The sequence below is a fragment of the Schistocerca gregaria genome, chromosome X (genome assembly GCF_023897955.1).
Source record: "Schistocerca gregaria isolate iqSchGreg1 chromosome X, iqSchGreg1.2, whole genome shotgun sequence".
Lineage (NCBI taxonomy): Eukaryota > Metazoa > Arthropoda > Insecta > Orthoptera > Acrididae > Schistocerca > Schistocerca gregaria.
Window position 1 is genome coordinate 97,379,759 of NC_064931.1, and position 144,179 is coordinate 97,523,937.

Consider the following 144,179-nt stretch of genomic DNA (forward strand, 5'->3'; position numbering starts at 1 on the left):
TAAAACCTTAGATCTGGAAACGCCTGAATTACTGAAGAATTGTCTGCATGGTCAGACTCTAAATCCCAATGAGTCGTTCAATAATCTTATATGGACTCGCTTACCGAAAAATGTTTTTGTTGGAATGAAGACACTAAATTCGGGTGTCAGTGATGCTGTTATTACTTTTAATGATGGCAACATCGGTAGGTTGAAAGTGCTACAGCATATGGGAATTAATTCTAGAGCAAACTGCATCAGAGAATGTGAATGGATGGACAATGTTTGCATTGTGCATTGATAAAGCAGAGTATGCAGCACAGTTTATCACTATGGAGTCTAGAAAGAAGAAATGAAGAAAAATCTTGGAGAAAGATCAAGAGGATGATATACAGTATAGTGCAGGGTGCTTCTGAGTGACTAAAAATTTTTTAAAAAAATGATTATATATTAAGTGAGTTACAGTCTTTTGAACCTTTAGAAGCCGTTCCTTAAAATTTACATTTTCTGTTACATTTTTCCCTAAATCTCAGAAACCACTCCGAGAAGAGTATTCAAATTTTCAGGGAGTAATAAGATACATATCCTGAGTCTACTGAACTAAAAGAAGAACATAATGTTATGAATAATTAAAGTGATTTAGGATAACGTACAAAAAAGTACACAAAATTTTAACTCTGTAATTAAAAAATTGTATTTCCGAAAGCAGTGGCTCAAATGCAATTATCGTTGTTCAGTAGACTCAGAACATACAGTTTAATGTCCTGTAAAAGTTTCATGTAAATGACTACAGTGGTTCCTGAAATATAGGGAAGCCAAGTCACTAAATTTAGCATTGTCAGGATAGGGCGTTCCAACTCCTCTTAAGGCCCACCTGGTCCCATTTGCTCTCCGAGATAGGCTCTAGGTGGAACTTCGCCGCTTACAAGACGAAGGCATTCTTACTCCCATAGTGCACTGTCGCTGGGCGACGCCTATCGTGTTAGTCAAGAAGCCGAACGGTGCTTTACGCATCTGTGGCGGTTTTTAGGTTATGGTAAATTCTCAATCCACCATTGATGCATATACTGTCCCATTGGTGGATGGCATACTCACACGTTTTACAGGCTCCACTGTTTTTACCAAAATTGATATGTGCGATGCTTATTTGCAGCTGCCGTTGGACGAGGAATCGCAGCAGATCCTGGTCATAAATACCCAATGTGGCCTTTTCCATTACAACCGCCTCCCATTTGGCATTGCCAGCGCCCCGCCATTTTCCAGCGTTATTTGGAACACAAAAATGGTTCAAATGGCTCTGACCACTATGGGAATTAACTGCTGAGGTCATCAGTCCCCTAGAACTTCGAACTACTTAAACCTAACCAAACTAAGGACATCACACACATCCATGTCCGAGGCAGGATTCGAACCTGCGACCGCAGCGGTCGTGCGGTTCCAGTCTGAAGCGCCTAGAACCGCTTGGCCACTCCGGCCGGCTCGCCCATTTGCAACGCTTCACATGTCAGCTGCCTGGTGCGGCAAATTACCTGGACGATGTCATCTTCGGTGGTTTGTCTGCGGTGAACCTCACGGACAAGCTGGATAAGCTTTTTCAGGTTTTTTCCAAGGCTAACCTGTGTTGCTGGAAAGAAAAGTGTGACTTCTTTGCGCGCGAGATCAGTTATCTCAGGTTCACAATACACTACTGGCCATTAAAATTGCATCACCAAGAAGAAATGCAGATGATAAACGGGTGTTCATTGGACAAAAATATTATACTAGAACTGTCATGTGATTGCATTTTCACCAGTTTGGGTGCATAGATCCTGAGAAATCAGTACCCAGAAATACCACCTCTGGCCATAATAACGACCTTGATACGCCTGGGCATTGAGTCAAACAGAGCTTGGATGGCGTGCACAGGTACAGCTGCCCATGCAGCTTCAACACGATACCACAGTTCATCAAGAGTAGTGACTGTCGTATTGTGACGAGCCATTTGCTCGGCCACCATTGACCAGACGTTTTCAATTGGTGAAAGATCTGGAGACTATGCTGGCCAGGGCAGCAGTCGAACATTTTCTGTATCCAGAAAGGCCCGTAAAGGACCTGCAACATGCAGCCGTGCATTATCCTTCTGAATTATAGGACTTCGCAGGGATCGAATGAAGGGTAGGGTCACGGGTCGTAAGACATCTGAAATGTAACGTCCACTGTTCAAATTGCCGCCACTGCGAACAAGAGGTGACCGAGACGTGTTACCAATTCCACCCCATACCATCACGCCGGATGATACGCCAGTATGGCGATGACTAATACACGCTTCCAATGTGCGTTCACCACTATGTCGTCAAACACGGATGCGACCACCACGATGCTGTAAACACAGCCTGGATTCATCCGAAAAAATGACGTTTTGCCATTCGTGCACCCAGGTTCGTCGTTGAGTACACCATCGCAGGGGCTCCCGTCTGTGATGCAGCGTCAAGGCTAACCGCAGCCATGGTCTCCGAGCTGATAGTCCATGCTGCTGCAAACATCTACGAACAGTTCGTGCAGATGGTTGTTGTCTTGCAAACGTCCCTATCTGTTGACTCAGGGATCGAGACGTGGCTGCACGATCCATTACAGCCATGCGGATAAGATGCCAGTCATCTCGACTGTTAGTGATACGAGGTCGTTGGGATCCAGCACGGCGTTCCGTATACCCTCCTGAACCCACCGATTCAGTATTCTGCTAACAGTCATTGGATCTCGACCAAAGCGAGCAGCAATGTCGCGATACGATAAACCGCAATCGCGATAGGCTACAATCCGATCTTTATCAAAGTTGGGAACGTGATGGTACGCATTTAGCCTTCTTACACGAGGCATCATAACAACCTTTCACCAGGCAACGCCGGTCAACTGCTGTTTGTGTATGAGAAATTGGTTGGAAACTTTCCTCATGTCAGCACGTTGTAGGTGTCGCCACCGGCGCCAACCTTTGTGTGAATGCTCTGAAAAGCTAATCATTTGCATATCACAGCATCTTCTTCCTGTTGGTTAAATTTCGCGTATGTAGCACGTCATCTTCGTGGTGTAGCAATTTTAATAGCCAGTAGTGTAGTTGCCCGCAGCCTACATGCCTTTAGGGAGTACATCGAGGTCATTCAAAACCTGCCCCCTCCCACCAACATGAAGCGACTGCATTCCATCCTCGGTAAAATCAACTATTATTGGCGCTTTATACCCCACACCGCCGAGATTTCGGCACCCCTGACTGGGTTGTTGCGCAAGGCTGTGCGCTGGTTTTGGGATGGGGCGCGTGAGCAGGCTTCCTCAAGTCTCAAGTAGGCTACCTTTCCGCCCTCCTTGTCTGGCCGCGTACGACCCTTCTCTGACACTTATCGTCGCTGCCACTGCATCGTACTATGGCCTGGGCGCGTCCTCTCGCAAGTGGTCAACGCCGTTGAGAGGCCGGTGGCTTTCACATCCAAAAAAATTCACCAGCACTCAAACCAAATACAGTTAATTTGAAAAGGAAGCTTATGCACTGGTTTTTGCCCTGACGAAATTCTACGATTTCGTGTATGGTCATCATTTCACTCTGCAGATCCACCACAATCCCTTGTTTCACCGGGGTGACGCAGTGCCCACTCAGACAGAGCGCCGCCTCTAGCTTTGAATGCTCTAACTGGCAACGTTCGACTTTGATACTGTCTATCGCACCTCTGAACGGCACGTAAACGCCGATTTTCTTTCCCAGCTGCCTGCTAGAGCCGACCATGAGTTTGACGTCTCCCCATTGGTTTCCTTCCATGTGGAACCGAACGTGGACGCGGCTATGGACGTGCTTCCGTTGGATGCTGATGCGGCCCAGCGGGCCACCGCTCAGGACCAAACACTGCAAGTTCTCCCCCACCAAATCGCTGTGGGTTGACTGACCAGCCATCGTAGCACCCGCAATGCGGAAGTCTTGTATTTTTGGGATCATCGGCAGAGTCTCTTTTTCTGCAGTGGTGTCATTCTTTTCCATAGTGATACAGACGTTCCGCAGGTGGTCATACCACATGCATTCCGCCACCGTGTCCTCAACCTCCTCCACACTGGCCACTGGGGAATAGTCCTCACCAAACAGCTGGCCTGGCAAGACCTTTATTGGCGCAGTTTGTATAAAGACATTGCCTCCCTCGTGCCGGCTTGCACCACATGCCAAACACGTTCAGCAGCACCCCTGAGCCTGTGTTTTTCATGGCGAGATGCAGTTGCTCCGTGGGAACATCTCCACAGGGATTTTGCAGCGCCATTTTATGGTTCCGAATGGCTCATCCTGATCGACTCCAGGTCGGGCTGATCGACTCCAGGTCGGGATACCTTTATGTATCCCGCATGATGAATACCACTTATGCCCAGACTACCAAAATTCTCTGTTGTCTCTTTGCTGTCGAGGGACTTCCCAAAGCAATCTTTATGGATAATAGTCCAGTTTTCTTCGACCAAGTTCAAGCAATTTTGTTCTGCCAATGGGATTAGTCTCATCTAAACTGCCCCATTTCACTCTACGTCAAATGGCCAGGCAGAATGTTTTGTGTGGACATTCAAGGCCCAGCTTGGTAAGCTGCTCAGACATTACCCACTGGAGGAGGCCGTGCTTCTTTTTTTGGCTGCATACTGCACCACCCCCATGCCAGTAAAAGTCCAGCAGAGATACTTCACAGTCGACTGTTCCACTCTCTCTTATCTGTCCTTGTTCCCGAGACTTCTCACCCTCCCACCTACACTCCGGCTCACTCTTTCTATGGACGTCGACCAGGGTGCTCCCACACCTACGCACGTTTGCGGTGCTGTGCATTCTTTTTCCAGGGGAGAAATGTCGTAGTGGTACCTTATCAGCTAGAGGGCCCACACAACAGACAAGCAAGGTGGGTTGCCGACCTCCCTTCAGGAGCTGAGATCAAAACTTCGCCAGTGGATGTAAACATCAACAGACTTTCCACATAAACACGGAAGTACTTCGTGAAAAGCCGTGTGACAGAGATCCACCAATTGGAACTAATGTGACCACGTGTAGTACTCCGCAGAAGCGCCATTATAAGCCAGCAGAGACAGACAGGCAGTGTGTACCTACAGCTAGGACACCTCTGGCAAATACCTACGCCGGCTCTAGCCTAGTAGACACTCGCCATAGTCTTTAATAGAAAGCTGTATCTTTGCAATTATGTAGAGAAGTATTTTGGTTATTACTTTCTTTTCATTGTCTTGTACTCTAATCTAGCTTTTGCCACAACAAGGATTGTTTTGATTATTGTTGTTCTTGCGTCTGGAAATTAGTGCATGCCAAGAAGACATTTTAGTTAAAATAAAGTGTGTTCAAACTTGATCTTTAGTTCTTTCCTGCCGCCGGCAGGACACTACAATTAAGGGCTTTAACAGACTAACCAAGGCCATGTTGATCTTATCCAGGCTTACAGGAACCATAAATTCACCGTTAGTATTACTTACACACGCTATGCTTTTGCGCACGAAACAATTTATTTTGTATAATTCCTCGTATTTTCTTAGTGGCTCTACCACATACAGTGCTTCAATGGGAATTCAGTATCAATACAAAGCCACACTAGCTTCCCCTTACCTGTTGGTATTTTATCATTACAACAAACCCGTAGCATACCTGTTCATAGTTCAGTTGGCAACAGCTTCATGAGGGGTATGCTTGCGACGTTACTCTGAGTGCAGCTGTATGCCCTAATGGAAACAAAGTCCTACACTGAGTTGTACTGCGTAATGCGGAAGATCTATTTTTCCATGATGTTTGTCGAGAAAATCTACCCCAAGAATTGATGAATAGCCTTCCCCCTCGTGTGCTAACACTTACATATGCTCATGGAAATCCATAGTTCTGATACTGAAAGTTGGCAACGTCGTACTTAAAGACCCTACATTATTATTACCCACTCCACGCATTTCTTACCGTGGGGCCTCAGTCTCCGGCTGCCTAAATATCCGACTGACACGTGCCAGCCTGTGTCCACCAGAAATTTATGTTCTTTCCCTCTCAAAAAGCCTGACAAGCAGCATTCCGTCTGTGTATCTATTTGTACAGTGCGACTTCCCATTGGAGATGCCTTATGACTGTTGAAGCAGTCCTATTTGCTTTTAACAGCTGCTACTGTTGACATTTGTTTCCACTGCCTTCTCTTCCCTCAATCCTGTGGTCAGTGTTCAACTTAGCCATGCATATAGCTTTCTGATTGCTGACACTGATTCCGTATATAGCCTTCACAGTCACATCTATTACGCTTTACTTCTGCAGAAAAAAAATTGTGACCTATATCTATTCTTGCAACAATTTCGATCTCTTCCAATTGCTTTGCTGCCAGAAGAGCTGCAGCCAGATCCTCAGGATTTTCCTTGCTTCTCTACGCGACATCTTGGCTGGGATACCACGCAAAAAAACATCCAAAGCTCTATTTCCAGCTTCCCACAGCAAGACTCTATCCGCTTCTGCGTTTTGGGTCAGCTGGTATGTTTGTGAATGGATCTTTCGGATCCCATCTGAAAAAAATTCTCGTGATTCGTTACGTATGATTGTTAAAGTACTCAGTTTTTCCCCAGAAAAACCCTGCGTTAGATCGCTTCCGATAACGTTGCCATAAACCGTCAGCCAACGGTTGGAGTGTTTGTGCTTTATCGAGAACTTCGTTGTACAACAAAAATGTATTTGCTTCGCCTATCAATCGTAAATTAGCCACATGGAGAGTAATCTCGTCTTACTAAACACTCACTTGTCTTATATAGACCGCAGCGCCGTATTCTGCCTGTTTACATATCTCTGTATTCGAATACGGATCCATATACCAGTTTCTTTGGCGCTTCAGTGTACATTGTCAATGTTCTTGCACGTAGGAGGTACATGCTAAATAACGGGTCCTCTTCTTTGTAGAAATAAAGTGTTATATTTATCTTCAAGTTTAATGGACAGATCATTTTGGATTCCTGCTACCGGCCATCGCAACTTCTCTCCATCCTTTTTTGTGTCGGTGCTGACTCCCACAGTAGCCCACACAACATCTGGCGACAAGGATTCCAGAACCAACGCTGTCTTCGCTCTTCGCCGCTCCGTCACAGCGCGTCTCTAATATTTCTCTCTTTTCTTTCAGAGGCACATTACTGCTAATTTTTCTTTCTTTTTCTTTGCTTCTACGTGTAATTGTTTTGTTGCAGCACTCCTCTCATTAAAATGGCCTCTAACCCTCCTCCTCTACCACTTGCGCCTATCGCCTCTTGTTGCTGCTGTCTTTGATCTAAAGCAGTTTATTCAGTTTGAGAATAAACAAATGTCGTAGTTGACGACGGCAGTCCAGCAGTTCATTAATGCACAAACAGCTGCTGCAGCGCCTCCGTGCAACCACCGTGCACAGCTTTTCGTTAACAACAAGAGCAGAACGAGTATTACGCTCAGTTCAACGGTCATTGTACTACACATCAAGTGCAATGTACTGTGCAACATTTTTATTTCTTGCCAATGGCCAGCACAGGAATTCACCACCTCGCTCAGAAATTACTCCCGGCTAGTAGGCCGGAGTTGCTAGTTTTTGAAGATGTAGTTTGCATCCTCACTAAGTATTATGAGGAACAGGTGCAGGTTGCTGCAGCTCGTTACAAGTTCTTTCGATTGCGGAAAATGCCCGAACAGACATACAGGTACCGTCAGTGGGTCACTAAACGTCAGGGTTTGACACGACAGCGTCGTTTTCAATCTGGCTATGGACAGTATTATAGTGACGCAATGATTAGTGATGGCATTACGTACAACGTACCAGACAGTAGAATTCATGAAGAAATCGTTAATCATTCTCATCCTACTTTGAAATAAGTGTTACAAATTATTGATCATTAGGACTCGTGTGATAGGGCTGTGGAAAACTTTGAGGCAGCTGGAACCTGCAGTGTAACGCTAAGTGACAAACAGGTCCGGCCTTGTGAGCGACACCCACACACGAAAGGCCAGCACGCCGTGGCAAGAGTAAACAAGCGTTAACGCGGTGTCTGCTTTTCCACAAATAAAAGAAAAAATTGCCCTTCGGGGAACGCGACTTGCTTTGCTTGGGGAAAGCCACGTCATGTACAATCTCTCTGCTTGCAACAGAAGAAGAACACTACTCACGTTCGCTCTCGTAAGTGCGGAGCACCTTCTCATTCCGTGAACGTAGTTTTTTTTTTCCAAACAAGCTACTGGTAACAGTAATGACCAAATTCAGGATTTGCCGTCACCCCACCCACGTGATGTACAACGACAGTCAAACTATTTGTAAACTTAGTCATTGCTGGACGCTATGTGGGTCTTCAGTTTGACACTGGCGCTTCTGTTACATTGCTTAATCGTGCTACTTACGAACAGATGGCCTCACCACAGTTGACAAAACCTTGCACGCAACTTAACTGCGTATAATGGTCAGGACATTCCAGTGCTTCGTAGATGTAGTTTGCCCGCCACATTCCAGTCTCACACCAGAACAATGGCTTTAGCGTTTTGTGTTCATGAGAGTGTGAAAATATTTTTGTGTTAGATTCATTTTATTTGTTTGGTCTTCGAATTCAGGACAATGTACTTTCTATTTCTGCTTTCAACCCAGAAGACAGTATTACTCAGGTGATTTGAGGAGTTTCCTCATTTATTTTATGAAGGACTTTGGCAGAGTAAACAATTTTGTGGCATACGTTATGAGGGACAAATCGCAACCTAAGTTTTTTCGGACGCATCCCTTACCTCACACACTTAGAGACAAAGTTGCAAGTGAAATTAAGGAATGGCAATACAATGGTGTTATTGCTCCCATCCAGGCTAGTCAATAGGCTTCTCCCTTTGTACTCTTACCAGACCCTCTGGAAGACTTTGTCTTTGTGTTGACTTTAAATCCACAAACAATAACTGATACTTACCCATTGCCTCGCCCTGAGAAATTCATGGACAGATTTGGTGGAGGCCGCTATTTTACAAAAATTGACTTGCGGGACGCCTATTTGCAAATTCCACTATATGAGGGGTCTCAGAAAGTTTTTGTGGTCAACACACATTTAGGGTTGTTCAAATTTTTGCTCTTAACCCTTTGGTAGTGCTTCCGCGCCTGCCACATTCCAACGCTACTTAGAACAGCTTGCTGCAAAAGTTCCATTTTGTTCAAAAATGGTTCAAATGGCTCTGAGCACTATGGCACTTAAAATCTGAGGTCATCAGTCCCCTAGAACTTACAATTACTTAAACCTAACTAACCTAAGACATCACACACATCCATGCCCGAGGCAGGATTCGAACCTGCGATCGTAGCGGTCGCGCGGTTCCAGACTGTAGCGCCTAGAACCGCTCGGCCACTACGGCCGGCTCCATTTTGTTCAAATTACTTGGATGATACTATGGTGCCAGGGCGTACACCGGATGAACATATAAGTAATCTTCATACGCTTTTTCAGGTACTTTCAGCTGCAGGTCTGAAGTTCCGCCTATACAAATGTGCCTTTTCGCAGACTGAAATTCAGTACTTAGCCCACGCTCTTAATAGCCAAGGTGTTCATCTCCTTCAGTCATATTTTATGACCATCCGGCAAATTCACGCCTCGAGAAACGTGTCAGTTTCGGGAAGTTGACATATCCAGTTTATACCTAACGGTGACCAGATCGCGGCCCCGTTGCATCGTTTGCACCAGAAGAATGTGCCTTTTTTTGGCCCAAAGAGTGTTAGGGCGTATTCCAGAAACTTAAAAATGTCTTGTTGAGTGACAGGTGCCTTGTTCATTTCGACCCCGCTAAGCCTGTGGTTTTGGCACTGGACGCTTCTTCGTACTGAATTGGAGCTGTGCTCTCGCACTGACTTGGCTCGCAGGACAGACCGATTGCTTTCGCTTCCAAGTTACTAACTAAGACTCAATGTAACAATTCCCAGATCGAGAAGGAAGCGCTGTCTATGGCGTGACGAAGGGTTTAGCCATAATCTGTTTCGTCGGAAATTTTACCTAGTGACGGACAATAATCCATTTCAGTCTTTTTTTCATCCATCCAAACCTGTTCCGCCACGCACGGCTCAGATGCTGCAATGTTGGGCTTAGTTATTCTCACAGTATCAGTACGAAATATTGTACCACCCACGCCGAAGCATGCGAATGCTGACGCCCTTTCTCGCCTTCCTGTTGGTTCTGGTTCCGAAATCATGCTACTGCCGCATCTTGTTGTCAGATTGATGTAAAGGACACTGAATTTTGCAGACTTTGCCTCTACAGCATAGGAAGAGGTAGACCTTGACTTGAATCTTTTATTACAATACAACCGTACTGCTTGGCTTCGTTCAGTGAAAAATATTCAGAATTCTTTTTGCTCGTGCGTGCAGCCTCTCCTTCCGACATGGTGTGATTGACTCTGGACAAACGTGTGTGCTTCTTCCTAAAGTGCCGGCCGAAGTGGCCGAGCGGTTCTAGGCGCTTCAGTCTGGAACCGCGTGACCGCTACGGTCGCAGGTTCGATCCTGCCGCGGGCATGGATGTGTGTGATGTCCTTAGATGAGTTAGGTTTAAGTAGTTTAAGTTCTAGGGGATTGATGACCACAGCTGTTAAGTCCCGTAGTGCTCAGAGCCATTTGAGCTGTTTTTATTCCTAAAGTGTTGCAACAAGATGTCTTGCGATTGCTCCACCAAGGACATTAGGGAATCGTGCGCACAAAACTGTTAGTGCGTCAGCGGTGTACTTGGCTAGGCATGGACGCCCACATTAAACAATGACGTCCCAGGGTTTGGCTCGTGCTGAATCTCTATCGGCCCTGCCGCAAACATTTTAAGTTTGGCCAGAGTCTCGATCACCGCGGCAACGAGTGCATATTGGCTTTGTTGGTCCCTTTTGGGACTCTCGTTGGCTTATTGTTGTGGCCTTTTTTAGCAAACATCCGTTAGCGGTGCCCATGAACTCGACTGCGTCGCGTAGTACCATTGAGGCTTTGTCATCTATTTTTTCTGCCTGAAGTGTTGGTTACAGAAAGGGACCACACTATACGGCTCAGGACACTGAACAGTTTTGTACAGCCAATGGTCTCACTCACCTTAGCAGTGCCCTGTTCATCCTCGATCGGACGGAGAAGCTGAACGATTTATGCGTACGATCCAGCAACAGATGAACAAACTACACGGGAGCAAACGCTGCTGCTCTTCCTCCCAACGTAGCGCTCCGAAGCCTGCGACAGTCTGTCTCCAGCGAAGCTTCTACATAGAGGCGCTGGGAGATGAGAACAATTCTTCGAAATTGAGGCACTTGTATTTATTTAATTCAAGGTCCTTCTGGGTTGCTGCGCCGCCTTCAGAACCATATTTATGCTTGTCGGTTGCGAGACTCTCGTAGCAGCTTGTGGTGTGCGTACCGTAAGACATTCAGTACACACACCATCAGATTATTTGACTTGTCGCTCTAATGGAGTAGGCGAGTGTCAGTAATATATCTCGTGGTCTTATCGTGGCGTGTTTATCTTCTGCCATTAGGTCAGATGGTAGAATTGCCACTTGCACACTTAGAGTAGCAGATTGACGGTGACCAACTTTAAACAGAACTTGATTAATGTTCACACACATTTATTAAAATAATAACAAGCATAAAATTTACTAAACTTGGTTCTGGATGCTATTTACAATTGACATTCTGAAGTTCCTTTGGTATTGGTACGTTAATCTTATTCTCACATATATCTCTAATACTTGACAAAAGTGTCTATACATTTATCTTCAAGGCTATGTACAGGAATATGGTAATCTTATTAGGTGCAGACTGAATCTTGACTATAGACTGGTATAGACAAATGTAGAAATCGTACAGACTGGCGGAGACAAATACAAACTGACTAATCGGAGGTCTGTACACTCGTTATAATACCTCGCGCGTTCATGTATCACTATGCGAGAGTGATCCGCAAGGAGAAAAGGTTCTACGTTAGCAGCAATCTCATTGGCTGCGTTACATATTAATACGCGGATCGGCGGAAGCAGAATTTGGTCCGTCTCTATGGCAGCGCCATCTCGTAGTGCGGAGATGGACGAGCGCTACGCCTCCGCTGTAGTGCTTAGTGGGGCGCACTCTAGTGGGAAAGTTGTGTACGCGCTGACTACGTGGAACTACACTCCTGGAAATTGAAATAAGAACACCGTGAATTCATTGTCCCAGGAAGGGGAAACTTTATTGACACATTCCTGGGGTCAGATACATCACATGATCACACTGACAGAACCACAGGCACATAGACACAGGCAACAGAGCATGCACAATGTCGGCACTAGTACAGTGTATATCCACCTTTCGCAGCAATGCATGCTGCTATTCTCCCATGGAGACGATCGTAGAGATGCTGGATGTAGTCCTGTGGAACGGCTTGCCATGCCATTTCCACCTGGCGCCTCAGTTGGACCAGCGTTCGTGCTGGACGTGCAGACCGCGTGAGACGACGCTTCATCCAGTCCCAAACATGCTCAATGGGGGACAGATCCGGAGATCTTGCTGGCCAGGGTAGTTGACTTACACCTTCTAGAGCACGTTGGGTGGCACGGGATACATGCGGACGTGCATTGTCCTGTTGGAACAGCAAGTTCCCTTGCCGGTCTAGGAATGGTAGAACGATGGGTTCGATGATGGTTTGGATGTACCATGCACTATTCAGTATCCCCTCGACGATCACCAGAGGTGTACGGCCAGTGTAGGAGATCGCACCCCACACCATGATGCCGGGTGTTGGCCCTGTGTGCCTCGGTCGTATGCAGTCTTGATTGTGGCGCTCACCTGCACGGCGCCAAACACGCATACGACCAGCATTGGCACCAAGGCAGAAGCGACTCTCATCGCTGAAGACGACACGTCTCCATTCGTCCCTCCATTCGCGCCTGTCGCGACACCACTGGAGGCGGGCTGCACGATGTTGGGGCGTGAGCGGAAGACGGCCTAACGGTGTGCGGGACCGTAGCCCAGCTTCATGGAGACGGTTGCGAATGGTCCTCGCCGGTACCCCAGGAGCAACAGTGTCCCTAATTTGCTGGGAAGTGGCGGTGCGGTCCCCTACGGCACTGCGTAGCATCCTACGGTCTTGGCGTGCATCCGTGCGTCGCTGCGGTCCGGTCCCAGGTCGACGGGCACGTGCACCTTCCGCCGACCACTGGCGACAACATCGATGTACTGTGGAGACCTCACGCCCCAAGTGTTGAGCAATTCGGTGGTACGTCCACCCGGCCTCCCGCATGCCCACTATACGCCCTCGCTCAAAGTCCGTCAACTGCACATACGGTTCACGTCCACGCTGTCGCGGCATGCTACCAGTGTTAAAAACTGCGATGGAGCTCCGTATGCCACGGCAAATTGGCTGACACTGACGGCGGCGGTGCACAAATGCTGCGCAGCTAGCGCCATTCGACGGCCAACACCGCGGTTCCTGGTGTGTCCGCTGTGCCGTGCGTGCGATCATTGCTTGTACAGCCCTTTCGCAGTGTCCGGAGCAAGTATGGTGGGTCTGACACACCGGCGTCAATGTGTTCTTTTTTCCATTTCCAGGAGTGTATATATCAGTTCATGACACCAATTGTTACAAATTTGAAAACTCCGCCATCTCTCTCCCCACGTCCACCACTGCTGGCGGCTCACCTCCAACTGCCCAACGCTACGCGCTGTTAACATCCAGCTGCCCAGCGCTAGAATGGCGAGTATTACAACAATGCCCACCAGCAACAGAGTGCACACGGCACAGCCAGTGATTTTCATACAGAGCGCTACGTGGCGTTGGCGTTACCAATAAAAAAACCTAAACAGCCTACTTACACAATGTCTACTTTTCTGGCATGAGATGACCTGTACCAGACTGGAGAAGCATATTCGTCAGCAGGAAAGCACAGTGCCATGGCAGTAGAGCGAATAGTTTGTGGATGTGAGCCCCACTGTGTCCCCACTAGTTTGCGAAGTGGGTTTTGAATGTCAGAGTTCTATCGAGAGTGCATTCCTAGTATTTAGGGGCGTAATGATGCTGCAATTGTATGCCTGACATTCAACATCTAGCTCACGATTAGCTTCCCCGTTCCTTGAAAGGCACACAGTTGTGTCTTCGAAGGGTTTGGCCTGAGTTGCTTCCGACTATAGTAGCTTGACAGTGTTGTAAGTGCAGTTGTGAGGTATCTTTCCACTGTTTCATAGCATGAGCTCTCCGTAGCAAGAGTTAGGTCATCTGCACATAAGAATCTCCTGGTGCCCGGGGTCAATGGCTGGTCGTTGGTATAAATGTTGAAGAGAAGTGGAGCCAAGATACTACCCTGAGGAAGGCCTTTTTTCTGCGCTCTCCAGCGACTGTGTTGTCCTTGAAATTCAACAAAAAACTTGCGGTTTTGGAGGAGGGTGTTGATTAGTCTAACTAGGTGGGCGTTCTTGATCATATTGTATAATTTTTCATGTAGTAACCGATGATGGGAAGTATCACGCTGTTGTAAGATCCACGAAGACCACGCCCGTTACTTGTCGGGTTTCAAAGATATCCTCTATAAACTGAGTGAGGTTCAAAAGTTGCCCTGGGCACCTTCTGTTTGGTCGAAATCCTGCTTGTTCAGGTATGAGAAGAGGGTCTAATACTGGTAAGATTCTCTACAGAATCATACGTTAGAATAGTTTATAAAGATGACTCAAAATTTTAACTGGACCGAAAATCTTGGGATGATTTGCTTTCTTTCCAGCTTTCAGAAGAGCCATCACCCTGCTCTTTTGCCAGATGTTTGGTATTTGGCACTGGTTCATGCAGTTGTTGAAAAGCTGCAGGATCAATTTTCTTGTTGCTGGGCCGAAATCCTTAATTGTTTCCATACGGCTGTCATCTAAACCGGATGGTTTAACAGTTTTGCTCTCCTTAATAGCCTTGTTTAATGATAGAAGCCTCCACGAAGTTTGCAATGATTTCTCTGACGGCTGAACTTTTCACACTAAAAACATCGTCTTGGTCCTTTTCAGGACCACAGTTGACCATCGTATCGTTGAATATAGAACTATTAATAACATGGCGTTTTTTCGACATTTTACTAAGTTAACGTAAATTTCATAACCGGCCGCTGGTGGCACCACGGAACGTCATGTGCGCGTGGTTACCAGTAACATTAGGCATTTATTCCAGTTTATAATGTTCATGAAAGTAGCTTATGCTGTGCTGCCACCATTAATTCGGTCACTGCTTCTTATTAATAATGGTCGGTCGAAGTCGGAAGTCGTCTTCATTGGAATATCTGCCAACATATGCAATCTAACAGTGGGGTTAGACGCTGTCTTCCTTCCTGCACGTTAAATGGAAGCTCAAAAGGTAATCCCTCTTCTACTCATTGAGTAAATGAGTTACAACAGCCTCCATATAACTCATTTCATAAAACTGAAAATAATCACCATCGGTTCGTTTCTTTTTCCTCTGTTTCCAGTATTCTGTGCAACAAATGGCTCGTTATCGCGGCAGTGCATTACTGTTGACGGTGTTGCTGATACATTCTTCTTGTATCTGATTAAAGTACACCAAGAAAATACTTCTTAAGTTTTCAGCATATGGGCTTCTAAATTCTAGAGGAAACTAATCTGCGGGAATAACACGTAATTGACAAGTAAGTACGTGTTCTTTTATCGATTAAAATTGATCAAATACTTGTACTGGCAATGCTAAATTGAGCTTTGACGCCATAATTGTAATCGGTACATGTGAAAGTAATGGGTTGATAAACTCACCTGAACTAAAATAAGTTAACGTTGGCATGGCAGTGATAATTTTTCTTTCATATTTTATTTATCTTTTATACAGAGGAGTAGGATGGATAGAATACATGTATGTTAGCTTTATACATTTTTGCTTTAATTCATACATACCATTAAGAGACACTATTTTTTGTCGTGTTGTTACAACACGGACATGAAATGGTAGTTGCTTTGCCCATTATAATTCGCAACCTCTGCAATTAAACTACGACACACATGATCGAATCACTCTGAAGAATGAAAATTAAGTGTTGGTAGGTCTGCCAATACAGAGAAACAAAATAGAACGGTACTGATTAATCTCCGTTTGCTTGCCATTGTAGAGGAGAAGTCGGTGGATTACGTACCGATATGTTAAAATCAGATTTGGCGACTTGAATTATACGCATCTACACTCGGCCTCAATGCAATGTTCAGTACTTTACAATGGCATTCTAACTTTTTTTTAAATAACGTAATTGGATCTAAAATTTACACTCATAAACCTAATATCATGACTTTTGAAAAAAATGAATTATGGTTAACTGAAAGGCAGAAAAAAATAAAGCATCAAATACTTTACTGGAATTCCTTGTGGAACCTGCTGAATAGTTCATTGTTTCAAGTATGACTTAGTAAAAACACAGTTATATATAATAATTTATCATTGTCCATTGCTGAGCTTGTGCTAGTGAACGTAGCCCAATAAAGTCTTCAACATGAACCAAGTCGGTGGAGAAGGGAAAAAACGGATCAGCTGATCCACGTTATTATTCTCCGCTGATTTGGTTGACGTTGAACAGTTATATATAGAGGATGATTCCGTGATGATGTTGCAAACTTTCAGGAATGATGGAGAAAGGCAAATGTATCAACTTGCGGTAAGGGACTTTGGCCTGGAAATGAGAAGGTTGAAAGTTATATGCGAAAATCGTTCTGATACCTCTGACAGTGGAATGACATGTTCCGGTACTGTTCTTGCTAAGATTGTATGGGAGGAGAATTTCAGTAGTAGTAGTGTGGAACAAAACAAGAAAAAAATGTGCAGTAATCTTGCGCTATAAAATACATATCTTAAGAGCTATAAGCACCTATTCATCTTCTATATTGTGGAACGCATCTCCTCTACTGCAGCTCTTTAATTTCCATTTTGTTGGAGGAGGTAGTATGGACCAGAACAAGAAAAACGGTCCAGTGAAATGGGCTCTATCGTAAGGAGTATGAGTACTTGACATCTTCGCTACTGTGAAACACGTCCCATCTATTAATCGAGTGCCGATTGCCCTTAAGGTAAGTATTTTAGCCCATATTTACTGTATATTTTTTAGCGGTTTTGTCCATACTATCCCCTACAAAAATATCGAAACCAAATAGCTTACAGCAAAAGTGACGTGTTTTAGAGAACTGAAGATGAAGAAGTACTTAAAGCTCTGTAACGTCTTGCTTCGCTGTGTTGCATGCGAACGTTGAGATGGGCAATTCCAAATCAACATACACCCAGAGCATATCCGTCAACGTCGTATTAAAGCGTTCTGTGAGGCCATGGTAGCCAGTTTTCATCCTGTGTGTGATGTCGCAATATGAAATTACGTCTGATAATATTCTCGACTGGAAAACTTCCTCACGGTCAGAGATCATCACATAATATGCTCTGTGCTACAAAACGATATCATCTACAAGGAACTCTGAAATTTCCAGAGCTTCGACAGTCGACACGGCTTTGGCGTCAGCATAGTGGATAAGGTAGTCAGTGCAGACTATTATCCATCGGTTTTCGCTCGTCGACTTCGGGGACCTCCCCAGGGAGTCGATTTCAAGTCGTTGGAATGGCACTGTTACGGGCCGGATTGGTAGCACATTCCCAGGAGGTAATTGCGGCATATACTTCCGTCGTTTTCACACCTTACAACGGCTCACATAGTGTCTAACGAATCGGTAGAGACCTGGTCAGTGATACCTGCGTCTGAATCTGTCTAGAGTCTTGACGAATCACAGGTGACTACACATCGGAGCGTCTTGGAAATGCTTCAGGATAACAATCCATAGTTGAGTTCGGACGACGAGCAACCATTTTCGCCACACTGAATCATAGTTCCTCTTATACAATGTTCCACTTACTAACTGGAATTCTCCTCTGATCGGTTCTACCTCCTTCAAGGCATCTATGGTTTTCAACTCTCCTCAGCAGCAATGTCATTTAATGTAGCAACGACCGAGATTTCATCCATAATGCTGCGTTCCACCAATGGATCCCTTGAATGGCAATCGGCGTCCTTGTGCTTTCGTCCACTTTTGTATACCATTATGTCATTCTCCTGAAGCCTCAGTACCCTTTTGTTGTAGAGTGTTCTTCTCAGACACGGAGAGGACTCTTGAAGCGTAAGCTATCACCTTTTCAGCACCTTCCTGAATCAATACTAGATATTCTCCTATCCCAGATCTACTATAGTAGGTATGATGTCCCCACCTTCGCTAATACTGTGCTGGTTCGCCATCTCCGTATCAGGGACGCTGAAAACAAAAAGTTAACACACGAACATTTTCGTCGTACAGTCCAAGGACAAGAGAAAATTTTAGCGTCTCCTTAAGAACAAGGGAAGGTCTTCCTTGCACCTCGATCCAAAACGGTTTGGCGTCTCCCTGCAATAGCTCTTGCAAGGTATGTGTCTTGGTACAGAAGTCCTTTACGGATCGCCGGTACTACGAGCACATCCTGAGAATACTTTTCACATCACTAATGTACGGAGGAGTCGTAAAATATGTGACTGCTCTTATTTCATCTGGATCAGGAAGGACTCCATATCTGTCCACTAAATGCTTCAATATTTTTATCTCTTTGGGAACGAAGAGGCACGCTTCGGGTTCAGGAGAGCGTAGAAGACTGGAGACACTTCAACACGGTTGTCAGGTGGCTTAGACGTTCCTCGAACGTCTTAGAAAAGATACGTCGTCTATTTGAGGCGTCGAAGCATGTTGTCATACTTTCAAACATCGCTGGAGCATTGCATAATCCAAACGGTATAACTTTAAACTCGTGGCCGTCAGGATTAAGGGGAAGCTGCTTTAAAACAGTCCTGTCTACTTTGCTTCTTTCGAGCAGTCTAGGGTGTTATCAGTGTGCAGTAATGAATATATATCTTTCTTCGTGATTTTGTTCAGTCGTCGGTAGTTGATACAGAAACGTGATGTGCTGATCTTCTTCTTTACAAGAACCACAGGAGAGGACCAACGACTTTATGTTATCAACGTTATATTCTCGATACGTCATTAAATTCTAGGTGGCAAAATCAGTATATCGAGAAACCAGAAACTACCGCGGGAAACGAATCCGTTTAAGCAAGGGATCTCTTCGAAATTCAGCAGCAAAGTTCCGGCAGCATTTTTTTTTTTTTTTTAACGAGAATGGATTTCACAGTCGTGATACTGTCTTCTCCGACATTTCATTAAGACCGAAATTTTATTCCCAGATCCCATTCTTCATTTGCAACAAATGGAGCTGGAATAAGATGTATCAGAAACATCAGCTCCATCGCATCAGCTGGATACCATCCAGAGACAGAAGGCGAGAAACTGTTCACCTTCACCATAGCATATACAAGCTCCTGACGTAAATAGGCCAAAGAAGTCAAGATCAAGTCAAAGACATAGCAGTAAAGTAGTAGTTGACGTCAATATGATACACAGCCAACGTGTGCATTATAGAAGTTGTAATTGAAGCCAATAGGATGTGTATTAATGCAGTAAACAGAAACAGTAAAGCGCCGCCTACCAGCCAGATTATAATCGCAACAACTTTGACGTACCGTACCAGTGAATGCAGGTGAAAGATTTGCCGGAAGTACAGTGCTTCCTAAAAATGTGATAGGAAATCTGACAATCACCAATCAACCGAGCCGAGGTCGTACGTTAGCTTTGGAGAGAGCGAAAATAGTACGGTAAAGAACTTACGCCCAATGCCCCAATGGCTCTGGGGCGAAATTTCTTTACAGGAAGTAACTATTTAAGATATATAATTGTTAATATTTCAGCTATTGGTTAAAATACACATGAAATTGAATCAATAACTGAGCAATCAACAAACAGTTTACTATTTCCTGATGTCTTGCAGCAGAAAAATATGGTACCACCTATTCAGTTTTTTTATTTGTTTTTTTAAAGACGTAACGGGGAATTATTCACATTGCTAATATATCTTTAGCGAAAGAAGAGGTGTCTATAGAAATGAAGGCTGAATATTTAGTAATTGAAGCTTCCTGGCAGATTAAAACTGTGTGCCGGACCGAGACTCCGGTCCGGCACACAGTTTTTATCAGCGCACACTCCGCTGCAGAGTGAAAATCTCATTCTATTTAGTAATTGTCCTATGCTGGTCCAAAATAGTTTTTCGTTTTCCTGAGTTATTTGTTGTCATGAGTTTCATATCTTACGGACTTACCCGTTAATTTAGATCTACTCTCCAGCTATGCTCTGTTCACATTAGTTACAACCGAAAAATAGATGATCTGAAAAGTTTAATATTTTTCATGAAAGCTTATTACCGCTGGAGTTTAAGTCCGTCTTCTACCGCTTCGTCACTGGGTGGAACCCCCTTGTGTGAAAATCATCATGTTCCCTTCTAGCTCTCGAACTCTGGTCGGAATTAGAATGGCTTCTGCAGCCTCGCAATGCTTTTGCTGTGATCTATAAAAACAATTTCGTCAACCGTAACTCTTGAGTCGCTCGTAATGAGTTTTCCAGCGGAGACGCCCCGCAGCCTTTGTCGATTGCTTTGGCTCGACTCCACACGACGCTGTTTCTGGTATCGCGCGGCTCGGATACTCGTAGCGTTCTGGTAACTGTGTGACTGAAGACAGTAAATTGCGTATGTACGGTGGTTGTCGAGCTGTAGTTGGCGATTTCGAAAGCTGCAGTTGGGAGAAATTTTCATTTACAGAAAATCTCTGGTAAACTTTCTCATGTAGCTTAATGCCTAGTACACTAGCTAGCAAATACAGGGTAATTAACCAGATATGAATCATATCCGCGGCACTGGATTAACGTTTTCTGGTCTCTTACACTGGTCTTCCTGACAGTGGTTTGAGTTTCTCACTGAGGTCTGCAAATATTGTGCTGATTCGCCATCTCCGTCTCAGAAACGCTGGAAACAAACAGTTACTGCACGAAACCGAACGAACAAAAAACGTAGTTTAGGGCCTAACGTTTCATCTGAATCAGGGTTAGTCATGGTGGTCCACAGGCTCTGATTGGGCAAGAACGATGCATAAAATGCCAGTTTTTGAAGGCACTGTCCAGAAAATTGCCTTGAGTGATTTAGGGAAACTGCTGAAAACCTTAATCAGGATCACCAATGGGGATTTTAATCACATTTCTCCAGTATGTGAGTAACTTTGTCACCTAACCTGTACACAGAACAAAATTAACACGTTTCATAGCCAGATTGTGGGGCGGCGTATGGAATTATGATTGAATAATGATAAATGTGGAATGTCTTTCCCGGCCGATGCACCATATGTGGTGCGGCGGGTGGAATTAATTGTTAATGAAATGTTCCTATGATTTATTTAATGCTGTTGTTTGCTGTTCTCAATACTGGCTCTCTAACTACAATATTGGCAACCAGAAAGTGATTAGCAAAACGTGAAGCCTGTAATTAGAATTCCTAGTGCCCACTTCAACTGAGAAATACACTTATAGCTACAGCTTATAGCTCTGAGGAATTAGGAGATTGTCTGGGATTCATAATCAAAAACGATTCTTTCAAAAATGTTCACTATATTCTGAAAGTCATAGACCAAAAAGAATCCACACAATCCAACTACCAGAGCAGTTCAGAGTCTAATGCGCTGATGCAACTATAACTGTTCCAATTAAATGTTTAAGTGAATGCTCGCCATAATTGGATGATAATGTTCATCAAACACCACGCTAAATAATGGTAGAATATCTGTCCCGCGGCGGCGCGTGAAAATACGACATACGCAAACTGAAGATAGATCATCAAAGTCATTCCAGAAATAACACTTCACTCGAAAATGATTTCTTGGCTACGCATATACCGAGTAACTTATTACTGCCTCCGAGGCTGTTTCTAGCAATGATACCGACGCGACGCGACTCCCGGCACAGATGGTGTGCTAATCAGCGTCTGTAGAGAACTGGGGCCTTTTTCTCGTGCAGCGTTCTTATATATAAAGCCGCGGTGCGCACGGCTAAGGGAACACCTGATTAAATCCGCTCTCCCGACTAGCCGCTGGGCTAGTAATGCACCACTTTAAGTTATCGAATAAATCATTACTTCCTTTGCTGATGGCCGATGAAGCTCTCAATTTAAATGTGCACTCAGCACACAGGTAAGTAATCATAATAAAAGTCTGACTTGGCCAAGTCAAATATTTTGGGCGAGGAAATTAATTTAATTACACTACACGCAGTAGACGAGCTCTGAACTTGCCCTTTGGAGATACGCTATCGCTATAGTTTTATAGTTATTCAGTTGAAACTTTTCACATCTTTATGATTATAGCGGATCTCCCTTCTACTTAAATTTAAACATCCTAGCTTTATTTATTCACCTACTTAATCTATCTTGCTTCCTTAATTTTTAAGACAAAACATAAAATCATGAATTTGAACTAAAATTTTAATTTATGAGATCCAGAATACTGTTTCTACTAAATTGTTATGCAAAAGGAGTCTAAATATAAATTTTAGAGTTTCTAGCTCTTTTCTGTTGCGCCAATGATTTTTGCAGAAAAACGTCCAAATTCCGAAAATGGTTAAAGTTATTGCACTGATATTCAATACATAATGATATAGTATTACTCCTGACATGCTAGCAACGTTTCTGGTTATTTACTTGATTTTTTAAGTATTGCGTAACATTTATGACGTCAGAGCTAGTTAAAGCGGACTGGCTGGCACACAATGGAAAGACTGATGTAAATTTTATACGGCGTGAGTAGGCTGCTTCCCTACAAGATGTCCATGAATATCCATCTCGTTGGAAGATAAATGGCGATACAGAGATGTCATTGAATCCAAGCCACAGAAATAAAGAGAACTAAATAACATCGTGCCCCATAACACAGCTTACTTACGGGAAATGCTTCATAAGGCATTCACAGAAGAAACCTGAAGTAGTTGATGTGAGTATTTCTGTAAGTAATTATATAGGAACACCGGACTAAATGCGTGACCTGTTGACCAGCTGGCTTTATCATTTAAGTGTTGGAACTCCTCATCGAGTTATGCAGTTGCCATTCAGAGTAACTTGCTGTACAGTAGTTCATGTCCAAGAGAATTTTCCGTGTTGCAACCTATCATCATCATCGTGTAGCTTTGTAATCCATACCCTGGCAAGAATCACCATCAACTCGACGGATCTCCATGGCACCGTTTGTCCACATCTACATCTACTTCTACATATAGATACTTACTCCCTAAGCCACGGTACGGCTTATATCGAAGGGTATCTTACACCAACCTAAACTACCTTTTTCTTTCATCTTTCACTCGGAAACGAAGCTAGGGAGAATATACTGACTATATGCTTCAGCATGGGCTCTCATTTCCATTATCTTCGTCGTCCTTACATGGTATGTACATAGTAGGAAGGCTCAGACAGTTCTGTAACAGACTGAGTTATTGGCAGATCTCCAGCCTGTTACCTGGAACAAAAGAATGGTTTATGACCCCCGCTCCTTCCCCCCTGCAAATCACAAAGGATACAATAGGGCTTTATTTACAACAATTGGGATCTAGGAGAGACAACAGCGTCCAGGATGATTTATTCTCCCTCATCCTCAATTCTGTAACCCAATCCTCACACCTCTGGTTGGCAGCAGATTTAGTTATGGTCCGTATAACCCAAGAAGAGTTCTTGTGTGTTAAAATCGTGTACTGCAGGACCACCCACACTGTCTGCAGGACTGTTAAAACCATTTGATGGCCAGGGTCCCATGTAACCTAAGGATTTTGGGCCCCATCGCTTCGTGCTTCATAGGCCAATTTCACTACATATACAGTGTCAGGAAATTCAAAACGCCAATAATGATAATTGTCCTGTTGGTGGAGACAGTGGGACCATGTGGATGAATGTCAAATTTACCCCCCCCCCCCCCCCCAATTCAAAGCCAGAGGACACTGCTGGCTGACAGAACAATTAGTTTAGGGCCCTGTAACCCAAAGGAGATCATGTGTGTTATGTTATTTTTATTGTATATGAAAAATTACCACCATACTGACTGTGAAACAATTGCGAACCTGAGTGCATACATCAGCAATTGCGGGGCTTGCTGCACCACATACTAGGAGTCGTATGGGACATTATTATAAACGATTGTGGACCTTGCTGCATTCTGTATAAACAGTTACGTCAGATGTCTTGCCGTGCCCACTGCGAGCAGTCACACATGCATCTACTGAGTGCAGTTGACTACTGGCAGGCGCCTCTAACTCCTGGTGTGGGCACACGATTACCCTCATCCTGCCAACCACGGTGATCTCGAAGCAGGGGACAGTGACATTCAGTACACCATAGCAGTTAACCTTCTCCAGTTAAATATATGTTGAAATGATTCTCTCATTTTTAGACCAACAACGCTGTCTGCAGACATGTCAGAAGTAATTGATGACCAATGTCCTATGTAACGTGAGACTTTAAGGCAGATAGTGAAACCCAGTCCTCTTATAGCTTCGGGCAGGGGACCACCACAATAGCTACCTTAGCCTCGGACAGAGGACTGCTGCAGGCATTGTGTGCAAAAGGGTGTTGAGACATTATTTTGGTAAACAATTGTGACGTTTTTATGCTGCCACAGTGCTCTGCTGAAGGTCCCTCGAGGGATTAGAAGAAAAAAGGGAGTTACAGATGTTAGTTGTAAACAATTACGACATTTTTGATTAAACATTTACGGCTGGGTTATGCCCACAACCGGCCGCTACGATCGCCAACGCCCATCTGACAATGGTCATCCTAGATGCAGCCACAGCGGCAGTGTGTGAAACCAGCTGGGGTGGGTCCCCACCACTCGCCACTAACATAGCCAGCACTCCATCTCGCAGCCATCACACGTGCTAGGGGCACTGATGAGTCCTGCAGTCAAGCCTTGTAAGTTACTTCACATATTACAACGACGAAACGACTTGTGTGTAATGCTGGAAATGCTGGCTCTGCTGATGGAATCACAGCCGAGCACTGTATGGGACCACCTTTTACCATCACTGCAACCAAGGAGGTTGTGGGTTCGACCTCAGTCATGTGTACTTTTCTTAAAATTCATCTTTTTTCAACGCACTTGGTGTGCAATACATCTTCATCACATATAAAAAATTACTATCTAGCGATAATACCACTGCCACCACCACCATCATCATTGAAACAAATGGGCAGACAGCATAACAGTTGAACTAACATTATGTTTAGTAGCGGAGCTGCACAGTAACGTTTAATTTTCAACACATCTGATGTGCGGAATGTCTTAAACAATCGGGTATTACAGAGCACCATGTCAATAAACAATTTTTGGGCTGCAAAGATCCACCTAAAACCATTTCACCACATTATTTAGCACAGGACACAAGATAGTGATTGGCTAGATATATATGGTAAGTCATCTTTCACACATAATTTAAACACAGTACAGTGTACAGAAGTTGCCACGAGCTTAGATATTACCGCCCCACGCCACTAATCTGCCACCAGCAATCAAGTAGCAAAGGGATTAGATGTGTAACACAGATTTCATACATTTCGTTAAGAGTGTATCCTCTCGTTAACTGTGGATTGTAAAATAATTTCCCTTGTTTAAATCAGTAATAGTTATACATTGCTTAATGCGTTTTGCGTGTAAAAAACGGTTCAAATGGCTCTAAGCACTATGGGACTTAACATCTGAGGTCATCAGTCCTCTAGAACGTAGCACTACTTAAATCCAGCTAACCTAAAGACATCACACACATCCTTGCCCGAGGCAGGATTCGAACCTGCGACCGTAGCAGCAGTGCGGTTCCAGACTGAAGCGCCTAGAACCGCTCGGTCAAAAAGGCCGGTGATTTTGCGTCTAAATAACGTTTGTACATACACGGGTTAGGCGTAATACTGTGATCATCCTCTAGAACAGTGGGTAGGTCATGTGGAAGGGTGAACCAAAGACTGCGTTTTATTGCCAAAACACTTAGCAGATGCAGCAAATCTATTAAAGAGACTGCCTACACTATACTCTTCTATAATGCTACTGTGCAGTGAAGGATACTTACTGGGTAGGATTGATGGTTCTTTAGAGGAGGACACGCCAATTCACATTCCTTCCTTACCTAATCCGCACTTCTGCTCCTTCTGTGTGAGAATATTTTGTTGATACCCCCTACATAGGAGGAAATGACCATCTAAATGGAATGGAATGGGACGAAATCGACATATGTAACCGTAATTTCGACTCAGAGGACTGTTATATAACCCGTTACCATTTACAACAGACAACATATTAAGTTCCGTAAAGCTTTTCGCAGATGATGCTGTCGTCTATATAAAAGCCGAAATTCCAAAAGACTGCATCGAGTTATAGGAAGAGCTGCACAGGATCGACGATTGGTGTAGGGTACTTGTAGTCGAAACGCAAATAAATGTACGAGGGCGATATGAGAAAAAATGCCTCGGAATTTTTTTTATTCTCTTCTTAGTATCGGTTGAGGTATTTCAGGTCATACATATTACTCGGTCGACTTTCAACTTCACTGACGCAAACTGTAACCCTCTGCCGCTAGAGGGTCCTAATCGTAGCGTGTAACATGGCGCTGTGCAATGTAACTATGTCGTTGCGCGTGTCACGTACCAATGTAGGTGCTGTAATTGAGTATCTAACAGCAGACATCGTACCTCCAATTGGAAACCACAGAGAAATGAAACATGTTAGCAGTGATGATTGTACTGACATCAGTAACGTGCGGTTTTTCTTACTCGTAACGAAGGAAATGGTGGTACTAACTGGAGCTGTTGTAAACTATCGTTATATCAAACTTCCTGGCAGATTAAAACTGTGTGCCCGACCGAGACTCGAACTCGAGACCTTTGCCTTTCGCGGGCAAGTGCTCTACCATCAGAGCTACCGAAGCACGACTCACGCCGGGTCCTCACAGCTTTACTTCTGCCAGTATCTCGTTATATCGTTACATCGATATTTTTCCAGAAAATTTGAACATATACAGGTGATATTCTTTCCTCTGGCATATCGAAAAGGCAATATCGAGTGACGATATTTTCATTTTATATTATACCTTTTCGCAATTTTAGGTAAATATTTGAAATTGTTCCTTTGAAATTGCCGCAGAACGTAATTTTACTTTCATTGTGTGAAGGACTCCTACTACGTTTTGAGCTTTCATCACACCCAGTATTTCTCTTTGACTGTCTGAAGCAAGTGTAGGTGGTACAAAGAATAAGTCCGATTGCACTGGGTGGGGTGGTGGTGTGAATGTAGCCCATTTCCAGTTTTCTCCCCCTTGACCCAGTTCCATGCAATTTTTCATCCGCAACTGGTCATAAAGCCTCTGAACGTTATATTCCAGTCGAACTACAGAAACACCATCATTATCATCTATCACAACATTAACACCATAACGTTCACTGTGTTAACCATCGTCACATGGAGATCATCTGTTTCAATTATATCGTTTGTTTATTTTCACTTTTTAACGTTTCTTATGACTACATTGAGTTTTAAATATATGTACTGCTGCAGATCAGTAACATTCTGCTGACAGCCCCAACCCCCCTCCCTCCCGCTGTGGGGATTACCAAAACGAACTGCAAAGTGATTTAGATAAGATATCTGTAGGGTATGAAAAAGTGGCAATTGACACTGAATAAAGAAAAGTATGAAGTTATTCACATGAGTACTAAAAGAAATCCGCTAAATTTCGGTTATGCGACAAGTCACACAAATCTGAAGGCTGTAAATCCAGCTAAGTACTTAGGGTTACAATTACAAATAACCTAAATTGGAACGATCACATAGATAAGGTTGTGGGTAGAGCAAACCAAAGACTGCGGTTCATTAGCAGAACACTTAGAAGGTGCACCAGATCTACTAAAGAGACTGCTTACACCACGCTTATCCTCCCTATCCTGGAGTATTGCTGCGCGATATGGGATCAGTATCGGATAGAGCTGACAGATGATATCGAAAAAGTTCAAAGAAGGGCAGCTCGTTTTGTATAATAGCGAAATAGGTGAGATAGTGCCACAGACATGATACGTGAATTGGAGTGGCAGTCATTAAAACAAAGGCGTTTTTCGCTGCGACGGGATCTTCTCATGAAATTTCAATCACCAGCTTTCTGCTCCGATTGCGAAAACATTCTGTTGGCACGCACCTACATAGGGAGAAATTATCATCACAACAAAATAAGAGAAATCAGGGCCCGCACAGAAAAATTTAAGTGCTAGTTTTTCCCTGCGCGCTGTTCGAGAGTGGAACAGCCGAGAGACAGCATGAAGGGGGTTCATTGAACCCTCTTCCAGGCACTTTATTGTGAATAGCAGAGTAATCACGTAGACGTAGAATGTAATGACAGTACAGAAGAAGAACAGGGTATGAAAATGAATTAAAAATAGGAAAAAATAGGAAATAGATCATTGCTGTTGTATGCTTCTAAAACTGACCACGGACGGCCGGCTGGGTTGGCCGAGCGGTTCTAGGCGCTACAGTCTGGAACCGCGCCACCGCCACGGTCGCAGGTTCGAATCCTGCTTCGGGCATGGCTGTGTGTGATGTCCTTAGCTTAGTTAGGTTTAAGTAGCTCTAAGTTTTAGGGGACTGATGACCTTAGAATTGAAGTCCCATAGTGTTCAGAGCCGTTTGAACCATTTGACTAAGACGGTTAAACTGAAAATGATAACAAAATCATGAAATGTGGGATCGCCTGTTTGATATGCTTTGATATTGCCACGCTCTGACGCTTTTGTATGACAAATCACACGATCAACTATATATTTTGTCTTGGATTAAGGGTACCATGGAATGTATACTTACGTAGCTAGGGCCAAATGAGGAAGTTAAATGGAGATGAAGAAATCTGTTTATTCTAAGAGTTGGCCTGGCTTGCAGCTAAGCAGAGAGCTGAATAGCGGACTGGCTCAGCTGCCAAGTTGTGAAGTAGGCAGCCCCAAGGTCGCTGTTGTCACTTTCCGTGTGTCACGTGCTATTATCAGCGCGCAAACCTGTCGCCAGACGCAAACAGTTCTCCATCGCGTAAATGAGGGTGTAGAGCAACACCTGTCGCTCAGTAAAGCTAACAACAAATGATAAGACTACAAAATAAAGGGGAAATTCGTGCCATACGAAAAGAAAGAAGGAAGATTACGGATTAACATAGTTTCTACGAACAGGCCATAATTCGAAGCATAAGATCGGATAGCACAAGAACGGTGAAGGAAATCGTCCGTGTCCTTTTCAAAGAAACCATTTTGGCATTCAACTTAGTAATTCAGTGAAACGAGGGAACAGCTAGCTACAGATAGCTGGACGGAAGTCCTGCTCTTCCTAAATCCGAGTCTAGTGCCTTAACAACCGTGCCACTTCAATATTATTTGTGCATAACCGTTCGTGGTTGTGTCGTCTACACTTCTTCAGTGTAAGACTTCTTGAATTTACAACTGAATTCCTAAATTGTACATTTTTCTTGGAAAAGAGATGTGCTGTCTTTCTGCTTATTTGATGATACTAAGGGTGAGACGTCTATAAAAATAAAAGCGTTCATTTCTTGCAGATTCAACAAGGATACGCAAGAAACCAGGACGTGAAACTTCCTAGCAGATTAAAACTCTGTGACGGGCCGCGACTCGAACTCGGGACCTTTGCCTTTCGCGGGCAAGTGCTCTACAAACTGAGCCACCCAAGCACGACTCACGCCCCGTCCTCACAGCTTTAATTCCGCCAGTACCTCGTCTCCTACCTTCCAAACTTCGCAGAAGCTGTCCTGCAAAACTTGCAGAACTAGCACTTCCGGAAGAAAGGATATTGCGGAGGCATGGCTTAGCCACAGCCTAGGGGATGTTTCCAAAATGAAATTTTCACTCTGCAGCGGTGTGTGCGCTGATATGAAACTTCCTGGTAGATTAAAACTGTGTGCCAGGCCGAGACTCGAACTCGGGACCTTTGCCTTCCGCGGATAAGTGCTCTAAAGCTGTGAGGACGGGGGGTGAGTCGTGCTTGGGTAGCTCAGCTGGTGCCGGCATGGTAGCTCAGCGTGTTCGGTCAGAGGATTAGCTGCCCGATGTAATAAAAAAACTGAGTGAACGGATCAATAATGAACTTCAACGGGGGTCAGGGGACGCCCGCCACGAGCAATTGCAACGAACTATAACGAACAGAATGAAAAAAGAGAAAAGAAGAAAAGGTTAGTAGAGCACATGCCCGCGAAAGGCAAAGGTCCCGAGTTCTAGTCTCGGCCTGGCACACAGTTTTAATCTGCCCGGAAGTTTCATATCAGCGCACATTCCGCTGCAGAGCGAAAATTTCATTCTGGAACCAGGAGGTGTTTGGCATACAGAGTCGTGTGCAGCTACGTTATGGCGAGAACATTTCCCACGCTATTGAAAATTTTGGCCGCTGCTCTACGACGCCTCTGGCGAGAGTAAATGGTCTCCTGCGCGGGATAGTGCACTTGTGGGAAGGCGGCTCAAATTTCCATCTGCACTATTGGCCATTAAAATTGCTACACCAGGAAGAAATGCAGATGATAAACGGGTATTCATTGGACAAATATATTATACTAGAACTCACATGTGCTTACGTTTTCACGCAATTTAAGTGCATATATCCTGAGAAATCAGTACCCAGGACAACCACCTCTGGTCATAATAACGGCCTTGATACGCCTGGGCATTGAGTCAAACAGAGCTTGGATGGCGTGTGAAGGTACAGCTACCCATGCAGCTTCAACACGATACCACAGTTCATCAAGAGTAGTGACTGTCGTATTGTGACGAGCCAGTTGCTCGGCCATCATTGACCAGACGTTTTCAATTGGTGAGAGATTTGGAGAATTGCTGGCTAGGGCAGCAGTCGAACATTTTCTGTATCCAGAAAGGCCCGTACAGGACCTGCAACATGCGGTCGTGCATTATCCTGGTGAAATGTAGGGTTTCGCAGGGATCGAATGAAGGGTAGAGCCACGGGTCGTAACTCATCTGGAATGTAACGTCCACTGTTCAAAGTGCCGCCACTGCGAACAAGAGGTGACCGAGACGTGTAACCAATGGCACCCCATACCCTCACGCCAGGTGATACGCCAGTATGGCGATGACGAATACACGTTTCCAATGTGCGTTCAAAATGGTTCAAATGGCTCTGAGCACTATGGGACTTAACAGCCGAGGTCATTAGTCCCCTACAACTTAGAACTACTTAAACCTAACTAACCTAAGGACATCACACACATCCATGCCCGAGGCAGGATTCGAACCTGCAACCGTAGCAAATGTGCGTTCACCACGATGTCGCAAAACACGGATGCGACCATAATGATGCTGTAAACAGAACCTGGATTCATCCGAAAAAAATGACGTTTTGCCATTCGTGCACCCAGGTTCGTCGTTGAGTACACCATCGCAGGCGCTCCTGTCTGTGATGCAGCATCAAGGGTAACCACAGAATTTCTCTCCGTCCGAGCTGATAGTCCATGCTGCTGCAAATGTCGTCGAATTGTTCGTGTAGATGGTTTTTGTCTTGCAAACGTCCCCACCTGTTGACTCAGGGATCGAGACGTGGCTGCACGATCCGTTACAGCCATGCGGATAAGATGCCTGTCATCTGGACTGCTAGTGATACGAGGCCGTTGGGATCCAGCACGGCGTTCCGTATTACCCTCCTGAACCCACTGGTTCCATATTCTGCTAACAGTCATTGGATCTCGACCAACGCGAGCAGCAATGATATGAAAAGCTAATCATTTGGGTATCACAGCATCTTCTACCTGTTGGTTAAATTTCGCGCCTGTAGCACGTCATCTTCCTGGTGTAGCAATTTTAATGGCCAGTAGTGTGCTTCCGACGGCGACCGGCCTACCAATATCGGTGGGTGGGGCGTGCACAAGCGCTCCTGTTTATTCACCTTATCCCAAGCGACACTGGAAACCCGTGTCGTCTGCCTAACATAGACAACGGTCATCTGGCTGTTAATTTGGAATTTTTTTGATCTATAGTCAATTAAGTCACTGTTAATGGCATGACCTGACGTCGGCAGCGACATAGCTATAGTGTAGACGCAGAGTAAGTCACAGACTTTACTATGTATACACATTAACAAACACGCTTACAAATACACTGATCTTTCATATCTTTTGCATGTGGCTCAGAATTGAATTAAAAGCAGATACCATCCCCCGATTGTGTCCAAGATTCCTGGAAATATTACAAATTGGGATTCCCTCCGCTCCACTGTCAACTCACCAGCTATTTCACTGAAAAGAGCTTCACACTACAATTGGTAACACAACGAGCAGACCATCTGTCTATAGGAGTAGAGAACCAAATGTGCTAAAAAAAATTACTTATGTCTTTGGCCACCAAATTCGCCTGAACTAAACCCGATTGAACATATTTGGGACACTGTAAGGTGACAGCTATGCGTCCGCAAACCACCGTTCCGCAATTTACGGACAATGTGTAACCGGTACACAGACGTCTGGTGCCCAATGCTTGCTTACTTACTTACTTACTCCTTGGTGCTACAACCCATGTAGGGCCTTGGGCTCTCTGACGATCGCAGTCCAGTCTTTACGAGCTTCAGCTCGTTTCTTCCATCTTCTTATCCCCATATTTCTCAAGTAATTCTCCACGTCATCCAGTCATCGCTTCCGTTGTCTCCCTTTGCATCTTCTGCCATCTGGATTTCTTCTGTAGACCTTGTTGACAGCCGGCCGCGGTGGTCTAGCGGTTCAGGCGCTCAGTCCGGAACCGCGGGGCTGCTACGTCGCAGGTTCGAATCCTGCCTCGGGCATGGATGTCTGTGATGTCCTTAGGTTAGTTAGATTTAAGTAGTTCTAAGTTCTAGGGGACTGATGACCACAGATGTTAAGTCCCATAGTGCTCAGAGCCATTTGTTGAACCTTGTTGACAGATCTATCCCCTAACATTCGCTCTACATATCCCAATCACCTTAATCAGATGCACTTAATTTCCGAAACTAGTTCAGGTAGCTGTGTGGTTCTTGCAGTTCTTTGTTTTTCCGTATTCTCCACTGCCCTGTCTCACTCACTGCTTCAAAACTCTTTCTTAATATTTTCTTCTCTCATTTTCTCATGGACTCCTCATCTGCCAAAGTCACTGTCCATGTTTCTGAGCCATACATCTCCACCTACCTTATAACAGTTCTGTAGACATTCACCTTCGGTTACCTACTCAGGCTACGTGACTGAATAATCAGTGCCCAGTAAGATTTGTTTCCCGCAGCAGTCCTTGCATTTATTTAATCCCTTATGCTGTTATCGTCGGTTACCAACTTTCCCAAGTACTGAAACTTCTCTCTCATAGCTGGCGCCACTCAACTTGATGTGTATCTCGTTAACAGCAGCGTTTTTCCTGAAAGCGGATAGATGCTGTTTTTTCCTGTCATTTACTCGAAACCCCAACTGTTCTGCCTGCTTTTATAATCTGCCAAATTCGTCTTCTAGCTCTTCGAAACTTCTAGGCAGGATACATACATCATCGACATACAATATAGTGTCACCAGGGTTGTTGATCTCTACATCTACATCTACATACATACGCCACAATCCACCATACGGTGCGTGGCGGAGGGTACCTCGTACCACAACTAGCATCTTCTCTCCCTGTTCCACTCACAAACAGAACAAGGGAAAAATGACTGCCTATAATGCGTCTGTACGAGCCCTAATCTCTCTTATCTTATCTTTGTGGTCTTTCCGCGAAATGTAAGTTGGTGGCAGTAAAATTGTACTGAGGTCAGCCTCAAATGCTGGTTCTCTAAATTTCCTCAGTAGTGATTCACAAAAAGAACGCCTCCTTTCCTCTAGAGACTCCCACCCGAGTTCCTGAAACATTTCCGTAACACTCGCGTGATGATCAAACCTACCAGTAACAAATCTAGCAGCCTGCCTCTGGATTGCTTCTATGTCCTCCCTCAATCCGACCTGATAGGGATCCAAAACGCTCGAGAAGTACTCAAGAATAGGTCGTATTAGTGTTTTATAAGCGGTCTCCTTTACTGATGAACCACATCTTCCCAAAATTCTACCAATGAACGGAAGACGACTATCCGCCTTCCCCACAACTGCCATTACATGCTTGTCCCATTTCGTATCGTTCTGCAATGTTACGCCCAAATATTTAATCGACGTGACTGTGTGAAGCGCTACACTACTAATGGAGTATTCAAACATTAGGGAATCTTTTTCCTATTCATCTGCATTAATTTGCATTTATCTATATTTAGAGTTAGCTGCCATTCTTTACAACAATCACAAATCCTGTCCAAGTCATCTTGTATCCTCCTACAGTCACTCAACGACGACACCTTCCCGTACACCACAGCATCATCATCAAACAGCCGTACATTGCTATCCACCCTATCCAAAAGATCATTTATGTAGACAGAAAACAGCAGCGGACCTACCACACTTCCCTGGGGCACTCCAGATCATACCCTCGCCTCCGATGAACACTCACCATCGAGGACAACGTACTGGGTTCTATTAATTAAAAGGTCTTCGAGCCACTCACATACTTGGGAACCAATCCCATATGCTCGTACCGTAGTTAAGAGTCTGCAGTGGGGCACCGAGTCAAACGCTTTCTGGAAATCAAGGAATATGGCATCCGTCTGATACCATTCATCCATGGTTCGCAAGATCTCGTGTGAAAAAAGGGCGAGTTGTGTTCTCATCACTCTCTTCAACACAATGTTGAAAAGTAGTACTGATAAAACATCCCCCTTTCGTAACCCTTGGTTAACTTTAAATGCCTTAGTGAGTTTTCCTTCTACTTTCACTTGGCATTTCGTGCTCAGGACGGTCATTTGTATCATGAAATGTATTCGCAGTTCCGAATACGAACAGTCATCAGCTGTAGAAGGGAATGAAGACAACGAAAATTTGTGCCGGTCCGGGACACGAACCATAATTTCCCTCTATACGCGAGTGGTCGCCTTAACCGCCTTGGCTGTCCGTGCACGACTCACGGCTAGACCGATCCTTCATCACAACCAGTACTCTTACACACACTACGTAATTCCCGTACAGGGGAGGACATTTTATCTAAAAGTCGCTGCCTCGTATCGGCGAATAAATGCGATACTGCAGTGCCTGTGTTGTTAAGAAGAACGTTGCGATGTTTCTTAGGACATGCATGGCAGTACAATATCGAATCAATTCTATATTTATCTAGATACATTCCCTGCAGGCCATCGTACGGTGCGTGGCGGAGGGTACCTCGTGCCACTACTAGTCATTTCCTTTCCTATTCCACTCGCAAATAGGGCGAGGGAGAAACGACTATCTACACTAGTGGCCATTAAAATTGATACACCAAGGAGAAGTGCAGATGATAAACGGGTGTTCATTGTACAAATATATTATACTAGAACTGACATGTGATTACATTTTCACGAAATTTAGGTGCATAGATCCTGAGAAGACAGCACCCAGAACAACTACTTCTGGCCCTAATAACGGCCTTGATACGCCAGGGCATTGAGTCAAACAGAGCTTGGATGGCGTGTACAGGTACAGCTATCCATGCAGCTTCAACACGATACCACAGTTCATCAAGAGTAGTGACTGGCGTATTGTGACGAGCCAGTTGCTCGGCCACCATTGACCAGACTTTTTCGATTGGCTCTGTATCCAGAAAGGCCCGTACAGGACCTTCAACATGCGGTCGTGCATTATCCTGGTGAAATGTAGTGTTTCGGAGGGATCGAATGAAGGGTAGAGCCACCGGTCGTAACACCTCTGAAATCTAACGTCCACTGTTCAAAGTTACGTCAATGCGACCAAGAGGTGACCGAGACGTGTAACCAATGGCACCCCATACCATCACGCCGGATGATACGCCAGTATGGCGATGACGAATACATGCTTCCAATGTGCGTTCACCGTGATGTCGCCAAACACGGATGCGACCATCATGATGCTGTTAACAGAACCTGGATTCATCCGAAAATGACGTTTTGTCATTCGTGCACCCAGGTTCATCTTTGAGTACACCGTAGCAGATGCTCCTGTCTGTGATGCACCGTCAAGGGTAACCGCAGCCGTGGTCTCCGAGCTGATAGTCGATGCTGCTGCAAACGTCGTCGAACTGTTCGTGCAAGTAGTTGTTTTCTTGCAAACGTCGCCATCTGTTGACTCAGAGATCGAGACGTGGCTGCACGATCCGTTACAGCCATGCGGATAAGATGCCCGTCATCTCGACTCCTAGTGATACGAGGCCGTTGGGATCCAGCACGGCGTTCCGTATTACCCTCCTGAAGACACCGATTCCATATTCTGCTAACAGTCATTGGACCTCGACCAACGCGAGCAGCAATCTCGCGACACGATAAATCGCAATCGTGTTAGGCCACAATCCGACCTTTATCAAAGTCGGAAACGTGATGGTACGCATTTCTCCTCCTTACACGAGGCATCACAACAACGTTTCACCAGGCAACGCTGGTCAATTGCTGTTTGTGTATGAGAAATCGGTTGGAAACTTTCCTCGTGTCAGCACGTTGTAGGTGTTAACACCGGCGCAAACCTTGTGTGAATGCTCTGAAAAGCTAATCACTTGCATATCACAACATCTTCTTCCGGTCGGTTAAATTTCGCGTCTGTAGCACGTCATCTTCGTGGTGCAGCAGTTTTAATGGCCAGTAGTGTATATGCCTCCGTATGAGCCCTATTTTCTCATTTCTTATCTCCGTGGTCCTCACGCGAAATGTATGTTGGCGGCAGCAGAATCGTTCTGCAGTCAGCTTCAAATGCCGGTTCTCGAAATTTTCTCAGTAGTGATCCTCGAGAAGAGCTTCGTCTTTCCTCCAGGAATTCCTATTTGAGTTCAAGAAGCATCTCCGCAACAGTTTTTTGTTTTTCGAACCTACCAGTAACAAATCTAGCAGCCCGCATATAAATTCATCATATGTCTTCCGTTAATCCGATCCAATACGGATCCAAAACACTCGAGCACTTCTCAAGAATAGGCCACACTAGCGTCCACGTGAGGTCTCCTTCACAGGTGAACCACAGTTTCCCAAAGGTTTTCCAAATTAATCGAAGTCGTCCATTCACTTTTACTACCGCAATCCTAACATACTCGTTCCATTTCATATCTGTTTGCAACTTTACACCCAGATGTTTAAACGACGTGACTGGCAAGCTATACACTAGTAGTGCTTTATTCGAACATTACGGGTTTATTTTTCCTACTCATCGGCATTTAGAGACAGCTGCCATTTATCACACCAGTTAGAAATTTTGTTTAAGTCCTGACGATACCCTTGTCTCTTGTGAACACGCCGTCGAGGACAATGGGTTCTATGACTTAGGAAGTCTTTGAGCCGCTCACCGCAATGAGGCACCGTGTCAAATGCTTTTCGGAAATGTAGAAGTATGGAATCTGCCTGTTGCCCTTCACCCATAGTTCGCAGTATGTCATGTGACAAAATGGCAAACTGGTTTTCGCGGCACCGATGCTTTCTAAAACCATGCTGATTCGTGGACATAAGCTTCTCGGTCTCAAGAAAATTAATTGTCACAGTATTCGAAATGAGAATTTGTTGAAGGATTTTGCAGCAAACCGTATCAGCCTAATTAGTTTATATGGGAGTTCGATTTCCATTAGTGTCTGTTACAGATATTTAATTTTAACGTTGTCATAAGCCTGTTTCAAATCTACAAAGAGCTGATGTTCATCCACATTATATTCCTAGCACTTTTATATTATTTGCTTACAGTGAGGATATGACCAGTAGTTGGTCTGCTCTGTCGAAAACCGCACTGGGAGAATCGAAGTATCTCTTCTGCAAGTGGAACGAGCCTCACAGCAATGACTTTCGCTAAGATTTTGTGTAGAACACTGAATACAGCGATGCCACGGTAGTTTTCCTAGTTTGCTTGGTCCTTCTTCTGATTTATGAATAGGGCAAATAATGGCCAATTTCGACTGGTCCGGCATCATATCCTTTTCCCATATTCGGTGATCAGCTGGTGTACAATCCTTGTCAGATATTGAGCCCTACCCTTGATCATCTCTACTGAAATTTTATCGTTCCCTGGAGCCTTATTATTCTTCAGGCTTTTGATTGCCAACCCAACTTCCTTTATCGTTGGTGTGGGAACAGGCTTTCATGTTCCATGGTTGGTCGCCCCGTGATTCATTTTCTTCTTTTATTATTATGTCTGTGGTAACGTTCAACGGTTCACTGAAATAATCAGCCACCTTTACAGAGCCAGTTCTTCTCCTCCTATAAAAATTTCTTCTTTATCTCTGCAAAATACAGTACCTGGTTTAAAGCCCTTCTTCAGTTCGTGAACTGTTTTGCAGAAGTTCCCTGCTTCTTGGTCGTAACATTCTTCTTCTAGCTCCGTAATCTATTCCTTCTCTATTTGTAGAAAACACGCTTTGTACAATTTTTTACAAAACATAGAGTCATACCAACAATTGACGTTGCACATGAACTGGAGTCAACAAATAGGGTAGAATGCTCCAAATCTTTGGGTGTACATATTGATGAAAACTGGAAATGGCAGGGCATATTACTGAGCTTCTCGAATCATTAAGTTCGGGTACTTTTGGTCTTCGTATAATTGCTTGTCTTGGAAACATACGAATCAACTTCCTGACATATTTTGTATATTTCCACTCAGTGATGTCTTCCAGAATAACATTCTGGGGTAATTCACCACTTGAAAAGAAAGTATCGACTGCGCAAAAGCTAGCAATAGGAATAATATTTGCTGTTCATATATTGTTCAGATAGTGTCATACAGTTACCTCTTCAAGGAGTTAGACATTTTAACTGCACCATCACAATACATACATTCGCTAATTAAATTTGCTATAAGAAATTGACGAAAATTTGAGAAGAATAGTGATGTCTACATTGGAAGAAGAAATAACCTTAATCACCTATTATTAAAGCTGTCAGTGTCTCAGAAAGGAGTTCAATATGCAGCTACAAAATTTTTTGATCATTTGCCCAATAACATAAAATGTCTGTGAAGTAGTAAAACAAGTTTTAAATCTAACCAAAAATCATTTCTCCTGGAAAACTCCTTGCAATCCACGAACAAATTTATATTTAATAACTGGTAGGCTAGAAAAACTAATTTTTAAGTGTAGTTGCATGAGTAGGGCTAAAAACGTGTTTATTAATGTCAAAAAATGGTTCAAATGGCTCTGAGCACTATGGGACTTAACATCTGAGGTCATCAGTCCCCTAGAACTTAGAACTACTTAAACCTAACTAACCTAAGGACATCACACACATCCATGCCCGAGCCAGGATTCGAACCTGCGACCGTAGCCTAGAACCGCTCGGCCACACCGGCCGGCATTAATGTCAAACTAAGGATATATACATATCCTGTACAATGACTCGTCCCACATCATTTCTACAAAAGAACCGTTCAGAAGATCTACGGAACATGCAACTAACTTATCAGATACTGGACGCCTGTGTTGTACAGGTCCACGTCGAGATGGATGTATTACGAGCAGTGGTGCCCTACCGAACATCACCCAGGGAAGAGATACGGGCACATATGCCTCCTGCTGTGTCACCAGAGACCGTTGAGAACCGTCTGCTTGCAGCAGAACAAAGATTATATGAGCCTCTAGCCAGTCTACCACTGACACCTCGGCACCCCCAAGCGCATGTACACTCCTGGAAATGGAAAAAAGAACACATTGACGCCGGTGTGTCAGACCCACCATACTTGCTCCGGACACTGCGAGAGGGCTGTACAAGCAATGATCACACGCACGGCACAGCAGACACACCAGGAACCGCGGTGTTGGCCGTCGAATGGCGCTAGCTGCGCAGCATTTGTGCACCGCAGCCGTCAGTGTCCGCCAGTTTTCCATGGCATACGGAGCTCCATCGCACTCTTTAACACTGGTAGCATGCCGCGACCGCGTGGACGTAAACCGTATGTGCAGTTGACGGACTTTGAGCGAGGGCGTGTAGTGGGCATGCGGGAGGCCGGGTGGACGTACCGCCGAATTGCTCAACACGTGGGGCATGAGGTCTCCACAGTACATTGATGTTGTCGCCAGTGGTCGGCGGAATGTGCACGTGCCCGTCGACCTGGGACCGGACCGCAGCGACGCACGGATGCACGCCAAGACCGTAGGATCCTACGCAGTGCCGTAGGGGACCGCACCGCCACTTCCCAGCAAATTAGGAACACTGTTGCTCCTGGGGTATCGGCGAGGACCATTAGCAACCGTCTCCATGAAGCTGGGCTACGGTCCCGCACACCGTTAGGCCGTCTTCCGCTCACGCCCCAACATCGTGCAGCCCGCCTCCAGTGGTGTCGCGACAGGCGTGAATGGAGGGACGAATGGAGACGTGTCGTCTTCAGCGATGAGAGTCGCTTCTGCCTTGGTGCCAATGACGGTCGTATGCGTGTTTGGCGCCGTGCAGGTGAGCGCCACAATCAGGACTGCATACGACCGAGGTACACAGGGCCAACACCCAGCATCATGGTGTGGGGAGCGATCTCCTACACTGGCCGTACACCTCTGGTGATCGTCGAGGGGACACTGAATAGTGCACGGTACATCCAAACCGTCATCGAACCCATCGTTCTACCATTCCTAGACCGGCAAGGGAACTTGCTGTTCCAACAGGACAATGCACGTCCGCATGTATCCCGTGCCACCCAACGTGCTCTAGAAGGTGTAAGTCAACTACCCTGGCCAGCAAGATCTCCGGATCTGTCCCCCATTGAGCATGTTTTGGGACTGGATGAAGCGTCGTCTCACGCGGTCTGCACGTCCAGCACGAACGCTGGTCCAACAGGCGCCAAGTGGAAATGGCATGGCAAGCCGTTCTACAGGACTACATCCAGCATCTCTACGATCGTCTCCATGGGAGAATAGCAGCCTGCATTGCTGCGAAAGGTGGATATACACTGTACTAGTGCCGACATTGTGCATGCTCTGTTGCCTGTGTCTATGTGCCTGTGGTTCTGTCAGTGTGATCATGTGATGTATCTGACCCCAGGAATGTGTCAATAAAGTTTCCCCTTCCTGGGACAATGAATTCACGGTGTTCTTATTTCAATTTCCAGGAGTGTATTTCGGTGTCGTATATGAATCCTCTGAAGAGGGGAAAGTCGCTCTGTTGCCTTCAGTGACGAGATCAAGTTCTGTCTGTATGCGGGTAATGGACGTGCACATGTAGACCGGGTGAGCAGCTTACTCCGGAGTACATTCGCCCACGACCCACAAGTCGCACTCCACGCTTCGTGGAGTAGAGGGCCATCTATTACAATTCGCGGTCGAATATGACGTTTATGCAGGGTAAAGTAACCAGTGGCCGCTACATTGCGCAGGTTGTTTCCCCTGTGCTACTGGTATTCATTCGACAGCAAGGTGATGAGCTTTTTGTTTTGTCTAGAAAACCTGCGTACTCGTTTCACTAGACAAACAAACAGCTCGTGTTAATGAGTTTTATTGCAACAAAACGATTACAATACTGAACTATGATAGACGTGTCGCAAGCAAAGGGTGACATACAAAATAATCAATTTTTTTCAGAATAGACAAGTACGAGTCTGTGCTACATAGAGATTCCTAAGGAAGTGGCTAACGTTGAGGCTGCTGTCTAAGTCGGGTGTCACCAGTCTGGCGCCAGCCGGAGTGACCGAGCGGTTCTAGGCGCTACAGTATGGAACCGCACGACCACTACGGTCGCCTGCCACGGGCATGGATGTGCGTGATGTCCTTAGGTTAGTTAGGTTTAAGTAGTTCTAAGTTCTAGGGGACTGATGACCTCAGCAGTTAAGTCCCATAGTGCTCAGAGCCATTTGAACCATTTTCAACCAGTCTGGCGAGGTGCTTATGTAGTCTTCACGTAGGGGCCGCTGGTATCGCGTTGTCGTCCTGGAGGGAAGTCGGTAAGCGTGTGATTGGCTAATTTCTTCTCAAAGCCTTCTCTTCCCTGTAGTTGCTGACGCTGACTTTACGGCGTAACATCCCCCCCCCCCCCCCACCAAAAAAAGCTTATATGGGGCACGACAACGGTAGGGGAGGCAGCAGCGTGGACGCTCTGATGGACCGGAAGCTGTGGCTGCAGGTGGCGTGAGACTTGCCGTCGTACCCCGCCACCCAACTTTCTCTCTGGTGGAAACGTCCCACGGAAAACGCCCACAAGAGTACACGTCCACCTCCTGAGGCCCGTACCATGATGTAGAAGGTGTCGGCCGCTGCGGGGTGACCCGATCCAGCTCCATCGGTAAGACGAGAGGAGGCGGAGGAGGCGAAGGCTCCGTCTCCATGGGGTCGTCCCGCGGTGTCATGATGACACCCTCTGGCGACTACTGTGGCGGCGCTGTCCTCGGGATCCGTGAATCTGGGAGAAGAGATACGGAAGGATCACCGTGCATATGTCAGTGGCGAATTTGATTGTGATGTCGGCACCGCAATCTGGCTGGGCCTGAAATGAGATACATGCATGCGCCACGTCGACGAAGGAACTCACCTCGCGCCACCGTCTGCTGCTGTTAAAAACCCTGAAAAACACAATATCATGCGGCGCGAAGCGACACTTGCGACCTTCATTCGGCGCCGCATGCTGAGGAGGGTGGAGCAGGTGGAGCCGTGTCCGATGGTGACGGCCGTGAAGCAATTCAGCCAGCAATAGTCCATCTCGTGGACGCGGAAGATAGGAAGCGAGAAACAGTCGCAATGCTTGACCGCTGGTGTGTACAGTGCGACGTCTGGCCATCTGCTGCCTGAAGGTTCTGACAAAACTTTCCGCTTCGTCGTTTGACTGTGGATGGAACGTTGCACTAGTTAGATGCTGTATGCCATTGCGTTCACAGAATGTCTCAAATTCATTTTACGTGAACTGAGGGTCGTTGTCTGATATTACGATTTCAGGCAAACCTTAGAGGCAAAAAGTAGAGGAAAACGCCTGAACTGTGCTACGTGACGTTGTCGAGTTCACTGGCACAGCTAAAGGGAACTTGCTATAACAGTCTACCACACAAACACCAAATGTTCCTAAAAGGTCTCGCAAAGTCTATGTGCACACGTTGCCATGGTGACTGCAACTTAGGCCAAACAGAGAATTTTCCTCAGTTGCGTGACACTGTGACGTCTTCTGTTCTATTTGGGTGTCCACACCCTGCCAAGTACAATCCCCCAGCGTCCTTGGTGAAGTAATTTCATCACTTCTTTTTGCAAAGCTTTGAGGATCAATACACGGGACTGTCCACTGTCATTTTGAACCAGAATCATACCTTGCTCTATAGCGAGGCTATGCCGACGTGCCAAGTATCTGCGCACTATGGAGTTCTTCATGCTATGCAATGAGTGAGGGCAAGATGTACGAATGTATTTTAGCAAAATGTTCAAATCTGAATCGGTTTCAGTGGCCTGTGCAATTTTCCTGTAGTTCAGAGAAAAGAAGTGAAGCAATTCAGTATCCTGAGCATCGATGTGACAACAAAATGCAGCAGAAGCGTCAAAGTCTGTATCAGGGCCAATCGGAAGACGTGAAAGTAAGTCCCCACTACCATGTCGGACGATACACAATCTTGTACTGGTACTGAGACAACAACAGAGCCCATATTTGCAATTTCTGGGCGGTTTGTATATGAACCGGCTTCATCGGATGAAAGAAGGACGGAAATGGCTTGTGGTCCGCTACTAAGTAGAATTTTCTGCCATACAAATAGTGTTGGAATTTGGTGACACCATACACAATAGCGAATGCCTCTTTCTCTATTTCTGAATAGCTACACTGAGCTTTGGACAACACTTTTGATGCGAAAGCAATAGGCCCTTCTTTATCACTAATTCTGTGTGAAAGCGCTGCACAGATTCCGAAAGAAGGTGCGTCAACTTGCAACGCAACTGATTTGTCAGGATCAAAGTGCACGAAGCATCGATCACTGAGCAATGCATCTCTCGGTTTTTGGAAACCGTCTTGGCACTCATCTGTCCAAACAAAGGGAACGGTCTTGCGGGGCAAGCGATGCAATGGAGCTGCTATTTGTGCAGCATTCGGTATGAACCGAATATAATAGTTAATTTTCCCTAAGACAGACTGAAACTTTGTGACATTACGAGGAACTGACAGGTCACGTATGGCCAACAAATGTGACTGAAGAGGATGTACACGTTGACTGTTTATGACATGACCAAGATACTGTAACTCAGGTTTAAAAAATTCACACTTGTCCATTCTACACTTAAGTCCTGCAGCAGATAACACACGAAAGAAAGCACGAAAATTTGCAATGCGTTCTTCAGGTGTTCGACCTGCTATGACAATATCGTCAAAATAGTATGAACAGTTTGGTACTTGAGCAGCCAGCTGTTCCAAACACCGTTGCAAAAGGGCGGGTGCGGAAGAACTGCCAAAAGGGAAACGGAAATATTTTAAAAAAAGCCCAAATGAGTGCTCACAACAAACACGGTTTGAGATTCTTCATCTAGTGGTACTTGAAGATATGCGTCGCGCAAATCAATTTTGGAAAAGCAGCGATCAGTGCCTAATCTGTCCATGGGATCCTCTGGGCATGGATAAGTATGAATCACAGTTTGTGGGTTGACTGTAGACAAAGTCAACACAGAGTCGAATTCAACCTGAAGGTTTGGGGAGCAAAAGCAGTGGACTTGTCCACTGATTAGCTTGTATGGACGCAATTGCTCCGCTATCTTGCAATTCTTTTTAAGTTCAGCACCCACAGTGTCCCGTAATGCAATGGGAACAGTTCTGGCCCGGCAAAATTTCGGATGAACGTTATCTTTCATAGTAATATGTGCAACAAAATTGTTAGTCTTGCCTAAGCCTTCAGAAAATAGTTCAGAAAATTCTTCCAGCAATCTAGCTACTTTTTCCCTGGCGCTGAATGCAGTCACTGACAACACATTGTCCTGAATTTGAAAGCCAATCAAATGAAACGAATTAAGGCCAAATATGTTCTCACAATCGCATGATCGTATCACAGTGAGAGTCATAGTTCGCGTATACGAGCGATACATGGCAGGCAATGTACGATTTCTGAGACGGGAATGTCTAGTCCATTATAAGCCGTCAGATGCCTGCTAGTTTTAGACAGGCGTGGGAAGCCTAACAGTTCATATGTGTTACGATTCAGCAGTGTAGCAGAGGCACCTGTAAAACTGAAATTCCACACGTTTTCTACTAAGATGCGAATGAACAAAAAGTTTGTTGGACTGGTGTAGCACTGAAGAAACTGTTTTCTGGCTTGTTATGTGAATTCCTGCAGCAGGCTTTAAATACACTGCATTGATTACATAGGTTTTATGACTAGATTTTTGGGAGTGGGCAGAATTCTTATGTTTGTTCTGCTGTAAACATACGGTCTATGCGTGACCTTTCTTGCCACAAGCGTAACACTGTGCTTGTCTAGACGGGCAGTCTTAGCGTCTGTGCCGCGAATAGCACCAAGGGCATGACTTAATTCTATTCACTGATGTAGCCGCCTGTTAGAGAACTGTTTTTTATGCGGCTTGGCGCGAGCGTTCTGTTGCTGCCTATTGGTCTGGCTGTGAGCAAGGGACTACTCAACCCGACAAATTGGTGGCTGCTCAAATTTATCAGCCGCTACGGCGCCTGAATTATACTGACCTGGAATTTGCACTACGTGATAAATGATGGATCTGACTGTTTCCAGACCGCCGGGGTGGCCGAGCGGTTCTAGGCGCTTCAGTCTGGAACCGCGCGACCACTACGGTCGCAAGTTCGAATCCTGCCTCGGGCATGGACGTGTGTGATGTCCTTAGGTTAGTTAAGTTTAAGTCCCATAGTCCTCCGAACCATTTGAACTGCACTTCCTACTGTTAACAAAATGTAATGTAGTTTCACAGTACCTGAAAGTTTGTGAGCAATGGTGTGGGATTCATACTGTTGTCATTCCTCTTCTTTTTTGTTAAACTGGCAAAAAGGCGGTATGGCACTCGGAGCTACAGTTGTAGCATTTGCTGCATTGGTTGCTCGGTTGTCGAGTAACTGCTGTACCATTTTTAGAAGTGTTGCTGTCTGCTGCATCTGAAACTGAAACATCTGTGTTAGCTGCGTTGCATCTATCGCTTGCAGCTGCGGAGCCTGAGGAGGGGGTGGGAGGGTTGGGTTGCTCGTTTTGGAATAGACAAACACAATAAATAGAGAATTCTTGCAATAAGAATAAGCACACAAGCAAAGAAATGTTCTGGAACGCCCACCTGAAAACGCTGAATAGAAAAAAGACTCTAAGAGACACTGTTAAAACATGAAAACACATCTTGCATAGAAAAGACAAAGTAGAATTAAGGTACCAGTAAAACAGAAAAGTCCACGACAAAACAAACTGTGGCAGCTGTTGCTTGGGCTTCGAGACGTTAACAGGTTGTCGCTGTGTTATTCGTTCACCTCGTCGCCAATGTTGTTGTGTCTAGGAATCCTGCATACTCGTTTCGCTACAGAAAAAACAATTACGGTACTTAACTTCGATAGATGTGTCGCAAGCAAATGGCGAGATACAAAATAATCAATCTTTTTCAGAACAGACAAGTACGAGTCTGTGTTACATAGAGATTCCTAACGAGGTGTCTAACGTTGGTGCTGCTATCGAACTGGAGTGCCACCAGTCGGGCGCGGCGCTTAAGTCGTCTTCACGTAGGGGCCACTAGTGTTGCATTGTCATCCTGAAAGGAAGACGGTCAGCGTGCAATTGGCTGACTTCTTCTCATAACCGTCTCTTCCCTGCAGTTCCTGACTGGAGTGCTGGCGCTGACTTTACGTCGTAACTCGTTTTCACCAGGGCAATTTACGTCCACATACAGCTATTGCGACGCAACGTGCTCTTTGTGGTGTACAACAACTCCCTGGACGGTACGATCACCAGACCTCTCGCCAATTGAAGACGTATGGGATGCGATTAAGCGGGAACTTATTCTTTCTCCACAGCTTGCAAGGTTTATTACTGAACTGCAACAAAAGACGCAATGTGCTTGGAACTATCAAAGGAAGCCACTCGGCCATTTGCATGTGAGAATACGCGCCTGAGTCACCACTAGAGGAAGTTACAATGTATACTGATGCGACTGTTTGATCATCCTTTATTGTGAAGTATGTGTTTCATTTGATCTGAACTTGCTATCATATACTATTAGAATGATGAACTACCTGTCGCATGAACATCACTTGTCAATAAAATGATGAAGGCGTTACCTTTTTTTCTGTGTGTGGCTTTAGTGAAAAGGAAATAGATGTGAGTAGGGCATTAGTCAGGCGTAGGAATAGAAAGTTAACGTGTAGGGCAGCCAGTGGCTATCAATCGAAGGCGATAATGAATAATCTTGCAGACTGCGTACAACCTCTGAATCAGCTTTTGAACTTAGAAAGTGATCTGCCTTGTCGAACGTTCATCCCGTTCACGAGATTTTGTTTCTGCACCATGTTTCCTCCTAGATTAAGATGTGACTGAAGCGAACATTAGAAATGAACGACAGAGATCCGGAACGTTTAATTACTTCATTCGGGACATTCTAGTTCAAAACATTACTAACTATTGAGGGGAGTTTATAGATTGTCTCTTTGTTTTGTAATGCGAGTGTTGTCTCGTTTTTCCACAAATTCAATGCTTATTATCGTCAGCCATTAATGCAAACATTCTATCGGAGTTATAAACTTCCTCTTTCCGACGAACCCTCTACAAAGTGATCCATCCGATTATGCCACACGTCCAACCTCAAAGCTTCAAACCGAGCCAGATGGTGTAGTGGTAAGACGCTGAACTCGTTTTTGGGAGGGGGGATCAAATTCCCGTGAATTCTCTAAATCAATTCAGGTCAATGCCGGGATGGGTTCTTTGAAACACCACAACCAATTTCCTTCCTCGTCCTGTGGAAATCCGAACACGTTTTGCATCTCTTAATAACCATGTTGTTAACATGATTTTAAACCACTTCCTTCTTTCGTTGAAAGCTTCAATCCGCCAGAATCTCTCTCGCAGTCTCAAAGACAGCACATTACAATAAGACACTCTGGGAATCTTTAGCAATTTGGAAGATTAGTGGAGAAATGCTGATAGAATGGATGGCGAAGAGTGTTTGGATGGACCAGTTATTAGAACGTTAACTGAAAATGTAAATGTGTGAGATCGAATGCAAGTACGACAAACAGATTTAATTTTTCCGAAATATACATTGAACTAAATGTGCTAACCTTTATACTTTATATTAGTAGTGGCTCAAGGAGAGTATGGGAGGGCCAAATTCAAGTTCACAGAGTAACCTAATACCACACCGATACCTTCCTTGCAATTGCGAAAAATACTTTTAAGGTCAAGATGTAAGGCAGTACGTGTCTTATGTCACCCCTCCCCCACCATTCCGTCAACCATCCTGGAGTGCAGTTGTATGTAACACGTGCAAGGTCTGAATGTAACCTGATACACTAACCATGCATCTTCGGCAATTCTGTGACATAAAAATGGCGAGAGAATGAAAGACACCCATCCACTGTGCGCATTCTGGCTAAGATAATTACATAAGATGCGATTCGCCTCGCTCCCCCCCCCCCCCCCCCCAGACCTATAAGAAAACATTAAAACTGCAAGAAGCCCCTACGTCCTTTCCCTCCTCATTTTATTATTATACCAATTGTGTGAGTTTCGTCATTTGCACTCTGTGCATCAGTAGTACATTTATCCTACCTGAAATGGCGATAAATATTACAAATACATCGGTATCCCACATTAAAGAACTACCACAGTGTGATATTTAGAAAGAATAGGTCAATATACCCATTAATCAATTTCCAAACAGCATTATTTAACAACAGATACAGTACTGCGCTGGCCGGGGTGGCCGAGCGGTTCTAGGCGCTACAGTTTGGAACCGCGCGACCGCTACGGTCTCAGGTTCGAATCCTGTCTTGGGCATGGATGTGTGCGATGTCCTTAGGTTAGTTAGGTTTAAGTAGTTCTAAGTTCTAGCGGACTGATGACCTCAGAAGTTAAGTCCCATAGTGCTCAGAGCCATTTGAACCATTTTTACAGTCCTGCTATACATCTTCTGCAAACACTCCAACTATGAACACATGCGTCCAATGCTACTTACAATTCGTTGCGGTTTTATCAATTTTCTCACAGTATTCCACAAACACACATATAAACCCAAAACTGAACAAGTAACACACCATGATATTTTAACAAATACAAACATAACTCAAGTTAAACAAATGGCACATTACGACAAATACATAACAAGTCCTTGAGCAGTTCGCCCTTGCATTATCAGTGACCCAAACATAAAGTTGCCTTAAATGAGTATAACACTATATTATTATAGTAGACTAGTAAATAACGACGAAAAAAGCCCAAGTGAGTAAACGCATTGCTAAATTTACACTTTTAAACAATTACCCCCACCCTATAACAGTCGTAGGATAGGAACCATAGAGAAATGCACTATATTTAAAACAAACTAAAAAAATGCGAGTCGTAGTACTTAATGCCTTTTTAGATAGCTAGTTCAGCACCCACTGTCACTATTGCTACCTATACATGTATACTGACGGAGAAAAATCACTCACCAAGAGCTATGCGACGTAAACGGAACTCGGAAGCCATTTTTCTAGTTTCTACACCCAAAAAATGATGTCTATTCAAATTTCGTACCAGTTGTGTAAGAGTGTTGCTAGTAGCGCCTCTACGAGGATGCTGTGCAATCCTAAAGCATCGACTGCACACCGACCAGCGCAGCAACACGAAACGGCATCAAGAAGACGCTGACTTGCGCGCCAATGGAAAGAGTGGGCAGCGCCACACCCGCAGGAAGACAGAGTTCAGCGCCCCCTGTCAATGCTGATTCAACCAGCCACCTATCGCCGGTTGGCCCAGTTTTGTCACAGACTTCGAGAGCATCAGTACTGAGTAATAGGAAGGCAATATGTAGCCTGTATTCTACGAGGAGCGATATCGAGTAATGTAATTCTATGTAAGAGGAAAAACGATTAAATTTCTGTTTATTTTATTTTTGGAAACGAAATGTTCATCTCATCTCGACAAGTTTAATTTATACATCATTTTTGGGTTCCTACCATTGGCCATGGCAACTTCTCTCTTTCATTGTTTGTGCCAGTACTGACTCTCACAGTAGCCAACTCAACAGACGCTAATCAGGTTTCCTTTAAATTCAAGCTGCAACGGCCACGAGAGTTATTTACCTTTGAGATTGGATGTGATGAGTTGATATTAGTCAAGAATATCTTTAAGACGACACAGACGATGTTATCAAAACCTCACTGAGTTTGAATGAGGTCGTGTAATGGGGCTAAGAGAAGCTGAATGTTCTTTCTGTGACTGTAGGACATGGCAGGAATGTACCACTTTATATGAGTGCTGGCAGCGGTGATCACGGGAGTGTACGGTTGCAAGAAGACTGGCCTCCGGAGGCCACGTGACAATATCGAGAGGGAAGACCATCATGTTCTGCGTATGGTTCTGGGACATAGCACTGCACCAGCAGCAGCAGTTCGGGCAGCACTTGGAACCACAGTGACACAACTAACCGTTACAAATCGTGTACTTCAAGGACATCTCCTTGCCAGACGCACTGTAGCATGCATTCCACTGACCCCAAACCACTGTCATTTGCTAGACGCACTGGACCTACACCTGGAATCATGGTCTGGAGTACGATTTTTAATGACAGCAGGAGCCCTCTTGTGGTTATTCCATGAACCTTGACTGCATATTTGTAAATCAGTCTCAAGCACTAACATCTACGCTGACTGTAATTGTATCTGGCGGACTACTTGAATTTGCACCTGAAACGGTCTAATTGGGTAACTTCAATGCTAATGAACTCGGAAACGGCGCAGACTATCGAATTTTTTTCTTAATACAACCTACACTGCAACAAACAACCTTACAAGCTTTTCAGACTGTTTCTTACCACTATATATATATATATATATATATATATATATATATATATATATATATATATATATATATATATATATATATGCCACACACAACTGGAAAACTAGAGAGAGAGACATGTCTATGTTGCACACTGACACACATCCATTATATGGGTAATGGTTATGGCATCCCATTCAGACACTGGAGAGAGAGGAAGTGAGCAGGGACGTCCTTTATTTGTATTGCACGAAGCACCAACCACCAAAAAATTCTCCAACATATGCTAGGTAGTGGCTAGCAGGTAGTAGTTGGCAGGGGCGTATCAATCACGAGAATCAACCCACAAAGAACAATGAAAGCTCAGCCTAGATAATCAGCAGCTCACCAGAATGCATACTGCATTATCAGTTCTAATATCTTATTATTACATCTCTCTCTATATCCTGAGAGTTTTTCCAGTAATGATTTGTTATTAAAATTATCACATCCAAAGGGGGCAATCGTCCATCATCGTACTATTCCTTCGTCATTTTTCTAAAACTCATTCCGTAGCTACTAAATTTGTGGATTTCAATGATTTCTGCACGATAGCGAAGAACCATGTAAGGTGTCAGGCAAATCCAACACCTTCCGTGATAACCCTGACATCATAAGCAAATCCAGCAGTATGTCACATAGCTCCAAATAAATCCTGACATTAAATTAACCAAAGTAATACGATTAACGAGTGAGCAAATGGAATACCACAGACTAACGCAAGAATGCCTTAATGCATGTCATACCTTTCCACGGTGAAACAGATGCAGTTCCGAGGGGAGAAACGAGAACAGAAGCCGAGAGCAGAACCGTGTTAAGCTAGAAGGCTCTACGATAAGGGACGGACACCTACGTCGCCAGTCAACCGCCAGGACCACCCCACAGCCCATGTTAAAAGATAGAGTCCTCCAGAAGAACAGTGTAGATCTTACGATAACACTAAAAGGGCCACACCAGCTGCAAGTTTTAACGTGAGACTTTTTCGCATCTCTGTTACATTGCAAACGTTAAAAACATTGCCCCACCACGAAAAGTATAACGTTTCTCATTGGATAGACAGAATTTTTGTAGGCGGAGCGTAAGGTTAACATTGAGACCCTGATTGGCCAGGTGAAAACACAGCCAGATAGTTTTTTTAAAACCAACTTCGGTAAATTGTAGTAAGGAGAAGATAGTAGAGTTGCTTCCAAGACAGCGAGCTGTATGGAGCTGCGCCGCCTGCCGCCCCCTGACGCTGCGTAACCAACGACAATGTAATGAACGCACACGATGCCGCATAACAGCACATAAAGCTTCACTCAGAACTGCAGAAGTCTCATCTGTTACACCCCCTCTTTACGTAATACTAGTGTCGATCGTCAATTAAACCTCATGGTGTCCACATTTGCTGCTTGAAGTAAAAATCTGAAACGCGATGATTTTTCTGTTATATAATTATTGAGAAGCCACATCAGCCACTGTAATTTACGACAAGTTAGATAGGTAATTAAAGATAATTGAGGGTCACTGTAGACCATTTTGATAGTTTTCTCTTTTGTGAAACTTAATTTAAACCTAGATTATAGATGTGATATGGCATAGGTCATCCTTCGATCCATTGTAGAACTTGGAAACCCATTCATGGAATATTCGTTCACATTTTTGTTGAAGGCAGTTGGTTTTTATCATCCTATATTAAGACATTTCCTTTTATCAATAATGAAGTTTATAAACAATGTTTTGTGAGCAGAATAAAATTTCCAATGGTAAACTCAACTGCTTTTTCGACGTTATTTTACCAGCTAACTAAAAATAGGAAAGCCTTGAACCCCTTCCACTAAATTTAGTTATTATTAAGATTCTTTTACAGGGAGTGCAATGGAGCTGACGCTGAAAGCATCAAGTATTTGGTTATAGCATCGCTAGTCTCACTGAACTCTTGTGAACTCTACACGTCATGTGTGGTCTGGCGTCTCCTTACCAGCAACAGGTCCCAGGTTCAAACGAGTCAATTCCTTAAAAAACACGCTCAGAGCGTCGTTGTGCGAAAGAGGTAGGGAGACACGACTTAGAACAAACAGACACCACACAGAATGTTAGAACCACTCTAGAGTCTCCTAACTCACTGAAGACGTGTTTTGTCTTAAATGCTGGAAACGCATTGATGTCCATATTCATTATTTTCTTGGTGCTTATTTCGTTAACAGTCGTCGACTTAAACTTTACCCATTTCCACAGACCTGTAATCCTGTAGCAACCTACTGTTCGGTAAATAGCTGTGTCAACGATACGACAGTGCTGGCAGTATGGATGACTTGTCAATTTTATTTTTGCTGTGAGACAATGCTGTCAGGCTTACACGTCTCATAAATATATGTGCCACTGGGTGTGGATGAGAGCTGATGGATTCACCCATAGTATCTTCCAGTTTATATCTTTGTATTTAATCTACTATGGAGTTTTATTCTGACTGTTTATTATTGTTATCTTTGTCATATAATATCTTCCATTAGAAATCCTCTCTAATAGTTGCATTCTATTTCGTAAGACCCGAGAAATAGTTGTGGCATATGGCTGTAATGTATGCTTTCTCCCTATACCTCTTGCAGTCTTTAATGAGTCAGACCGACTAGCAGGAAATTTCGGTGCATTTATTAAATTTTTCGCGACAAGGACTGAAAATTTTGTCTCAGTCTGTTAAACCTAGGCCGCCTTCTGTAGGTGATTTCGTCAGCTGATCCCTGAGACAAAAATGAACGAACCTATGTATTTTTTATCTGTGCTATGTGTTTTCTATCAACGGACATGACTTGTTCAGTACACCACAATTTGGACAGGGCCAGTGTGTCGACATGTTAAGTGCTTTGAATGATATTAAGTTTCCATGTACTATTCACTGTCAGAGCATCTCCTGCTTTTTCTACCATTTCATTTGTAACTGGTGTCAGTTAAATTGTTTACGTTTTTTTAGCCCTAGTTTCACATCCAAAACTTCGATTTCACCACGGTCAGAAAAGGAATGTAGCGTGGGATGTTCGCTTTCATTGAAGCACAGGAGCTATGTTTTACCATTGTAAATGCATCGGACTGCTTGCGGAAAGCTTACAGCAGGACTATTTTTGTTTCAAATAATACTTGATGGAAATTGTATAATGAGGTTTCGGTGTATTTGTTTATATATCACGCTAGCTGTTTAACGTCGCATTTCGTTTTTTTGTTTAAATATCACACTATGCTAACTATTTAACTTTGGATATCTTTGTATTTGTTTAAATATCACACTTTGCGTATTGTGGAACATTCAAAATCATTTACTTATGTACACTACTGACCATTAAAATTGGTAGACCAAGAAGAAATGCAGATGATAAACGGGTATTCATTGGACAAATATATTAAACTAGAACTGACATGTGATTACATTTTCAAGTAATTTGGGTGCACAGATCCTGAGAAATCAGTACCCAGAACAACCACCTCTGACCGAGACGTGTAACCAATGGCACCCCATACAATCACGCCGGGCGAAAAGCCAGTATGGCGATGACGAATACACGCTTCCAATGTGCGTTCACCGCGATGTCGCCAAACACGGATGCGACCATCATGATGCTGTAAACAGAAACTGGATTCATCCGAAAAAATTACGTTTCGACATTCATGCACCCAGGCTCGACGTTGAGTACACCATCGCAGGCGCTCCTGTCTGTGATGCAGCGTCAAGGCTAACCGCAGCCATTTTCTCCGAGCTGATAGTCCATGCTGCTGCAAACGTCGTCGAACTGTTCGTGCAGATGGTTGTTGTCTTGCAAACGTCCCCATCTGTTGACTCGGGGATTGAGACATGGCTGCACGATCCATTACAGCCATGCGGATAAGATGCATGTAATCTCGACTGCTAGTGATACGATGCCGTTGGGATCCAACACGGCGTTCCGTATTACCCTCTTGAACCCACCGATTCCATATTCTGGGAACAGTCATTGTATCTCAACCAGCGCGAGCAGCAACGTCGCGATACGATAAACCGCAATCGCGACAGGCTACAATCCGACCTTTGTCAAAGTCGGAAACCAGATGGTACGCATTTCACTTCCTTACACGAGGCATCACAACGTTTCACCAGGCAACGATGGTCAATTGCTGTTTGTGTATGAGAAATCGGTTGGAAACTTTCCTCATGTCGGCACGTTGTAGGTGTCGCCACCGACGCCAACCTTGTGTGAATGCTCTGGAAAGCTAATCAATTGCATATCACAGCATCTTCTTCCTGTCGGTTAAATTTCGCGTCTGTAGCACGTCATCTTCGTGGTGTAGCAATTTTAATGGCCAGTAGTGTACATATTCCTACTATTTCTGTAACAAACAATGCAATCCAACAAAACTCGTGTAAGTTATGGTGCAAATAAGCTCAAAACCGTCCGAATTCACCACGTTTGACTTAGTAGGTGCGCAATTCGCTTGATCCACAGGGTAAAGTAATGTTAACAATATTATATTACTTTCTTTGAAGCAGCTTCATAAGCATTTCTTTCTTCATTTGAAGTACGTTCAGCGTTTCTCTTCAACCACTTATCCATAGCGTTGAGGCTCGATGCAGAGTCTGATACTGATTTCTATCGGACGTCACTGATGGGACTCCACTAGTCCCTGTAGTCTACTGACGGATTGACGCTAGCCCCGCCCCCACATCCCACACGCTACCTGCGTATTTCCATCGTGTAACGAAAAAAAAGAGCTACTGCATAGAAGAGAGGATAAATCACGTAACGTAACGGCAACTGAGAAACGATACAAGATTACGCACAGCAGTTCGCTATGTGTTCTACATATTTTTTTTTACATATAACATGTTCTTGGCCTTGCCACGATCGAGTGGACTAATAGCCACGATTGGCCGGTCGATCCGGTTGGCCACTCCCTGGGGGAGGGGGAGGGGAGTAAGGGGAGGGGGGAGTAGGGGAGGGAGAGTGGAACGTCTTTGGTCATCATCTGTGGCAGAACGACCATAGTACATGGGTGACCTTCATTCTCCATTCATTTCTATGTTACGCAATTGACCAAGATGCATGAGCAGGGTATCAGCTTATTTGCTGCCACACCCAAGTGTCCTACAGACATGGACGGCGGGACGGGGCGGGGGCCACGTGACAAATATCGGGTTACGACATTGAAAGCATCTCACGCAAATACCGGACAGGCGTGGCCCAGGTATCAGGTTACACCTAGAATTCGGCTCCTGTGCTCGCCTTGATCAAATAGTGCTATTTTGTAGTTCATTTTGAATTTCGCAGCTAATTTCTTGTATCAAGTTTGTTGTAAAAACAGATGTGTGGATAACGAAGCCTCGCCTGCAGTCCGTCCATGTGCAAGGTCTTCGCGACAGAATATAAATATAGGAGATGATAATTTGCTTCCCTACGGTACGCCTGACGTTATATTCGAATCTGAAGACGCACGTCAGATATGGTATAATGTGTTGTGCATGCACAGATCTTAATGAATGGTATCCCGTTCGACAGTACTTTGTTACTGGGTATTAATAAGTACCTGGATCGAACGCGTTTCGGAAACAGAGGGACAGCAAGGAGGCCTACGTCTTCATATCAAACTATTTTGTATGTGGACAGAAAGAACCATGTTTTGGAAAGCGAGGATTTGTAAATCTGAGCTTATTTTTACCACGTAGCCTGTTCTTCACAAGGACTGGAGTCACCACTTCATGCAACAAAGAAGATTCGAATATTAAAAATCTTGGCCGTTGAACATTCCGTGTAACAAGTTTACGTGACTGGTATGAAACTCTGCTTTTGGTCATTCAGTGTGTTCTGCAGGTAAGTCTGGTAGGCTGCCCTTGTGTAGACGCTAACAAAATAGTAAAAAAAAAAAAAAAAAAAAAAAAAAGAAATAGTCTGTTTCATTTATGCGCTGAATGCCAGATTGCCACGACACGATAAACTCTGATGTAATAAGGCATTTAAAATACCAAGAAAGGCAATGTAATAAAAGAAACGTATTTTTATCAGGTTCATGTTGTGCAGTGAGTTCCGCTGCTAACAGACAACACTTCGGTCTGTAGGTTCTACGCAGGAGTGATTTTGCGTTTAGCACATTTCTGTAAACAGTTGTTGCATACTTAAGGATAGTAATTTAGCTATGGTGTGACGTATTACTGAAAATGATCACTTAGCGTAGGACGCTTTATCGTGTTATATTTTGTTGTTGGTCTTTTACAATGGACTTTTCCTGAAGAACATCATGATTTACCACCAAGAGCCACTGACAAAATTTGTTTATCGAACAACCAGTATTGGCCTATGGACAATGATCAGGTTCATAAAACATTTACAACATCATACTATGCGATAAAATCAATGGCATTAAATAATAAAATCTATAAATTCTTCACTGATTCATGGATTTCATTATTTGATGACACGTATCTTATCGCCTAATATGATGCTGTAAATGTTTTAAGAACCTGATGATGGTCCGGGGACCAAAACTTGTTGTTCAATAAAGAAATTTCATCAATAGCTCTCGGCTGTAAATCGTGACGTTCTTAAAATTTTTATGAGTCGCAGGTCAGCGCATTCTTAAAATATATTGGGACTTTAAATGTACCACAGGGACAATACTCATTGTTTTGGCTTTTATTTCGTGTACACTGCGAATACGGTACAAGGTGGCCAAAATAATACTTTCCAGAGAAATGTTCTGGCATTTTCTGACAACGTAATTTGCCAATCTACTTGTGTATCGACTGACAGAAGACATACTTCTGTATGGATATTTCTTACAAGAAGGAGAAATAGTACGCGCCTCACACAAACCCTTGCTCGGATTCATTTGATGTACTGTGAGGAGGACAGAGTCGATAATAAAGCAGTAAAATCCCATTGTCTGCCTTCTCAACCTGTGATTTTCACCTGTTGCCCAAGTTAATGGATCCAGTGCACTAAAATAGTCTCTGCACATAAGAAGAGCTGCAGCAGAACACTTAAACCTCTTTTGTTGCAGAGCATGTTACACGTGTCTCAGTCCATTAAATCGCACGCATCATTGAGGACAGTGACCATTTACAGCATTTTCTGTAAAGAGCATTTCTCCTGTTCATTAACTAAAGTGACGTATCTTGTGTCAGACTTACAACAATTTTCCAGGCCAATTTTATTTTGGCAATCCAATATACGCACAAAGCAGCATAACACACTAGCAGTGATTTGGATCGAGATATTTGGAAGGTATCTCGTCGGTCGGTAGTTAAGATGGGATACTGACTAGCCAGATAATTTGAATATGAACATCAGAAATGCACCTAGAATAGCCACAGATGTAACATCTTATTGATGGGTGTTTCGTTAGCGTGCACAGATGTCAGTTGTCATCAGTATCTACATAATCTTGCGTTCCGTTCTGTGTGCGGTGACTCTTATCTTTCTGTGGGTGCACGCACGCGCAGATCTAAACTTGGACTTAACAGGCTTGCGAATCAATACCTGCAGCGAATGCAGGGTTTTCCGTGGCCGATAGGCAGTATCAGACGCGTCGTTGCTACAACATGCTATAGCATTTAAAAGCTATATTTTGCTGATTCAGATAACGTGGCCATATGACTCTGAGCTTTCAGGAAACAACAGGGCCATCCATATCATACGTGATATATTATTTATGTCTGAATTTCGAACAGTCGAATGGCTGTTTGCTACGATCCCCCTTCCAGAACATTTTCTTACGATTTAAAACACACTAGAAAGTTGCAAATAATTGCGAACACAATTTTTACCTTTAGATTTTCAGTGTGTGTGTAACTTTGAAGCACCTGGAGAATCTGAAGTCTTTTAAGGGTGTTTTTACTATTCTAACTCAGAAATGACAAGCGGCTCTGTATTACATACTGGAAACAAGATTTATTAAAGAGACAATGCACACAAATTAATATAAAACTATCGAAAGGAAACAAGTATCTATTCACTGCTGGTAGCAGAATGGAATCTAACTGAAGATACAGTGCATAATTTCTGAGTCAAATAGTTGGAAATATGTGTAATACTTGTATTTCTGATCAATATTCGTGCACTGTTTCTGGTTGTCTTCCTCCAGTTTTTCAGATTTTTCCCTAAATGCGTAACTGCCACTGTCATATCTCTTGCTGTGAGTTGGTCTTGCCTGTTTATAATGCGAGCTTTGTGACTTGTTGTGATCTAGGAAATCAAAGTGTACTTAATACTACGTAATAATCTGTCTGATGTAACGGCAGAATGTACTCTTTGAGAAACACGTTTAACAAATTTTGATGTCCATGATACCGGTATAAGTTGTTGCAGGCATTACCATTGGCGTTCTCAAGTAAAGAGTTTATTGCTGATGCGACGTTTTACTTCGTCTGAACACGAACAAAAGGAAAAAACTGAAATAGATAATATTTTAAACAACGAATTCTTATTTCTCCTCTTCATGGTCTTTACCAGATAGCAGTAGTTTCTTTAACTGCCCCTATGAAATAGTTATTTTTTCTTAAAGAAGCGTTCTTCCGATTTTTTAGATATGTTTCTACTTTCAGATAGCGCTACTAATAAAATCCCAGGGAGAACAGTACTACTTAATTACCAATAGATTGTATTAGGCTGAATTTCTGCTACCTTACTTCACGCCAAAATCTCATTTCACTCGGTTAGCACTGAATGGAATGCATCGATGCAAGACATCAACTGACATCGCAAAAAATTAGCATAGGCATATAATTTATTTATGCAGTACAATGATTTACATAATCATCAGCAACAGTGGTAATTTACCGGGCACACTGGGAACAGTGACAGTCATCTTCGTATGGTGCCTTCGGAGAAGAAAGGAGACCATCGTATAATGTCCAATCTACGGCGAGGTCATTAGGGACAGAGCGTGAGCTCGAATTACGGAAGGAAACTGGTAATGCCCTTTCAAAGAAATCTTTCCGCCATTTGCCTTAAGCGATTGAGAGGAATTACTGGAAATCTAAATCTGAATGTCCAGAAGAGGATTTGAACAGCCGTTCTCCCATATAGAATCTTGTGTTTTAACACTGAACCACATCACTCGTTGGCGTAGGATAGATACCTAGCATAGACACCTCACCTGCACCAGGATAGCAAACCTCCTTTTTTTGGATTCCAAATTAAGGAACCTCGTTCCTTCCTGCTGTCACTTACAACCTAACTTCTTCACGACGTCCCACAACAAATTCCGTATTTTTTCAACTGAAACGGGCCGAGAAAAAAAAGTGGTGTATTACATATTGACACCCCCCTCCTCTGCTATTTTTGGGGGCTATAAAGTCAGAGGTCCTTACTCAAACACTCCTTAAAGTTCTGTAGGCACTGTTCTCAATAGTGATTCTCTCATGTTTTTAGTATATTTCCCAAACGGTCAACAGATGAAATTGCCCCACGATTACATCGGCACCTATCAGCATTGGGTAAGCTTCATGTACATTAATATGCCAAAACATTATGACCAGCTGCTTAATAGCGTCTTGTTCCACTTTTGAAAGCAATACGGAAGGGATTCCACTTGGCATGGATTCGAAAAGTCCTTGATACTCTTCCGGAAATACGTGTCATCACACAGTATGTCTACACACAGGTCACGTAATACCCCTGATTTCCAACTCAGTGCTATGTGGGAGAGAGATGTTCCATTGAGGTCAGATGAAGCCAATTACGTGGGAAAGGCATTAGCGGAAATTCACTATGATGCTCTAAGGACCAAATTGCACTACTCTGGCCTTGTGACGTGGACAGTCATCCCACTCGGAGATATAATAATGTATAGCTCAAGTCGTCTTCTTCTCCACTAGAACAAAGACAATTGTTACTCAGTCCCAGACGATGCAAATGTCCTAAAAAATGTTAACTAGTCTTTACGTGTTCTGAAGGGCTATCGTAGGCATCATTCAGATTCTTTATTTTTATTTGTGTGAGGGATATAAACGGCTCATTCACATCAATGTGACCACTGTCTATATTCGACGTCAACGTGGAATATCCAATCACAGACAGCAGGTGACGGCATTAGCAATGGAGGGTGTGTAAACGGAGTCGGGAGGCGCGGAAAACAGTGCAGTCATTGTCGTAATACAGAAACGTAGGGATTTATCTGATGTCCAAAAGAGCATAATCATCAGCCGATGGTGGAAACATTTCTGAAACTGCTAACTTTATTAACTGTTCGCGTGTCGTCATGGTTAAAATTTACGGCGCAAGACAAAATGGCTCTATACGAAACCGGCTCCGATGCAACTGTGGTGCATTGGTGGCAGGGGCGAATGACTTTAGAAACAAGGTACCCTCCGCCACGCACGCTTGCGAAATATGAATGTAGATGAAGATGTAGAACTCGGTATCCATGCTACATTTGGGAAGTTGTATGGTGTGAAAGTCATCGCCGTCACTTTTTTATCCTACTCTTCACAGGTAGAACAAAGTTTATGAACACCCGGCCTGGTGCTATTGCAGAGACCGGTGGAACAAACAAGGAGTTCCTGAGGTCGGTCGCGGTGGAGTTTACGAAGTGAATGGCTAACTAAAAAACAAGTTCAGAGTGTAGGAAAGTCGTCTCAAGCGTTGGCCATATTGATACTTGACCGGACGGGAAATCCGAATCACTGTCGGATACCGAAAGAGGAGTTCAGATCGCAAGAGATAACGGACACTCGTCGGGGATTGCCCGAAGTTGTGCGATGGCACTTGGCTCGACAACTTGGCTTGGAAACGAGAGTGTAGTCGAGCGCCTATGACGAAGCACCTGTTTCGGGGTGATATGGACGTCCCATCTGTGGGCGCCAAGTGGATTCTAGCACTGGACTCATGAGTCACCAACAAAAGTGCCGGAGTGATGCTACTTGAATCTGCTGTTAGGAAGTATAGGCTACTAACTGAGTAAACATATGTGGATGAACAGCAAACAGATGAGTGCATGTGGCTTCTTGAGATTCAATCCGAGCTTGTGACCGTTAATAAATTTCATTTGTAAATGTGCATTACAAGTGACTTTCAATATGCATGGTGTAAACAATAACAATTTACAGCGTACCACAGTGGTATAGGCAAAATCGAGACGAAAACATTAATACGTGTGGGCTATGAAGCCCTAAAACGGCCTCAAACTAGTCTACAAAAGCCACCTAAGCTACAGCGCTAGAGCGTTACGCAAGATTTTGGCTAAAATCGCCCTTGAACATTGAAAACTCCTTTTTCTTGCAATGAAAAATGTAAAACTGACGCTTGTGGAAGTTTAACCTCAAAATATCGGGTATTTTAACAGCATAAAGTTAACAATTAAACCACTTTTTATCTACTCTTCATACTACGAAACAACTGCTGGTAAGAGTTAGGTCTGGATCGAATTGTGAACGTAATTAGTTTTTGCTTAGCGCTCACAAAATTCTTTTTTCTTTCATCAGCCTGACGGCAAAGTTAAAATTAATAATGATATCGAAATAGCCGTGTGGCGGCGCTCGGTCTGCAATGACTGATAGTGGCGACACGCAGGTCCGACGTATACTACCGGACCGCGGCCGATTTAAAGGCTACCACCTAGCAAGTATGGTGTCTGGCGGTGAGACCACAATAAGCATCAAACGAAAGAACTACAAAGAACGAAACTAGTCTAGCTTGAAGGGGGAAACCAGATAGTGCTATGGTTGGCCCGCTAGATTGCGCTGCCATAGGTTGGCTCTGAGCACTATGGGACTTAACTGCTGTGGTCATCAGTCTCCTAGAACTTAGAACTACTTAAACCTAACTAACCTAAGGACATCACACACATCCATGCCCGAGGCAGGAGTTGAACCTGTGACCGTAGTGGTCGCGCGGTCCCAGACTGTAGCGCATAGAACCGCTCGGCCACCCCGGCCGGCACTGCCATAGATCAAACGGATATCAACTGCGTTACATATTCGTGTAGTACGTAAAGAAATATGAATGTTTTAATTGGACCTATTTTTTCGCTTTGTGACAGATGGCGCTGTAATAATCACAAACGTTTAAGTACGTGTTATCACGTAACATTCCCCAGTGCGGACGGTATTTGTTTCGTGATACATTACCCTTGTTAAAATGGACCATTTACCAATTGCGGAAAAGGTCGATATCGTGTTGATGTATAGCTATTGTGATCAAAATGCCCAACGGGTGTGTGCTATGTATGCTGCTCGGTATTCTTGACGACAGCATCCAAGTGTCCGGACCTTTCACCAGATAGTTACGTTATTTAAGGAAACAGGAAGTGATCAGCCACATGTGAAACGCCAACCACGACCTGCAACAAATAATAATGCCCAAGAAGGTGTTTTAGCTGCTGTCGCAGCTAATCCGCACATCAGTAGCAGACAAATTGCGCGAGAATCGGAAATCTCAAAAACGTCGGTGTTGAGAATGCTACATCAACTTCGATTCCACCTGTACGATATTTCTATGCACTAGGAATTGCATGGCTATGATTCTGAATGTCGTGTATAGTTCTGCCACTGGGCACAGGAAACATTATTCGACGATGATAGATTTTTTGCACGCATTCCATTTAACGACGAAGCGTCATTCACAAACAGCGGTAACATAAACCGGCATAATTTGCACTGTAGTGTCGCGGAATAGTAAAGAGTTGGAAGCGTGGAATATTGTCAAAGTTTTGTTGCCTATGCCGAGAGACAGAGGCAGTAGGTTAGTCAAGAGGTAAGAGGATTGCACATATCGGAATGTGTCGTCATGCAATGGCAATGGCCAGGTTACACACAACAGGCGAGAGAGAATTGCTTAGCACGCGGGTTTGTGTTAGACGGAGACTTTCGTAGAGTGCAAGAGAGATGTATAGCATCAGCTGTACTGCATTTCTCAACTTCGCGTAAGTCTGCCGTAACAACACGTAACTCTGTCGCAAGAACACCTAAGGGGCGAGTACAACAGATGAATCAACAGTATAAGTGGAACAAATGCGTTCATTACAAACGAGAATGACGTCAGCTTTGATAGCAACAAGGCACTCGCAGTCAGACTTGCAGTTAGATGTTTATTTATTTTTTTATTTAATTATTTAAATGTCAAGTTCCGTAGGACCAAGTTGAGAAGCAAATCTCCAAGGTCATGGAACGTGTCAGTACATGAACTTACAACATAAAAAGTAATAACAGATAAAAATAAATTTTCATGAACATGAAAGAAAATCAGTCCATAAGTTTAAGCAAACGCTATCAGCAATAAAATGAGAATCATCTTAATTTTTCAAGGAACTCCTCGACAGAATAGAAGGAGTGACCCATGAGGAAACCCTTCAGTTTCGATTTGAAAGCGCGTGGATTACAGCTAAGATTTTTGAATTCGAGTGGCAGCTTATTGAAAATGGATGCAGCAGTATACTGCACACCTTTTTGCACAAGAGTTAAGGAAGTCCGATCCAAATGGAGGTTTGATTTCTGCCGAGTATTAACCGAGTGAAAGCTGCTTATTGTTGGAAATGAACTAATATTGGTAACAAGAAACGACAATAAGGAATATACATATTGAGAGGCCAATGTCAAAATACCCAGACTCGTGAAAAGAGGTCGACAAGAGGTTCGTGAACTCACACCACTTATTGCCCGAACCGCCAGTTTCTGAGCCAAAAATATCTAGAATGGGAAGAGTTACCTCAAAACATAATACCTTACGACATAAGTGAATGAAAATAAGCAAAGTGGACTAATTTACATGTCGAAATAATGTGTACTGGGACGCTGCATAGCGCTCAGCTCGGTGATCGACATGTTAATCTTTATTAAGGAGATGTTGCAGTAAGGGCGGCCCATCCAGCAGCAGACGTGAGGGGACAGTACCAGCTCTGGTCCTCTTTGCTGCCGGTGTCAATCGTCAACCCAGGATTAGCAGACATCGCGGCAGACTCGCTCGCTGCCAATGCTGACCACATCAGTGAGCCGTCGTTGAGATCGTGCGGGGCCTAGGCCCTGTCCATCCGCCGTCACAACCGGGTGAACCAACGACGACTGGGTAACTGCAGCCCGTTCCGCCCGTCCACCGCGGACAAGCCACCAGGAGAAGCAGGGAAGAAGACGGGGTGGGATAGAGTACACTCCGCACTACGAGAACGCTAATCGTTCCGACAGAGCCGGGACTCCAACCCGGAGCCTCCTACGCGCGGCCGAAGGCATTCCAACGCTACGTCACAACACGCGGCGCTGCGCTAGCAAGACTGCTGCGGCCCGGAGCTGGTGTAATCGCTACGAGTCAGCGAGGACTCGGGGAAGGTCGTTGATATCACCAAGCTCAGCCAGCCTGTGTTACGAGGGCCACATTGTACTCGGCAGGAATAAAGGTGTTATGAATTAATAATGTTTCTTTGGCGTTTCTGACGTGTCCACAGTCATTTCCTAGCATCCTGACTACTGAAGAGGTCACCGCTCGGCTTCCAGTCCACCGTAGGCGACCGGGACCACCGAGGCGCCTACCGATTTGGTGTCAGAAGTCCTCACGCCCACTGCCTACGGATTTGGTATCAAAAGTGTTCGAACCGCCCACTACAGCACTGGCCCTGCAGATATGGTATCTGGAGTCATCGACACCGCCACTGCAGGACTGACACCACAGAGTTGCAGTCCAAACTGTCGACCCTACGCAGCCTTGTGGTATGTCCACGAGGCGATTTTTGTTAATAACTATGGGTGCACGTTCTTTGTTGGGAGTGCACTTTGTGAGACCTGCGAAAACAGCAGATTTAACTGAGTTTAAGGGAAACAGTTGGGAAACGTACTTGGTACCAGTCAGATGTACTGTGTGTAATTTGACGGGGCATGGGGAGCCATGCATGGAGTTTGTACCAGTAGAATGTTCAAGTTGTAGACGGTTTGGTCACGTAGCGCACAATTGTAGAGAGTGTCGCTGGGAAATAACAAGGCGAAAGGATTAATTTTGTTTAGTTGTGCATTGTGAATCTTGTTTGTCCTCTTGTGTGTAGTGCTCAACTGTGACAAAGGAGTTGAGTAGCTAGTGTAGTTATTGTTCTGAGGAGTAAATTCAGTATAGAGTAAGTCGTTGGTAATTTGCACAAGTCATGCCGGAAACAAGATCCGTTAGTATTGGAGTGAGTATATCTGCTCTGATGGAGCAAGTCTCAAAATTGTTAGAAGAGAACGCGCAGCATAAGTTACGTCATGTAGAATTAATGACGCAAATGGAGACCTTGCGTTCGGCGCAAGAGCCGCAAACGGGTTCAAGTGAGTGCAAGTCAGTAGCAATGTCCAACCTTGCAATATATCCTTCAGTAGCTAACCTGATCACGCCTTTCTCGGGTAAAACAACAGAGGATATCACAGCGTTCATTAACGATGTTTTGGCAACAGCTACAATGAGCAATTGGTCGGACGAACTACATTACGTATGGCAAATTTGCTTCTTGCAGAGGAAGCCAAGACGTTCGTGATGTACCATGAGACGCTTACTAAGGCGAGCACGTTTGGAGAATTGGCAGATCGGTTACGACAAACATATCGTAAGCAGAATAGTGCAAGATTTTTTAGGGAGAAGTTAACTAATTTGACACAGAAGGTCAATGAGACAGTGGCGTCTTTTTCAGATAGGATACGGAAAATTAATTCGCAGACCTATGAATTATCAGGTAATCCTGATGCGGATCGTGTATTACTACGAGAGGCAGAAAACAGAGCCCTCGATGTATTCCTCAGGGGAATTCCTGCAGAATTTTCTCGTAGGGTTAGGATGGAGAATCCTGGGGATTTAGCTGCACCACTGCGTATTGCAACGCATCTGCAGGAGATATACATTGCAACAAGGGTTCGCAATGATAAACGCACCTTTGCGTCGGAGAGGAATTGTTACCTTTGTGGGAGGAGAGGTCACGTGAAGGCTCAATGCAGACAGCCGCAGTGCTATGCTTGTAAACGCTACGGTCACAAGGCGTATGAGTGTCGTAGTAAGCAGAATGGTAACGGGAATAAACAGGAAAAAGCGTTAAACGGGAACGGGAGTGTTTCGTTCGTCGGAAGACATTCCCGGTAAGCAGAAGTACGGTGAAAACTAGTATAGAAATGGATTGTTGCTTGATGGGTGTTGTAAGGAATAACAGATGTAAGTTTTTGATTGGTACAGGGGAACATGTATCTGTTGCTAGTCCAGACCTCGTGGGTAGAAGAAGACTAGGTACTCCTAGGTACAGATTACGTGGAGTAGGGACTAATAAGTTGCAATCATTGGTTACAACTCAGCTAGTTTTTATTACGGAAGGCGAACTACTCGCTGTTGAGAGGAATGACGTTACACGTATTGCCAAATGCATTGAGGTTGACGGACATCATTTTGAGCATTTATTGCATTAATGTGGTATTTACAGGTAATCACGCTGTAACAGCATGAGTTCTCAGAAATGAGAAGTTCACGAAGATACATGTGTCACATTGGAACAACCGAAATAAAATGTTCAAACGTTTTGTAACCTTGCTGTTGGTGGGGAGGAGGCTTGCGTGCCTCAGCGATAGAGATGGCCGTACCGTAGGTACAACCATAACGGAGGGGTATCTGTTGAGAGGCCAGACAAACGTGTGGTTCCTGAAGAGGGGCAGCAGCCTTTTCATTAGTTGCAAGGGCAACAGTCTGGATGATTGACTGATCTGGCCTTGTAACAACCAAAACGGCCTTGCTGTGCTGGTACTGCGAACGGCTGAAAGCAAGGGGAAACTACGGCCGTAATTTTTCCCGAGAGCATGCAGCTTTACTGTATGATTAAATGATGATGGCGTCCTCTTGGGTAAAATATTCCGGAGGTAAAATAGTCCCCCATTCGGATCTCCGGGCGGGGACTACTCAAGAGGATGTCGTTATCAGGAGGAAAAAAACTGGCGTTCTACGGATCGGAGCGTGGAATGTCAGATCCCTTAATCGGGCATGTAGGTTAGAAAATTTAAAAAGGGAAATGGATAGGTTAAAGTTAGATATAGTGGGAATTAGTGAAGTTCGGTGGCAGCAGGAACAAGACTTCTGGTCAGGTGACTACAGGGTTATAAACACAAAATCAAATAGGGGTTTTGCATGAGTAGGTTTAATAATGAATAGGAAAATAGGAATGCGGGTAAGCTACTACAAACAGCATAGTAACGCATTATTGTGGCCAAGATAGATACGAAGCCCACACCTACTACACAAGTACAAGTTTATATGCCAACTAGCTCTGCAGATGACGAAGAAATTGAAGAAATGTATGATGAAATAAAAGAAATTATTTAGATAGTGAAGGGAGATGAAAATTTAATAGTCATGGGTGACTGGAATTCGAGTGTAGGAAAAGGGAGAGGAGGACACGTAGTAGGTGGATATGGATTGGGGCTAAGAAATGAAAGTGGAAGCCGCCTGGTAGAATTTTGCACAGAGCACAACTTAATCATAGCTAACACTTGGTTCAAGAATCATGAAAGAAGGTTGTATACATGGAAGAACCCTGGAGATACTAAAAGGTATCAGATAGATTATATAATGGTAAGACAGAGATTTAGGAACCAGGTTTTAAATTGTAAGACATTTCCAGGGGCAGATGTGGACTCTGACCACAATCTATTGGTTATGACCCATTGATTAAAACTGAAGAAACTGCGAAAAGGTGGGAATTTAAGGAGATGGGACCTGGATAAACTGAAAGAACCAGAGGTTGTACAGAGTTTCAGGGAGAGCATAAGGGAACAATTGACAGGAATGGGGGAAAGAAATACAGTAGATGAAGAATGGGTAGTTTTGAGGGATGAAGTAGTGAAGGCAGCAGAGGATCAAGTAGGTAAAAAGACGAGGGCTAGTAGAAATCCTTGGGTGACAGAAGAAATATTGAATTTAATTGATGAAAGGAGAAGGTATAAAAATGCAATAAATAAAGCAGGCAAAAAGGAATACAAACGTCTCAAAAATGAGATCGACAGGAAGTGCAAAATGGCTAAGCAGGGATGGCTAGAGGACAAATGTAAGGATGTAGAGGCTTATCTCACTAGGGGTAAGATAGATACTGCATACAGGAAAATTAAAGAGACCTTTGGAGATAAGATAACCACTTGTATGAACATCAAGAGCTCAGATGGAAACCCAGTTCTAAGCAAAGAAGGGAAAGCAGAAAGGTGGAAGGAGTATATAGAGGGTCTATACAAGGACGATGTACTTGAGGACAATATTATGGAAATGGAAGAGGATGTAGATGAAGATGAAATGGGGGATACGATACTGCGTGAAGAGTTTGACAGAGCACTGAAAGACCAGAGTCGAAACAAGGCCCCCGGAGTAGACAACATTCCATTGCAACTACTGACGGCCTTGGGAGAGCCAGTCCTGACAAAACTCTACCATCTGGTGAGCAAGATGTATGAAACAGGTGAAATACTCTCAGACTTCAAGAAGAATATAATAATTCCAATCCCAAAGAAAGCAGGTGTTGACAGATGTAAAAATTACCGAACAATCAGTTTAATAAGCCACAGCTGCAAAATACTAACACGAATTCTTTACAGACGAATGGAAAAACTAGTAGAAACCGACCTCGGGGAAGATCAGTTTGGATTCCGTAGAAATACTGTAACACGTGAGGCAATACTGACCTTACGACTTATCTTAGAAGAAAGATTAAGAAAAGGCAAACCTACGTTTCTAGCATTTGTAGACTTAGAGAAAGCTTTTGACAATGTTGACTGGAATACTCTTTTTCAAATTCTAAAGGTGGCAGGGGTAAAATACAGGGAGCGAAAGGCTATTTATAATTTGTACAGAAACCAGATGGCAGTAATAAGAGTCGAGGGGCATGAAAGGGAAGCAGTGGTTGGGAAAGGAGTGAGACAGGGTTGTAGCCTCTCCCCGCTGTTATTCAATCTGTATAATGAGCAAGCAGTAAAGGAAACAAAAGAAAAATTCAGAGTAGGTATTAAAATCCATGGAGAAGAAATAAAAACTTTGAGGTTCGCCGATGACATTGTAATTCTGTCAGAGACAGCAAAGGACTTGGAAGAGCACTTGAATGGAATGGACAGTGTCTTGAGAGGAGTATATAAGATGAACATCAACAAAAGCAAAACGAGGATAATGGAATGTAGTAGAATTAAGTCAGGTGATGCTGAGGGAATTAGATTAGGAAATGAGACACTTAAAGTAGTAAATGAGTTTTGCTATTTGGGGAGCAAAATAACTGATGATGTTAGAAGTAGAGAGGATATAAAATGTAGACTGGCAATGACAAGGAAAGCGTTTCTGAAGAAGAGAAATTTGTTAACATCGAGTATACATTTAAGTGTAAGGAAGTCATTTCTGAAAGTATTTGTATGGAGTGTAGCCTTGTATGGAAGTGAAACGTGGACGATAAATAGTTTGGACAAGAAGAGAATAGAAGCTTTCGAAATGTGGTGCTACAGAAGAATGCTGAAGTATAGATGGGTAGATCACATAACTAATGAGGAAGTATTGAATAGGATTGGGGAGAAGAGAAGTTTGTGGCACAACTTGACCAGAAGAAGGGATCGGTTGGTAGGACATGTTCTGAGGCATCAAGGGATCACCAATTTGGTATTGGAGGGCAGCGTGGAGGGCAAAAATCGTAGAGGGAGACCAAGAGATGAATACACTAAGCAGATTCAGAAGGATGTAGGTTGCAGTAAGTACTGGGCGATGAAGAAGCTTGCACAGGATAGAGTAGCATGGAGAGCTGCATCAAACCAGTCTCAGGACTGAAGACCACAACAACAACAACCTGTTACCAACTGTTGGTCTAAAATTGTGAGCCATATTTTTGTGACTATTACAGCGCAATCTATCACAAAGCGAGAAAAGTGGTCCAACGTACTACAAGAATATGTAATAAAAATGGGGTTCCTATTTTTAAAAAAACGCAGTTGATATCCGTTTGACCTATGACAGCGTCATCTGGTTTCCCCCTTCAAGCTAGACAAGTTTCGTTCTTTGTAGTTTTTTCGTTTGACGCTTATTTCGTGAGATATTTGGCCCGGTCACGATCAATGGAGTACCTTGTATAGCAAGTGATAGTAGTTGCACGCTTATTACTGGTCACCAACTAGTTTGTTCGTTCAAGATACAACTTATTTTAAAATTTTGTACGAAACTTTTTCAGTTGTCAACTTACGTGTTGAAGTATTGTCAGTGAATGTTTGGCGGTTTTGTTCGTAGCTTTATGAGTCTGTATATGTAAGCGGTCGCCCACGAAGGCAGCGCGAGGTAGCTGCGCGGTCTTGGGCGCCTTGCCACGGTTCGCGCGGTTCCCCCCGTCGGAGGTTCGGATCCTCCCTCGGGCATGGGTGTGTGTGTTTTCCTTAGCGTAAGTTAGATTAAGTAATGTGTAAGCCTGGGGACTGATGACCTCAGTAGTTTGGTCCCTTAGGAACTTACCACAAATTTCCAAAATTCCTCCTGTGAGGATATATATATGGACGAAACTGACACCATGAATCCTGCAGGGCTGTCCATAAATCCGTAAGAGTACGAGGGGGTGGAGATCTCTTCTGAACAGCGCATTGCAAGGCATCCCAGCTATGCTCTATAATGTTCATGTATAGGGAGTTAGGAGGCGAGCGCAAGTGTTTCAACCCAGAAAACTGTTCCTGGAGCCATTCTGTAACAATTCTGGACGTATGCAGTGTCACACTGTCCTACTGGAATTGCCCAATCCGTCGGAACGCACAATTGACATGAATGGATGAAGGTGATCAGACGGAATGCTTACGTTTGTGTCACCTGTCAGAGTTGTATCTACACGCATCAGGGGTCTCATATCACTACAACTGCACACGCCCCACACCATTACAGAGTCTCCACCAGCTAGAACAGTCCTCTGCTGACATACAGGGTTCATGAATTTATGAGGTTGTCTCCGTACCCGTACACGACCATTTAAAACGAGACTCGATATTTCCAGTCATCAACAGTCCAAAGCCAGTGTTGACGTGCCCAGGCTTTGTGTGGGCAAGTCATCAAGGATACACGAGTAGGCCTTCGGCTGCGAAAGCCCATATCGATGATGTTCCATTGAATGGTTCCCACTCTGACACTTGTTTATGGTCCAGCACTGAAATCTGCAGCAGTTTGCGGAAGTGTCGCACTTCTGTCACATTGAACGATTCTCTTCAGTCGTAGTTGGTCCTGTTCCTGTAGGATCTTTTTCTGGCCCCAGTGATGTCGGAGATTTGATGTTTTACCGGATTCCTGATATTCACGGTACACTCGTGAAATGGTCGTACAGGAAAATCCCCACTTCATCGCTACCTCGGAGATGCTGTGTCCCATCGCTCGTGCGCCGACTATAACGCCACTTTCAGAGTCACTTAAATCATGATAACCTGCCGTTTTAGCACCAGTAACCGATCTACCGATCTAACAACTGCTCCAGACACTTGTTGTCTAATAAAGGCGTGGCCGACCGCAGTGCAGTATTCTGCCTGTTTACGTATCTCTGTATTTGAATACGCATGCCTGTACCAGTTTCTTTGGCGCTTCATTTGAAAAGTAGAGTTTTAAGTTTCACTGTTCTTCAAAGCATATGTTGTGCTGTAATCATCCCACACCTTCCCAACGTGATACCTTCCTACACAGTTCACGCACACACACACACACACACACACACACACACACACACACACACACGTTTAAAATTACGAGATAAATCTGCAATGACAACCCACCTTCATGATAGCAAACATAGCCTTCCACACACTAATAAAGGTCCCACGATCTGCCAAATAGGAAACTACATTTACTAGAAGCGCTAGAAATACAGAGACAACAGATTTCCAACCCAATGACATGCTGAATAAACAGTAAGATACTGAATACAACAGATACTTTTTCTATTCAGTATTGGTTATCTTTTAACACGCCAGCCTCACAAGAAGAAATTAGTACAGTTTCTTTATACCTGCGTTAAACATAAATGCACCCTATCATCTCCATCTCATTCCACCTACCATGGCCTCTCTCTTCCTCCACACGTCTCTCTTTCTCTCTCTTTCTGTCAGTCTATCTACCCATAGTAACTGCCACTTTGCAGGTAGTTTCGTTTCATTTCTATGCATAACTAAAATACAGTAAAATTATAACTGTGTTGCAGTCTCAGCTTGTATAAATTATACACTTAGCAATAGAAACAGTAAACTGTAATGAATGTATAGAGTCACTCTGTGTCTTAAGAAGCACGTCAAATCTCGTAATGAATATGTAAGACTCTAAAACTTAAACTGCTAATTCTCTCTTCTCTAAGTAATTTTTAATCACTTATTTCATTTCGTCAACCTATTTAATGAAAAAAATAGGCAATTCAGTACTTCGTCACATCATTTTAACATAGATTAATCATGAATCATTTGAGTCATGAAGTACTGTCATAAGCACGTTAAATCGTTCAAACGTAACTGAAAACGTTTAAGTTTTTTTCATCACTGCAGAAGAGGAATGTTATGTGGTCAAACATTGGTAACATGCTAAATACTACATTTCTCTGGCATTTCTCTTGCTCACGCCTGAGACAATTTTCTCGCTACATCTAACAACTGTGTCGCTCTTTTCTGCTATGTGAATAACTGAAACGGATGTAACGCCCATTATGTCCATACAGTCCTTGAAAACAGAGTTGTAGCTCCGAAATGCGTTGGGCAGTGAATAAAAATAAAAACATTGTGACAAAAAATGGAATATTATTAGTAAATATTTCGTAATCTGGTAGTTACAGATAGTCATGGAGAGAAACTTACAATACCCTAATAAAATACTGCATGTTCTGCAACTAGGAGTCATTTGTGGCCGAAGCAGCTAAAGAAGGAAGCACGATCAGAGTCTATCGTCCCGTCGACGATCTGGTCATCAGAGGCTAACTCAAGCTCAGATAAGACAATAAGAAGGAAGGGAATCCGCCATGTCCTAAATGTGTACTGAGGGTGAGTACACCTCCACTGTTTTATACAATATATTGTTGTAATATGGGTTAGGGTTACTATATTCACAGCTTGGAACGAAAGAAGGAAAGAATCGTTCTAATGGCTCTGAGCACTATGGGACTTAATTTCTGAGGTCATCAGTCCCCTAGAACTTAGAACTACTTAAACCTAACTAACCTAAGGACATCACACACATCCATGCCCGAGGCAGGATTCGAACCTGCGACCGTAGCAGTCGCACGGTTCTGGACTGCGCGCCTAGAACCGCGAAACCACCGCGGCCGGCCGTCTCCCGGGAGCTGGCCAATTTTAGAGGAAACAAGGCTGCGGCCTGCTTCGTGCTTCTGTCAGCAGAGCCAGTGCCTCACCCAGCCCAGAGTGAAAGGCGTTGTGCCACCACTGCCAGCTTCACAGAATATAAGAGCACGACGTTTTTGCCTACTCTGTTTGGACATCAAAGGATGTGTCACCGAGACGTCACCCGACCAGCCTGCTTTCGCTCCAAAATTTGGTGTACCACATCGGACTGAGTCGCCCCGCCACTGTGCTTGGTGTGAAGAAGTTGACCAATTGATAGGACATGGCTTCATCTCCGTGCGAACCTCTTATTTGTTAAAATGCATTTTGTATGTGTTGTGTACATAGTTCCGCGTAGTCAGCGCGTACACAACTTTCCCACTAGAGCGCGCCCCGCTAAGCACAACAGGGCAGGCGCAGCGCTCGTCCGTCTACGCACTATGAGATGGCGCTGCCTAAGAGACGGACCAAATTCTGCTTCTGCCGATCCGCGTATTAATATGTAATGCAGCCAATGAGATTGCTGCTAATGTAGAACCTTTTCTCCTGGCGGATCACACTCGCGCAGTGATACCTGAGGTATTATAACGAGTGTACAGACCTCCGATTAGTCAGTCTGCATTAGTCTGTACCGGTCTATAGTCAAGTTTCAGTCTGTGCCTAATAAGATTATCATATTCCTGTACATAGCCATGAAGAGAAATGTATAGACACTTTGTCAAGTATCAGATGTATGTGACAATAAGATTAACGTACCAATACCAAAGGAACTTCAGATTGTCAATTGTAAACAGCATCCAGAATCAAGTTATGTAATATCTATGATTTTTATTATTTTAATAAATGTGTGTGAAAATTAATCAAGTTCTGTTTAAAGTTGGTCACTGTCAATCTGCTACTCTAAGCGTGCAAGTGTCATTTCTATCGTCTGACCTAACGGCAGAAGATAAACATGCCACGATAAGACCACGAGACATATTGCTGACACTCGCCTATTTCATTAGACCGACAAGTCAAATAATCTAATAATCTGATGGTGTGTGTACCGAAAGTCTTACAGTGCGCACACCACAGTATGTCAAGAGTGTCCCTCGTCATTCTATCGCAGCCCGCTCTGAGAGTCACTCGTTTGGTGCCTATGGTTGTACAGTTTGCTGATTTTTGTGGCTGTGTCGCAGCTTAGGTAGTGTGATCTATACTGTGAGCAGCTCATTACTTGATTACTTTGCCATACAAGTTCTGTTGTTTAATCCATATATATCATAAAAATTGATGTGTATATGTTTGTGTGTATCAGATTGGTGCGTTTGTTAGATTTTTTTTTTTTTTTTTGCCTTCCGTTTACTAGGGGTTGCAGTTCACTGCTGCTATTTGAATTTATTTATTGTCATTTTGTCATTTACAGGTACTGAGTGGCACTGTGGACGCTAGAAAATGGAGTGCAAAGTGGACAAAACGGAACATTTCCGACATAATTTTGAGTTTAAGTTCAATAGAGTGGTGACAGCAGCGAAGGCAGCCACAAACATTTGCTCCATGGATAATGCCTTTGGGCAAGGCATGGCAAGAAAATGGTTTTCTCGTTTTAAGGAGTATCGTTTTGACATTAGTGACTCCTAACGATCAGGAAGGTCTTCGGCGTTTGATGATCGTTGAAACGTATTAATCCATTTCAGTGTACTCGAAAGCTGGCATTGTGATGAAATATGATCATTCCACCATCATGTGATATTTGCATGCAATGGGGAAGGCTCAAAAATGTCTTTTTCCAAAGCTGTTTCACAGAGGAAGACTGCACTGTAGTTCCCTCTCTAGATTGTCGCACACATGACAAAATGATATACATCGAAATAGACGACAGAGGGATAGAGAAACAATTAAAATCGCTCCAAAGAGGAAAGGCTGCTGGACCTGATGGGATACCAGTTCGTTTTTACACAGAATACGCGAAGGAATTTACCCCCCTTCTTGCAGCGGTGTACCGTAGGTCTCTAGAAGAGCGTAGCGTTCCAAAGGATTGGAAAAGGGCACAGGTCATCGCCGTTTTTAAGAAGGGACGTTGAACAGACGTACAGAACTATAGACCTATATCTCAAACGCCTATAAGTTGTAGAATCTTGGAACACGTATTATGTTCGAGTATAATGACTTTTCTGGAGACTACAAATCTACTCTGTAGGAATCAGCATGGGTTTCGAAAAAGACGATCGTGTGCACCACAGCTCGCGCTATTCGTCCACGAGACTCAGAGGGCCATAGACACGGGTTCCCAGGTAGATTACGTGTTTCTTGACTTCCGCAAGGCGTTCGATACAGTATCCCACAGTCGTTTAATGAACAAAGTAAGAGCATATGGACTATCAGACCAATTGTATGATTGGATTGAAGAGTTCCTAGATAACAGAACGCAGCATGTCATTCTCAATGGAGAGAAGTCTTCCAAAGTAAGAGTGATTTCAGGTGTGCCACAGGAGAGTGTCGTAGGACCGTTGCTATTCACATTATACATAAATGACCTTGCGGATGACATCGGGTGTTTGGTGAGGCTTTTTGCGGATGTTGCTGTGGTATATCGAGATGTTGTAAAAATGGAAAATTGTACTGAAATGTAGGAGGATCTGCAACGAATTGACGCATGGTGCAGGGAATGGCACTTGAATCTCAATGTAGACAAGTGTAATGTGCTGCAAATACATACACTCCTGGAAATTGAAATAAGAACACCGTGAATTCATTGTCCCAGGAAGGGGAAACTTTATTGACACATTCCTGGGGTCAGATACATCACATGATCACACTGACAGAACCACAGGCACATAGACACAGGCAACAGAGCATGCACAATGTCGGCACTAGTACAGTGTATATCCACCTTTCGCAGCAATGCAGGCTGCTATTCTCCTATGGAGACGATCGTAGAGATGCTGGATGTAGTCCTGTGGAACGGCTTGCCATGCCATTTCCACCTGGCGCCTCAGTTGGACCAGCGTTCGTGCTGGACGTGCAGACCGCGTGAGACGACGCTTCATCCAGTCCCAAACATGCTCAATGCGGGACAGATCCGGAGATCTTGCTGGCCAGGGTAGTTGGCTTACACCTTCTAGAGCACGTTGGGTGGCACGGGATACATGCGGACGTGCATTGTCCTGTTGGAACAGCAAATTCCCTTGCCGGTCTAGGAATGGTAGAACGATGGGTTCGATGACGGTTTGGCTGTACCGTGCACTATTCAGTGTCCCCTCGACGATCACCAGAGGTGTACGGCCAGTGTAGGAGATCGCTCCCCACACCATGATGCCGGGTGATGGTCCTGTGTGCCTCGGTCGTATGCAGTCCTGATTGTGGCGCTCACCTGCACGCCGCCAAACACGCATACGACCATCATTGGCACCAAGGCAGAAGCGACTCTCATCGCTGAAGACGACACGTCTCCTTTCGTCCCTCCATTCACGCCTGTCACGACACCACTGGAGGCGGGCTGCACGATGTTGGGGCGTGAGCGGAAGACGGCCTAACTGTGTGCGGGACCGTAGCCCAGCTTCTTGGAGACGGTTGCGAATGGTCCTCGCCGATACCCCAGGAGCAACAGTGTCCCTAATTTGCTGGGAAGTGGCGGTGCGATCCCCTACGGCACTGCGTAGGATCCTACGGTCTTGGCGTGCATCCGTGCGTCGCTGCGGTCCGGTCCCAGGTCGACGGGCACGTGCACCTTCCGCCGACCATTGGCGACAACATCGATGTACTGTGGAGACCTCACGCCCCACGTGTTGAGCAATTCGGCGGTACGTCCACCCGGCCTCCCGCATTTCCGCTATACGCCCTCGCTCAAAGTCCGTCAACTGCACATACGGTTCACGTCCACGCTGTCGCGGCATGCTACCAGTGTTAAAGACTGCGATGGAGCTCCATATGCCACGGCAAACTGGCTGACACTGACGGCGGCGTTGCACAAATGCTGCGCAGCTAGCGCCATTCGACGGCCAACACCGCGGTTCCTGGTGTGTCCGCTGTGCTGTGCGTGTGATCATTGCTTGTACAGCCCTCTCGAAGTGTCCGGAGCAAGTATGGTGGGTCTGACACACCGGTGTCAATGTGTTCTTTTTTCCATTTCCAGGAGTGTAGAAAGAAAGATCCTTTATCATTTAGCTACAATATAGCAGGTCAGCAATTGGAAGCAGTTAGTCGACATAAAAGTTTTCTGGGTTTGGTACCGCGTCATAATGTAGAACCTACTGCTGCTATCGAAAAGCCAACGTTTCGGCCTCGATTGCAGCGGCCTTCTTCTGGGTCTAATGGGGGTCATAATGACGCGGTTCCAAACCCAGAAAACTTTTATGTCGGCTGACTCTGGCCGCGGAAGCCAACGCAATTATATGGAAGCAGTTAATTCCATAAATAATCTGGGAATAGGCATTAGGAGTGATTTAAAATGGAGTGATCGTCGGTGAAGCAGATGCCAGACTGAGATTCATTGGAAGACTCCTAAGGAAATGCAATCCGAAAACAAAGGAAGTAGGTTACAGTACACTTGTTCGCCAACTGGTTGAATGTTGCTCACCAGTGTGGGATCCGCACCAGGTAGGGTTGATAGAAGAGATAGAGAAGATCCAACGGAGAGCAGCGCGCTTCGTTACAGGATCATTTAGTAATCGCGAAAGCGTTACGGAGATGATAGATAGACTCCAGTGGAAGACTTTGCAGGAGAGACGCTCAGTAGCTCGGCACGGGCTCTTGTTGAAGTTTCGAGAACATACCTTCACCGAAGAGTCAAGCAGTACATTGCTCCCTCCTGCGTATATCTCGCGAAGAGACCATGAAGATAAAATCAGAGAGATTAGAGCCCACACAGAGGCATACCGACAATCTTTCTTTCCACGAACAATACAAGACTAGAATAGAAAGGAGAACCGATAGAGGTACTCAGGGTACCCTCCGCCACACACCGTCAGGTGGCTTGCGGAGTATGGATGTAGATGTAGATGTAGATGGTATGTGCTGGTACTGCATGCTCTAAGCTAAAATAATGCAAATTAGCAGGTCATATATGCATCTCTACTTGCCTGTCATCAATTGGCTCATGAAATACGCTGACAATTCCTATCCTGGATCGTTACTGGTGAGGAGAAACGGTGTCTTTATGCTAACATAAGGAAAAGTAAGGAATGGTTGAACCCAAACAAAGCAGCAACTCCCCGTACAAAGAGATGCGCGCATCCACAAAAGATAACGTTATACATCTGGTGGAACAGCGACGGAGTGGTGTATTACGAATTGCTTCCCGGGGTATAACCATCACTACTGGCTTTTATTGTCAACAACTGAGACATCTTGTGGACACAATCCAAGAACAACGATCGAGAAAATGGATTGAAGTGATGCTACTCTACGATAAGGCCCGCCTGCATTCTGCTAGACAGAAAAACACTACACGTGAGTTGGCTTGGTAAGTCATACGGCACCCACCTTATTCACCTGGCCTGGCGCCCTAGGATTTTCACATTTTCCGCTCTCTATCGACAACTTCCTTTCCGGATGAAAATGCACTCCGAACATGGCTCGACGAGTACTTCGCCTCAAAACGACGTGGTTTCTACTGTTGTGGCATCGAAAAATTACCCTTACGTTGGCAGGCTGTTGTATATAATGAAGGAGAACATATTATTGATGAATAGTCTCTGTTACGTGTATCTGCTGTGTTTATTAAACTAATGAAAAAATTCTACAAACTTATGCAGCAATCTAATATGTAATTATGCATGTGTGTTGAGAGTTCCACATCTCCTCATAAACCACTGGATCGATTTGAGACTCTGTGCACTCTGTGCACTTACTGTCTGAAAAGAATCGTCTGAGGGTAAGTACCAACTGCCTACCAAAGGGGTGGGGGGTGAAAAAGCAATGTAGCCACGATGTGCGAATAACCATGCTTTACTCTTATAGTATTTGAGAATGAAAACACTTTGTGACTTGCAACAAACTTTACACATAATTTAAAACCGTTATGGACAGAGAAAGGAAAGAGGAGAAGAGGGACAGACACAGGGGAAGGAAGAGATAAGCAGAGAGAGGGGGAGGAGGAGATGGACAGAGAGAGAAGGAAGAAGAGTTGAAAAGCTATAAGGGAAGGGGGAGATGGATAGTGAGATGGGGAGGAGGAGATGCAGAAGGAGATGGATAGAGAGAGGGAGTGGAAGGGGTGGGCAGAGAGAGGGGGTGGAGAAGATGGAATTAGGTGGAGTAGGAGGAGATGGACAGAGAGGGAAGCAGCAGATTGACAGAGGGGTGAGGAGCAGATAGACATAGAGAGTGGGGAGGGGGGGGCAGATAGACAGAGAGAGGAGTAGGAGAAGATGAATAGAGAGAATGGCAGGAGATGAGTAAGGCATTCGTGAATAGAGAGATGGACAGAGAGTGGGAGAAGGAGGAGATGGACTGAGATAGGGGGAAAGGGGAAACAGACTAATGGAGGATTGGAATAAATACACACCCTGGGTAGTGTGGTTATAATCTGCGGTATCTTGTTGTATCATTTACTTTGATTTTGCGAGCTGCCCAGATGAGCAGATCTTGTTGCGCTTTTTTTCAACAGTCTTCCACAGTTTTCGGTACCTCTCCACATCACTAGCTTCGTTTTGTAATTTGATTTGAGCTTTAGAGAAGTATGTTTTCTGTTAATTGTTACTGCGGTGGTTTTCAGTCATTAGAACGAATAAACATGTGTTACACTCAGTCTTGATTTAGATTCCAAGAGCCTTTACAGTGTCCTACCACTTTTGCACGGAAAGGCGGCCCACTGATAATAAATGTAACCTCATGCACACATAAGCTCGTTGTCCTCACTGTGAAAATTATCGTTGTAAGAAGTGGTCAAACACACCTATCAGTTGTATTAAGATTGAAGAGAAAGGAACATTCTTTGCATTCGCTTGTCTTGTGTTATCAAAGATTTGTGTATAACAAGTATTGCACTTTCGCTCCTGGACTCTGATCCAAACTCTGACACAACTTTCAACAGTCTAAGTTAAGTAGAAGTGCGAATTACAACACGTGCTGAAAAAAGTGAAACGGGGAAAGTCATAAGAGTATGTGAAGGAAAATTAGTCGTAAATACTTTTTCAGTCTATGTAGAAACATCCATGATAACTGCTCTAAATCTGTAATTTATACCGTCGAAAACCTACAAAAGCGCTGCATTGAGGCCAGTCCTCTAAAGATCTACATCTACATCTACATGGGTACTCTGCAAATCAAATTTAACTGCCTGACAGAGGGTTTATCGAACCAACTTCACAATTCTCTACTATTCCAATCACTTATAGCGCGCAGAAAGAACGAACACCTATATCTTTCCGCACGAGCTCAAATTTCCTTCATTTAATCATGGTGATCGTTCCTCCCTATGTGGGTCGATGTCAACAAAATATTTTCGCATTCGGAGGAGAAAGTTGGTGATTGGACTATCGTGAGAAGATTACACCGCAACGAAAAAGGCCATTGTTTTAATGATGTCCACCCGAAATCCTCTATCCTTTCAGTGACACTCTCTCCCCAATTTCGCGACAATACAAAATGTGCTGCCCTTCTCTGAAATTTTTCAATGTATTCCGTCACTCCTATCTGGTAAGGATTCCACACCGCGCATCAGTATTCTAAAAGAGGACGGATAAGCGTAGTGTAGGCAGTCTCCTTAGTAAACCTGTTACATTTTCTAAGTGCAATGCCAATAAAACGCAGTCTCTGGTTAGCCTTCCCCACAACATTTTCTAATCGTTCCTTCCAATTTAAATTGTTCGTAATAGTAATTCTTACGTATTTAGTTGAATTTACAGCCTTTAGATTTGACTGATTTATCGTGTACCTGAAGTTTAAGAGATTCCTTTTAGTACTGACATGATTGACCTCACACTTTTCGTGACTGAGAGTCAATTGCTAATTTTCGCTCCATACAGACATGTTTTCTAAATCGTCTTGCAGTTTGTTTTGGTCTTCTGATGACTGTATTAGTCGATGAACGACAGTGTCATCTGCAAGCAACCCAAGAAGGCTGCTCAGATTGTTTCCTAAATCGTTTATACAGATAAGGAATAGCTAAGGGCTTATAACACTACCTTGGGGAACTCCAGGCGATTTTTAAATTAAAATACACCATACGCAAAAATCCGGTAAATTTATTCCAAGAAATAGTATAATATTTGATCATTGCTCAAAGTCTCATTTCATTTGTTAGGCGATATGTCCTTTTCTCCCTCAAGAGATGTAATGGAAAAATTTCTGTTTTATGAAGAAATGACATTATTACCTTGCCGGAATGACCAAATGCTTCATCTGTTATTGTAGTTGTTGTGGTCTTCAGTCCTGAGACTTGTTTGATACAGCTCTCCATGCTACCCTATCCTGTGCAAGTTTCTTCATCTCCCAGTACCTACTGCAACCTACATCCTTCTGAATCTGCTTAGTGTATTCATCTCTTGGTCTCCCTCTACAATTTTTACCCTCCACGCTGCCCTCCAATGCTAAATTTGTGATCCCTTGATGCCTCAGAACATGTCCTACCAACCGGTCCCCTTTCTCGTCAAGTTGAGGCCACAAACTCATCTTCTCCCCAATTCTATTCAGTACCTCCTCATTAGTTATGTGATCTACCCATCTGATCTTCAGCATTCTTCTCTAGCACCACATTTCGAAAGCTTCTATTTTCTTCCTGTCCAAACTATTTATAGTCCATGTTTCACTTCCATACATGGCTACACTCCATACGAATACTTTCAGAAACGACTTCCTGACACTTAAATCTATACTCGATGTTAACAAATTTCCCTTCTTCAGAAACGCTTTCCTTGCCATTGCCAGTCTACATTTTATATCTTCTCTACTTCGACCATCATCAGTTATTTTGCTCCCCAAATAGCAAAACTCCTTTACTACTTTAAGTGTCTCATTTCCTATTCTAATTCCCTCAGCATCACCCGACTTAATTCGACTACATTCCATTATCCTCGTTTTGCTTTTGTTTATGTTCATCTTATATCCTCCTTTCAAGACACTGTCCATTCCATTCAACTGCTCTTCCAAGTCCTTTGCTGTCTCTGACAGAATTACAATGTCATCGGCGAACCTCAAAGTTTTTATTTCTTCTCCATGGATTTTAATACCTACTCCGAATTTTTCTTTTGTTTCCTTTACTGCTTGCTCAATATACAGATTGAATAACATTGGCGAGAGGCTACAACCCTGTCTCACTCCCTTCCCAACCACTGCTTCCCTTTCATGCCCCCCGACTCTTGTAACTGCCATCTGGTTTCTGTACAAATTGTAAATAGCCTTCCGCTCCCTGTATTTTACTCGTGCCACGTTTAGAATTTGAAAGAGAATATTCCAGTCAACACTGTCAAAAGCTTTCTCTAAGTCTACAAATGCTAGATCTAATCCTCTAAAACACTTTTTTTTCATTTTCGCACTCTGAAGGATAGTGTTTGCTGAAAAAGGCTACTGCATTTGTCTATAGTTGCGACGGCCGTTACGCCCTTCCGAGCGACGTGCTTCCTTTGTACGACGTTCTGCTGGCACAGCACGAGCGTGATCCTAGGGGAGAGCGAGGTATTGAGCGAACTCCGGCGGGAGCTGCCCCAGTTCTCAGTTCTGCGTCTTCAGCTGTTTGCACATCCCGGCCACAAACTTGGAGACTTATGCAGGCAGCTCAGATGGCGCTGCGACGGGAACTTACATAACGCCGCAACGGCCTCTGCGTCTCAAACGCCTGCAGAGGACAAACGTTGTACAAAGTAGCTCTCAACTGTCGTTAAACTGAGGCATCCCGTTCATGAAATCTCAGTTTGCTTCTTCCGACGTTTTGTACCTTGCGACTTTTCAACTACAACGGCAGAATGGTTATTTACCGTACGGCACTACAGTTTCGAATGAGGTTGTTCTTATAGCGGATTAAGGCGAAACGTAATCGCCATAGCAGTCAAAGAGTGTACTTTTAGCCAAAAAAATTCGTTCATTTTTCTATATTGTTCCCTTCAAAAGTGAGTGCACTTCGTTCTACGATTTCTCAGAGTACGTTCAGTCCCGAAACTGCGATTCAGTAAGGTCTACAGTATACCCATCTACATTTGCGATTAAGTGTTCAATGGGCTGAAAACGTTACTATAGTGTCAACAGTTGGAAGACAGACGGTGCAGATAAAATAAATAAGATAAATCCTTCAGGGACGTGCGCTTAAAATTAGTTTTCTCCTAGATACCTGCTTTTTTCTCAATAACTTTTTTTGCATAATGAAGATGAAAAAAGCTTGCATAGTATCCTCTAATTTTTATTGTGCCTGTTTCAGTTCATTCAATAAGAATAGTATCTTTTGCATTTCCAAAACCACTGTTCACAAACTTTGGGGAGGATATTTGAGATGAATTTCGCCCTTTTTGGGTAGGACCACTGCCTTCCATCCACTGGTTTGATTGCTGGTTCGTTTTTGGTGTAGAAATCGGCGCGGAAAATCAATTGTATTCTTTTTAGAAAGATCCTGGTGATCATTTTCACTTTTGATTTTGATTAGTATTCAACAACACACAGAACAAGGTGGCCCGGTCGATGGCACACTGTACTCTCATTCTCGAGAACGACGATTCAAATCCACGTCCGGCCATCCAGATTTAGGTTTCTCTTGATTTCCCTAAACCGCTGAAGACAAATGCCGGGATGGTTCCTTTGAAAGGGCACGGCCGACTTCCTTCCCCATCTTTTCTCGCTGTTTGGTCTCCTCCTCCAAACAACCCCCAATCCCCGAGATGGTTTCTTTGAAAGCCCAAGGCCGATTTCCTTCGTCGTCCTCGCTCAACACAAGGTTATGCCCCGTTTATAATGATCTCGTTGTCGACGGGACATTAAACTCTAATTTCCTCACTCCTTTTTTAATATTCAACAAATGCAGTACTCATTGTGTGAAAAAATTCTAATGTCTAATTTTTCATGTAAAATTAGTCAAAGATTTCTATTTTGCTATACTTATGGCGTCATCTGAATCGAGAAAAATTTAAAACCAGTGAAGGGAGGTCTGAATGTATTCGGAAATAGGTGCTAATGGTACAAACGAAATAAGAAAGATACTGAAGTGCCAAAGAAACTGGTACAGGCATGCGTATTCAAATACAGGCAGACTATGACGCTGCGGTCGGAAACGCCTATATAAGACAACAAGCGTCTGGTGCAGTTGTTAGATCGGTTACTCCTGCTGCAGTGACAATTATCAAGATTTAAGTGAGTTTGAATCCGGTGTTATAGTCGACGTACGAGCGATGGGACACAGCACCTCCAAGGTTAAAATGGTTCAAATGGCTCTGAGCACTATCGGACTTAACTTCGGAGGCCACAGTTCCCTAGAACTTAGAACTACTTAAACCTAACTAACCTCAGGACATCACACACATCCATGCACGAGGCAGGATTCGAACCTGTGACCGTAGCGGTAGCGCGGTTCCAGACTGTAGCGCCTAGAACCACTCGACCACCTTAGCCGGCCATCTCCAACGTAGCGATGAAGTTGGGATTTTCCTGTACGACCATTTCACGAGTGTACCGTGAATATCAGGACTCCGGTAAAATATCAGATCTCCGTCATCTCTGAAGCCGGACAAAGATCCTGCAAGAACCGGACCAACGACGACTGAAGAGAATCTTTCAACGTGAGAGAAGTGCAATCCATCCGCAAACTACTGCAGATTTCAATTCCGGGACATCAACAAGCATCAGCGTACGAACCATTCAACGAAACATCATCGATAGGGTCTTTCGTAGCCGGAGGCCTACTCATGTACCCTTGATAACAGCACGATACAAAGTTTTACTCCTCGCCTGGGCCCGTCAACACCGAGAACGAGAATGGACTGTTGATGACTGGAAACATGTTGCCTGGTAGGACGAGTCTCGTTTCAAATGGTATCGAGCGGATGGACGTGTGCGGGTATGGAGACAACCTCGTGAACCCATGGACCCTACATATCAGCAGGGGACTGTTCAAGATGGTGGAGGCTCTGTAATGGTGTGGGACGTGTGCTGTTGGAGTGATATGGGACCCCTGATACCTCTAGATACGACTCTGACAAGTGACACGTAACCATCCCGTCTGATCACCTGCATCCATTGATGTCCATTGTGCATTCCAACAGACTTGCCAATTCCAGTAGAACAATGCCACACCACACACGTCCACAATTGCTACAGAGTGGCTCCAAGAACACTCTCCTGAGTTTAAACACTTCCGCTGGCCACCAGACTCCCCAGATATGAACATTATTGAGCACTTGTGGGATGCCTTGCCACGTGCTGTTGAGAAGAGATCGCCATCCCTTCGTACTCTTACGGATTTATGGACAGCCGTGCAGGATTCATGGTGTCAATTACCTCCAGCACGACTTCAGACATTAGTCGAGTTCGTGACGAGTCGTGCTGAGGCACCTTTGCGTGCTCGCGGGGACCCTACACGATAGTAGGCAGGTGTACCAGTTTCTTTGGATCTTCAGTGTATAATGTTCTATATAGGTGCCACAGTCTGATAGAAATAAGTTGGTAGAATTACATGATGCTTTAAATGTCCTGAGATGTACAGAGGCATTAGTGTTAGCTGTAGAGGATGCGAATTGTCTGTTTTGTTACTTTTAGCACCAGTTTTTTATGTTATTTGAAGCAAGTACGCACAGCCATCAGATTGGGAAAGGGTGAAAGATATATATGATGGACCTCATCATGCGAGCTGAAAGTCTGCTCGCTTTTTATTGTATTTATGCAAATGGAAAAGGAAACCGTTAGTGGTGCTGGAAAGAGATCATTAAAGACTGGTCGGCAAGGGGAGGCATAACGGTGGCGCAAGCTTCTTGGTCACCGGAATGTGAGCCATTGTACGGCACTATATCCCAATGTTCTCCACAGTTATCACGTGGAGGAAGGGGAAGTGACATTGCTCATGGTGACCCTTGTATGAAGGCATTAAGCATGACTGCACTCTTGGCGCTATTCAGAGGAGTCCTACGTCACTAGCGCAAGTCATCCTCTCAATTCTCTCTCATCATCATTGTCAACAACACATACACAACATTACAGTCACTCTTAAGGCAGCTGACATGTGATCTGCCAAAATGGGGTATGTGCGAATGGATAATAACAGCCACTGAACGACGCAAAAAAAATACCTAACACTTATTTGTATTCTGTGGGCACAGAACATGAATTACGTGTTTCGTATCATTGGAAAAGCTACTGAATCTGTATCAGACCGAAACCTGCTACCAGAATTCTTTCGTGTGGGACTCCGCGCTCAAGAGTCTGCATAAAATATTTGTAGATAGTCTTAACCCGTTCAGACCTGAATTTTTTATGGGGGGGGGGGGGCGGGGAGGAAAATTTTCCTTCATGTTGTAATGCTCTTACGTCATTTTAGATGCAAGATTTAAACAAAAATATGTACCCGTTTTCATAACATATTTTGTACACTTGGATTCACTAAAGCAACTAATTACGAAATATTCTCTGTTCAAATAAGTAGTAAAATGATCATTCAATAAGTACCATGCAGAATAACAAAAATAATATTCAATTATACAGTAGAATATAGCGAACCAACCACATCCGCGTACTCTGATCTCACGAGATACTGCGCAGTGCTACATTACTTGCTGATATTTTCGTAGTGGTGCCCAATAGTTGGCAGCACTTGCGTATGGTGGAAAGGCTCAACATTCACAGATGTGTACCTCCTTTTTCTATTGGGAAAAATATGTATGTTGCACCGAAGACAAATAAAACCTTAGTGTACACAATTATAGCCAAAATTAACCATCTAAATAAGTAATTTCTTGGAACCCTCAGGGAAGTGTTAAAGGACAATACTATTCGTAGGGTATGTTAAAAACGTAGCGGATAAAGTTACTTGTAGTCTGAAACATTTAATAGAAGATGCAGTAATATATAAGGGCGTGTCTTCAAAACATTGCGTATAAATGTACAGTGAGATATTGACAAAATACACGGTTGGTGCGGCAGCCGCGGTTCTAGGCGCTAGTCTGGAACCGCGCGACCGCTGCGGTCGCAGGTTCGGATCCTGCCTCGGGCATGGATGTATGTGATGTCCTTAGGTTAGTTAGGTTTACGTAGTTCTAAGTTCTAGGGGACTGATGATCTCAGATGTTAAGTCCCATAGTGCTCAGAGCCATTTGAGCCATGGTTGGTGCAAATATGAGGAACCAGCTCTAAACTTCAAGAAGTGCGACGTTGTACACTTCATGAAACGTAAAAATGTTGTATTCTTCGACTATGCATTTAAATAATCTCAAATTTAGTCTATCTTTGGTACGGCTCTACAAAAATGCACTTTGTTTACACAAGAGAATGTTTACAAAACAGTTGTACGACTTGCATTGAAATACTGCTCGGGTATGTGGAATCCACATCAGATTGGACGACATCTGAGAACATCGAGAGAGTACGGAGAACGGTAACACCAGAAATCACAGACATACTTCATACCGGGAGAATATCTCAAAAGCGTTGGAAAACCTGGTTTGGCAGGCACTTGAAGAAAGAGACTTAACTGCCTATGAAAACATACTAAGAAATCTTTAAGAATCAGTCTGTAGAGTGGAGTCAACGAATATTCTTTGACCCCTACATACTGCTTCCGTAGGAAAACTTCACACACAGTGAGTGTTAGAGCCAGCAGAACCTAGATCATTAAAAAAAGATTTGGTCTTCGCTTTTCAGTGACGACGATGGCGAGGAGACGTTCGTGAGCATGAATCTGTGCTTTTCGTCGATGCTGCCAGGCGGAACAGTCATCTTAACGTCTAGAAATAATTCCTTTACGGTTTAATTAAGTTATTGTAGTAATAACAAACTGAACCTTAATTGAGAATTTTTTTTTAAACCAGTGACAACTTAAGGTTATTCCTTCAGTTTTTAGATGGTTGCAGGGGTTTTTATTCTACTAGGAGAGTAGAGTGAAATTTGCCTGGGAGTAATAAAAACAGAGTACAGATCTGGATACTTCTGTGACTGTCAGCGTAGTATTTGAGCTGCCAACAGATTTTGATAAAATGTGAACCCTGTCTCGCTGTTCATGGCAAGGATGGTGAACCTAATTTAAATGCGGAAAACTGTTCTAAAACGCTACTGATGGCATCTGTCCGAATACTGGTTTGGACACAGCTGTGCCTTACAAGACATACACCCTTGTCTTCCTGCTACTTTTGAACTTAGACAACTCCATGTAAAAGTACTTAATCGATCAACGTGGAATTTGGACCATTATGCAACTTGGTATTCTTCACAACAATCAATCATTGCCTGAGGAGAAAAAAGAAATAAATAATGACAAAAGTCATAGTATGGAATACTAGACTATTATTTTTGTAATCTGGAACTTACCGAGCCATCAGCAGAATGTAAAGATACGAGTTTGTATTTCTTGGTCAAAAGTACTTACGCTGCACACATTTATTAGGCGTAAAAATGCGTCGCAAATGAGACGTAGATGGCTGTGCAAATGTGTCATCAAGAGGAGGCCGAAAATATGCAAAATAACGGGAAATATTTCATATTCTGCACATAGTCCAACTCAGACCTCTTATAACCTCTTCAAGGCATTCGATTTTTATCGGTGAAAAAACGTTAATAACTTTTTACCGTATCAAACATTCATTTCCTGGATATGTAGACCCAGGGTACTTTCATAAATGCTAGAATATTCATATTTGACCTATGATATCGCGTCGAAGTGAGCGACTGCTGTGGTGGAAGGTGAAACTGGCTGTAATAGGTCAGGATGTGTGGCAGTTCTCCTCCGAGGGCCTGCTGCAGTGGAGGGCGGCAGGTGTCGGGCTATGGTCCTCGATGGAGAAAATGCCGGTTCAGTTAGTCCTGTGGCGTAGGAGGCATTGGCCGGTGCGTGGCGTGCAGAACTCAACAGCAGCCTGCCAGAAGGGCGGCTGCTGTTGCCATGGTGGCGGCTGGCGGGCTGCTGCAATCAGAGGTGCTGACACGGAGCGGCGATCACCTGCGGACAGCAGAAAGAGTTCGTAGCAAGTGAGGTCAAAGTGCAGTCTGCGGCATGACTAATGTACGTGGCGTGTGCTTGCATCGGGCGATCGACAGCGGCAGTGTTTGTCTGCACGAGGCTGGCTCGAACCCTTGTCTGCCAGATAGGCGACCAGTTGTAGATGACAGTCACCCAGCAAGTGAGGCACCAGTGGAAAGGCGGCGAGTAGGCAGTGCTCGGACTCACCTCAAGAAATGGCCTGCAGCTATTTGATGGCAGAGTCCGAAGACGGCAGTTGAGTGGTTCATCTTGGTGCGTCGACTGACGTCGATCTCCGCTCGGATAGCGGCAGGTGATGTCTGAGATTGAGTGTTTAAATCTGGCGGCATTTATGCAACAGTAGCGGGTTTGCCCCCTAAGCCAATGCAACCGTTGAGCAAACGTGACATCAGGCTGCAGTTCTTCTGTCATGTCAGCAACTTCACAGCCTTGCCAGTGCTGTAAATGCGTTGCAGCTTCTCCTTTCAGAAGCTCTTAATGGCGACTTCCACGTTGTCGGCATGCTCAGTAGTGGCTCTTACATAATGAGTGCGTGACCTTGAAAAATGGCTCCTGACTACAGAGGTGATTGCGTCATTTTGCTAAGTCGTCACAAGAGCCATCTGCTCCTCCAGGTGGAACTGTGGGGCAACACTCCTCTCTCTTACGGGAAACCCGGTCCACCGGATTGTCGACTGTTTAAATTTCAGGATAAACCTCATAAATATTCCATGGTTCGACAAATAAGTACAATGTTCTCCAAATCTCTTTACTCTAGTTTAACATGTACCACAGTATTCATTGTCTGCTCATTAAATTAATCACTATATTCTAATAGTAACACAGTCTGTGGACAATTGATGCTCTGGAAACTTTAGTGGTTGGTCAGTTTTCAGCCGAAAGTAGATACATATTGCACAAGGCAGAGTCAGAATCACAACGTCACCAGGAACTGAGACATTTATTCTCACGACTTTACTATATTGCTCATCATGGCATTGTACTACGTGCTGGAGCAATTGCTCCCCAGTAATCCGTCCTTTTAGCGTTGCTATCAGTTCATCCAGCTAATGAAAAAGGTTAGGTTCCAAGATGTTGTTTAGCAAGTTAGGTACTTGGCAGAAAATACCTCAACGGTTTTTCTGGCCTGGGCAGCAATGGCTGTGTCACAGTCATGGTAGTTGTCCCAGTGTTAGTAGCTGCGAGACTAAAAGCTGCTCCAAAGATACTGAAAGTTGTCCAGCTAACCAACTACTTCATAGTTCTGGTCTCACCATCCCCTTAGATCGACCCTACTCGTAGCAATTCATGATAACTACTTCAGATTTGAACGTGGGGTAGATCCAATGCATACCAACCCTTTGAATACGAAACCCGTTCCCTTAAGAAGTGAAGAGATGACCATCCTCAAAATTACGTACAACAAAACAAGCATACAAGAACAAAGAAAAATAAACAATGTTGCTCGTAAAGTACACAAAAATAGAACTACTAACACTGATTCTCATTACATCTACATTTATATATCTACTCCGCAAGCCACCATACGTGCATGTCGGAGGGTACCACGCCACATAACTAGTCATTTCCTTTCCTGTTCCACTCAAAACTAGTGTGAGGGAAAAACGATTGTCTCCGGGCTTCGGTACAAGCCCTAATTTCTCTCGTCTGATCTTTGTGATCTTTACGCGAAATGTATGTTGGCGGCATTGGAAAGGATCTGCAGTCGGCCTCAAATACCGGACTCTACGTTTCCGTTACAGTGCCTCACGAAAAGAGCGTCGTCTTCCATCCAGTGATTCCCATTCGAGTTCACGGAGCATTTCTGGCCGAACTAAACTGTAACAAACCTAGCAGGGGGGGGGGGGGGGGGAGGGGGGCAGATGTCCAGGCGGGACTGGCATAACAGAGGATGGGACGGATGAAGGATTTGTAGGTGTGGAGGATGGTAGAGGGGTTCTACCCCCATGTCCGGCCAGAGAGGAGTTTGAGGAGTCAGAGGCAGTTGTGTGCTTCGGATTGGATGGAGCAGAGATGAGGGATCCAGGTGAGGTAACGGTCAATGGTGAGGCCAAGGTAGGTGAGGGTGGGGGAGAGGCGGACAGGACGGGCGCAGACGGTAAGGGAGAAATCCAGGAGCCGGAAAGAGCGAGTGGTACGACCTATGATGATTGCCTGGGTCTTGGAAGGATTGATTTTCAGGAGCCACTGGTTACACCATGTGGCAAAAAGGTCAAGATGATTCTGGAGAAGTCGTTGGGACCGTTGGAGGGTAGAAGCGAGGGTAAGGGATGCGGTGTCATCGGCATACTGCAAGAGTGGTACTGGAGGGGGAAGGGGGGGCGTATCTTCTTTGTACAGGAGGTAGAGGAGAAGGGAGAGAACAGAGCCCTGGGGCACACCTGCAGAGGGGTAGAAGGTGTGGTAATTGGCATTATGGATGGTGCTTCCACATGCCGGTATTCCGTTATTAAGGAGGCTGTTGAAATAAGATGAGCGAGAAGAACTTAAACCGTGATAGCGGATACTATCTGAGCGGTGTATGGAAACGAGCGCTCGATGCAGAGAAGCAGCAGAGACATTCCTTCTAAGGTTTACGTTCCAACGGAAGTAGTGGTGCCACCAGTGCACACATTGACACCGTCTGCGACAGCAGTACATAATAGCCGACCAATCAGAAACCATCCATGGGCTATAAAAGGCCACCAAAGCAGCAGTGAAGACAGTAAGTTGCTCCTGACGATGGAGGCTATCGTCGAAAGCTTGAGATTTTATCCCGATTTGATGCGACAAGAAAACCGAGAATGCTTTACAAATCGAAATAATGATACTTTAGTAGCAATGCTTCGTTCATTCTGTTTGGTGTCTGGGTGGTTCATGGTTGTCTGTGCATTTCTATGTTTAACTTTTGATATTTCGCGAGTGGGATTGCATTTGGTGACTATTATGTGTTTGTCTTGTACTGTTAGGTGTTTAGCTTGTACTTGTCGTATCCATAGTTCTACTCTCTATCTTCATTTTATATTCCCAGGAGCTGCTTCCTCCTTTGTAGGTTACATACTAAGTATGTAATTATGAGCCATATATCATGTGGGTATATATTACTTGTGGATGCCTAGACTGTGTCGTTAGATATCTGGGTGATGTGCGTTGTGTTATTTAAAACCGCTATGATCGTGAAGTCATTATCAATCAAACTGCCAAGGACCATGTGGCCAATCTAAAATTGTTCAAGCAGTAAAAAGAGAGAGTGGCATCCTTTCACCAAAATTCTAAGTTTGATGTTAGGCCACGTTTCTGCTCCTGTTGGTACCCCTATGTATGTTGAACTTATTTGTAAATTAACGTAGTGGTAATCTCTATAATTAATACAAGGAGAGAAATCTCTGCAGTACGTCAGGATGGATATGCAAGAAATTTGACGAACCAGGACCCGGGACTGATGAACAGGACTGCGGCGAGTAGCTCCGTAGTAAGCATATAATTGATATCTGTTGTTTTTGCTCAGTAAGAGCGCTGTGATTTATAATTTCGCACCTTGGGTTGCCGGAGCACCGAGGATTTTTAAGGGAAAATGGCAGATGATGTTTTCTGCACGAGTGGTGCTGGGAGTTGATAACTGGATAACACAAAGGGAGAACCCTTGTGGAATTTATATTTCAGGGAAGCTGATTATGTTTCAACCTTAAAAACTGGAAATAACTGGACGTCTCATACCAATATAGCGAGTTTGGTCAATATAGGAACGGTCAGGGAAATGCCAGCTGACCATACAACAGCCGGCCGGGGTGTCCGAGCGGTTCTAGGCGCTACAGTCTGGAACCTCGCGACCTCTATGGTCGCAATTTTGAATCCTGCCTCGGGCATGGATGTGTGTGATGTCCTTAGGTTAGTTAGGCTTAAGTAGTTCTAAGTTCTAGGGGACCGATGACCTCAGAAGTTAAGTCCCATAGTGCTCAGGGCCATTTTTTTGACCATACAACAACATCCAACTGCTTCAATAACGCATTCAGTGCAGCAATCAGAAAAAAGGGAGAGGTGGGAGAACGAACCACTACACCGTTCATGAGACACAGTCCGGCTTCTGACATGTCGGAAATATACAAACGGGGTGGGACCAGGGAATACGTGGTGCAGCCTAGACTGAGGAGAGCAAGCTATCTAGGGAAATATTCGCTATCAGAGTGTGTACGGAGGAGAATTTTCGTATGTGCTACAAGGATCGTAACATCTGGATTTATTTAGACAGGCAAGCAGCTCTGAAATCTCTATCAGCCCCTGGAACGAGATCAAAAAGTTCATAGCAGAATGCCATAATGCCCTTGTGAGACTAGGGAAAAGCAGCAGGGTAAATCTGCTTTGGGTCTCTGGTCACTCGGGAACTAATGCCAACGAAGAAGCTGATAGGATGGCCAGAACGAGTGTGGCAACACCATTTATTGGGCAGGAACCTATCCCAGCCATCACCAAGGCGTAACTTTAATTGAAACTACACAGCGGGATCAGGAGTCAGCATGCAGAATATTGGATTATGATCCAAAAACAAAAACATGGCAAGCTAATGGTGTCAGTGCCATGTTTCAGGAGAAGTTCTGCAATCCGGGCTCGAAACAGGAGAGAGATTTAACTCATGGTGGGACTAATGACGCCATGGGAACTTAAAGGAACACCTATACACGATGCGTAAAGAAAAAGGAGACCCTAAGTGTAGACTAAGTGTTGAAGGGAATGAAACTGCACATGACCTACTATTCTAGTGCAAAAGCGTTGGAGGTCAAAAGACACAGAATATTGGGGTCTCCGAGCCCTGGAGAAATCGTGTATACAGTGCAACTAATAAAGGGTCTATTACTACTCTCTAACAGCATTGCTAGTGTAGAACAACGGGAAACGAAACTGCACTATAAACTCACTTTCGGTGTGATCAATAGTGGGCTTAGACCACCGTTATTTTTTTTTTCTCTGCGAAAATCAAATGAAGTAGAAACAAATTCATCGAAAGAGGAGGCCACCACCGGAAAGGGGACCAGCTTATGAGTCAGTTGGGCGTTAAACCAACCAATGCAGGAAAAAGTTTGTTTGGTCTCGGTATTTTGTATTTTTTGAGCGCTGCAAGTTACTGAATTTCTTTTATAAAATTTTTCAGTTCCAGTTTGAAGGTGGATGTTTTGGCTAAACTGACTGTCCTTAGTCAACAGATGTAGAGGTTTACGATTCAGATGGCATAATGCATGGAGAGGCCGGAGGGGACGAGTAGTACTCCGAAACGGCAGCAAGAAGCATTGCATCATTATCATCCACCACGAGACCCCACAAAATGTGGTAAGCGGGCTGCAACATTTGGGGAAACAGGTACGTCCAGGGTGACCTTATGTGTGAGTATTGCTTTTGTTCGATTATGTAATATAGCTTTGTGGTTAGGGACAGACACCTGGTTCAGCGCCTCACAGTCAGCTACTTATTAATTATTATGGATTAATTACAATGCACATCTACCAGCTACCAGTGGTGACAACAGACTGAGCGGTGAAAGAACGGGACTTGATAGTGTTTCCATGGCCACAACCAAATGGACATATGTGAAGGAGTAATCTAACAGATTACCTAGTGTAAATGGTTGAGTTTTTCCTCACTTATAAATGTGGCTTAGAAACCAGATGTAATGAATGTCTATTTTGTAGTAATGCTTGTAATGAATATCTAGCACGTAGTAATGCATGTATTGAGTATATAGTTTGTAGTAATAAATATAATGAATATCTAGGTAGTAGTAATGCAAGTAGTGAATTTTTGGTGTGTAGTAATGCATATAATAAATATTTAGTTAGTAGTAATGCATAATGATAAAGATAGGAGAGCAAGGGTAGTTTCTTTAGAAAACCTTTTACTCTTCCCCCTCCAATTCGGCATGGAACACATGAGTAGGTGTGAAGTAGTAGATTTATTGTAATATATAACATCCTCAAAACTTTATAAAAAAGATGATACGAGTTTTTTTGTCACTTATGTAACATCCTTCAAATTGGGTACAGATAAAAGGAAGGAGTAGGCAGAATGGAGTTTCTGTAAGAACAGGATAAGACTAGTTATAAGTCTTTAATGTCAGACGTTAACCTGTTATAGGAACTGTATTGCTTCAGGAGAAAGAAAATGCGACGGACCAGAATCGGGGGCTTGAGCAAGACTTCACGAGTCGCCGACACAGCTGTCGTCTTTGGGCCTGGGAGGGGCCATGCCTCGTTAGTTGTGTGGCCTTCTTGGAGCCCGTGTCCAAGGGAAGCCTCTCCAGCGCGGATCGATGACTGGACCGGGTCAATGTGAGGTTGCCGTCGCTAAAGCTTAAGAATGCAGACATCAGCTGTGATCACGTTACGTCAATGCAGAGGGGCGCCAGAATAGGAGCCCTCTAGCCCACGCAGATAGTGATGATTGGTGATAACGTCGTCCTGAACTGGGAGACTACTCCGACAACAAGCTAGAAATGAACAGGAGACGCCACTTGACACACGGATCTATTGGTGGCCAAGACATCCAACCTTGGAGCGCATCATCGAGTGTAACGGAATCTATGATTTCGACAGGTACCTGTAATGTTGAGCCAACACGTAAAATAAGATAAACTCGGGTGAACAATTTAGACTGCGCTGAACTAACAGTGAGTCGCTTTAATTCAAGGATGGCCTCATCAGTGACTGTCGGTCACAGTGAGTAGATATGGCACATGGTATGGTGCCTGAACAATCTGGCTTTTAATACCTACTCTTATATGTGTCACATACTCCAGACACATGGGATGGGTACTTGCCCACCATTCTGGGTGTCAAGTCCCACCATCGTGACTAATTCATTCCGACACTGTAGTCTGCCTACTCCCTGTACAATCTGATTATTAACACCAGCTGTCATTCCTTGGACACACCCAGTAAGCCCCCTCGACGTGAGTACCCCAATCTGACGTTCTCGCCAATGTGTTGTCCTGACATTCTGACTTTTAACAACAGCTGTCATGCCAATCACGGTCTCAAGACGTCTTAATTACAGGCATAAACATCAGTCGCGTGTCAAGTTCAAATGGCTCTGAGCACTATGGGACTTAACATCTATGGTCATCAGTCCCCTAGAACTTAGAACTACTTAAACCTAACTAACCTAAGGACAACACACAACACCCAGCCATCACGAGGCAGAGAAAATCCCTGACCCCGCTGGGAATCGAACCCGGGAACCCGTGCGCGGGAAGCGAGAACGCTACCGCACGACCACGAGATGCGGCCTCGTGTCAAGTCCCATCCAACTGACTGACTTGTTCCGGTGTTGTGGTAGTCATTTGCAACTAGTGGCACCTGTCGTGTCTGCAGCCGAGTCCTGTAGTCCACGTGACAGAAGACTGGTGTGGAGATTCTGCTGGGCCGGCATTGCGAGTATTTCAGGGGCGAGACCGCAGAGCTCTGTCACTGTGGGACGCTGTCCCGTCATCGATGCCTTCCAGTGCAACAGTCCCTTCAGGTCGTCCTGTAAAAGCCCTTCAGAAGATTACTGTCACCTGTCATCCTGGGGACACAGCCATTTTGTGTGCTATTTGTGCTGTATGTGATGTGGAATTTAGTGAGGCCATCCTGATGCTTGCACCAAGTAGTGTAGCCTTCTATTGTCACTCTTGTGCACTCAATATACATACATACTATATATCCCTCAATAAGTGAGTGACATGACAATGTAAATACGTAATTTAATAATGTTAGTCATTCTGAACAATCGCTAGATATCAGATCTCTCGCGTTTTGAACATCATTCGCTTATTTAGTTTTTATTTACTGCCTTCATTTCATCCCTTGTAATACATTTCTTGCGAAAATCATAAGCTCTATGTAACTTTTCTTCTGCGTTGTTTTTTTGCAGGTATTTTACACTGTAGTTCTGTCAACCCAATTTCAACATTTCTTTCTATTTGCATTTCAAATTAGATTTGGCAATACCTTTTCATGTCGTTGTTTAACTTCCATCTACTCAGGCATATGTTAACTGAGGAGTAAACGGCTCCCCCTATGCACTAGACATGAAAAAATGATTGTGAATGACGTCCTATCTGCAAGCAACTCTTGGCACACATTTCCTTTCCAGAAGGGATGAACAACGAATCGTAATCAGAGGTCCATTTCATGTAGATTAATTAAATGTGCCATCTGTCCATCTTGCTTATCGCTTATACAGTACCTGCACTGAAGACTCCATTTGGGACACCGGACAAATTAGTTGTTTTTATTTCATTTAAATTCTTTGCTCCTTGTCCCATGCAAGATTGTATGGTTAGTTGAGAATTAATTTACAATGATGGCAGAGGAAGGAAAAGGTCTAGAATGGGCGAGAATGTCGGTTAGGCCTTTTCTTTAAATTTCAATGAATCTTTTCCCCACCTTCGAAACACAATACCAATTTGGACGTGACAGAGAAGTGTACTGTGTGACAGATTACAAAAAGCTGAACCTAGAACGAGAGAATCATTGACGTGTTTAAACTGAAACAAAAATGCTCCTCCATGATACTGACAAGAGGGAGATTGAGTTAATAATTAAATCACTAAAGACCAAGAACTCTCATGGATATGACGGGTTATAGCAGAATACTGAAGTATTGTTCTATGTATGTTAGCCCAGTACTTAGTCATATCTGTAACTTTTCCTTTAGGAGTGGTCGGTTTCCTGACCGATTAAAGTGCTCTGTAGTGAAGCCACTTTATAAAAACGAAGACAGTGATAATGTTGACAATTTTAGACCTATTTCTATGCCATCGGTGTTTGCTAAACTTATCGAGAATGTTGTATATACAAGGGTACTGGAGCATTTAAATTCACATAATTTGTTGTCAAATGTACAGTTTGGTTTTAGAAATGGTTTAACAACTGAAAATGATATATTCTCTTTTCTCTGTGAGGTTTTGGACGGATTAAATAATAGGTTGCGAACGCTAGGTGTTTTCTTTGATTTAACGAAGGCTTTTGACTGCGTTGACCACAAAATATTACTGCAGAAGTTGGACCATTATGGAGTAAGGGGGGTAGCTTACAATTGGTTCACCTCTTACTTTAAGAACAGAAAGCAGAAGGTAATTCTCCGCAATATTGAGAGTGGTAGTGATATTCAGTCCCAATGGGGCACTGTTAAGTGGGGCATTCCCCAAGGGTCAGTGCTGGGGCCACAGCTGTTTCTTATTTATATAAATGATATGCCTTCTAGTATTACAGGTGATTCAAAAATATTTCTGTTTGCTGATGACACCAACTTGGTAGTGAAGGATCTTGTGTGTAATATTAAAACAGTATTAAATAATGTAGATCATGAAATAAGTTCATGGCTTGTGGAAAATAATTTGATGCTAAATCACAGTAAGACTCAGTTTTTACAGTTTCTAACTCACAATTCAACAAGAATCGATATTTTGATCAGACAGAATGGGCATGTTATAAGCGAGACGGAACAGTTCAAGTTCCTAGGCGTTCGGATAGATAGTAAGCTGTTGTGGAAAGCCCATGTCCAGGATCTTTTTCAGGAACTAAATGCTGCTTTATTTACCATTAGAACAGTATATGAAATAAGTGACAGTTCAACACGAAAAGTAGTCTACTTCGCATATTTTCATACGCTTATGTCGTATGGTATTATTTTTTGGGGTAATTCTTTTGATTCAAAAAGGGTATTTCTGGCTCAAAAACAGGCTGTTCGAGCTATATGTGGTGTAAGTTCGAGAACCTCTTGTCGACCCCTATTCAATAGTCTGAGAATTCTGACATTGCCCTCACAGTATATATTTTCTTTAATGTCGTTTGTTGTTAGCAATATTAGCCTATTCCCAAGAGTTAGCAGCTTTCACTCAGTTAATATTAGGCAGAAATCAAATCTGTATGTGGAATGCACTTCCTTGACTCTTGTGCAGAAAGGAGTGCAGTATTCTGCTGCATCCCTTTTCAATAAGCTACCACAAGAACTCAAAAATCTTAGCAGTAGCTCAAACTCTTTTAAGTCTACACTGTAGGGTGTCCTCATGGCTCACTCGTTCTATTCTGTCGAGGAGCTCCTGGAAGAGCTAAAAAATTAAGCAAATTCAGTGTCACATTGTTGATTTTCTTTACTTAAACTTACGACTTGTCGCCTGAATATATTTTTTTATATTTCATTTTATCTGTTTCTACTATCGTGTCATAATTTCATGTATTGACTCGTTCCATGACCATGGAGACTTCTCCTTAATATGGTCCCACGGAACAATAAATAAATAAAACAAAAAATTGTCCCCACCTTTCGAAGGTGAGTATTTCTTGGGACCTGTGTGTGTGTGTGTGTGTGTGTGTGTGTGTGTGTGTGTGTGTAAGAGAGAGAGAGAGAGAGAGAGAGAGAGAGAGAGAGAGAGGAGACAGAGGAGCATTGAATGAGGGGTATGGCAAAATGCTGAACGTCAAACGGCAGAATTAATGACGTATTTAAATTTTAATGCAAAATTTCTCCCAACGACTCGACAAAGAAGCCCATTTTGGATGTGATCGAGACAGTTTCCTTTAAAATGTATGCATTTCTGTTGTCTCTATAAAGTCACTGTATTAGGGGGTCCGCCGGCCGGGATGGCGGTTCTAGGCGCTTCAGTTTGGAATCGCGCGACCGCTACGGTCGTAGTTTCGAATCCTGCCCTCCGTGTGTCACAAAGTGTGATCTCAAGATTATGGCAACGATTCCCGCAGACAGAAAACGTGTCCAGGCGCTTCAGTACGGGACGTCCACAGTGTAGAACACCACAAGAAGACCGATATCTCACCATCAGTGCCCGCAGACGGCCACGGAGTACTGCAGGTAGCCTTGCTCGGGACCTTACCGCAGCCCCTGGAACAGTTGTCTCCAGACACACAGTCTACAGACGACTGAACAGACATGGTTTATTCGCCTGGAGACCTGCAAGGTGCATTCCACTGACCCCTGGTCACAGGAGAGCCCGTAAAGCCTGGAACCAGATAACAACCCCTTAATGTCCTGGAAAGGGACCTGTATGGAGGTCGTGGTTTGATGGTGTGGGGTGGGATTATGATTGATGCAAGTAATCCCCTGCGTGTCTTTGATAAAGGAACTGTAACAGATCAGGTGTTTCGAGATGTCATTTTGCACCAGTATGTCCGCCTTCTCAGGGGTGCAGTGGGTCCTACCTTCCTCCTCATGGATGATAACGCACGGCCCCACCGAGCTGCCATCATGGAGAAGTATCTTGAAACAGAAGATATCACGGCAAATGGGGTGGCCTGCTCCGTCTCCAGACCTAAACCCCATCGAGCACGTCTGAGGTGCTCTCGATCGACGTATCGCTGCACGTCTTCAAACCCCTACGACACTTCAGGAGCTCCGACAGGCACTGGTACAAGAATGGGCGGCTATACCGCAGCAGCTGCTCGACCATCTGATCCAGAGTATGCCAACCCGTTGTGCGGCCTGTGCACGTGTGCATGGTGATCATATCCCATTCTGATGTCGGGGTACATGCGCAGGAAACAGTGGCATTTTGTAGCACATGTGTTTCAGGACGGTTTTGTCAACTTGTCACCAATACTGTGGACTTACAGATCTGTGTCGTGTGTGTTCCCTATGTGCCTATGGTATTAGCGCCAGGTTTTTGTAGTGTCACGTTGTGTGGCACCACATTCTTCAGTTATCCTTAATTTATGAGCATGAGTGCATTTCAAACATATTGGATAATCGATAGACATATTTTCAGTTAGCTTACCCGATCAGGATACGTTTTAGGTATCTAAGCGGCTTTAACGACTTTCCTGCCAGAATGTATCCTTCACACATATTGGGCAACTAAGGAACAGTATACTTTCAGTTAGCTCACTCTCCCAGGATATGTATTAAAGATATGTAACAGTAAACTTTAAACGGAGTTGGAGAGGGAGTCAGCGGCCTCTGAGACATACACTGATAAGCCAAAACAGAATGACTACAGCCACCACGACGCTGGATGCCGTCTAATGGTGTTGCGGGCACGTGGCGCGGTAACAAAAGTGCACTATGTGATCAAAAGTATCCTGACACCTCCAAAACATAGTTTTTAAATGAGGTGCATTGTGTTGCCACCTACTGCCAGGTACTCCATATCAAAGACCTCAGTAGTCTTTAGATATCGTGAAAGAGCAGAATGGGGCGCTCCACGGAACTCATGGACTTCGAACGTGGTCAGGAGATTGACGCTCTAAATTGGATAAAATTACAATGCAATAAACTGTTCACGATGCGAAATGACAATTAAACCATCACTTACCGTAAGCCACCATTGAGACCTCAGCGCTTACTAGCGAATTTAAGCGCTCGCATTTAGAAACAAATTCGTTTTTCTTTTAAAAAGAGCAAACCTCCATTTAACTGTGTACTGTTATATTTGTGTTTTGTACAATCTATATTTCGATTTTTATGCCATTGCCAAGTAAAGTTGTTAGACCGTTATTAAGCCATGTCTGTTACGGCAGTCCAAAGCTTCGGGATGCATTAACAGACATGACTTAATAATGGTCTAACAACTTTTAGCATTGCACTTGATAATGTCATAAAAGCCGAAATCCGGATAGTATAAAAGACAAATGTAACAGTACACAGTCAAATGACGGTTTACTCTTTTCAAAACGAATCGTACGACTGTTGGACAATGCCGTCGAAAAATTCGGTTTTGCTTGGCTGTCTTTGGTTACGCTACTGGTACTCCATATATTGCATCAATCGTTCTTTAAAAGTATGAAATCAAAGTTAATGCGTTCAGAATTTTACCAACCGTTCCCCGTGTGATAATACCGTCTTGACAGCCTATTATCATATCTCGTGGGAGAGGTATAAGGTTACGTGAGCACAGAAGCTATCGGAAGTCAGTGGAACACGCAAGAAACGTTGCGCTACCGTCGTAGCAGTTTGTCCTTGGAGAGTTGTGATACGATCATCTGAGCAGTCACAAGCTTTAGTCTATACCACAGCTCTTTCAAAGTTTATGAAGTTTGGTTTAATTGCTAAGCGTCTTTGGGCAACCACTCAAAATAAATCTCACCTGTTGTTGGAAATAACATCGGAAAATACACGTCTTTTCCAGGAATCTTTGTATGGCCATGAATGTTCTGCTTGCTCAGGTTGGTCATTACAGAAACAGATTGATCGAAATATTAAACACTGACGTTGCACCATCTTCACGCTTTTTGAAGACTTTCTTTCAGTCTTCAATGATTCTACTCACAGAGGATTGGTTTCCGTTCATCATTACTCTTCGTTGATTATGTATTGCTAGGGACCTTGTATCGTTAACCCGGATCCCATTGTCTGGATATACGTCACATTTAGGCGGTCTTCGGACACTTTTTCCGCCAGTCACCCGGTAACTGTCCCTCCTGACACCCGTAGATTATTAGAGGTGTACTATTTTGCCTCATTTACTCCTGTACATTTTAATGATAGAGAACACAATACGCTGCCTGGCGTACTGCTGTCTAACTACCCTCACTGCGATAGCAAATGAGAGTTGTACCACAGCAATCACCAGCTCATCATCAATTACACCAAGTTGCCGTATTCCACAAGAAGGATTTTACAGTTAGTGTAGGAATCATCAGCTGATTTGTGAAAACATGCACTGGATTTAGGCATCTGTTCTCCGAATCTTAAGCAAAATCCAGTTTCAGTTTACTTCTAATCGCACGTAAATTGTGCCGATCTTAACTACGCCCTTTCTCGGGTGTTTTATATAAGCTGTGAATAAATAAATTTAGTACAATGTGTAGGGGTTTCTCAGTCTCTGTTACTAACTATAACCTATCGTATTTACGAACCAGTTTCATCATCGCATTAAATATTGCACCTTTCTCCCATAAATTCCCCGTAAACCCATGTACGAAGAACTTCGGAATTTAAGAATACGTTTTTTCCTGTAACCTTCTGTCACGTTGTTTGCATTCAGCAAAGAACAGTAACTGTCGTCATAGCATTAATCTAGTCCGAAGGTCAACTGACACGAGTTAGATAGCTGACCATGAGAGGTCGTAACAGATAAAGGCCATGCAATAGCAGCTGCTGCGTCGGAAGCGTGACTCGACAGACAGGGACTGTCTTGCTTCTGTGAGCCCGCTCCTCTTGATGTGACTGGGTGCTTGTGTTGTCCTCATCATTTCATGATCATGATCATGATGATGATGATCATCATTATCATTCGTAACAGTGGCTAGACTGGATTGTGTAAAAATTGGACTGTGTACAAACTGGGACTTTGTACGGGCGCTGATGACCGCGCAGGTGAGCGCCCCACAACCAAACATCATCCTCTTGATGTATTGCTGCGGTGGAAGGTGTGTTACAGGAACGTATCTAAATGCTTCCGACACACATTACTCTTTGACATATTGTCTTAACATCAGAACCGGTTATTAGGGATTCAAAAATGGTTCAAATGGCTCTGAGCACTATGGGACTCAACATCTAAGGTCATCAGTCCTCTAGAACTTAGAACTACTTAAACCTAAGTAACCTAAGGACATCAACACACATCCATGCCCGAGGAAGGATTCGAACCTGTGACCGTAGCAGTCACGCGGTTCCGGACTGAAGTGCCTAGAACCGCTCGGCCACCACGGCCGGCTATTAGGGATTTTTAATGCTTTCGAACATACAGGGTGAAACAAAAATTTATGGCACAAATTGCAGGATACTTTTATCACACACAGACGAAGAACTAATGTTATATAAACATAGGTCTAGAAGCGCTTTTTTACTGTGTTACAAGTCATTTTCTCCAACTCATTAATCATGGGAAATAAACAAGAACAGATCGCACCAGCATACCACATGCAACTCTTTCTAACAGAAGATGTTCAATATACCCTCCGTGGGCATTGAAACATGCATCAACCTGCCGTCGTTGTGAATGTCGGGTGTGCTGATCTATTCCTGGAGTACTGCATCCTTCCATAATACGGGCAACGGAGACTCTGAACATCTTTTACTGGGGTTCCATATACAAGAGCTTTCAAATGCCCCCACAAATAGAAGTCCAGTGGGTTTAGGTCCGGAGAGCGTGGAGGCCAAGCAGTTGGTCCATCCCTCTCTATCCATCTGTCACCGAATCTGTTATTTAGATGCCGACGGACATTAACACTAAAATGAGGAGGTACTCCATCGTGCATGAAGTACATGTTTTGTCCCACAGCTAAAGGCACATCGGCTAACAGAACAGGTACAACATTCTCTTTGAAATGACAATAGCTTTGTCTGTTGAGAATGGGTGGAAGGAAGTGACTCCCTACCAAACAGTCACCAACAATGTCGGCCCAAACATTGACAGAAAAGCTTTGTTGATGAATTGCTGCAACAACTGCGTGAGATCTGACGTCTGCCCATACATGTCGATTGTGAAAATCTACAATCTGATATCGCTGAAACGAAGTCTCATCTGTGAACAGCACCGTTGCACTAAACTTGGGGCTGACATTTTGTTGAATAAACCATTCGCAGAAGAGTACCCGTGCAGGGAAATCAGTTATAAATGTTATGGATACAGTTGGTCTTCGTGTGTTGAACATTCGGTCGTAGTCAACTGTATGAAGAATTTCCGCTCCCCGCTGAGGTGTCGTCGTCCTTCTAGGCCTACCCTGATCGCTGGTATCAGGTTTCCCATGTTCTCTAAGACGACGATCAATGGCTTCAAACTTTTTTACGTCGTGGCACCTTCGTCGTGGAAATCTCTCCCGGTACAAACGTTGAGTGAGAGCGCCATCGTCCTCAGCTAATGGGTGTCTGCCATCTCTGCATTTGTATACACTACCACTACACGAGCCAAGTCTGTGATTAACTCTATGTAGTAACCCGACTGTTTGCAACTGTCGTATTGATCGCTGGAACAGTTTGACGGTACCTGTTAACAAGCAATGGCGTACGTCACATGCCAATAGGGACATGTAAAACAAAAAACTGGCTGTGCGCAGTGTAATCAGACGTCACCAAGAGAGCATGTTCTCGATGACTGTAACGTTCTGTTCTTATTTGTTTGCCGTGATTAAAGAGTTGGAGAAAATGAGTTGTAACACAGAAATAAAGCGTTCCCTGACCCATGTTTGTATAACATAATTTCTTCGTCTACGTGTGAGGAATGTGTCCTGCAATTTGTGCCGTACACGTTTATTATTTCCTGTGTAGCTGCGTAAATCGAAAGTCTCGATGGAGTGTTTTCAACTACTCTGAACACAAATGTTCATACAGGGTAGATTAAATTGCTTTCTCTGCCTCGTGATGACTGGGTGTTGTGTGATGTCCTTAGGCTAGTTAGGTTTAAGTAGTTCGAAGTTCTAGGGGACTGATGACCATAGATGTTAAGTACCACAGTGCTCAGAGCCATTTGAACATTACATTGCGAGACATAAAATAGAGTAAGAACCGCGTCGAATCCGCCTGTTAACTTAACTATTGTTGATATGATACAACAACCAGCCATGAAACGGCTTTAAGGCGGTTTCACATAACCGTATACGCAAATGCTTGATTAGTCGTCTATCTCCGTCTTGATAACGCAACACACAAACAATTAAAACAGGAGAACAGATGATTCTTTGGGACACGCCATTTCCACTATCGTAAGATTAGATGACGATATACTGATAAGTATGACATGCGACTATGCAAAACAAAAATTGCTAAGGCATTAGTGAGAGATCATGATGTGCGATCCCTGTAGGCGAGAATAAGTCCAGGAAAAAACAGATGTGCATCAGACAGCTTGTGATTTGTCCATGTTGAGGTGTTTTACTGTGTACAGTGCATGATGCATACTCAAGGATGCATCGTTACTCATCACAAGAGTTGGCAGACATGCATTTAATGTATGGTGTGGCAGGATGTAATGCCTGTAAAGCAGAACAAATGCACAGAGGACGCATTCCCAACAGGTGTCGTCTTAATTGGCAGATGTTTACCTCAATGAATATCAACTTATAAGGGTCACGGTCATTCGCACCATAAAGGGCTGGCCAAGGCTCCCGACAAAGACATGTCTGAACACCAGACATTGAGGGGATGATGTTGGATTGCGTGGCCGACAACCCAACAATAAGCACTTCCCCGTGAAATCCACACTTTGCAGGATACAGTGTGGAGAGCACTGATGGAACAGTTATCACACCCTGATAATAAAGAACGTGTGCAAGCTCTATGATCAACAAATTTCGAGTTTGCATTCACTTCTGTCAACGGATTATCCACCAAAGTGCTATAGCGCCGAATTTCATATAGTTTGTATTGTTCACCTGTGATGGTGTTTTTATCAGCCAAAAGAGCCACGTGTTGGAATGAGGATAATCCCCACACGCCATCCACATTAATAGCCACCAGCAATGATTCTCTGTCAGTGTGTAGGCGGGCATTATCCAAGATCATCTAATAGGACTATATTTGCTGCTTCCTCTTTTGACTGATCCATGTTACCTGGTATTCCTGCGATATGTGCTGCCGCAGTTCTTGGAGACTGTACCCGTTCTTCTCTGCGAAAGGATACGGTTTCAACACGATGGTGCATCAGCCCATTTTGATGTCAACGTCCGTGACCACCTGAACAACAAGTGTCCTCATCGTTGGATTTGAAGGAGAGGTCCTGTCCGATGTCCAGTGCCACAACTAATCCTGATTTCTCCATCTGGGGTTACGTCAAGACGATGGTGTATGCAACCACTGGAGGAACAGATGAAGGCCTGCACACTAAGGTGCAAGTTGTTTGTATCCTAGTATCACAGACACCAGAAATCTTTGAGAGAGTGCGTCAAAACTTCATGCGCCGTTGTCACGCATTCATTCAGACTGGCGGTCGTCACAATATGCAAATTTTTCGTTTCGGCTGTTACATGAAATCCGATGCTTTTTGTTTGAGCCAGACATACTCCAGGATTCCAAAGCAGTTGGTAAAAGATAATGCGAACCATATTACGACATTCAAAGAGGACAAGTAGGAACCGACGTGAAGTTCAAATGAATTTGTTAACAGAACTCCAAGCGGTGTAGACAATGGACAAATTTGCTCGTACGTCGCACATTCATTACTGTGTTGCGCAAAGCACATGTGTCCATATGTTGACGGAAAAATCGAGACAGTCAAAGCAAAAGTAATGGAACTGGAAAGTTATCGATGCAGTAGCTAGTAAAGGTGAGCTGTTAAATGACAGAGTTAAACAAGTCAATACAGTACTAGTGGATGTGCTTAGTTTTGTCACTGGAGTATACACAAAAGTTGCATCCCATCACCAACAGCGGTCTCAGAATGTATATCAGTTGTATGCTATCACAAAACAGCATTGTTAAAATGGGGCAGTTGCAAATGAGATGAGTCCCTCTCGGAAACGTTTAAACTAGTAGCTGAAAGTATGGAAAGGCTCTCACACACTATGTATGGGGGCAGAAAAGAAGTATAATATGAAGAAGGAGAAGAAGAAGAAGAAGAAGAAGAAGAAGAAGAAAAAGGATGTGCTATTACCTACTTCGTTAACGGCACAGTGATGGTGACTTAGCCGGAGCATACAGAATCGGCCAGAAGAAACCATAGATGTTAGGTAATCACCCTACATATTTAACCAAGAATGCAATACGAGCTGGGAACAGCGAATCTGAAACACCTCGTTTATTATATGTATAATTTTTCAGAACTTCGAACGTCAAAAACTATTTTCTGAAAGAGATACAAGCGTATGGTGAAATACTACGTGTAACTACCGAACATAGGAAAGACAACAACTCGAAAGGTTGCATGAAATGCTCATGCAGTAATAAAGACTAGAATATAATTAAACCCACGTTAGCAGCTGCACATAGCGTCGAAAATCAGCATAAAATAGCGAACAATCTGCCTCTGGAGTATATGTATTACGATGACCTAAACAAAATCATAGAACGATCGTGACTATGGCTACTCACAGTATCAGTTGCCACAGGGAATACAGGTTGCACGAACAAAAAATTATATATATTATTTCAGAGCTGCGAGAAAGACGTATCACCGAGTAATTATGGAGACTGTTACTCATGAGCTCCAAAGGTCAGTGCACATAAATGCGACCCTGACATGATCTTGCCCCCCCCCCCCCCCCCCCCCCGCCTCACCCCAAACACTCCCATCCCAGCAAGTACTAGTAAATATGTATTTTGAAATAAGTTTCTGGGTCTATTGTTGCCCCATCTGTACTCCCGTAGATGAAACGTTTTTTCCTGGGATGGAGACGGATCGATGCTGGAAATTTTCTCTCGGCATCAACCTCTTCACTTACTTCTTTTGCATTGCTGATCATTTCTCTGAACGCAAATTCAGTCCTAATTGCGAGTAATTCGTTGTTACCTTGAGGTATCATTTTGTCCGCTTCTGAAAGAACAGCGGTTGATTTTTGTAAATATTTGATGACAGTACTAATTTTGGATAGTATGTAGTACCAGATAAGTATGGAATAGGTTAATTTAAACGACTTTAACTTTGCTATTAAAGAACTGTCCATGTTTCTACTTTCAGTATCTCTATTATCGTAAGAGTAAAATTTATATAAAGCACCATAGATATCTCCTGAGTTGAAACGAAGTGCTTTCAACGCTGCGACGTTGCTCTCCCGTCGGGTAGTGGATAACGGCTTTAAAGTAAAAGTAGGTATTTCACTAACAAGTATTATCCAACGTGCTGTCAATGCGACAAAAAACACATAGATTTCTTCAACCATAGAAAGAAAGTGCTACGATATTTCTAGTGAAATTCTAACAGCGTCATTCACCACTAAAATGAGACTGTATGCCACGCAAGGGATGTAAAATGCTCGTGGGTTAAGGTGTAGTATTCTTTTCCAAAGACCTCTCATATTCCTGCCATTATCGTAACCATGACCACATATGTCTTGCAAATCAATATTAAATGTTGACAAGAAATCTAACAGAAATGTATATAACCTCTGGCCAGTAGTATCAGTGAAAGCGAAAAATTACCAAAAATGTTCCTTTACTTCAGCTATCTGTCTACATCTCCATCTACATGGATACTCTGCAAATCACATTTAAGTGCTTGACAGACTGCTCATCGCATCACCTTCACAGTGCTCTATTATTCCAATCTCGTACAGCGCGCGGAAAGAACAAACACCTACATCTTTTCGTACGAGCTCTGATTTCCCTTATTTTATCGTGGTGATAGTTTCTCCCTATGTAGGTCGGTGTCAAACAAATATTTTCACATTCGGAGGAGAAAACTGGTGATTGAAATTTCGTCAGAAGATTCAGTCGCAACGAAAAACGTCTTTGTTTTAATGGTGTCCACCCCAAATTCTCTATCATTTCAGTGACACTCTCTCCCATATTTCGCGATAATACAAAACGTGCTTCTCTTCTTTGAACTTTCTCGATGTACTCCGTCAGTTCTATCTGGTAAGGATTCCACACCGCGCAGCAGTATTCTAAAAGATGACGGATAAGCTAAGTGTAGGCAGTCTCCTTAGTAGATCTTTTACATTTTCTAAGTTTCCTGCAAATAAAACGCAGTCTTTGGTTAGCCTTCCCCACAACGTAATCTGTGTTCCTTCCAATTTACGTTGCTCGCAATTGTAATTCCTAGATATTTCTCTGAACTTACGGCCTTTATATTTGACTGATTTATCATGTAACCGAAGTTCAACGGATTCCTTTTAGCAATCATGCTGGATGACCTCACACTTTTCGTTATTTAGGGTCAACTGCCAATTTTCGCACCATTCAGATATGTTTTCTAAATCGTTTTGCAGTTTGTGTAATCTTCTAATTACTTTATTAGTCGAAAACGACAGCGTCATCAGCAAACAACCTAAGACGGCTGCTCAGATTGACTCCCAAATCGTTTATATAGATAAGGAACAGCAAAGGGCCTATAACACTACCTTGGGAAACGCCAGAAATCACTTGTGTTTTACGCGATGATTTTCCGTCAATTACTACGAACTGTGACCTCTATGACAGGAACTCACAAATCTAGTCACCTAATTGAGACGATATTCCATAAGCACGCAATTTCACTATAAGCCGCTTGTGTGGTACAGTGTCAAAAGCCTTCTGGATATCCAGAAATACGAAATCGATCTGAAATCGCTTGTCAATAGCACTCAAATTTCATGCGAATAAAGAGCTAGTTGTGTTTCACAAGAACGATATTTTCTAAACACATGTTGACAGTGTGTCAATAGACCGGTTTCTTCGAGGTAATTCATAATGTTCGAACACAATATATGTTCCAGAATCCTGCTGCATATCGACGTTAACGATATGGGCCTGTAATTAAGTGGATTACTCCTACTACCTTTCTTGAATATTGGTGTGACCTGTGCAACTCTCCGTCTTCGGCTACGGATCTTTCGTCGAGCGAACGGTTGTATATGATTGTCAAGTATGGAGCTAATGCATCAGCATACTTTGAAAGGAACCTAATTGGTATACAGTCTGAACTTGCTTTTATTAAGTGATTTAAGTTGCTTCACTACTCCGAGTATGTTTACCTCTACGTTACTCATTTTGGCAGCTGTTCTTTATTTGAATTGTGCAATATTTACTTCGTCATCTTTTGTGAAGGCATTTCGAAAGGCTGCGTTTAGTAATTCTGCTTTGGCAGCACTATCTTCAACAGTATCTCCATTGCTATCGCGCAGAGAAGGTATTGATTGTTTCTTGCCACTAACGTACTTCACATACGACCAGAATCGCTTTGGATTTTCTGCCAGGTTTCGAGACAAAGTTTCGTTGTGGAAACTGTTATAAGCATCTCTCATTGAAATCCGAGCTAAATTTCGAGCTTCTGTAAAAGATAGCCAATCTTGGATATTTTGTGGGTGTTTAAATTGGGCATGTTTGTTTCATTGTTTCTGCAACAGTGTTCTGACCCGTTTTGTGTACCAAGGAGGATCAGCTCCGTCGTTTCTTTATTTATTTGGGATAAATCTCTCAGTTGCTGTCGACACTATTTTTCTGAATTCAGGCCATATCTAGCCTACACTTACATCATTAATTTGGAAGGAGTGGAGATCGTCTCTCAGGAAGGTGTCAAGTAAATTTTTACCTGCTTTTTTGAATAGGTATATTTTTCGTTTATTTTTGGAGGATTTGGTGGTTACAATATTCAATCTCGCTACGACAGCCCTGTGTTCACTAATCCCTGTATCGGTTTTGATGCTCTTTATTAACTCAGGATTATTTGTTGCTAGCAGTTCAAGTGTGTTTTCACAACCGTTTACTATTCGCGTGGGCTCATGAACTAACTAATCGAAATAATTATCAGAGAATGCGTTTAGTACAATTTCGGATGGTTTTTTATGCGTACCTTCGGAGTTAAACATGTATTTTCGCCACCATATCGAGGGTAAATTAAAGTCACCACCAACTACAATCGTATGAGTCGGGCACATGCTTGAAATCAAACTCAAGTTTTCATTGAACCTTTCAGCAACTGTATCATCTGAATTGGGAGGTCGGTAAAAGGATCCAATTATTATGAGGAGGAATTAAGAAAAACTAATCTACCCGCTATTTAAATCTGTGCTTCGTGTACTAATTCGGGTGCGCAATCTAAAATAGTAGAAAAATATTTTGATTGTTTTAGTTATTTTAAATCTTTTCCCCAAAAAATAAATAATTTCAGTTTCGATTTTATGACCGAGATAATGTGTAATGCGGGACTCAGCTTTCTCTACGCGAGCGACGTGATCATCTAACAACACTTCATCGTTATTAGAAACACATTCACTTAGTTTAAAAAAAATTTCATTATCAGGCTGGAAAATTTTTTTTTACTTTTCTTTTAGCGTTAAACATTGTCGTGTTAAAAAGTAAATTAGATGAGTTATTTTCTTTTCTCGCATTTGGTTTCAGACAGGGTCATGGAGTCTACAGTCGTTCATTTAAAAATATCACTTTTAAAATCCAGTAATTTTTTGATGCTCAACACTTTTCTCGTGATGTTCTACACTTCTAAACAAGTACTACAAATATATGTAACCCATTTTGTCACTGAAAGTAATGACATCGTCATTAAAAAGTTTGCAGTGAAAACTGTAGACGGAATCACTTGATTTTGAGTATAAAACCCAGTATATTTTAATGGTTTAGTTATTTGATAACTTATTTGTTTGGTATGCATCCGAAAATCATCTATTTTTACTATTTGATGAATAGGAAAATTTATTTATCTGTACTGGTCCATGATCTATTAAACACGTCCTGAACTTATCTGCTATCACTTTAGCCATAACGCAGGGTCAGTCATGGCATCTTCGCTGATCATCTCTCCCGAGGACACATCGCCGCTTTCACAGGTGTCAATTCCAACAATTACTGGCGCTGGGAAGAAGTAACTGCCAAAACTTTTTGATTGCCGTGTTTAACCAGATCTTCGGAAGCACAAGACGGGTATGCTACAGAAATAAAATCAAACAGATTCGGTAACATACTATACAGTGCCTTATTGTCACCAAATTGCTGCCTAGTTAAATTATTAAATATATGAAAGACACAGCCATCGGTAACTCAACACCACCTCAAAATAACTCAACAGTGGAGTCGGGAAACGTAGAAATTAAGGAAAATGTAGTTAATTAAATTATAGGGCAACTCACGAGGATAAGGAAATATTTCTATGGAACTAGTAACCTTCTTTAGATTCTCTTCTTTCTCCATTTTACTTTTTCTGCTCAGGGCACCAGAAAGTTTCTTTTTCTGACCACTTTCAGCCAACTAACGAAATTAACTTTTATGGGTTCATGCTCTACTCAATATATTCTTTATTATTTACAATACGAAATACATTTTTCGGTGTCTGTCATGAATGTGTCTGTCATGAACATTTGTTGGCGCGCGTGGCTTACCTAACCAATTCCAGAGGCAATATTTCGCGTAATTATTGACTGAATTTAGGAATTTAACATGCTGTCATAATCTACATGTTAAGAGCTAAAATCTTATGTTAAGTTTAACATGATAAGACAAGTATTACAATTAGAAACTTATTTCTGTGAAGTTGGTGGCGCTAAAATATTCCAACCTTGATCATCCATTACTCAAAAATGATAACACTTAGCAACTTCCAACAAATTTCTCATATAACTCCAAACCTTCATGAAACCTTCTCTCGCTGACACCACCTGTTGTGGTTGGCAGGAGAGCCAACACCGTGTTACTAGAGGAGGCCGAAAGGCACGCGTTTAAGCTCACGCAGGCTGGCGTGAGGTCTGGAGCAGGACAAGGAAATTAGACTTCAGAAAAACGGACGTAGCTGGTGGAATACTTAACTTTAATCCATTAATGACGAACGTCGGTCTTGGCGCTACATGATTCAATATCAATAACAACCGATAATGGCGCCTTGCTAGGTCGTAGCAAATAACATAGCTGAACGCTATGCTAACTATCGTCTCGGCAAATGAGGGCGTATTTCGTCAGTGAACCATCGCTAGCAAAGTCGGTTGTACAACTGGGGCGAGTACTAGGAAGTCTCTCTAGACCTGCCGTGTGGCGGCGCTCGGTCTGCAATCACTGATAGTGGCGACACGCGGGTCCGACGTATACTAACAGACCGAGGCCGATTTAAAGGCTACCACCTAGCAAGTGTGGTGTCTGGCGGTGACACCACATTCCTCCCCCGCAAATCGGCGTACGGTTGTGGCATAATGCTTCCGCCCGCCGTGGGGAGGACCTCATGTTGACGTATGCGAGGAGGTGGGGAGCCGAACAACAGGCGAGGCTGTGCCACCAGCACCCTGCCATTCGGACCGCGGGGAGCTAGGAAACACCTGAAAACCTGCTCCAGGGTGCACGCCAACATGCGGTGTATGCGCCCGTAGAGAGACAGGAGGGGCCAAAGGGTCGACCTCCATCGGGCCGGGGCACCCGACGGCGAAGACGACATATGGTCCGGAGCGGGCAAGAGTTCCATGTCGGAGCACAACCGGTCACGGGAAGCGATCAGGGTGTGTGACCCAGGGAGGCGCCCGGCGGTTGCAGCGACGCGTCCACTGCGGGCGTCGCCGGCGGGAGAACAGGCTGCGGCTGCGGCGGTGGCGGCGGCGCGTTGCCATGGGGCAAAATGGAAGGCAGCGTCGGTAACACCTGGGGATGAGGCGAGCCAGTAAATGGGTCCCCAGGGCGCTGACCGGACGGCACCGTCGCTGAAAGCAGACTGCGAGCGGCAGATCCCGTGCGACGACAGAGGCACAGCTGATTGAGATGCCGACGCACCTCACCAGAGGCCCCCAAAATCATATACATAGCGCGTCCGAGGCAGCGAAGAATGCGCCCTTCGAGCCAACGCCGTGAACCTCGATAGTGGCGATAGAAGTAGACAACGTCGCCTGGAGCAAAGCAGGTGTCTGCCGCTGCACAGGAACCTGATGCGGCGGATGTAGCAAAGACATCAAGGTTCGATGAGGGCGACCGTGGAGCAACTCAGCCGGCGACGCGACCATATCGGGGCTGAGAGCGATACGACAACAAAAAGAGCAATAACGCGTCCTCCCGAGAATGCGACTCTTTTAACTTCAACGTCTGTGACTTGAAAGTCCTGACCAATCGTTCAGCGGCACCGTTTGACTGCGGCGAAAACGGCGCGGATGTCAGATGTTGAATACCATTGGCCTTGCAGACTGACTGAAATTCTGCGGACATGAATTGTGGGCCATTGTCGGAAACAATAGTCTGTGGAAGACATTTAATGCAAAAGATAGCGGAAACGCTTGGATGGTGGCGGATGACGTCGTGGAAGACATCCGGACAACAAAAGGAAAATTACTGAATGAATCTACCACAACCAACCATCGAGAATTCCAGAATGGACCAGCAAAATCGATGCGTAAGCGTTGCCAAGGGGAAATGGGTTTTGGCCATGCAAAGAATTTCCGCAGTGGTGCTGATTGTTGTGCGGCACACACGCTGCAAGAAGAGCACATATTCGTAATCGCGGCATCGATTCCGAACCAAGTACAGTGCTGACGAGCAAGTTGTTTCGTTCTCACTATACTCCAATGTCATTGGTGGAGAAGCATTAAGACAGAGGACTGCAACGAACGTGGTACCACGACCCTGGACTGATCATTATCAGAACGCAACAGCAAAACGTCACGTCGTACAAAAAGTCTCTCCTTGTGAGCAAAAAATCGGCGAACCAACGGGTCCCCGATCCGTGACTTTGACAATCGCCATTGCGTAGTAACAAAACGCAGAACGGGAGCAAGGACAGGGTCGGCAGCTGTGGCTGTAGCTACACGACGAAAATTAATCGGAAACGATTCGACCACGTCATCGGTTTCCGCATCAATGAACATGCAAGCAAGTTCGGAGGAATCGAATGCCCTATCCTCAGCAACAGACAAGCGGGACAACGCATCGGCTTCTCCGTGCTTCTCAGTGGACCGATACAAGATATCGTAGCGGCACTGCGAGAGGAAAATAGACCAGCGAATGAATTTCTGCTCTGTACGTGGAGGTACAGGCTTGGTCGGATGAAAAAGCAATGTCAAAGGTTTGTGGTCCGAGATTATGGTAAAGTGACGAGCATACAAGAAATCATGAAACTTTGTAACACCAAATACGAGGGCCAATGATTCTTTCTCGATCTGTGAATAATTTCTTTGCGCAGACGAGAGCAATTTGGACGCAAAGGCAATAGGGCGATCGTGCGATCCATCTTTGTGCGCAAGCACAGCACCGATTCCGAAATCCGATGCATCCACCATCAACAAAAGGGGCTTCTGGGGATCGAATGGCGTAAGGCAAGTATTGGAAAGCAACGCCGATTTCAACCGGCGAAAGGCGCGTTCGCATTCCGTCGTCCAGACGAACGGAACACCCTTACGGCGTAAGCGATAAAGCGCAGCTGAAATGGAAGAGGCATGCGGAACATAGCGGTTATAATACGTAATTTTTCCCAGCACACTCTGTAGCTACTTCAAATTCTGCGGCGAAGGCAAGTCTTGTATAGTACGGAGGTGCGTTGGACTAGGATGTATGCCTTGGGCATTGAGTACATGTCCCAACTATGGCAAGTCCCGAGCAAAAAACACACATTTGTCCTTCCGCAAGCGAAGACCATTTTGTCGCAAGACCTGAAATAATGTTCTGAGATTGGCCAAATGTTCTTCTTCTGTCTTTGCAGAGCTTACAATATCGTCCAGATAATTTGTTGCAGTAGGGACCGACGCCCAAACAGTTTGTAGATATTGCTGAAACAATGCAGGGGCGGATGCACACCCGAATGGCAGTCGTTCGAATTGATACAAACCAAGATGCGTGTTAACCACCAAAACGCGCTGGGATTCTTCGTCCCCCGGTATTTGCAAGTACGCATCTGCTAGGTCCAACTTCGGAAAATATTTACCCGGGCACAGTTTGTCAAAAAGATATTTCGGGCGGGGTAAAGGAAAAGTTGCAATCACTAGTTGTGGATTCACTGTTGTCTTGAAGTCCTCACAAAGTCTCAATTTTCCGGAAGGTTTTGGCAAAATTACTAAGGGTGATGCCCAGAGAGAAGCCTGCACACGTTCAATTAAACCTTGTGATTCCAAATCGTGTAATGTTTTTGCGACCTCATCACGCAATGCGTGGGGAACATTGCGCGCTCTGAAAAATTTCGGTTGCGCGTTTACTTTCAGTTCCAAATGTGCTTTATAGTTCTTACCGCAACCGAGGCCCGGTGCAAAAATGTCTGCAAATTCTGCACATAGACGAGAAACACTGTCTGAAGGCACAGTCTGGTTCACTGATAGGACCTGATTTACTATAGACAAGTTAAACAACTGAAATAAATCGGAACCAAACAAGTTCACAGCAGAAGAAGAACGAAGGACGTAAAATGACACAAGTTTTGTTTGTCCTTTGTATGTTGCAAGAAGGCTGCACTGTCCTAACACAGGGATATCTTGACCGCAATAACTAGTTAACTTAACATTTGCGGCAAGCAACGGAGGTGTGCCCAGCAGTTTGTAAGTGTCTTGATTGATCAGTGAAACTGCAGCTCCTGTATCGAGCTGGAATGGTATCACTTTGCCGTTAATGTCCAAGTCTACAAAAAGTTTATTGTCCTGCTGACGACAAGAGCGACTGTCTCGTGCAACGTGAACGGACACTGGTACATAATCACTTGCGACTTAACGGGAGTTCCGGCGATGTCGACACACAATATTTTTGGAACGAACACAGTCACTGTTAGATAGTGTGGCACTGCGCGTAGTGGAATGAACTACATGAATTTCCATGGGCGAAGTTTCGCGAGCCTGAGTATCCTTGGTTCGATTCCGATTCCGGCGCGAAGCAAAGGACCTAGAACGGTTGTGAGCTTCCGATCTGAGCTTTTTCTGGCAAACACTCTGAACATGTCCTTTTTTATTACAATAAAAGCAAATAGCCTGGCGTGACGGGCAATTCTCACGCGAATGTTTAGTAGCACACTGCGGGCATGATTTGATCACTGCATTAGCTTGTCGGCGCGGTACACGTGGCTGAGAGCCTGGCGGCAGCGACGCGGCCGGGCGCGACGGCTGTTTACTGCTCCGTGCAGCTCGCCCGGCGGGCCGGTTAACCTGACACACTGCTGGCGAAGTTTCAAATGAATCCTGAGGAAATTTAAGTGTGTCCTGCCGATCCAATATGTCCATCACTTGTTGAAGGGAGGGATTTACTAGTTTCAAAATCTGTTCCCTTATACGAACATCAGAAACGTTCTGTGCAATTGCACGACGTACCATAGTATCTGAATAAGGGAGTCCACATTGACACTCAAAAGCACAATCCCTAGTAAGGCCTTGCAAGGTTGCAACCCACTCCCGATTACTCTGAGCTACTGTACGTTTTGTACGAAAGAAGGTATACTTTTTCGCAACTACATTGACTGATTCTTTGAAATATGCATCTAATGCAGACAAAATTTCTTCGTAGGACAGAGTCGCTACGTCGCGGCGGGGAAATAATTTGACTGTCACACGGTACGTACTCACGCCAACCGAAGACAACAAAAAAGGCTACCGCTCGTTACCTTGAATTCTGTAGGCGGCGAGATGGAATTCAAATTGGTGTGACCACTCCGTCCAGCTTTCCATTGCAGCATCAAAAGATCGAAAAGTGGGTGCTACAGCGTGTTGTGGCTGCGTTAGCGGTGGAGCGGCGGCTGCCGCATCGTTTTGCATCGCATGTTGACCCTGGACGAGCTGTCCAAGGGCATCCAGCAAGGCCTGCGTCTGCTGATTCTGTAAGCGATAAAATTCGGACAGTACATCTGGAGATTGTGGCGAAGCCATTACACGAGAAAATCAGGGCAATATCAATAAGAACGCGGTTTTGCTTCGTCGCCAATGTTGTGGTTGGCAGGAGAGCCAACACCGTGTTACTAGAAGAGGCCGAAAGGCAAGCGTTTTAGCTCACGCAGGCTGGCGTGAGGTCTGGAGCAGGACAAGGAAATTAGACAAACGGACTGCGGCCGATTTAAGGCTAGGCGCAAATTGAGAAGCGTATAGCACGTGTGACGTGACACGAAACTACAGCGCGACACGCACGTGCCGTACGGGTCACGCGGGTGCAGCGCATATTGCGACGCGTACACCATACTTCGCACGCGCCGACTGGCGAAGCTCTGCACTGACTGAACCGAAGCGCGCGCAACCTTTACCTTTCTCAAACGATTTTACAGAAACTATTCTCTCAAAATATGTGATTTTTGCCTTACTTGTAGCGTTATATGTCAGCTTCGTGCCCATCACCTCGCTAATTACCATTCTTATTGTGATGTACACATTTTAATAAGACACTACACAAAACTCAAAAAAGTTTGCAACGAAAATTATGGGTCGCTATCAATTTGCGTTTGGTGCGTATTACACCATATGTTGCTGCGTATGAAATTTAGCTAACATGCTGAATTTTTGTTTAGACTTGGGAGGAGATCTCTATCTGCCTCCGATCTCGAGAAAATGGATCCCATGTAGCGCGCTCACTTCCGATCTGACGCCCGCGAGAATGAAATACTCGCAACATCTCTCGTATCTCCTAAACTGCTAGAGACATCAAAACGAAAGTTTGGCGAATGATAGCACACAAAGAGGAGAGTGTTTTGCCAATTATTAAACACACGGAACTTTCTTATCTATGGCGATATATCACTACTTATACTTCTTTTTTTATTTATTTCACTCCAGTGACTGTAATTTTTAAGAGTTGTCGACAGCTAGCGAAATAAGAGCTTCCTAGTATGAAAATAAACATGAAATTTCTTCTTTTATGTTACTGCAAACCGATACTATGAGGTTTTTAGTAAGCTATTGAGCTCTGTAATTGCCAATTACTTGTTTAATGAGGCCCTACGTTTAGGAATTCTGTCTCAATAGCTGCTGTGAGATGAGTTTGGCAAATTACATTGTGACAAAGGAAGTACAATTAAACCAGTCACCAAGAGAAATGTGGCCTTTACTCATAAATGGTGATGCTTCTTCGAATGAGAAAAGGTTAACAACTCACACAAAAACAGATTAGCAATTCTGTTGGAATTTTGGTGGAATCCCTGTAACCCGTCGTATTTTTAACACTGAGCGACGGAAATGGTAACTTACCAAAGGATTTTATTCCTTCTCTTGATCTGAGCAGTATTAAAATAATGACGAGCGTTCCTTTAGGCGGAATGATAGGCACATGCCAGATACTGTTTACTCACCTAGGGCTTGCCAAACTGACAATGCGTGATCGCGAATAAAATAGTTGTTATTGAGAAAAATAAACAATTGATCTGTCGCACAACACAATGGTCAGTGTATTGTCAGCAGCGAAGGATAATGCGCGCGACAGGAATGCACAAGTTAGCCACGTGTGCCTTGTGAGATGGACTTCGAAAAACATTGCTAGGAAAGTAGACTGCCTTTGTCAGTAGCACATCTCAACAAATTAAATATATCTAATCATAACACTCTTTTAGGATATTCCTACTTTCGTAATGATATCGACCATTTTCTTCATTTGTGTAGCCTGTTGTTGTATACTTAGTTTATTAATGCTGATAACGTCCATGCAACAAATGAAACGCTTTTTCTTATCACGGCGAACCAATTAAAACATTGTTATTTGTGACTGCTTTTCGACTGTTTCTAGCTTGCAGTGGAAATATGTTGTTCACATGTATGTAGTACATTGTGTCGTATTACATTATTACATACATATCAGAGTAATCACAGTGAAACTTCTATACTTCAGATCTTGGACGCTTTTTACCACAAGAACAAAGGGATCACACCTGTGGAGATTATCCCTTTCTAAATTTTTGTAACAGATCGTACAGATACGCTAGCTTACTAGGCAGCGATAATATAACCTTGCTTTCGTGCCTTGATTCTTAACCACATGATTTTATAATATCCCTTGCTTCCTTATTCACTACCCTCTGTCCCTTCTTGCGATCTGAAAACATCACGGAGGCATATGGTGCAATTCCAGCGGCCAGCCGGCCGCGGTGGCCGTGCGGTTCTAGGCACTTCAGTCCGGAACCGCGTAACTGCTACGGTCGCAGGTTCGAATCCTGCCTCGAGCATGGATGTGTGTGATGTCCTTAGGTTAGTTAGGTTGAAGTAGTTCTAGGTTCTAGGGGACTGATGACCTCAGATGTTGAGTCCCATAGTGCTCAGAGCCATTTGAACCATTTGAACCAGCGGCCAATGACTCATCAGTTACTGATGTATACATTTTTCTTGACAGAAGAAAAACAAAACAAAACTATGCAGATATAAATAACAGTAAAGTATAACGTGCTAACGAAGAAAGCTGGAGCGTTTAAATGGCTAGAAACGAAACACTACCCAAAGGCAATAAAAATCAGTACACAGTAAGGCAAAATTTATCGTATTGGCAATACTACCACTGCTGATATGCGCCGTTCCGATGTGAGCATATGGCTGGGCTACTTTTCCGCTCACCTCCTCAAATTTCCCACGATGCTAGCGAGGCAAGCGCAACGCGCGGCGCGAGAAACTGTGCCTCAACCTCAACGCCGCGCGACCTGGCGCAGGCGCGTGTCGCGTCCCAGTCGCGTCGCGTCGCAATTTGCGCGGTCCCATTTGAACCTGTGATGTTACAAAAACGCGCGCTGCGCTGCGTCGCGCCACACGCGCTATACGCGTCTCAATTTGCTCCCAGCCTCAAGGCTACCACCTAGCAAGTGTGGTGTCTGGCGGTGACAGCACACCACCCACAAAACCATGGAAGGAAAAAAGTTTATCGCTTACTACATTTTGGCTGTTTATGCGGTCACACTTCCGCATCTACCGTGATGTTTACATTTATAACTTCTTTGTTACTAATATTTTCCATTTAGTACCTGTATATATAACCGACTGCACCTGCAAAATTCTATTACTGTATGGCACATAGTTCAGAGGGTGACGTAACAGAGACTTAGACGCAACAGAAACTAGCTTCTGCTTAAAACTGCATGCAGTAAAACTTCAGCATCTGCCAAGACATTTCAACTGATTACTTCTTTGCTACTAGTGCTATTCCCAACACATTTTGTATATAGTATCTACGTGTATCAGTGAATCCACCGGAAACGATATATCACTGTACAGCAAACAGTTCAGAAGATACGACGTCGTAAACAATGACAATCGTCAAAAACGTCCTTCTGCTTGAAATAGAGCGCAAATTACACATTCTACAATCATCTAGTGTTTCATAGAGCGCCCCAAACGACTGTTACCTATCCTCTGCGTACAAAACTGGAGACTGTATCCAGTACATAATACGAGTTTTGGCACTTTTCAATTTACATGAAGGGCCCAAACAAACATGCGAGTCACAGGCGTTTTGAAGCTTGAGAGTAAAAATTAATAATCAGCTGAGTGTTCGGCCGTTGAGCATTCGGCGCCCACCTGGAGCCAGCACCCAGGTGCGGTGCACCCCTTTCACCCCTGGGTAGGGGTGCACAAAATGTTCCTTTGCAGGCATGTCATAGTACATGGATTGGATGATTTATGGCAGGCTGATCTCGTACGTATGCGAGAATATTCATAATCGAATAAAGGTTTCAAGTATATTTTTAGAAGTATTTATTCCAAATGTGCGTGGGCTATGTCTATAAGCTAAAGAGAGGGAAAGAGATTGTGCAAGTGTTTGAACTCTTGCAGCATACTGGAACGAATCGGTGTCCTGACAGGCTTCGAACCGACCATGGAGGCTAATTTGACAATAGGCATTTCAAAGCGGTAATGGAACGATATGGAATAAACCAATACTCAACCTTTTTCCATTTGAAAGCTATAGTTGTTGAACAGCTGAACATGATTATCAACAACTGTATGTTGACGCAATCTAATCATCGAGAATAATACTAATGGCTGGACATTCTACCACAAGCTATTGACGAGTATAATCAGACTACTCATCATACGGTTCAGATGAAACCTGTAGATATCCTTGAAAATTGGCTTCTAAATACATTACACAGTCGCATTAAGTCGGTAGATCCATGCAAGCAGAAGTTCAATGTACGTGATCTGGTGTGTATTTTTAAATAAAAACTGTTTTTGAGAAGTCTTACTTGCCGAATTGCTCAATGGCAATATTTACTGTTCCCAAATCTAAGAACTTACATCTTAAACGACGCCAAGTTGAACAAACTGTAGGCAATTTTTACACACAGGGATTACGGAAAATCTCTGAACCAGATGTGTTCCCTGTAGAAAGAGTCATAAGATGTCGAGGGAGTAAGGCATTAGTGAATTGGCTTGGCTTCACACCAAAGCACGACAGTTGGGTCAAAACTGGGGAAGTGCCGGCCGCGGTGGTCTCGCGGTTCTAGGCGCGCAGTCCGGAACCGTGCGACTGCTACGGTCGCAGGTTCGAATCCTGCCTCGGGCATGAATGTGTGTGATGTCCTTAGGTTAGTTAGGTTTAAGTGGTTCTAAGTTCTAGGGGACTGATGATCACTGCAGTTGACTCCCATAGTGCTCAGAGCCATTTTTGAACTGGCGAAGTGCTATACAGTAGGGCAAGCAAACCTCAAACAACGCACCACCATGACATGATTGCTAGGCGACGTATCAGCAGAGGTGGGGTTGGTAGTCTTGATAACCTTCCAGATGAACTTTATATCCCTTCTGAGGGCCTGGAAAGAAGCTAAAAAGTGTCTAGCTCATAGTGATAGGGAAATTAATATACTAGATGATGCATGCAAGGAGCATTACATTACTTACACTACAATTAGAGGTCCTCACATTGCGAACCGAATATTAGCTGCTACAGCCCAGCAAATATGTCAAATAAAGGACGTTAGTATAGGACAACGTATTGCTGCATTTTCAGTCGATAAGGTAATGTGTGCCAAACCTAAATTGGGTGGTGGAGTAAATTTCATGCAACTCGTCCTACAATAAAGAAGAAGAAATAACCTACAGGACGTTTAAAAATAGCTTCCAGTCAGATGTGGTGAAAGGTGCCCCGATGTAGAAAGAAGGTAGAAAAACATGTTAAAACGCCTAGGGACACCCCAATACGTAAGGCAACTGGTGGAATAATTCTAATTTCTGCGTTTGCTGGGCTGTCAGCTATTGATTCGTTAGTAAGAGAAGCTGCCAACACAACTCAAGCAATAAAGAAAGGGCAGAGAAGCAGCTACAGTAGACTAAAAGACATAATTGGACGATGGAGGCCATGGCTATCAATGAAGGACTATATTTAAAACCACACAGGGAAGGGCTTGGGCTGTTCATAAAAAAAAGCTCATAGCGGTACTACTGGACAAACTGCTTACCGACTTAGATCTTCTTAAACTAAACTAAAAAAATCAAAATCCCAATATTTTGTGGTGTATTTATGGGACTTCATTGCCAAAGACGATTTGGGAATCCAAAGAGAGTAGGACTGTCACTAGATCTTGTGGGACGATATGGGACACATTGGGTTGCCTATGTTAAGAAAAACTCGAATACCATCTACTACTGTGATTCAAATGGTTCAAATGGCTCTTAGCACTATGGGACTTAACATCTATGGTCATCAGTCCCCTAGAACTTAGAACTACTTAAACCTAACTAACCTAAGGACATCACACAACACCCAGTCATCACTGGGCAGAGAAAATCCCTGACCCCGCCGGGAATCGAACCCGGGAACCCGGGCGCGGGAAGCGAGAACGCTACCGCACGACCACGAGCAGCGGACTACTGTGATTCACTCGGCTATTTAAGACCACCGTAAGAACTTTGCTGACAAGATCCAGGTATTTTACAATTTTCGACGCTACCTTTGCTGTCAGCTAAGTGTAATGTTTCTTCTGACAAACGCATAAAAACAAGCACTATGCACTTCACTGTAGCAGATGAGGTCTAGATGTGATGTTGTACCGTCTCAATTTAAAAGAACGTTCACCTACATGAAAAGTGAACTTCTTTCATCCAACAGATATAAGCAATGTGGAGTAGAGTGTTGCACTGATCGGTCGAGAAACAAATAATAGTATAGATAACCCCAGTGAAGCAAACAATAAACTGCTCCTACGATAATTACGATTTAAATACGTATATACAAAGATATGTAAAAGGACATGAGTTACTTGCAAACAGTAATACATTCAAACCAGAAATAAAAACAACAGAAGGGACTGTGGACTTCAGCCCCAAAGATTCAGCACGAGCACTGCTAGGTTTCTTGAGGAGCGAAGTGTTAGAGAATGATAACGATACAATATACGAGTCAAATCAACAAGTGGATATACTGTCAGTCAGTACGATTTATGTAGAGAGTAATGTTGTGATGAATTCATACTTTAATGGCAGATTAATCCAGACTATATACAGATTCTTTCCTACAGTGTGTTCGGGTTATAAAATTGTGCTGGTGGCTAGCAATCCAGTAGACTTCCTAGTGACTGTTCAGATGTTACACCATCTCAGGCTTAATATCATAAATCAGAATGGTAATCTGTATGATTTTTGTGGTGAGTAAATTATAGTATGTCTTCATCTGCAGTAGCATCATGGATATTAAGCATAAATACAACGCACACAACCACCACAAAAACCATTTTCGCTGGAAGTAGAATGTGATAACACATGAGAATTGTGGGTTTCTTACATCACTATGAATCAAACCTCGCAAAGTCACTTGATATAATAACTCCAGTTGAATATGATGAGCGTATCATCAGTCAGCAATATGTCCCACAAACACTGTTGTTTCAGCAACGTTTAATAGTAGTGATGAGATAAGAATTCCTATTCAACATTAAGATCGTTTAACATTTTCAAACAAGAGCTTCCTATGATTGGAAGGAATATTTACGTCTATGAATACTCGAGCACCAGCAGTGCCACACACCTTACGCACAAAGCATTATCCCTTGTGACTCAGGGAATAAGATATGAACTTAATAGCACCGAAATCGACTGCACCAGAAACGTTCGAATCACATCAAATCTTACAACATTTATATCTCTGCATCAAAATCGGATCTGAATGCCTTACAAAACGCTGGATGGCTGATAGACGGATCGATAGATGGCTCCTTTGTTGTGTATATCCCGCTCAAAACATTAATGGGGATCTTTGAAAAATATAAACACATCATAATAAACACTATACAGTAGTTAATTATAGTTCGAAGTGTTATAAAGTCAATGACATACTTCCCTGTGTTTTTCTGCACGCTTCGGCATGGGTCATCTTTCGCTCCCAAAGAGGAGATTGTAACACATACAATAATTTACATGCTTGACTGGAACAAAAACGTTTATGGACGATGTCATGACATGTATGCAAGGTTTTATCTGTCTTACTTAGGGATTGATGATGGTTTTGGATGCACATCGAGTCCACAGAAGTGAATGATAAGGAGAAGGAGATGGTTCAAATGGCTCTGAGCACTATGGGACGTAACTTCTGAGGTCATCTAAGGTCATCAGTCCTCTAGAACTTAGAACTATTTAAACCTAACTAACCTAAGGACATCACACACATCCATGCCCGAGGCAGGATTCGAACCTGCGACCGTAGCGGTCTCGCGGTTCCAGACTGTAGCGCCTAGAACCGCACGGCCACTCCGGCCGGCTGGAGAAGGAGAGAAAGAGAATAAAATTGTGCTGGATAAATTGTTGTGGAAAGTGCCGCACGTATCTCTGTCAGACGAGGAGAATCTGAAACTTTTACGTGTACAGAATTCCAGAGTTCAACTGCCATTGACCTTTCGTTCATGGGTTCTGTTTGAATATCCGATCCTTCCAGAGTCAACTCACATTGCATGGACGATTAAGACATCTGTTCAGGTAGAAACACCTTGGTTTATTATTCTAGCCCTTCAAACACGAAGAAAGAGGGGATCTGAAAAAGGACTCGAGTGTATCTGCTAGCTGTAAACTAACTAATGCAAGAGCTTATTTAAATTCCCAGTTTTTTCTATATGCTGCACCATGAATAAGTACAGGCGTGGATTTGAGGAATTCTTGATAACTTCGCGCAGGTATGGCTGGAAGGCAGTAGTTAAGGGACCGACTGGGATAACAGATGGCAGGTGCGAGCAATGTTGATATTTTGCAAACGATTCTGCGAGGCAGGTTTATGACACCACTTCCAGGCAAGAAAGCACTTTACACAAATGCGAAGTAATCAGACCAGCATAGAGCACAGACGTGCTGTGAAAAACCCATACATTGCAGTTGCTACAGCGCCGACCTGTCTATAGGGGCCGAAGCGGGCTGAGGAAGGCTGACGTAATTATCAAAGAGCACTGCACTTGTCCCCTCCAGAGGAAATACGTCAGAGGCGTAGGGCAAAGACGTACAAGTGAGCCCGGAGGCTCAAGGCAGGCAGTCGTGTCGCTTGTCCGCGTCTAGAACCGGAGAGAATGACGAGTTTAAGTTGCAGGCCAACCACGACCACCTTTTGGTGATGGATATCAGCGACCAGCCGGCCCGCTGAAGCTACCTCCAACCTCAGTTGCACTGATGCGTCAAAGGTGTGGTGTGGCCTATCGCACCTTGGAGCTACACCGGCGCGAGGAGGGAGAGGGCTGCTAGCCTTCTTTCTCTGGGTGGCATCGTACGGCGAACTGCGAGCAACCATCCGCAGAGACGGGGCTGGGGCGCGAACTCGCGATCTCCCGGTTGCTGAGCTGTCTGCGGGCTCTGAACGAGCTGCTCTGGGTGGATGGCCGCGGGTGCTAGCTGCTAAGGCTCACTACAGTTACGACGGTCGGCAGCTTCCCTTATGCGCAATAAATGTGGTCAACGAGTCGCGCTTGAGGGAGCAGTCAGCTTTATTCCGGGCCACGGCCCCAGTTAACGCACGCGGCGGCCACTTAGCCGTGGTGTGAATAGGAGCGCAAAGTCCTCAAGGCCGTGCAACCGGGCGCTGACGCTGCAGATTCCGGCATTCGCATTGGCGCTAACGCACGCACGGTGCGTGATGCCATCACGGAATTCAGAAGAAGGCTCACTGTGCATCTTCGATGTAATAAAGTCAATGACATACTTCCCTGTGTTTTTCTGCACGCTTCGGCATGGGTCATTTTTCGCTCCCAAAGAGGAGATTGTAACACATACAATAATTTACATGCTTGACTGGAACAAAAACGTTTATGGACGATGTCATGACATGTATGCAAGGTTTTATCTGTCTTACTTAGGGATTGATGATGATTTTGGATGCACATCGAGTCCACAGAAGTTTAAGGATTTATCATCCACAGTAGCGATAGATTTTTCAAAGCAAAGCGAGGCGGTGGAGACTGGAATTGTGGATGAATTCAGTAAGAATTCGAATCATCACAGAACTTCCCTGCAGGCACTATTGCATATGCATTATTGCCACATGACCATCACGTAAACTACTCGTCACTCACAGGAATTGAAATAAATGTAATATAAATGTTGTGGTATAACACGGCATGTGGAATATGTTACAGTGAGGCCTGAAATTATTAACATCATCGCAGACGCCCAGAGGTTTTGTGATGAGGTTGGACAATTTGTGTTTAAAGATGTTGCATTTATCACTTTCTCAAAAACCAGAGAGGTGTTAATAATGTATGCCGCAATCGTCGCTTCACCCTAAACATTTGGCTCAGTGCAGTGAGCTAAAACTCGAAAAACAGTGATATGGTTGACACGATGTTAACATGCAAAATGCTGGAATGATGACGAGGTGGCGAATGGAGACATGGTATCATCACACCGAACTTATGATCGTAAAGACTGCCTAGTTTATGTCAAAGGTGTCAGCTTTCCATTACACGAGAATCAGAGATATGTGTACATGCTGACAGATGCGGAAATGAATGACAGAATTGGTAATTTGTATACGGAAAAAAATCTAACGCAACATTTGTCAGAAGCACTGCACAGCGTTTTCCACATATATATGTCGCACAGGTGCAGTAAAATAATTCATCCTTTGCTTCAAGTGGCGACTTGATTAATGATTTTTGTCGAAATAATTTTTCTTGGTACACACGTACACATGGTTGGATGCACACACAACTTGGTCGTCAGTTGTAATCACCTGGCCTGAAATTATTAACATCATCGCAGACGCCCAGAGGTTTTGTGATGAGGTTGGACAATTTGTGTTTAAAGATGTTGCATTTATCACTTTCTCAAAAACCAGAGAGGTGTTAATAATGTATGCCGCAATCGTCGCTTCACCCTAAACATTTGGCTCAGTGCAGTGAGCTAAAACTCGAAAAACAGTGATATGGTTGACACGATGTTAACATGCAAAATGCTGGAATGATGACGAGGTGGCGAATGGAGACATGGTATCATCACACCGAACTTATGATCGTAAAGACTGCCTAGTTTATGTCAAAGGTGTCAGCTTTCCATTACACGAGAATCAGAGATATGTGTACATGCTGACAGATGCGGAAATGAATGACAGAATTGGTAATTTGTATACGGAAAAAAATCTAACGCAACATTTGTCAGAAGCACTGCACAGCGTTTTCCACATATATATGTCGCACAGGTGCAGTAAAATAATTCATCCTTTGCTTCAAGTGGCGACTTGATTAATGATTTTTGTCGAAATAATTTTTCTTGGTACACACGTACACATGGTTGGATGCACACACAACTTGGTCGTCAGTTGTAATCACCTGGCCTGAAATTATTAACATCATCGCAGACGCCCAGAGGTTTTGTGATGAGGTTGGACAATTTGTGTTTAAAGATGTTGCATTTATCACTTTCTCAAAAACCAGAGAGGTGTTAATAATGTATGCCGCAATCGTCGCTTCACCCTAAACATTTGGCTCAGTGCAGTGAGCTAAAACTCGAAAAACAGTGATATGGTTGACACGATGTTAACATGCAAAATGCTGGAATGATGACGAGGTGGCGAATGGAGACATGGTATCATCACACCGAACTTATGATCGTAAAGACTGCCTAGTTTATGTCAAAGGTGTCAGCTTTCCATTACACGAGAATCAGAGATATGTGTACATGCTGACAGATGCGGAAATGAATGACAGAATTGGTAATTTGTATACGGAAAAAAATCTAACGCAACATTTGTCAGAAGCACTGCACAGCGTTTTCCACATATATATGTCGCACAGGTGCAGTAAAATAATTCATCCTTTGCTTCAAGTGGCGACTTGATTAATGATTTTTGTCGAAATAATTTTTCTTGGTACACACGTACACATGGTTGGATGCACACACAACTTGGTCGTCAGTTGTAATCACCTGGCCTGAAATTATTAACATCATCGCAGACGCCCAGAGGTTTTGTGATGAGGTTTGACAATTTGTGTTTAAAGATGTTGCATTTATCACTTTCTCAAAAACCAGAGAGGTGTTAATAATGTATGCCGCAATCGTCGCTTCACCCTAAACATTTGGCTCAGTGCAGTGAGCTAAAACTCGAAAAACAGTGATATGGTTGACACGATGTTAACATGCAAAATGCTGGAATGATGACGAGGTGGCGAATGGAGACATGGTATCATCACACCGAACTTATGATCGTAAAGACTGCCTAGTTTATGTCAAAGGTGTCAGCTTTCCATTACACGAGAATCAGAGATATGTGTACATGCTGACAGATGCGGAAATGAATGACAGAATTGGTAATTTGTATACGGAAAAAAATCTAACGCAACATTTGTCAGAAGCACTGCACAGCGTTTTCCACATATATATGTCGCACAGGTGCAGTAAAATAATTCATCCTTTGCTTCAAGTGGCGACTTGATTAATGATTTTTGTCGAAATAATTTTTCTTGGTACACACGTACACATGGTTGGATGCACACACAACTTGGTCGTCAGTTGTAATCACCTGGCCTGAAATTATTAACATCATCGCAGACGCCCAGAGGTTTTGTGATGAGGTTGGACAATTTGTGTTTAAAGATGTTGCATTTATCACTTTCTCAAAAACCAGAGAGGTGTTAATAATGTATGCCGCAATCGTCGCTTCACCCTAAACATTTGGCTCAGTGCAGTGAGCTAAAACTCGAAAAACAGTGATATGGTTGACACGATGTTAACATGCAAAATGCTGGAATGATGACGAGGTGGCGAATGGAGACATGGTATCATCACACCGAACTTATGATCGTAAAGACTGCCTAGTTTATGTCAAAGGTGTCAGCTTTCCATTACACGAGAATCAGAGATATGTGTACATGCTGACAGATGCGGAAATGAATGACAGAATTGGTAATTTGTATACGGAAAAAAATCTAACGCAACATTTGTCAGAAGCACTGCACAGCGTTTTCCACATATATATGTCGCACAGGTGCAGTAAAATAATTCATCCTTTGCTTCAAGTGGCGACTTGATTAATGATTTTTGTCGAAATAATTTTTCTTGGTACACACGTACACATGGTTGGATGCACACACAACTTGGTCGTCAGTTGTAATCACCTGGCCTGAAATTATTAACATCATCGCAGACGCCCAGAGGTTTTGTGATGAGGTTGGACAATTTGTGTTTAAAGATGTTGCATTTATCACTTTCTCAAAAACCAGAGAGGTGTTAATAATGTATGCCGCAATCGTCGCTTCACCCTAAACATTTGGCTCAGTGCAGTGAGCTAAAACTCGAAAAACAGTGATATGGTTGACACGATGTTAACATGCAAAATGCTGGAATGATGACGAGGTGGCGAATGGAGACATGGTATCATCACACCGAACTTATGATCGTAAAGACTGCCTAGTTTATGTCAAAGGTGTCAGCTTTCCATTACACGAGAATCAGAGATATGTGTACATGCTGACAGATGCGGAAATGAATGACAGAATTGGTAATTTGTATACGGAAAAAAATCTAACGCAACATTTGTCAGAAGCACTGCACAGCGTTTTCCACATATATATGTCGCACAGGTGCAGTAAAATAATTCATCCTTTGCTTCAAGTGGCGACTTGATTAATGATTTTTGTCGAAATAATTTTTCTTGGTACACACGTACACATGGTTGGATGCACACACAACTTGGTCGTCAGTTGTAATCACCTGGCCTGAAATTATTAACATCATCGCAGACGCCCAGAGGTTTTGTGATGAGGTTGGACAATTTGTGTTTAAAGATGTTGCATTTATCACTTTCTCAAAAACCAGAGAGGTGTTAATAATGTATGCCGCAATCGTCGCTTCACCCTAAACATTTGGCTCAGTGCAGTGAGCTAAAACTCGAAAAACAGTGATATGGTTGACACGATGTTAACATGCAAAATGCTGGAATGATGACGAGGTGGCGAATGGAGACATGGTATCATCACACCGAACTTATGATCGTAAAGACTGCCTAGTTTATGTCAAAGGTGTCAGCTTTCCATTACACGAGAATCAGAGATATGTGTACATGCTGACAGATGCGGAAATGAATGACAGAATTGGTAATTTGTATACGGAAAAAAATCTAACGCAACATTTGTCAGAAGCACTGCACAGCGTTTTCCACATATATATGTCGCACAGGTGCAGTAAAATAATTCATCCTTTGCTTCAAGTGGCGACTTGATTAATGATTTTTGTCGAAATAATTTTTCTTGGTACACACGTACACATGGTTGGATGCACACACAACTTGGTCGTCAGTTGTAATCACCTGGCCTGAAATTATTAACATCATCGCAGACGCCCAGAGGTTTTGTGATGAGGTTGGACAATTTGTGTTTAAAGATGTTGCATTTATCACTTTCTCAAAAACCAGAGAGGTGTTAATAATGTATGCCGCAATCGTCGCTTCACCCTAAACATTTGGCTCAGTGCAGTGAGCTAAAACTCGAAAAACAGTGATATGGTTGACACGATGTTAACATGCAAAATGCTGGAATGATGACGAGGTGGCGAATGGAGACATGGTATCATCACACCGAACTTATGATCGTAAAGACTGCCCTGTTTATGTCAAATGTCACGAGAAAATATTGTGTTTTCAAGAAACTTATAAAAACGCGTTTATTCCGAATCTTGAAACACATGGATGTCCGGCTCTCAACCAGCTGAAGGAGAAGAGACTTGGACAATGTGAGTTTATTAACTTTTCAGAAAATGTACAACTATTACTGAATTGGTCGACCATTAAATAAATTGTTTTTTAAAGAAACTCTGTATTTCGACATAAAAGTTTTCTGGATATGGTACCGCGTCATAATGTATAAAACTACTACAGTAGATCCAGAAAAAGGCCGCTGCAACCGTGAGCGAAACGTTGATTTTTCTCCAGAAGCAGCAGTTTTATAAATTATGACTCGGTACCAGATCCAGAAAACTTTTATGTCGACTGACTCTGGCCACGGAAGCCTACGCAGTTATAAACTTTGTGTTTATTTATTCAGTCCATTTTTCCATCTGCTCGCTTACAGACTTCAGGTAAGTAACATACGTTGTCTATGCTCCTCATGAAGAACTTACGAAATAATTTCAGAGAATTTGTCCATATGACGTTGGAAGAGGTAGCAGTCCACTGCTTCCTTCATCCATGGGCCTTTGCGAGCCTCTCTGCATATGATAAAATCCCAAACGTCCAATACGTGAAAGGATGTACACACATAATCTGGAATGTGAACTCTTTATCTGGCATCCATCTCTCTTGTGCCAGCAAGCTCAAGCCTGCTGTGGGCTTGACTGAGATCAGGAAAAGGTTTGCCAATTCGTCTGTGCACATCGCATGTCGTAGGCACTGTAACAGATATATTTGCATACACGAAGTCCAGCTCAGAATTGTCACCAGTTATCCAATAACCTAGGCAACCAGTGTGAAATCCATCTTGAAATATCATAGGCTGTGTCGAGCTGACTCTCACTTTCCACACACGTACACGTGATCGCCGACATGCATTACATCATTATCTTACCAGAATCGATGACACATGTGCAGTAAAAATCTGAACCATAGATACGCAAAATCACACAAATGCATTGCATCTTTGTTTCCACAGGGGTACACGTTATTGTGGAAATTCGTAAAATCATTGTTTTACCAGAACTACTTTCCACACGGTAGTAGGAATATGTGTCAGCTTTCCATTACACGAGAATCAGAGATATGTGTACATGCTGACAGATGCGGAAATGAATGACAGAATTGGTGATTTGTATACGGAAAAAAATCTAACGCAACGTTTGTCAGAAGCACTGCACAGAGTTTTCCACATATATATGTCGCACATGTACAGTAAAATAATGCATCGTTTGCTTCAAGTGGCGACTTGATTAATGATTTTTGTCGAAATAATTTTTCTTGGTACACACGTACACATGGTTGGATGCACACACAACTTGGTCGTCAGTTGTAATCACTGCAGAACAGCTCCTATCCATTTCAGTCCAATATGCGTCGATGCGCCAGTCATGAAACGTCAATCAGTACCTGCTGATGGTGATGGAACACGTAAGTGCTCCCGCTTCGGGGAGTAAATTGATAAATTAGGAGCCCGCCATCACTCTTTCTTTATGATGCATTACATGTAGAGTTAATACAGGATGAGGATATTGTGCATAAGTAGCACTTGGTTTCTGCAGTATATTTTTATTACATTATTGTGTGGTACAGTGCTCAGCAAACTTTCATATCAACTGAATCTGGTGACAGAAGTCTACGCAATTACAGTGGAACAATTGCAATGAAAAATCAATAGTTGTATTAGTACGACGTATCTCAGAATATAAACAATCAGTTTCTGTTGTGCACATATTGCATATAGAATCATTCCTTTCCTCCCTTAATATTAGTGTGATGTATCTCCAGATATAAAAAAATCACATGCTACTAGTCCCATATTTAAAAATTGAATAGTATTGGCATGATGTAACTCTTCATGGGCACTCTATCTCTTTTGAAAAAAGAATAATTATTAAAATGTATTATAAATAACTTTGAAAAATGTATTGTTAGTGATACCAAACCGTAAGTTGATTTGTTACATTAGTATTATTGTTTATAAAGACCATGATCCTTTGACCACTAAAGTCATTGTAGGGTGGAAACGAAGAAGAATAAATTTTTTATAGAACATTTTTATTTACACACACACACACACACACACACACACACACACACACACACACACACACACACACACACACGCACGAGAGAGAGAGAGAGAGAGAGAGAGAGAGAGAGAGAGAGAAGAGAAAGATACATAGAATCACTCGGTTTTACAGTCTTGTCCAAATAATTCTTTTCTATATGCCTTGAATTTGATCTGAATGCATACTAGGCATGCCTCCAGTAAATCCAGTTTTTCACAGATATTATGCTTATAGCGTTTTCAGATGGATATTTTGGTGTTGGACGAACCCAGCCATTTATACACTCTTCTAGTTAATTTATGTTCAGACTACATACATACAAGTAGTCTATAAAGTCACAGTATGCAGCTCTAATATAAGGATGCCAGCAGCTCAGTCTCTCTGCCACAATCAGTAAAGCATTGTACACATTGTTTAAATTCACCTCAATTGAATGTTAACGTACAAATATATGACTGCACCTCCAGAATTTAACTGTAGCACTGTCCCTGCCCTACATATCGACAAGTGATGCCTCAACCTTTAAGATTTTTGGAGTCGGAAGACGTGGGATGAGGGCGGCCTTCAGAGGGCAGTGACACGGCCTTCCGGATGCAATGATGTCAGAATTCAGGTAGCGATGATGTCATGGCCTATGTGCAATTGTCCAGATGTGATGATGTTATAATTCTTGGAATGATCTTGCTGACGGTTGATCCTCTGCTATTAGTGACGATCATCAGCTCGGAATGCACAAGAATGGGGAAGGAACTCGGCTCTGATCCTATTTAAAAAGCCTTTCTGATATTTGCCTCGAATTATTTATGGAGACTTCGGAAAATGCAAATCATTAGGGAAGGATGAGGATCTGATCCACTATCCTCAGGTATGCTACTTACGTGTTTTAATCAATAAGACACTTCACTAATTGTACATGGTACTTACTGGCTGACATTTGGGAAGACCTGCATTCGAATCACCCCCATACCACCTTCATGTTTTGCCTTTCTGTCACTTTATTCGCTCACAAAAGACTTATTACTTTTCATTCCAGCGAGTCTCTTCCACCCTTCATCCTAACCTATACAGAAATGACTTTTTCGTCTTCTGGAAAGGACTTGTTGATTAATCTGGACCATCACTTGGAATGGACTGAACACATAATCTGCACTGTGTAAGATGGTGTCAGTGTCTCCAAGTATAACGACAGACATACATAACTATAATAATTAGAGATGGATGGACAAAATACTTACTGATAGCGTTCTTCTTCCCACCTGTTGGTTTGTTTTGAAAAGCCAGCAGCCGTTCGTTTCAGTCAACCAGGTTCCAGGTTTACACCATCAGAGTAACAAGTTACGTATTTATCTTTCTCTGTGTTTTCTTAGTAGTACTGGGTTGGTTAGGAAATGCTGTGTGAGGACGCGGGAGGAGTTGGCAAAAGTTGGCGAACAACTGTGTGCTTTTGGCTACGGTCAGCCGTTTTCAGGGAGCTACCTTGGTATGTAACGGTGGTGGAGCATCTGCTGTGTCTAATGTGACACCTCAGGTGTCGCTTGTTTGCCCACAGGCTCTGCTGTCTAGACACCTACCAGTGGCCCCATCGCGGGGATCCACCCTCACTGCTTGGTGAGTGGCAGTTGGTCATACATTAGAATCGCTCGGGGCGGATGGCCAATGTGGAAGCTGGACATCTGGCCTCACCCATTCACACTATTTGTGGACAGGTGGCCGCTCCTTCAGCAGAATCCAAGCAGGCACAAGGGTGGAGGGGTTTTCTAGTTATCAAAAACTCCAATGTTAGGTAAGATATGGAGCCTCTTAGGGAAACAGCGTTCATGGCCAGAAAGAAAGGCAATGTGTACTCGGCATGTCTGCTGGGGAACCACATCCGAGATGTGCCTGCAGCTATTAGGCATGCAGGGTGCAGTCATCCGCAATTTGTGGCTCACATCGGCGCCAGTGACGCCTGTCGGTTTGGTTCTGAGCCCGTTCTTAGTTCCTAAGGGCAACTGGCGGGAGTGGTGAAGGCTCCTTACCTCACACATGGGGTGCACGCAGAGTTTACAGTTTGCACCATTGTTCCCACAGTTGATCATAGTCCTTTGCTTTGGAGCCGGTTGGAAAGTCTTAACCAAAGGCTTCGTCGAGTCTGTGACGGTCTTGGCTGCAGATTTCTGGACCTGCTCTATTGGGTGGAGAGTTGCAGGACTTTCCTCGAGAGACCAGAGATGTACCGAATGACGGAAGCATAATTAGTGTGATACTTGACACAGTCAGATCGATGCATAGCGTGCAAAGCGATATGAAATGGGACGAGCATATAAGGCTTGTAGCGGGGAAGGTGAATGGTAAACTTCGGTTTACTGGGAGGGCCTTAGGACATGTGGTTCATCTGTAAAGGAGATAGCATTTAGGACACCAGTACGACCCATTCATGAGTACCACTCGAGCGTCTCAGATCCCCACTAGGTCGGATTAAAGGAAGACATCGAAGCAGTTCAGAGGCGGGCTGCTAGATTTGTTTCCGGTAGGTTCGAACAGCACGAACATGCTTCGGGACCTCAAATGGGAATCACTGGATGGTAGACGACGTTCTTTTCGAGGATCATTATTGACAAAATGCAGAACGATACTACTGTCAGCCAGGTATATTTTACATAAGGACCACGAACACAAAATAAGAGAAATTAGGGTCCGTACACAGGCATAAGGACACTCCTTTTCCCCCCTCTCTATTTGCGAGTGATACAGGAAGAAATATGTCTGGTAATGGTACAACGTACCCTCTGCCATGCACCATAGGGTTGCTTGTGGCTTGCAATGTGTGTATGTAGATGCAGATGTAGATGTTTCTCTATGTTCTTCAAAAATATGAAAGTTATTTCCTCTAGAACTTAAAAGTGATCTTGTAGGGGCTTCTCTCCCAATTCAAGATTATCACGGTGCTATCCTCAAAGAGTTTCATTCAAAAGTTCACGTCTGGTTAAACTGGCGATGCACGCTTAGGTGCGATACATTACTCCTGCTTACGAACAGTTATCATTGCTATATGCAGAAAAGCATAGAAGCTATCATACCCTGTGTTTACTCTGTCGTCTGCTAAATGATTGCGCTCACAATTCCGCGTGGCCGCTACGGTCGCAGGTTCGAATCCTGCCTCAGGCATGGATGTGTGTGATGTCCTTAGGTTAGTTAGGTTTAAGTAGTTCTAAGTTCTAGGGGACTGATGACCTCAGAAGTTAAGTCCCATAGTGCTCAGAGCCATTTGAACCATTTGCACTCACAATTATTTACTCTACTGTCTTGTCCGCAATTCTGGAATACTGGTTCTCAACAAAGGAAAATTTTCTCTGTAGCGCTACACAACATAGTCATCTTGTCAAAAGCCTGCTCTGTATCATGAACTCAACTTTTGAACGATCTTTCTCAAAATCTCAGAGAAATTACACCTTTTTCAACTTCAAATGATAATTAATGATACATCTTACTCGTATATAACAATAGCTATCTCTGTCTCCCCCCCCCCCCCCCCCTCACCACCACCACCACATTCCTCTCACGTTTCCCTCCGTCCTATGTGCAGAATCCCCCAGTGCAACAGTCTGTTCACTTTTAATAGTTAATATCACTGTCATTTCAATCCTCTCCAGTGCCTTTATTCCTTCAGTTTCTTATGAAATTAGACACGACTTTAAAACTGATAAACTAATTAGTGTTACTGCTATTGTTAAAGTCTGATATTGTTACTTATATTGTTCACTATTATTATTTGTGTTGGTAATTATACTTTACTTCACGATAGTATAACATAAGTACATAACTGAACCGCAAGTAAGCATAAAATTGTGAATGTTTTGTTATAGTTTTTGATATGTATAGCTCCTTATCCGATGTAAGAGAGGGCTTGAAGGCCGCAGTATGATCAGTCTCAATAATATAATAAATAAAACAAAAATGTCATTCAGTAGATCTTAATAAGAGAAGTACAGTGAGGTACAAGTGAAATGTCGCCCAGTATTCGGCTGAAAACGTGCCAAACTAGAAGCCTAAGCCTGCTCTACAACGTAGTCCCAGTCCCGTCGTCCGATATTTTCTGGTAAAAGGTGACATTGCGGTTTGGCATTTCAGACTTCACAAAAATGAAATGTCTAATCAATGACGGTTAACAATGTTATACGTCAACAGTTCTCGAACTTGGGCTACATGTGAGCAAAATGCTTCGTACAAGTCACAAAATCAGGATACTTAAATTACTATCGAGTTTCCTTGCTTCGCTGGCGATGAACCGAAGAGAGGCATATTATGTGATGAACTAATTACGTAAATTACATTAAATTTAATTCTAAATAATACCATCTGAAATATGGAGCTTAGTTGGTTTTGTAGCTAGTCACTTTGTACAGTTTATTTGGTTTGGAATGTTGCGAACAGATTTACTTAGTGTTCAGTGAAAAATGAAAACTGAAAGTGGAGTACTTGAGAACATGTTAGAGCTCATATAACACTTGGCAGAAATTTTTGATTTGGGTCCTTTATTTTGTTAACTCGAGGGCAAATATAATAATATCTTACGTGATGATTTGAAGGTATGTACATAAATTTTTTTATAAGTGCATCGAAATATACTGGGTGTTTCAGCACAGCTGTTGCAAACTTTCGGGAGACAGTACACTTAGTCGATGCAAGATCAAATAGCACTGCATGGTCGGAAACGATTTCGTGGCGCGGTAATGGTGTTATATGTTTTGAGTCACTCAAAACATATAAAAGTAAGGACGAGAACACGGTGAGGAAATATGTTTGTTACGCTTAGTAAAGCAGAAACCAAGTATTAAAACCAAAAACAGACAATGATCGTCACCAGAGATGGTGTTCGAGATCCCCGGCGCACGTCTACGCGCCAGAGATGTGAGGCCTACGTCACGGAGGGGTCGTAATTACTAACAGTTTCTTTGATTATGATCGTTACCTGCTTTTGTTCTTATTTCTTGGTTTCTCCTATACTAAGCATAATAAACTTGTTTTCTCACCCTATTCGTGTCCTTCCTTTCATGTGTCTTGAGTCGCTACTACCACGCCAGGAAACCGTTTCGGACTACGCTATGCTGTGTGATTGTCCATCGTCTAGCTGTACTCTTATCTCTCCTGAAAGTTTGTAACTGCTATGCTGAAATACCTTGTAGATGGCAAGTACTCAGTTCTCATCCTGTACTGCCGTTCGTCAGAAACTCTTTACGAAAGGCGTAAATGTATGACGAAAAGCGGCAGCTACGGCCAGCAGTGAATTGTATCTTCATATAGGCTGAAGTGAGAAGATCAGTCCTCAAAACGCGAGGGTGTTTTGTCAACAATGTAGAATAAAAATTGAAGATGAACAGTACAGTAACGGAAGCTTTCCATCACTTGATCTATACTTTGGTATAACGTGTAGCCGCGCGGGATTAGCTGAGCGATCTCAGGCGCTGTAGTCATGGACTGTGCGGCTGGTCCCGGCGGAGGTTCGAGTCTTCCCTCGGGCATGTGTGTGTGTGTGTTTGACCTTAGGATAATTTAGGTTAAGTAGTGTGTAAGCTTAGGGACGGATGACCTTAGCAGTTAGGTCCCATGAGATTTAACACACATTTGAACATTTTTATAACGTGTATTGCAGATGTTACTAGAGACTCCGCCACCACGTTCCTGAAAAATTATCAAAATTACGAAAAAATGACCTAAATGCTGAGAACAATGATTAAAAGAAAGCTATTTTGATTATAGCAACGAACAAACACCATACATTTTATAGATTCTACACAATGAGAATGGCAGCAGTGATTGAGCGGATTTTGAGAACGAAGACCTGTGAGTGTGTAGTAACAATTTGAGCAGTGTTTGCAGATGTGACTCTTGATAACTATGCCATAGGATTCGTATGTAAGGACCGACTGCCACATTATCCGTAGTTCTGGAAAGGAAAGCGCACACGAATCTCAAAAAAATGTTCAAATGTGTGTGAAATCTTATGGGACTTAACTGCTAAGGTCATCAGTCCCTAAGCTTACACACTACCTAACCTAAATTATCCTAAGGACAAACACACACACCCATGCCCGAGGGAGGACTAGAACCTCCGCCGGGACCAGCCGCACAGTCCATGACTGCAGCGTCCAAGACCGCTCGGCTAATCCCGCGTGGCCATGAAACTCCCAAATTACCAAAAATACAGAGAGGACATAACCTCTGTATTTTGGTGCAACTAAACAAATCGTTCAGTAAACTAAAGCAAAATGGACTGCAATGTTTAGCGCATCATAAAATGTGTGTTTCTCGTGGTTGCTCGGTGTCACGTTTTTCTTGCTTTTACGCAAATCATTTTTCTATAAAGGGAAGGAAAAGTTTGCAAACAATTTTTAGTGAAGGAGTCTAATGTCTGGGAAGATTCGCAGTTATGCAATAGGCGCGTAGATCCCATAGCACAGTCGTCGCCTCTGAAAGCTGTTTACGACTTTTCTCGGACTGGAGATTAGACGCTGGATTATCCGTCACATGCGAGATAACAGCCGTCCGTGAACTCTGCAGACATCTCATTCCCTTAGTGCTTCACCATGTCATTTGCAGTAGATATGGACCATCGCGACGCCTCACTGGGCTCGATTGCACCTATGAAAAATTCGATAGAGTCAGTGATTTTCTTAGCGTAGTATTCACTGAAAAATACTAAACGAAGTTCAGGTCCTCCTAGGGCATTGAGCCATCGGGAATCACACTTTTCCTTCTATCATCAACCCTGCACCCTAATTTCGAAGTTCCACACGGTACGCACACCCTAATTTCGAAGTTCCACACGGTACGCTTGTGTCCATAATTCAAGGAAATATAAGCACTCAGAGATTCATTCTTCCAGAGCAGTAAAACTTAGCCAAAGAGTAAAACACTTGACGCGGATAAATTAAACGTGATAATTATATTCCAGATAAATAATTACCCCTGAAATCACAACAAGTAAAAAATTCAATAAGGATGGGACATCTTCACATCGCACAAGTATTAAGACAAACAAAATTTTCTCGACCTAGTACATAGGCGGCACTGATATTAAAAAAAAATTCCTTTTTATGTTTATACATGTTTCACAATAACCCATGTCAAGTTTGAACTTCATCTGCAGAATAGTTTTGAAAGCGCGTATTTATAAAGCAGGCATGTTGTGTGTAATTCGTGTAAACGGATTGAGTGGAATATTATTCCTCTATAATTGTCTTTGTTTTGTACGATTTATCACAAACAGAAGTCCATCCGAAATCAGTGAAGCTTGTTAAAGAGCTCGGTCATTCTTTCCCGACAGTTAAAAATTTGGCTTTTAAAATGAAACGTAGCTTTACTTCTCTAGAACGTGAATGATATCCGAAAGCTACACCGACAGATGCAAGCATCATATGACTATTCTTCAAACAGCATATCGTAAAGCGTTATTATTAGCATAGATTCACACATATGTGAAGACAGATATATCATACTGGACCCCTGGGGTTTTGAATATTTCGCTACGATTAGGCTATGTGCCGGCCGCGCTGGCCAAGCGGTTCTAGGCGCTTCAGTCCGGAACCGCGCGGCTGCCACGGTCGCAGGTTCGAATCGTGCCTCGGGCATGGATGTGTGTGATGTCCTTAGGTTAGGGAGGTTTAAGTAGTTCTAAGTTCTAGGGGTCTGATGACCTCAGATGTTAAGTCCCATAGTGCTCAGAGCCATTTGAACCATTTGACTAGGCTATGCGTAAGAAAATATTGATCTAAAAGGTGACCATGTTGAAAAATAAATTCATTTTTGTCCTAAAACAACATTCTTTAACATCAAAGACGAAAAACATCCTTCTTGTCCAGGTGACTTCAGTACGACGTGTGATTACCCGTGCTGTGGTAACAACATGCTCAACATCCGTGTCAAATGTGTAATGTTTTCTAGAGCTATTACTATGTTAGGTATGTGACTAGAGTTACTATTTCAATCAGATACAAATTCTAACGTTGTATATTTTTAACTAATACCATCGGTGAAATTTCTGACTACTCCGAGTTTTCAGTCCCTGTGATACAATCCCTTTCGAGCTATTAGTTACAAATTTCTTTTTCTGTAGTAAAATGTAAATTAAATGTCCGCAATACTAAATGATATTTTGGGAAGTGAGTGCCTATTGTTAATCGATCAGTCAATCTATCAGTCACAGGTAAAGGCAATGCATATGGAAAGAATTAGTGGTCCACAGATAATGGCTTTAAATCTCGTTTAGCTATAGTGAACAGTGTATGATCCGACAGAAAGAACATCTAAACAGAATGTATTCAGAATACAAAAACGCTTGGCACTGTTTCGCATGTTTTCCTGTAAATCATTATTCAGTAAATTTCATTATAATCCTGAAACCACTGGTTGACCCGTTCTTAAACGGTTCGTCTTTACATAGTTTTTGCTAATCTTGTTGGAATGGAACACGCGTTTCCTGTCGCTTTTCGGCAGGTATTATAAGGTTTTGAAAGTTCCTTCTGTTACTCC